General features: G+C 40.5%; 1 protein-coding gene and 2 long non-coding RNA genes across 5 annotated transcripts; 1 reads left to right on the top strand and 2 right to left on the bottom strand.

Moving 5' to 3' along the window:
- Nucleotides 1–46432: 46432 nt before the first annotated feature.
- Nucleotides 46433–92658, bottom strand: LOC138442257 (uncharacterized). Of its 3 annotated transcripts, XR_011257602.1 has the most exons (7): nt 90840–92658; nt 90455–90594; nt 81011–81179; nt 74551–74699; nt 74157–74283; nt 71203–71381; nt 46433–46940 (listed from the first exon to the last, which is right to left on the bottom strand). It is a non-coding gene; the product is annotated as an uncharacterized lncRNA (long non-coding RNA). The 3 variants fall into 3 exon arrangements; XR_011257603.1 differs by lacking the exons at nt 71203–71381; nt 74157–74283; XR_011257601.1 differs by lacking the exons at nt 46433–46940; nt 71203–71381; nt 74157–74283; nt 74551–74699 and adding an exon at nt 78099–79606.
- Nucleotides 92659–93344: 686 nt separating this feature from the next.
- ANXA5 (annexin A5) lies at nt 93345–125338 on the bottom strand. Its single transcript, XM_069593359.1, has 13 exons — nt 125046–125338; nt 124828–124875; nt 111479–111563; nt 110040–110134; nt 108726–108839; nt 106760–106850; nt 104009–104088; nt 103545–103601; nt 98347–98440; nt 97420–97515; nt 95671–95729; nt 95344–95466; nt 93345–93869 (listed from the first exon to the last, which is right to left on the bottom strand). The coding sequence occupies exons 2-13, from the start codon at nt 124834–124836 to the stop codon at nt 93807–93809; spliced, it is 966 nt and encodes a 321-aa protein (XP_069449460.1). The 5' UTR covers nt 124837–124875; nt 125046–125338; the 3' UTR covers nt 93345–93806.
- A 175-nt stretch (nt 125339–125513) lies between these two features.
- On the top strand, nt 125514–127584 carry LOC138442258 (uncharacterized). Its single transcript, XR_011257604.1, has 3 exons — nt 125514–125680; nt 126377–126552; nt 127152–127584. It is a non-coding gene; the product is annotated as an uncharacterized lncRNA (long non-coding RNA).
- The last annotated feature ends 16595 nt before the right edge of the window (nt 127585–144179 follow it).

Below are 144179 nucleotides of genomic sequence, written 5' to 3'. Positions count from 1 at the left end.
ATGTATAATATCATATAAGACACAAATCACCAGTCTAGGTTCAATGCAGGATACAGGATGCTTGGGGCTGGTGCACTGGGATGACCCAGAGGTGGGAGGGGGGTTCCGGATGGAGAACACGTGTACACCTGTGGTGGATTCATGTTGATGTATGGCAACACCAATACAATATTGTAAAGTAAAGTAATTAGCCTCCAATTAAAATAAATCAATTTAGATTTAAAAAATGATTGTAATAAAAAATAAAATAAAATGTTGTAAAAAAATAAATATAGCATAAGGGAAGTGGTCAGTATAATTATGATAACTTTGCATGTAGACAGATTACTAGATTATAGATTACTAGAATTAAAATGATATTTTCATAACATATGCAAATGTCATTGACTATGTAATACACCTACAACTAACATAATAGTGTACATCAACAATATTTCAATTTTTAAAAATCGCAGAGGATCTGAATAAACATTTTTCTAAAGACATACAAATGGCCAACAGGTATATGAAAAGATGCTCAGCATCACTAATCATTAGGTAAATGCAAATCAAAACCACAAAGATATATCCCTTCACATCTGGTAGGTTGACTCTCATCAAAAAGACAAATTACAGTGTTGGTGTGGATATTATGAAAAGGAAACCTTGTGCACTGTTGGTAGAAATGTATATTTATGCAGCAAATATGGAAAACAGTTTGAAGTTTCCTCAAAAAATAGAACTACCATATGATCCAGCAATTCCACTTCAAATTCATTTATAGGAAGAAAGTGAAAACACTAACTAAAAAAGATATATACACACCCATGTTCAATGCAGCATTATTTATAGTAACCAAGACACAGAAACAGCCAAAATCCACCTACAGATGAATGCATAAAGAAAATGTGGTGTGTATATATACACACTACAATATATATATACAAATATGTATTTGCATACATACATATACATGCATGATTATTATTCATTCATATAAAATGAAACCTTGCCATTTATGATAACATGGATAGACCCTGAGATCATTATGCTAAATGAAATAAGTCAGAAAGAAAAAGATAAACCCTCTAAGATTTCATTTATATGTGAAATGCAAAATAAAATTTTAAAAAATAATAAAAAGAAAACCAAGTTCATGGATACAGAGTTGGACCATAAGAAAGGCTGAGCACCAAAGAATTTGAATTATGGCACTAGAGAAGATTCTTGAACAGCAAGGAGATCAAACCAGTCAATCCTAAAGGAATTTAGCCCTGAATATTCATTGGAATGTCTGATGCTGAAGCTCCAATACTTTGGCCACCTGATGTGAAGAGCTGACATACTGGAAAAGACCCTGATGCTGGGAAATATTGAGGGCAGGAGGAGAAGGGGTGACAGAGAAATAGATGGTTGGATGGCATCACTGACTCAATGGACATGAGTTTGAGCAAATTCCGGGAGACAGTGGAGGACAGGAAAACTAGGCATGCTGCAGTCTATGGGTTGCAAAGAGTTGGACATGACTTAGCAACTGAACACGGATACAGAGAACAGATTTTGGTTCCCTGAGGTAGGGGGAGGAGCGACGGGTGAAGTGGATGAAGGGGATTAAAAGGTACAAATTTCCAGTTATAAGGTGAATAAACCATAGGGATGTAATGCACAGTGACAAGAGTTAACCATACTATATACAATATAAAATATTTAAAGTAGTTAAATATGCATATCTTGAAAGTTCTCATCACAAGAAAAAGAATTACTTGTAACTGCGTGTGGTGATGGATTTATTGTGGCGGCCATGTCCAATAAATACTAATGTTAAATTGTTCCATTATACACATGAAATTGATATAATTTTATATCAATTATATCTCACTGAAAAAAGTGAGAAGGACCAAAAGGCAGATGAAAATAATAGATGAAATAATGAATGGAAATGGACTTGAGAAATTTACAAATCATACCTTCATTCCCCAAACTAATTGTTCTTTAAAAATCCACCTTGCCCCACCCAATATCAGGAGAAAAATGTCATCCTCTCAGTTTGCACGTGAACCCGGGAATACATTAACAAGATTATGGCACTGCATGATATAACATGTGCACTCCCAATATAAGGCCACACTGACAGCACCTCTTTCAGAAGCCAAGGGAGGCAGTCTTGAAATTAGGAAAATTCAGTCCAATAATCACTTCTAAGGAATGATTTGTCACAGCACATTTTTGCAGCTGAAATTTTAGCAGACACTTATTCTAAGCCTGCAACATGCTCACTTATTTCAAAATGACACTGCAGTTTCAAATATATCAGAACACTGTTGCTGATATGTGTTCTGATATGTGGCAGAACACATATCAGCCACATGTGTGTAGGCTGAGTAATTATACTTTACCAATCAGAAACCCTCATTAACTAGTATAGAATATTTTCAAAGGTAACCCCAGAACTCATCCCCAAAGAAAATATTCTTTCTCAGACTTCTCTATGCAAAGTATTTTATGTACAAATGAGATTCAGCATATTTTCTACACAGTCCAGGTCAGATGAGAAGCTTTGAGTCCTTACACTTTGCTATTTCATTAAAATCCTGCCAATTCAAAGTAGCACAGTCTCAAGGGAAGGAAAACAAGTGCAGGGTTCCTACTGCAGACTATTCTGACATTCTATCTCCTGCGCCTATGGTGTGCTATGAGAAATATATTTGCAGAATCACACACCAAGAAATACTATTTTCTGTTTTCTCATTTAATTCTCTGGAGTTATTATGTGCATTTCTTGAAACCTGGCTCCCTTGTGATCTGCCTGTCCTATAGACAAATGCAAGAACCACCAACCCCTGATTTCACCACTTGCCCCAGAGACTCAAAACCAGCCTTGCCAACACATAACTAAGCAATCTCTTGTTTATCTTACTTTTCACACTGTGCAACTAATAAATATCTATTTTTAAAAACTCTCCTCATTTCCTAACATCATTATTCCAACACTTCTGAGAGTATCTGAAATACCAGAAAAACATTCCTTTTCCATGGTCCAATTATCAGAAAAATTTAGATTATATATTGGGTTTTTTTTGGCCAAACCGATACTTCAAATGCTGGGTGTCACTTGTTTACAAGCACAGAGATTTCCTGGTCTATCACAGAAAAATGGCAACCCACTCCAGTATTCTTGCCTGGAGAATCCCATGGACTGAGGAGCCTGGTGGGCTACAGTCCACAGGGTCGCAAAGAGTCGGACACGACTGAGCGACTTCACTTCACTTGCCTTAAGCATGAGCAATAACGTGAGAAGACGCTGCTTTGTGATTCTAAATGTAGTCGTGGGGCTGCCAGATGCACTGGCTCCAGTTCTCTCAACAGCCATAAAAGAATAGCAGTGAACAAAAAGGAGATGGGTGTGACGTTCCAGTTTCTATTCATCCTGGACTGGTGAGTGAAAGAGTGAAAGTGTTAGTTGCTCAGTCATGTCTGACTCCTTGCAACCCCATGCTGTAGCCCTCCAGGCTCCTCTTTCCTTGAAATTCTCTAGTCAAGAGTACTGGAGTGGGGAGCCAATCTCTTCTCCAGGGGATCTTCCCTACCCAGGGGTTGAACCTGGGTCTACTACTTTGCAGGCAGCTTCTTCACCATCAGTCTGAGCCACCAGGGAAGCTGCTTAATCACAATGGTTAGAGGAACAATGAGCCTCGCTCTGTGGACCCGCTATCTGCACTGGGGGCATCTATTTCTTGCTTCAGGTCTTAAAGTACTACAAGTTTAGTCTTTGCTCATACTCATATGCAAAGTATTTGAGTGGCCAAGAGTCAACCAATTGATTTTCTCCCGAAGGCTTTGTTTCCATTCATTCCCCATTCAGAAGAATTTATTACCTACTACCTGCCCATTCTAGGCAATGAGGAAAGAGCAGTAAACAGGACAGGTATGTCCTTCATCCAATATGTTCTGAAAAGCAGAAGCCTCCTGCTGCCCACACTATCGCTGCTGTTAGAATCTTCCCTAATCTGGCATATGTCTACACTCTCTTCCCAGCTAAAATACCAAGGGCATAATTCCTGTCACTGGAAAAGTGACTGGCTTGAAACTCTACTTTAGAAGGCTTTTGGAATTTTGTGAGCTATGCTGCACACAGATGCTCTCCTTCAGTAAGTCATACAGGCCAGAACACTGTATCAATATTTATGCTGTGAGCTCCTTTCCTTCCCCAGCACCCACCAATCTCAGGAAGTGTTTCTGTATAACCACTTAAATCAGTTACTACTTTGGGCTTGCTTTCAAGGAGGTTCTAATGGAGTTTCCAGAACTAGGTGATCAAATTTCACTATATGGATAGACATTCAGGCTTTCCCTAATTTACAGAATGAACATCATCCCTATGACTTGGTTATTTCTCCCTCTTCATAGGCTTATGATTGGCAATGATTAAATTAGGATATCAATTTAGGATGAGGAAAGAGTTCTACAAGACACATAACCCTTGCTGTTTTGCCTAATAGACACACACAATTCCTCTCATTTGGTATTACAACATAGGACATTGTATCAATAATTCACACTTTCCCATAAAAGACAGCATATACTTGAAGCTAGACTACATAAAAATAAAGCTACCAAAGACTTCCCTGGTGGTCCAGTGGTTAAGAATCCTCCTGGTAATGCAGGGGACACTGATTCGATCCCTGGTTTGGGAAGATCCCACATGTCTCAGAGCAACTAAGCCGTGGACCACAACTCCTGAAGCGTGCACATCACAAGGAAGAGCAGCCCCCACTCACGGCAACTAGGGAAAGCCTCTGTGCAGTAACAAGGACCCACCACAGCCAAAACATATATAAATAAATAAATCTTTAAAATATATTTCAAAAAAATCAAACTACTAATATTTTGGTATCCTTCTTAATTAACAAAAAATTGAAAACAGCCCTACTGTCCATCTAGGGTAGAATGCATGATGTGGATTTCTGCAACTGGAAAACTATACAGCAATAAGAATGAACAAACTACAACTGCACTCCACAATATGGATAAATTTCACAACCAAAATGTTGAGCAATAGAAACTAGACCCCAAAGAATACCATAATGAATCCCATTATAGAAAGTTCAAGTGTGCAGAGACAGAACTAACCAATCTATAGTCTTACGTGTTATAACAGTTGTTACCCATGGTGGGAGATAGGGAGCAGAGACTGGAAGGGTTTCTTGATCTGAAAGCTGGTTGCAGAGATGAGCTCTTTAAAAAAAAAAAAAAAACTGTAGTTCACTAGATGCATTTTATGTCTCAGTAGACAAAATAAACCATCATTAAATAATCTACACAAATTTTTAATCCGTTTCATGTGATATAATATCACTCACAGAAGAAAATCATTCACAGATGCAAAAGATTTCTCATAACACTACACAAATAACTTAGGACATCTGCAGCCATGAAATTAAACCTTTGCTACTGACTAAAAATCAGTGACTGTGACTACCAAAAGCCTTTATGGTAATAGTCAAGAAAACAGAAAAGTTGGATGGGATGAAAATTAATGGAAAAGTAGGGGCAATTTTCATTGCACCTATACAAAAAACTCAAAATTCATAGATTAACAATTTAAGTAGCTACTAAGTATAAAACTCAGATAATCTACCATATGTTACCCATTAATTCTAACATCAAAAATAAATTTGAAGAATGATATCTTTGCATGAACTATTATAAAAGAATTTCATCAATTTCTACAGCCAAAAAAACCCAGAGCTTTCAGAACTTTGCTAGATACAAGGAGAAGGGACTAAAAGAACACAATGAGAGGAAGGGTTGACACTAGAACAGGTTACTGGGATTCTAACACTGTGAGAGGCCATGGTCTCTAGCCACATTGCCTGCCACGTGGCTCCTTCCACCAGAGACAATTCATGTTCCAAATCTCCCTAAGCACTTTTATCTTCCAAAATCATTATGTTGTTTCATGTCAAGTGGCCCCTCTTCATTGCATGCATCCCCCATTCCCAGCTACCTGACATCCCTTGTAATTTCAAGACCCTACTTGACTTTCTGAAATTTTCCCCTAACTTTCACATTTCTCCTCTCACTCTGTTAGAATGCACGACTCTCCCTTTCATGCCCACACTCTGCCCCATACAAATTATTGTTGCACCCCTTTGAGAACACTTACAGGACTTATTTTTATGCTTGCCTTGTTCCCAGATGAGTAAAATGGGAACCAGCAGGCCTCTCTGACTCATCTTGCATCCGTGTCACTTAGTACAGTGCCCATGTCACCAAGTACACCCCAGACACAGCTGATGCTCAGCAAATAATTCTTCAGTGAACCTGTCATCAGAATGCTATTCAACCAAAAATCTAGCCTTCTGCTCAAATCAAACCACCATATCAGAGCACATGCATTTAATAGGATTTAGAGGAAAGTTTAAGAGATTCTGGGTGTTTTAAAATCTCATCCCAGAGTTAAACATGTTGATGAGTTCTTTGACACACATCCATCAGTTAAGGATGATGAGTAGAACTGAAACCCCCACAAGAAAGAACTTTATGTCACTTGTCACATCAAAATATATAGCTTAGGAGATTTGAGGCATATTGTAGAATACAAAACAGCTCTGCATTCCTGACAGTCCTGGGATGCAGGTTAGAACCAAAAACACCTCATTTTTCTTTCTGATTTAAGCCTGTTTCCCAGTCCCATCCATCACCCTTACCCATAGACAATCATTTTAAGACTGAAGTACGACTGTGTGTTCTGGAAAAATGTATAGGGTTGTTTTGTGTCCATGTGTTTTTACTTTACATAAATTATAACTTGTGATGCATATATATTCATATAGAGAGATACATACATGCACATATACTTAAGTTTTTTTCCACTCTACTCAGTGCTTTAAGGCCTACCCACATCTAACAGCATCACTAATTACATAGTACACAGGGTTGCAGCTAGCACATTCTATTTTCCTGTTACCATCAACCACTTTCTACCATCTCCCAACACTGCAAGTAATACTACAATAACGATCCTCAAACATGTCCTCCAGAAAACATATGTAGACATTTTACCAAGATATATACCCAGGAGCAGAACTGCTACATCACATTTTTACACACTTACTTGGACTAAGGGTGGCCTGTGCCCACCTATACTGCCACCATCAGTGCAAAAGGGCATAAGAATGCCTACATGTCCACATCACCATCAACAATTTGTAGTACCCAGATTTAACAGTTTTAGTGAAACATAACTGATGTATAATAAAATGTACTTGGAATATTCAATGGTAGAAATTTTAAAATATGTATACATGTGATTCTATATCAAGATAATGAATCACTCTCAGTAGTATTCTCATGACAGATTGTTGTCTGACTTTTATTTGATTTTTGCACTGATGATTCTTATTACTTTATCTTATTATTCCTTGAGTTTCACTTGCTCTTTTTATAGTACATTAAGTCAAAGTTTTTGCTTGAAGATCTTTTCCTCTAAAATAAGTGTTTAGAAAGTCAGACTTCATCTTCAGTACTGTTTTAGAAACAACCCACAATTTATGGTATCCTGGGTTTCCACTTAAAGTGTATCATTTATTTTCCAAATATTGGGGGCTCTTCAGATAGCTGTCTGTGATTGATTACTGCTTCCATTTAATTATGATTAGAGAACTTACTTTGTATTACTTGAATCTTTGTAAATTTATAAAGACTTGTGTTATGGCCTGGTCTATGTTTTATCTTGATAAATGTTCTATGTGCATTTGAAAAGAATGTGTTTTCTCCTGTTGTTAGTTTGAGTGTTCTGTAAAAGCTAATTAGGACTAGTTGGTTGATTAAGCAGTTTAAGAGCTTTAATTCCTTACTGCTTCTCTATTTGTTCTATCACTTACTGAAAGACATCTTGAAATTTACAATTATAAATTTTGCTCTATTTCTGCTTGCATTTCTGTTTTTGCTTCATGTACTTTGAAATTCTGTTACTGAATGCATAAATATTCAGGATCATTATATCCTTTTGATGAAATGACCCCTTTATCATTCACAAAAGATCCTCTTTATTCCTGATGATAGCTTAACCTGAAATCTTTGTCAGACATAAATATAGCAAGCCCAGCTTTCTTTGGAGTACTGTGAGCATGGTATATCTGTCTTTAATACCACTAACATTTAAAGTGATTATTAATAGGATTGAATTAAATCGATTATCTTGCAACTTGTTTTCCATTTGTTCTGGTCTTTGGTTTCTTTTTCTGCTTTTTTTGGATAAATTGAGTATTTCTTTACAATTCCACTTTGTCTTTTTTCACTGCTCGTGGTTTGTAAGTCATCACTTAATGTTATGTTATTTTAGTGATTGCTTGAAGGTTTACAGCATACATCTTTAACTCATCAAGTCTGCCTCCAAGTAATATTGTCCTTTTCATGAATAATACACTTCTATTTCTCTCTTCCTAGGTTTTTGCTTTGTTGCCGGGAGCCGCATTAGGCATTACTGACAAAATGGAGGCACGGTCCCCAGCCCTTTTTCCTCATTCCACAGCACGGATCCTGGAATGAAGGAGTTAGGCCTTGTAATTCTGACTTGTCTTTTCCTCTTCTCAGCTGAGTTGACTGAAAAGGAATATTAAGGTCCTTATTGTTCTTGAGAGGAGCATGAGAAGGCACAAAGCCTTCTGCAGCATTGCTCAGAAAATAATTCATAAAGTTAATCATTGACATTTGTTCAAGGACTTTTTGGAGAAGGCGATGGCACCCCACTCCAGTACTCTTGCCTGGAAAATCCCATGGACAGAGGAGCCTGATAGGCTGGGGTCCATAGGGTTGCAAAGAGTCGGACACGACCGAGTGACTTCCCTTACAATTTTCACTTTCATGTGTTGGAGAAGGAAATGGCAACCCACTCCAGTGTTCTTGCCTGGAGAATCCCAGGGACAGGGGAGCCTGGCGGGTTGCCATCTATGGGGTCACACAGAGTCGGACACAACTGAAGTGACTTAGCAGCAGTATCAGCAAGGACTTTTACAAAAGAGTGTTCCAGGATAAGAACATAGGCTGTAGCTTGAGGCCATGGGAGGGATTGATATCTGAAGACTATATGTGAGGAGATTGTTTATGGCAAAGGAGTTTACTGAATTTAGGGCTTAGAAATAATTAAAACAGTTAGAAGTTAAAGATTTAAGGAATGTTGTAAAGTTAGCATATTTTACTATAGCTTATAGAAGTTAGGAATTTTTAGAGACACTATAGCTAGAAGCCTTTTTAAGAGAAAGTGAGCTCAGGATGTTAGGGGCAAACAGGATTTAGGAAGATAAGTAGTAAACTGGACCATTCAGGTATGACCTAAATCAAATCCCTTATGATTATACAGTGGAAGTGAGAAATAGATTTAAGGGCCTCGATCTGATAGATAGAGTGCCTGATGAATGATGGAATGAGGTTCGTGACATTGTACAGGAGACAGGGATCAAGACCATTCCCATGGAAAAGAAATGCAGAAAAGCAAAATGGCTGTCTGGGGAGGCCTTACAAATAGCTGTGAAAAGAAGAGAGGCAAAAAGCAAAGGAGAAAAGGAAAGAGATAAGCATCTGAATGCAGAGTTCCAAAGAATAGCAAGAAGAGATAAGAAAGCCTTCTTCAGCAATCAATGCAAAGAAATATAGGAAAAGAACAGAATGGGAAAGACTAGAGATCTCTTCAAGAAAATTAGAGATACCAAGGGAACATTTCATGCAAAGATGGGCTCGATAAAGGACAGAAATGGTATGGACCTAACAGAAGCAGAAGATATTAAGAAGAGGTGGCAAGAACACATAGAAGAACTGTACAAAAAAGATCTTCATGACCCAGATAATCATGATGATGTGACCACTAATCTAGAGCCAGACATCCTGGAATGGGAAGTCAAGTGGGCCTTAGAAAGCATCACTACGAACAAAGCTAGTGGAGGTGATGGAATTCCAGTAGAGCTGTTTCAAATCCTGAAAAATGATGCTGTGAAAGTGCTGCACTCAATATGCCAGCAAATTTGGAAAACTCAGCAGTGGCCACAGGACTGGAAAAGGTCAGGTTTCATTCCAATCCCAAAGAAAGGCAATGCCAAAGAATGCTCAAACTACCGCACAATTGAACTCATCTCACATGCTAGTAAAGTAATGTTCAAAATTCTCCAAGCCAGGCTTCAGCAATACGTGAACCGTGAACTCCCTGATATTCAAGCTGGTTTTAGAAAAGGCAGAGGAACCAGAGATCAAATTGCCAACATCTGCTGGATCATCGAAAAAGCAAGAGAATTCCAGAAAAACATCTATTTCTGCTTTATTGACTATGCCAAAGCCTTTGACTGCATGTATCACAACAAACTGTGGAAAATTCTGAAAGAGATGGGAATACCAGACCACCTAACCTGCCTCTTGAGAAATCGGTATGCAGGTCAGGAAGCAACAGTTAGAACTGCACATGGAACAACAGACTAGTTCCAAATAGGAAAAGGAGTACATCAAGGCTGTATATTGTCACCCTGCTTATTTAACTTCTATGAAGAGTACATCATGAGAAACTCTGGACTGGAAGAAACACAAGCTGGAATCAAGATGGCCGGGAGAAATATCAACAACCTCAGATATGCAGATGACATCACCCTTATGGCAGAAAGTGAAGAGTAACTAAAAAGCCTCTTGGTGAAAGTGAAAGAGGAGAGTGAAAAAGTTGGCTTAAAAGCTCAACATTCAGAAAATGAAGATCATGGCATCCAGTCCCATCACTTCATGGGAAATAGATGGGGAAACCGTAGAAACAGTGTCAGATTTTATTTTTTGGGGCTCCAAAATCACTGAAGATGGTGACTGCAGCCATGAAATTAAAAGACGCTTACTCCTTGGAAGAAAAGTTATGACCAACCTAGATGGCATATTCAAAAGCAGAGACATTACTTTGCCGACTAAGGTCCCTCTAGTCAAGGCTATGGGAATGCATGTAAGAATTAAAGATTTTAAAATTTAAAAAATAAAAAACTAAAAATTAAAAAAAATAAAAAAAATAAAATAAAATAAAATCTAAAAAAAAAAAAAAAAAGGCTATGGCTTTTCCTGTGGTCATCTATGCATGTGAGAGTTGGACTGTGAAGAAGGCTGAGCACCGAAGAATTGATGCTTTTGAACTGTGGTGTTGGAGAAGACTCTTGAGAGTCCCTCGGACTGCAAGGAGATCCAACCAGTCCATTCTGCAGATCAAACCTGGGATTTCTTTGGAAGGAATGATGCTAAAGCTGAAACTCCAGTACTTTGGCCACCTCATGCGAAGAGTTGACTCATTGGAAAAGACTCTGATGCTGGGAAGGATTGGGGGCAGGAGGAGAAGGGGACGACCGAGGATGAGATGGCTGGATGGCATCACTGACTCGATGGACGTGAGTCTGAGTGAACTCCAGGAGTTGGTGATGGACAGGGAGGCCTGGTGTGCTGCGATTCATGGGATCGCAAAGATTCAGACATGACTGAGCGACTGAACTGAAGTGGAGAATATAGCATGAGTTACAATGTAATCACAAGTTCACTATAGGACACATTACAAGAGGTAGATAATAGATGATAAGGCTGATTCCAAGAGAATCACTGAAGCAGGAACTCTGAAGAGCAACAGTGATTTATGGAGATAATAAATCTGGGAGAAGGGAAACTGAAAATGTCAAACCTCTGGCTTAATGTTTTTGTAAAAGTATAAAAGAGAATCTTAAACTTGGAATAAACTGTCAGTCCAAAAGAAAAATGAGAGGCTGTGTCATCGCCAACACCGTTCAGCTCTTCAGCTCTTTGACATTTGTATATCCTCACTGGTGAAATGACTTTTTGTTCTTTTAACAGGGTCACTCACAGAGCAAAAGTTTTTAATTTTAATAAGGCATAATTTGTCAATTTTTCTTTAGAATTATATTTTTGGTATCTAGTCTAAAAACTCTTTGCCTACTTCTAGGTCTTGAATATTTTTCCTATAGTCTGTTTTAGAAGTTTTATAATTCACATTTTAAGTCCATGATTACTGCACCTTTCATGTATGACGTGCAGTTTAAATCAAGATTGATTTTTGATGTTGTTGTCCAATTTTCTATTGGCTTTTTAACTTGATCTTTTATCTGACAAGCTTACTGAACTTTTATTAGTAATAATAGCTTGTTAATTTTAGTGCTTTCTCTATGCAACATTTGTGTGCAAAGTCCTGCATTAAAAAAAAATTTATTTCTCTACAATAAATTCTCAAAAGTACAACTTCTGGGTCTCATGGAAAATCCATTTTTAGCTTGAAAATAACTGCTTAACTATTTTCCAGCATGACAGTACCATTTTACATGCCTCCCTGCAATGTATCCGTGATGTAGTTTCTCCATATCTTTTTCAGCATTTGTATTATCACTATTTTTTATTTTTGTCTTTCTAATAGATGTATAGGGATATCTCATTGTAGCTTTACTTTTCATTGCTCTATTGACTAGTAATGCTGTTGAATACCTTTTCTCTTGTTTATTTGCCATTTGTATATCCTCACTGGTGAAATGACTGTATATGGTCTTTTGCCATTTCCTAAATAGACTGTTTACCTTAATATTGACTTTTGAGAGTTTAATACATTCTAGACTTTAGATCTCTTCTAGGTATGTGACTTAGAAACATTTCCTCCCAGTCTGTAATCTGTCTTTTCATCCATTTACATAAGTAAACTAAGATTATGTATTGCTAACAATCAATAATTTTTTCTACACTCTTAAAATTCTTCTGTCCCTATTTTTTTTTTCTGAAAAGTATCTATTTAACAAGCTTCAAAAGGTGCCAATTGGAAAAGGTACAGAATTTAGGTGTGATTACATTCAATTCTTATGTCTGCCCTGATCATGGCCTTTCCTCCAACTCTAGTCACTTATCTACAAAAAATAAAATAATAATAAAGGAACAGTATTCTTCAAAGAAATTACTTCCCTTTAAATTCTCTCTCTCTCTCTCTCTCTCTTTTTTTTTTTTTTTTGTAGAATAATTGACTAGTACAGCAATTTGATTGTCCACACAGTGGCTTGTCTGTAACTTATTATTTACTACCTGAAATCAGGTTAACAGCACTGTGTGTCTCCTTGGGATTCTCTCAGATAAAAATCCATGTGTAGTACAAAATGCATTTAGGGATATAAACATCTACTTTGTGTGTTTCACAGTAAAAGAAACACTATTAAATAGTACTGTTAAAAATACTAAGTTATCAAACCAAATACAGAGCATTAATAGCACTTTATGACTTACCTTGAGTATTGATGAAAACTCTTAACACTGTAATTGTAACAATAACTAAAGCATAATATATATTGAGAAACAGAAGATTCAGAAATAATTATTGTTAACATTTTAATATTTCTCTGAAATATTTTATTCTATGTAGCTCAATAAAATTTGACACAAAGTATTTGCAAAATTTTGGATACTGCTTGTATTAATTAATAATTTAACATATCCCTTTCCCATATTAGTTAATATGCTTAAGACAATGTCACCACCACCATTCTGATGATGTACAATATTCTATAATATGGAAATATCAAAAACTATTGAACCATTTTTTCTATGTTCACGGTATAAATAATATTTTCATGAGATATTGAGAAATCAAGTAAGATTAATCCTTTAAATTACTCAAAATAAATCCTAGCAGATATTAATCACTACTTAGCATAGCAAAATAGTTACTTGCTACTTTTGATATTACTGTAAGTTATAACTAATTTTTCAGTTCGGTTACTCATTCGTGTTCAACTCTTTACAACCCATGGACTGCAGCACGTCAGGCTTCTCTGTCCTTCACCAACTCTCAGACCTTGTGCACACTCATGTCCATCGAGTTGGTGATGCCATCCAACCAGCTCATCCCGTGTCATCCCCTTCTCCTGCCTTCAATCTTTCCCAGCATCGGGGTCTTTTCCAATGAGTCAGTTCTTCACATCAGGAGACAAAAGTATTGGAGTTTCAGCTTCAGCATCAATTTTTCCAATAAATATTCAAGACTGATTTCCTTTAGAATGGACTGGCTTGATCTCCTTGCAGTCCAAGGGACTTTCAAGAGTCTTCTCCAACACCACAGTTCAAAAGCATCAATTCTTTGGCATTTAGCTTTCTTTATGGTCCAACTGTCACATCCATACATGACTACTGGAAAAACCATAGCCTTGACTAGATGGACCTTTGTTGGCAAATAATATCTCTGGTTTTAAATATGCTGTCTAGGTTGGCCATAGCTTTTCTTCCAAGGAGCAAGCATCTTTTAATTTCATGGCTGCAGTCACCATCTGCAGTGATTTTGGAGCCCAAAAATATAAAATCTGTCACTGTTTCCATTGTTTCCCCATCTATTTGCCATGAAGTGATGGGACCAGATGCCATCATCTTAGTTTTTTGAATGTTGAGTTCTAAGCCAGCTTTTCCCTCTCCTCTTTCACTTTCATCAAGAGGCTCTTCAGTTTCTCTTCACTTTCTGCCGTAAGGGTGGTGTCATCTGCATATCTGAGGTTATTGATGTTTCTCCCAACAACCTTGACTCCAGCTTGTGCTTCCTTGCAGTAAAATTTTCATGAATTTTAGCTGTGAGATTAAATGCATTTTATCCAGTTTTCTTATAACTTTATTTTATTTTATTTGCCATTATGGGTTGGTTTATCTTTATTACTCTGAGTTTACAGAATATTACACAAATTACACAGTTTACAACAAATCTTTTATGACAGTCTTATAATGTGTCTTTTCTGTACTTTAGCTCAAGCAGGAAAAGTAAACAAAATGAAATTCCCACTTTAAAATATTCAGGTTTAGACCAGGAAAGCAAGCCAAAACTAGCACAAACAAATAACAACAGCCTCTAAATGTAAGGTACTTTTCTGCTTAAAAGCATATAAAGCTTCTATTGACAAGTATCCTTTTCCCCACCATCTATATCCTGTCCTTCATCTGAGCCTCCATCTTCACAAGATTTGCACAAAGCATTTGTAAAGCAGTATAAAAATTCACTTAGCCTGCTTCCCTGGTAGCTCAGAGGTTAAAGCGTCTGCCTGCAATGCGGGAGACCCAGGTTCGATCCCTGGGTTGGGAAGATTCCCCTGGAGAAGGAAATGGCAACCCACTCCACTATTCTTGCCTGGAGAATCCCATGGACAGAGGAGCCTGGTGGGCTATAGCCCACGGGTCGCAAAGAGTCGGACATGACTGAGCGACTTCACTTTTAGCCTGCCTGCATCATTTTTTTTAAATTTAATTTAATTTAATTTTTTTTAATTTTGAAATCTTTAATTCTTACATGCGTTCCCAAACATGAACCCCCCTCCCACCTCCCTCCCCATAACATCTCTCTGGGTCATCCCCATGCACCAGTCCCAAGCATGCTGTATCATGCGTCAGACATAGACTGGCGAGTCAATTCTTACATGATAGTATATATGTTAGAATGCCATTCTCCCAAATCATCCCACCCTCTCCCTCTCCGTCCAAAAGTCCGTTATACACATCTGTGTCTTTTTTCCTGTCTTGCATACAGGGTCGTCATTGCCATCTTCCTAAATTCCATATATATGTGTTAGTATACTGTATTGGTGTTTTTCTTTCTGGCTTACTTCACTCTGTATAATCGGCTCCAGTTTCAAAAAACAATTCTCTATAACTTTTAGAAATTTTGTCAAGAATTTGAATATAAAATTTTTCTATCACTGAATCAAATGAAAATGAACGTGTTAGTCGCTCAGTTGTGTCCAACTCTTTGTGACCTCATGGACGGTAGCCCACCTGTTCCTCTGTCCATGGGATTCTCCAGGCCAAGAATACTGGAGTGGGTTGCCATTTCCTTCTCCAGGGGATCTTCCCAACCCAAGGATCAAACACAGGTTTCCTACATTGCAGGCAGATTCTCTACTGTCTGAGTCACGAGGGACCCAAATTTGTATTTGTATTTATATATCACATCATATTTGTATTTATGTATTTCCTCAGTGACTTATGCTATCTCATTTTACATGAAATATATGTATGTGTTCAATAAAATAATTTCAATATATATTTCTAAAAATAAAACAAATAAATAGTATTATTTAAATAGTACGTTACCTAAGTCAATTTCAGTGCATTAAGTAAGCATTATCAAACTGCATCAAACTCTAGCAACATGGTAAAATTCTCTTGACTGACACTCAATACCCTGGTTTACTCATAAAACAAAGAAATTGTAACTGAAATAAAAGGAATATGCAGCTGAGTATAGAAATAAACTGAGGTTCTTGTCATCTTTTGTTTTCTGTTCTGTGACTGCCTAAATAAAGTTTACTTGAATAGACATTAAGAAAGAAGTTGACTTGGAATAGATAACATCATCCATTGATTTGAAATTTTAAAATATTGCTTATTTTCAATCAATAAAATGTATTATAAAATGTTCTATGTTATTGATAGTCATTCATAATTTTATTAAATATCTACTATTGGTAGGTACTGTTCTCAATTTTGGAAATTCAAAGACAAGCACATCATTGTTCCTGCTTTCAATGATCTTAAATGTTGATTAAGAAAAGAGGCTAAGCAATAAATATTTTTGATAGTGTGCTATGTGTCTAAATAGAGTGGAGTTACAAAGCACCTGTAAGTTTACATCTTTATGGAAACCACGAATTTAAGATAATCAGAACTGGACAGCTATGTATCTTAAAGTAGTGTTAGTTGTTCAGTCGTGTCCAACTCTTTATGACCCCATGGACTGTAGTAGCCCACCAGGTTCCTCTGTCCACGGGATTCTCCAAGCAAGAATACTGGAGTGGGTTGTCACGCCTTTCTCCAGGGGATCTTCACAACCCAGGGATCAAACCTGGGCCTCCCACATCACAGGTAGATTCTTCACCATCTGAGCCACCAGGGAAGCTGTTATGTATCTTAACAACTTGGCAAAAACTGTCCAGATAATTTTTCTCCTATCACTGATGCAAAAAACAAGAGTAAGGGGTGGCAGTTCAAGGTGGTGGTACCGGATTTTCCTGAAGTCACCTCATCCTACAGACCCACTAAATCTACAGTTATGTGTCAAACAATATAGTTTTCAGCTCCTAGCTGAACTAGTTGAACAGCTCCTTCACAACAAACACTGAAAGAGCCACTTCAATATGAGTAGATGAGGCAGAGACCTAATCTTGCAAATCGCTGCCCACCCCCCAAGTCTAGCAATGCCTGGTTGGGAGGAGTCTCACTATTCCAAGCTTTCTCCCTGAGCAGTGATGGGTTCATGCCCCACACCAGGAACCCCAGCCCTTGGGACATGCAACGGAGAAAACAAGCCCTCAGAATATCTGGCTTGGAGGACCACATGGCTCATATCCAGGGGACTGGAAGGGCCATAGGGAATTGTGTCACTTTCCTTTAAGGGCTCTCATTTGCCCCAGGGACCAGTGCAGAAACAGTAACATGTAAAGTATCTAAACTATACAAGAAAAAGGTACCCTTTCTAATCTTGAAAGCACCTGTCAGAGGGCAGGGATCTGCTTGGACTCTGGACTGAGGCCACTTTGCACCCTGCCTCCACTGTGACCATGTAGGTGGGCATGCCCCCAGCCACACGCTCCACATGGCTACAGAACACAAGGGGGTGTGCCCCTGTCCTGGCTCACTGCATCCCCACAAAAGCCAGGAGGGGCACCTGGCCCTGCACCACTCCTCTGCCTGCGAAAAATGACAGGCACACCTGGATCTGCATTCTTCCACTGCCTCACTGAAGTCAGCAGGTTCAGTGCAGACAGGGACTGCCCCTTAATGTGCTGCCCCTAGGGGCCTGTGTCCTGAGTCCCACAGGACTGCAACAACCAGAGAACACAGTTCTTGGCAGGCCACCACCACAGGAACTACAAAGACAGCAACTGAAACACTGCCCAGTCTTTCTGTGAAAGAAGGCCTCTGTACTTATCATGGAACTCAGTCTTAGGCGCAGAATTCAGGCTGGCCACTCATCTAGAGGATACTGAGCTGCTCTCAGGGAACAGAGGCAGCGAGCCACCATCTTTGCAAACTCCCTCAGCCTCCCCACAGTTCACTGATATTGACCAGAAAGGAGCTTTATATTGTACACTCATCTGAAGCCCCAATTTCTGTAATCTCACCCCTGGTACGTGTCCAGATTGCCTGGTCTGGAGGTCAGCAGGGCTAATGATTACAGTCCCACAGGACCATACATATTTAGCTACTCTAAAAGCTGCTGTCTGAGAGTTTGCTTCCAATTAGCCTAAACCTATGTGCTAACTGATATTTCTGCTTTTGAAAGACTGACAGAGCTTGGCACATCCTTAACAACTGGCACTTATCAAGAATAAAAGGATACTGAGACAATTACAAAGATTCATGTGATAGTCAATAGTTAGTTCAAGATTGAAAGGTAAGGTTCATCTTCTACATAGACCACTCCTTCAAGACAGAGGAAGGGAGGAGTTTTACCTAATACATGGAAGCAAACACAGTATCAAAAGAAACAAGGAAACAGAGAAATACATTCCAAATGAAAAAAACAAGATAAAACTTCATTAAAAAAACAAACAAACTTCAAACCCACTCAAAATCCTTAAGCTAGTATTCATCAGTATGTGAACCAAGAACTCCCAGATGTACAAGTTGAATTTAGAAAAGTCAGAAGAATCAAAGATCAAATTGCCAAGATCCATTGGATCATAGAAAAAAACAAAAGAATTCCAGAAAAACATCTGCTTCTGCTTCATTGACTATGCTGAAGCCTTTGACTGTGTAGATCATAACAAATTGTAGAAAATTCTTCAAAAGAGATGGGACTATCAGATCATTTTACCTGTCTCCTGATAAATATGTATGCAAGACAAGAAACAACAGTAGAATCAGACATGGAACAATGGACTGGTTAAAAACTGGGAAAGGAGCATAACAAGCTTGTATACTGCCATAGTATTTATTTAATGTCTATGTAGAGCACCTTATGTGAAATGCTGGGCTGGATGAATCACAAGCTTGAAATATCAACAACCTCAGATATGAAGAGAATACCACTCTAACAGCAAAAAGTGAAGAGGAATGAAAGAGCCTCTTGAAGAGGGTGAAAGAGGAGAGATAAAAAGCTGGCTTAAAACGTAGCATTCAAAAAATGAAGATCGTGGCATCTGGTCCCATCATCTCATGACAAATAGAAGGGGGAAAAGTGGAAACAGTGACAGATTTTCTTTCCTTGGGCTCCAAAATCACTGCAGAGAGTGACTGCAGCCACAAAATTAAAAGATACTCCTTGGGGGGGAAAAAAAGCTATGACAAATCTAGGCAGCATTATTAAAAAGCAGAGACATAATTTTGCTGATAAAGATGCATGTAGTCAAAGCTATGGTTTTTCCAGTAGTCATATACGGATTTGTGATTTGAACCATGAAGGCTGAGCACTGAAGAATTTATGCTTTTGAGTTGTGGTACTGGAGAAGACTCTTGAGGGTCCCTTGAACAGCAAGGAGATCAAACCAGTCAATCATAAAGGAAATCAACCCTGAATATTCATTGGAAGGACTGGTGCTGAAGCTCCAATACTTTGGCCTCCTGATGCGAAAAACTGACTCATTGGAAAAGATCTTGATGCTGGGAAAGACAGAGGGCAGGAGGAGAAGGGGACAATAGAAGATGAGATGGTTGGATGGCATCAACAACTCAATGGACATGAATTTGAGAAAACTCTAGGAGATGGTGAAGGAAAAGGAAGCCTGATACACTGTATCCCATGAGATTGCAAAGAGTCAGAAATGACTTAGGAACCAAACAACAACAACACCTTAATAAAAAGAAGATAAGTGTGATCCCTTAATAGGGACTGAACTTGGGAGAAGAATACATGAAGACAGTGAAAACTTCAACAAAGAGAAAATATGAGAAATTGTTAAACAGACATCACAGAGGTGAAGAATACAATAAGTGAACTGAAAAGTATACCAGAAGGCTTCAACAGTGAAGCAAAAAAAGGATCAGCGATCTACAATACAGAAGCAGAAGGCACCTAAACAAAGCGGGAAAAGAAAAAGAAAAGAAAGCAAAGATAGCTTAAATGACCTATGTTAATTGTTAATCAATCAGATTAACATGTATATTATAAGAATTCCAGAAGAAGAGAGAGAGAAGGGGGCAGAAAATTTTTTGAAAAATAATGACGAAAACTTTCCTAACATGGGGAAGAAAACAGACATCCAGATCCACAAGGCCTGGAGAATTCCAAACAAGGTGAACCCAAAAAGATGGACCCTAAGATATATTATAATTAAAATTTCAAAAGTTAAAGACATGGAGAGAATCTTAAAAGCAAGAAGAGAAAAAAAAAAAAAATGTGCTCTTTTTAAGGAAATCTCCATAACACTACCAACACATTTTTCAGAGATAATTTGAAGGCCAGAAAGGAGTGACATGATATATTCAAAGTGTAGAAAGGAAAAAATTCCAACGAAGGATACTCTATCTAGTCAGATTATAATTCAGGACTGAAGGAAAAATAGAGTTTCCCAGATAAGCAAAAGTTAAGAGCTCATCACCACTAAATCAGCCAAACAAGAAATGTTAAAGGAACTTTTGTAAGCAGAAAATAAAGGGCATTAATTAGTAATTAATTTATTATTTTAATTAATTAAAATGTGAATATAAATTTTACTGGTAATGATAAATATATAGAAAAAGTAGTGGATAAATCACTTATAAAGCCAGTGTGAAGGTTAAGAGGAAAAAGGTAGTAAAAATAACTATAATAATGACTTAAGGAATACACAAAATAAAAAGATGTAAAATATGATATCAAAAATATGAAAAATGAGTAGGGAGAGTAAAAATATAGAGTTCTATAATGTTTTTAAACTTAAGTTGCTATCAAGTTAACATAGAATACTTTATGGGCTCTTATATATGAGCCTCATGGTAACCACAAAGCAAATATGTGGGGAGCCGCATTAGGCATTACTGACAAAATGGAGGCATGGTCCAAGAGCCCTCTCCTCATTCCGCAGGCACAGTCCCAGGATGAAGGAGTTAAGCCTTGTAATTCTGACTTGTTTTTCCTTTCCTCAGCTGAGTTGACTGAAAAGAATATTAAGGTGCTTATTGTTTTTGAGAGGAGCATGAGAAGGCACAAAGCCTTCTGCAGCTGTGCTCAGAGAATAATTCATAAAGTTAACCACTGACATTTGTTCAAGGACATTTACAAAAGAGTGTTCCAGGGTGAGCATGCAGGCCGCAGCTTGAGGCCATGGGAGGGATTGCTATCTGACGCCTATTTGTGAGGAAAGTGTTTACGGCAAAAGAGTTTGCTGAATTTAGGTCTTAGGAATAATTAAAACAGTTAGAAGCTAAGATTTAAGGAATGTTGTAATGTGAGCATATTCTACTATAGCTTATAGAAATTAGGGACTTTAGAGACATTATTAGCTAGAAGCCCTTTCTAAGAAATAGTGAGCTTAGGATACTAGGGGCAAACAGGACTTAGAAAGATAAGAAATAAACTGAGGAATGTGGTATGCAGCCCAGACAGTAGCATGAGTTACAGTGTATTCACAAGGACACATGAGAAGAAGTAGATAAGAGAATCGCTGAGGCAGAAATGCCTTTTGAGGGGCAACAGTAATTTATGGACACAGCAAATCTGGGTCAGTGGGAACTGAAAATATCAAACCTCTGACCTAATGCTTTTGTAAAAGTATAAAAGAAAATCATAAGCTTGAATAGGCAGTCCAAGAAAACTGAGAGGCTGCCTCAGTTTCTCGCGGACACCACTCACCCCTTCAGGTTGAATCCCTGGCTGCAGGAGCTGGACTCCGGCAAGTGGCGCCGAACAGGGACACTGAAGGGTAAGTAATTTGAGATTGTAACGTGGGGCGGTTAGGATTGTACCTGTGGGTGGCCGGCACCCCTCTGCAGTTTAGGCAGGGGGAGGAGGGTACAGAATGAATAAGAATATTCTCTAGAAGAATGGGTTTCTCCATTCCATAGAATGGTTTCTACATCTAAGAATAGACAAATGTTTATTGAAATATTACTTCACAGGATAGCCCATTAAATTTCTACGTTTGTTTTATACTTTGCATGGGCCAGAAAAGGTTCCTGTAGATGCTTTTGCTCTGTGAAATATGATTAGAAATGTCCTAGACACTCATCATGAGGTTGTTAGACAGCCTATGGGGGAGGCTGTAGCAGTGGATGTGGTCTCCACTTTCAGCCCAGATCATGTTTTCTGCCATTGATGAAGAAAAGGGGGGAGACTGTGCTCTACCTCCTGAGGAAGGAGAGGGCTTACAGAACGCTGCAGCCCTGGCAAGCCCCCTCCCCCTCTACACAAACCTTTAAAAACTTATCCACCACTTTCTGATTTAAAGCGATCACTGCTGCCTCCATTTGGGCCTCCCAGGGCCCAGGAGTTCCCCCGCTTTGCCCCCAAAGCCTCCCAAAGCATTGCCTAAGGCTGAGGAAGATAAAAAGTTTTTTTGAACAAAGGATTTTTTAAAGCACATGCCTGCACAATATGCAGAACAAGCTCCTTGGAGAAAACCCCCTCAGGGGGGCCTCACCCAGGCTAGGAGAGAAGCTGAAGGTAAGGGGAATTGGCAACAATATTAACCCCTGATGTGCTGGTTACTCTGATTCCAATGGGAGTGGCTGGCCCCCTACCTGAGGGCATTGTAGGACTTGTGCTGGGGCATAGCTCGCTTTCTTTTCAAGGAATTTCAGTGGTGCCTGGTGTAGCAGATTCTGATTATATTGGGGAAATTAAAGTTTTGATCTCACTGCCTACAAAAACTGTGCAAATTAATAAAGGTCAAAGAGTAACACAGCTTTTGCTTTTACCTTACTATCAGACAGGAAAAACCTTGACTTCTCAAGCTAGGGGCCCCGGAGGATTTGGATCTAGTGATCTAGCCTTTTGGGTGCAGGAAATTACAGCTTCAAGGCCTTTGAAAGATCTGTTAATTCAAGGGAATAAAATGTCAGGGCTGTTAGACACTGGAGCAGACGTCTCTTGCATTGCTGGAAAAGATTAGCCCTCATTCTGGCCGACAAGCTTGACCAGTGCCGGCTTGGTAGGAATAGGGTCAATACCCTCGGTTACTAAGAGCTCACAAATTTTAACCTGGTCAGATGAGAAGGGGGCACAAGGCACTTTTTGTCCATATGTGATTCCTTCACTACCTTTTTCTTTATGGGGGAGAGATATATTATCTCATATGGGAATGCTTTTATATAGCCCAGATAAAAAGGTTACTAATCAAATGCTGCAAATGAGGTATAATCCTGATAAGGGGCTTGGTGAAGATCAGCAGAAAATTGTTTCTCCATTAGAGGCAGTTCCTAACAAAAATACAGAAGGTCTAGGATATTCAAACTTATCCTAGAGGCTGTTGCTATTACTTGGAAATCTGATGATCTGGTATGGGTGGAACAATGGCCCTTAACAGCTAAAAAGCTACAGGCAGCTGAGGCTTTAGTTGTGGAACAACTGGCAGCGAGCTATATAGAGCCTTCTAATAACCCCTGGAATACTCCTATTTTTGTCATTAAGAAGACATCAGGAAAATGGAGAATTGTTACAAGATTTGAGAGCTATAAATGCAACTATGGCTGGTGGTGCAGAGGTTAAAGCGTCTGCGTGCAATGTGGGAGACCTGGGTTCGATCACTGGGTTGGGAAGATCCCCTGGAGAAGGAAATGGCAACCCACTCCAGTATTCTTGCCTGGAGAATCCCATGGATGGAGGAGCTTGGTGGGCTACAGTCCATGAGTCGCAAAGAGTCGGACACGACTGAGCGACTTCACTTTCACATGGAAGACATGGGGGCCCTCTAGCCAGGCCTCCCTTCCCCAGTGGCTATGCCTTTTCAGTATAATGTGATAATTACAGATCTACAGGATTGTTTCTTTACCATTCCCCTGGCTGATCAAGATTGTAAAGAGTTTGCCTTCAGTCTCCCTTCAGCTAATTTTAAACAGCCCTATCCATGGGGTCCCTAAGAGTCGGACACCACTGAGTAACTTCACTTTCACTTTTCTCTTTCATGCATTGGAGAAGGAAATGGCAACCCACTCCAGTATTCTTGCCTGGAGAATCCCAGGGACAGAGGAGCCTAGTGGGCTGCCGTCTATGGGGTTGCACAGAGTCAGATACGACTGAAGCAACTTAGCAGCAGCAGCAGCAGCATAGAAGGTTTCAATGGAAGGTTTTGCCTCAGGGAATGAAAAATAGCCCCACCTTGTGTCAAAAATTTGTAGATCAAGCTGTACAAAATGTTAGAGGAAAGTATAAAGATCTATATTTGATACATTATATGGATGATATTTTGACAGCTCATAAGGACAGAGCCTTGTTACAACAAATCTTATCTGAATTGATTGAGGCCTTGGAAAACTGGGATTTAAAGATAGCTCCAGATAGGATAAAAGTAAATCCTCCTTTTTCTTATTTAGGGAGGATGTTAAATACCCATACTGTGAGTCATGCCCCTTTACAGCTGCGGAGATCACTTACTAACCTTAAATGATTTTCACAAATTACTAGGGGATATTAATTGGATATGCCCACATTTAAAACTGACTACTGCAGATTTGAAGCCTTTGTTTGACTGCTTAAAAAGCAACCCTAATCCCCGTTCTACCAGAAAGTTGACTAGTGAGGCAGAGTCAGCTCTTGTTAAAGTGGATGAGGCTTTAAATGATCAGTTAATTAGGATTAATATTACCAGAGGATGGGATTTAATTATTCTCGCCAGAGAGCATACACCTACAGGATGCTTGTGGCAAGAAGGCCCATTGGAATGGCTCCATCTACCAGTGACCCCAGGAAAAATAGTTTTATCTTATCCCAGCTTGGTGGCACAATTAACTATAAAAGATGGAAAAAGAAGTGTGGAACTTTTTGGAAAAGAAGTAGCAAATATAATGACTCCATTCAATAAAGATCAACTGCGCTTTCTTTTACAAAATAGTGATGATAGGCAAGTTGCCTGATAGATTTCAGGGGTCAAATTTTGTTTCATTTGCCTTCATGCCCCCTTTTGCATTTAAAAAAAAAAAGGTCTAGGATACATCCAGTGATTTTTCTGAAAAAATTTTCTATTCAACCTTTGGAAGGGGCAATTTTAGTTTTCACAGATGGTTCCTCTAATGGTAAAGCAGTCACGATTGTTAATGGAAAATCCCATGTTCAGGTAACTGAAGAGACATCTGCCCAGAGGGCTGAGTTATGAGCAATTATTTGGGCTTTTCAACATTTAAGAGACCACACCTTCAATCTTCTGACTGACTCCTGACACAAATACAATTGATACACCGAAGATAATAAGAAATATAATACTAATAAGGAAAGTCACGAAGTTATAAAGGAGAGGGCAAAACAAGAAAAGGAGAGGAACTATAAAACTGCCAGAAATTTAACAAAATGGCAATAAGTACATATCTATCATAATTACTTTAAGAAAGAAGGTGAAGTTGTGTCCAACTCTGCGACCCCATGGACTGTAGCCTACCAGGCTCCTCCATCCATGGAATTTTCTATGCAAGAGTATTGGAGTATGTTGTCATTTCCTTCTCCAGGGGATCTTCCCAACCCAATCGAATCTGGATCGCCTGCATTGCAGGCAGACTCTTTACCATCTGAGCCATCAGGGAATCCTCAATAATTGCTTCAATTACTTTAAATATAAATACACTAGATTCTCCAACCAAAAGATATATTATTGGCTGAAAAAAAATGACCCATCTATATATCTATATCCTTCCTGTAAGAGACTTACTTCGGATGTAAGGATACAGACAGATTGAAAAGGAAAGGATGGAAAATGATGCTCCATGCAAATGAAAACCAAAAGAAAAGTGATATACTATACTCATATCAGGAAAACAGACTTTAACAAAAACTGTTTTTTAGAAAAGTCTTTACATTATAATAAAGTAGTCAATCCAACAAGAGAACATACTAGTTTTCAATATTTATGCATCCACTATAGGAGTACCTAAATATCTAAATTGGCATGCTGCAGTACATGAGGTCACAAAGAGTTGAACAGGCCTGGACGACTGAACAACAACAACAAAATATACAAAGTGGGCTTCCCTGGTGGCTCAGTGGTAAAGAATCCATATGATTTAAAAAAAATAATAAAACTCTCAACAAGTGGGCATAGAGGAAATGTACCAATAGCCAAAGCAATCTTGGGAAAGAAGAACAAATCTGGAGTAATCATGTTCCTTGATTTCAAACTATTATAGCCATCAAAAAGTATGGTATTCACATAAAAACAGAGACATAGATCAGTGGGACAGAATAGAAACCCCAGAAATAAAACCACACAAAAATGGTTAATTGATTTACAGCTAAGGAGATAAGAATATGCAATTGGTAAAAGGTAGCCTTTTCAGTAAACAGCTCTGGGAAACTGGACAGTCAAATGTAAAAGAATGAAGCCAGATTACCATCCTACACCATACACAAAACTTAACTGAATTAAAGACTTGAACATAAGACCTGAAACATAAAGTTTCTAGAAGAAAACATAAATGGTAAGTAAACTCCTTGACATTGATCTTAATGATAATTTTCTGGATCTGACTCCAAAAGGAAAAGCAACAAAAGTGCAAATGAACAAGTGAGACTACATCAAACTAAAAAGCTTTAGCTATGCAAAGAAAATCATCAGCCAAATAAAACAGCAATCCATTCAATGGGAGAAAACATTTGCAAATCACATATCCAACAATTAATATCCAAAATATATTTTAAAAACTCATACAATTCTATAGCAGAAAATCAATTTGTTTAACAAATAAACAGAAGATTTGAATAGATATAGTTTCCAAGGACATATAGATGGCCAAAAGACATATGAAAAGATGCTCGACATCACTAATCATTGGGGGAAGGGGAGGGTGAGACAAATTGGGAGAGTAGAATTGACGTATATACATTACCATGAGTAAAACAGAGAGCTAGTGGGAAGCAGCTATACAGAACAGGGAACTAAGCTCAGTGCTCTGTAATGACCTACAAGGCTGGGATGAGGGGGTGAAAGGGAAGTTCAAGAGAGAGGGAATCAATATATTTATACATGCAGCTGATTAACTTAATTGTACAGCAGCAATGAACATAATATTGTCAAGCAATTATACTCCAATAAAAAATCACTAATGCAAAGTACAAATAAAATGCAAAGTGCAAACAAGTTACCATCTCATATTTGTCAAAATAGTTATTATCAGAAAGACAAGAAATAACAAGTGTTGGTGAGGATGTGGAGGAAGGGAACTTCTGTGCACCATTGGGGAAATATAAATTGGTGCAACCACTATGGGAGCTAGTACATAGATCCCTCAGAAAAGGAAAAACAGAGCTATAATATGACTGACTAATTTCACTTTTAGGTATTTTTCTGAAGAAAACAAAAACATTAATTTAAAAAGATATATGAACTCTCATGTTCATTGCAGCATTATTTACAATGATATGAGAACTACTAAGTATATATTAATAGATGAATGAACAAAGAAGTTGTAATATCTGCATACACACATACATGCATGCATGCACATGCACACATACACACACGATGGAATATTACTCAGCCATAATAAAGGAAATCTTACCATTTGCAACAACATGAATGGACCTAGAAGGTTTATCTTAAGTGAAATAAGCAGAGAACTACATAGGCCACATGCTTTTATTTTCACACAAACTCTAAAAATCAGAGAAAACAAAACAAAATGAAAACAGACCCACAGACACAGAGAACAAAAGGGTGGTTGCTGTGGGGAGGGTGGTTGGGGGTGGTTTAAATGGGTGAAGCTCAACAAGTACAGACTTCAGAAAGTCAGGGGGATGTAACCTACACCATGGTGACTATAGCAAAACATATCGCACTATTTTTTGAAAGTTGCCAAAAGATTACATCTTGAAAGTTCTGATCATGAGAAAAACAATTTTTTGTAACTTTTATAGTGATAGATGGTAACTAGACTTATCATTGTGATCATTTCATAGTGTATTAAAATAACTAATATGAAACTAATACAAACATGAGTATGGTCCATATGCAAAGCAGCTATTGAAGAGCCTTAAATCACAGATATTTATCTAGTTAGGGGACCTGACTCCTGGGGTTACTAGAACTCAGCAAGAAAACAGAAAAACTGCAATAAATCCTGAACACCTCTGAAAACTGTATCAAAATCATGGGTGCTCATTCAGGTAAATTGCCAAGGTGATGATGCATGTGAAAAATAATACCATTTCCTATACATAGTAATAAGGAAATCTGAATTGGTATCCAGATATATGGAAGGAAGACAAGGTCACTGGGCTGTGGGATAGCCTGTCTGCTGAGGCCTGAGGCTCGCCACTGTCCCCTGGCCCAAGCTTGGCCTTTCTGGGGCACCCTGAGAGAGGATTACCACTAACCTTAGTCACTAACTCTGTTAGTCAGGGTTTTCCAGAGAAACAGATCAATAGGACACATATTCACATATGACAGAAAGATTTAAGGAATTATCTCATGAAATTGTGGGAGCAGACAAGTTCCAAATTCACAGGGCAAGCCAGCAGGCTGGAAATTCAGGTAAGAATTGATGGTGGAATCTTGAATCTGAATTCCACAGAGAAGCAGACTTTCTGCCTTTCAGATAGGGTTTCTGTATTATAACCTTGAGGAGAATTTCTTCTGCTTTGGGAAACCTCAGTCTTTGTTCTGCTGTGCTGTGCTTAGTTGCTCAGTCATGTCTGACTCTTTATGACCCCATGGACTGTATGTAGCCTGCCAGGCTCCTCTGTCCTTGGGATTCTCCAGGCAAGAATACTGGAGTGGGTTGCTATGGCCTCCTCCAGGGGATCTTCCTGACCCAGGGATTGAAGCCAGGTCTCCTATATTGCAGGCAGATGCTTTACCAGCTGAGCTACTGGGAAAGCCCATTTGGTCTGTTAAGGCCTTCATCTGATTGGGTAAGTTTCACCCACATTATGGAGGATAATCTGGCTTACTCAAGTCTACTGATTCAAATGTTAATTATATCTAAAAATCGTCTTCATGGTAATATCTAAACTGGCATTTGACCAACACTGGACACCACAACCTAGTCAAGTTGACACATAACTGATCATCACGGTGGCTCACACATCTGGTTCATATATTTGGTGTTTTTTGGAGGCCCTGGCTACATAGATCTCTAAGGTACAAGATAGCTTTACAGTATTTTGTAAGTTCTGCAAATGTATCTCCTTTTATAAGGGGAAAATTTTGTTTTTTCTTTAAATGCAGATCTGATATTTAGCTGGTATTCACTCATACTTCATATCATTTTGTTAACTATTGCTAATAGGTGTTAATTTATTGGAATACCCACCCTGTCTTACTAGGTATTAACACAATGTGTTAACATTTAAGTTTTTTTCTTTTAAAATGGTTCATTGCTTGTAGAAATAAACCCATGCCCTAAAGCCAATTATTCTTTGACAAAGGAGACATAAATACAACATGGGAAGAAGGCAGTCTTTTCAGCAAGTGGTTCTGGGTAAGTTGAACAGCTGCCTCTAAAGCAATGAAGTTAGAACACATCCTCACACCATGCACAAAAATAAACTCCAAATGACTTGAAGACTTAAACATAAGACAGAACATCATAAAACTTTTAGAAGGGAACATAGCAAAACATTATTTGACATAAATCATACCAATGTTTTCTTAGGTCATAGAAATAAAAACAAAAATAAACAATTGGAACCTAATCAAACTTACAAGCTTTTGCACAGCAAAGGAAACCATTAGAAAAGTGAAAAGACAACCTATGGAATCAGAGAAAATATTTGCAAATGATGCTACTAACAAAGGACTTAATCCCCCAAATATACAAACAGCTTATACAACTCAACAACAAAAAACAAACAACCCAAACAAAAAGACAGATTTAGATAGACATTTCTCCAAAGAAGACACATAGATGGCCAGTAGGCACATGAAAGATACTTATCGTTACCATTATTAGAGAAATGCAAATCACAACTACAATGAGGTACCACCTCACACCAGTCAGAATGGCCATCATTAAAATGTCTACAACTATTGAGTGCTGGAAAGGATGTGAAGAAAAGAGAACCCTTCTACACTGTTGGTGGGAATGTAAGTTGGTGCAGCCACTATGAAAAACAGTATGGAAGTTCCTCAGAAAACGAAAAATAAAATTACCATATGATCCAGCAATCCCACTCCTGGACATACACCTGGACAGAACCATAATTCAAAAAGCTATATGTACCCCTTTGTTCATGGCAGCCTTATACACAATAGCCAAGACATGGAAACAACTTAGATTTCCATCGACAGATGAATGGATGCAGAATATGTTGTACACATATACAGTGGAATACTACTCAGCCATAAAAAACAATGCCATCTGCCGCATCATAGATGCAACTGGAGATTATCACACTAAGTCAAAAATGGAAAGACATAATATCACTTATATGTGGAATCTAAAACATGGCACAAATGAACCTGTCTACAAAACAGAAACAGAGTCACAGACACAGAGAACAGACTTCTGGTTGCCAAGGGGGAGGAGGTAGGGGAGGGGAGGTTAACATGTTAAATACTATATATAGGACAAATAAAAAACAAGGTCCTACTGCATTGCACAGGGAATTCTATTCAATATCCTGTGATAAACCATAACAGAAAAGAGTATTTTTTAAATGTCTAAACAAATGTAAGCTACAAAATAATAAAACGTTCAATTGCTTAAACTGTCATTAGTGTAGAGTTTTAGGCTGTCCTCTAATGTGAGAGTAAAGCAGCTTGACATACATGTAAGTATGGGGTTTACAGGAAATTTCCACTTATATGAATAGCATTTATTTGATTGTTCTGGCTTTTTTGATTGAATTCCGTTTACTTAGAATATATTTTTAATCGGGGGTGGGAGAAGGAAGTCCATTTATATTCAAGGAGGAAATGAGTACTATAAGAACTTGAAGGGAATAAATAAGGCATAGAAGCAGATAAATTGAGAATTATTTCCAAATGAAAGAAATTAGATGGTAAAACAGAAAGAGAGACAATAAAAAGAGGTTGTAAAAATCAATGAAGTAGCTCTGCATTCTCTGGAAATTCCATTAACACTTTGAAATACCATAGCAATCATTCTTAAGTGCCACAGCTTCTGTAAAGAGCAGTATTTTGGAGACTTGTCAGACTGGGTAATATTTCTAAACAAGATTAGAAAATCCTCACACTATCAGAAGTATAAAAAAAATATAATAATGACCAGGTTCTTGTCAACAGGATGAAGTACCAGTCAGCAAGATTTGTTGTTCTTTTTACATACTGCTCTAAGTATTGTGTGTGTGCGTATTTTTTAGGTCACACTACACAGATTGTGGGATCTTAGTTCTCTGACCAAGGAGGAACCTGGCCCCCCAACAGTGGAAACATGGAATCCTAACCACTGGACTGACAGGGAATCCCCCTGAATATTATATTCTTATCCAACAAATAACAATGTTTACAGCATAACTTTAAAGTCATGTGAGTGACCTTTAGCCATTTAATCTGCTAGTTTACAAACATTCTAAAATGTACTTTATTTCTTTGTGCAAGAAATATTGCTGAATTACCAATATGTTAGGTTCTGTTTAATGGAAAGATTTAATATAGAGAAAAACTTATGGCAGAGCATGAGCTAATTTTAAAAGAATAGAGCCTTCAAGTTTCTTCTCTGAGTCTGTTTCTGTTTCAAATAAGTTCATTTTTATCACTTTTGTGATACCTCATTTTCCCCTGTGGCTCAGCTGGTAAAAAACCACCTGCAATGTGGGAGACCTGGGTTTGATCTCTGGGTTGGGAAGATTCCCTGGAGAAGGAAAAGGGTACTTACTCCAGTATTCTGGCCTGGAGAATTCCATGGATGGTATAGTCCATGGGGTCACAAAGAGTCAGACATGACCAAGTGACCTTCACTTTCACTTTAAGTGATAGTATATCTGTCTTTGCTGACTTACTTGATTTAGTGTGATAACCTCCAGGTCCATCCGTGTTGCTGCAAATGGCATTATTTCATTGTTTTTTATGGCTGAGTAGTATTCCAGTCTATGGGGACCACATCTTTATCCATTCACCCATCAGTGGACATTTAGGTTGCTTCCACACCTTGCCTATTTTAAGCAGCACTGCAATGAACATTGGGGAGCATTATCCTTTTGAACAATGGTTTTCTCTGGGTGTATGACCAGGAGTAAGATTGCTAGATCATGTGGTAGCTTTATTTTTAGTTTTTTAAGAAACTTCCATAGTATTTTTCATAGGAGCTATAAAAATGTACTTTCCCATCAACAGTGTAGGAGGGTTCCCTTTTCTTCACACCCTCTCCAGCATTTACCATTTAGACTTTTTAATGATGGCCATTCTAAGCAATGTTAAGTGATACTTCATTGCAGTTTTGATTTGCATTTCCCTAATAATTATTGATGTTGAGCATTTTTCATGTGCCTCTCTGACATCTGTGTGTTTTCTTTGGAAAAATGTTTATCTAGGTTTTCTGCCCATTTTTGGACTGTGTTGTTTGGTTTTTTTAACATAAAGCTGCATGAGCTGTTTGTGTATTTTGGAGATTAATCCCTTGTCAGTTACATCATTTGCAAATATTTTCCCCCATTCTGTGGGTTATCTTTTCATTTTGTTTATGGTTTCTTTTGCTGTGCAAAAGCTGTTGAGTTTGATTAGGTCCCATTTGTTTATTTTTGCTCTTATTTCCATTACTCTAGGAGATAGATCAAAAAAGATACTGCAGCGATTTATGTCAAAGAGTATTCTGCCTCTGTTTTCCTCTAGGAAGGAAATACATGGCAAAAGCTAAACAATGGCAGATCATGAGCTGATCGTAAAAGAACAGAGGCTGCAGTCTCAAGTCCAGGAGATCGACCTTACCACCATGGCTGGTCAGTGAGGACTTAGGCACATGACTAGAAGCTCTAATGTCTGCCTTTGGGGAAAGCCCAAGTAAATTCTCACCCAACATGAAAGGATATTGCGATTCTGAACTACTTCAGAGAGTTCTAATTCATATTCATACAGGCTAGAGCAATCCAGCCAGGAAGCAAAGGTGATTCAGCAAAAATCACCATAAGGCGCTACTTCCCAGACACACCTAAGGCAGTGGTCAGTGTCAGCAAAAACTTACCTGCGAAGAAGGGTCTTCTCTGATGGTCCAAAGGTTGAGAAACTGCCTTCAACGCAGTGGACGAGGGTTCAACCCTTGCTTGGAGAACTAAGAACCTACATGATGCAAAGCAACGAAGCCTGTGGGCACAACTAGAGAGTCCATGTGCCACAACAAAAGATCCCACAAGACACAACAGACATTCCACACGCTGCAACCAAGGCCCAGTGCAGTCAGATAAACAAACACAAATATGTTTAAAAAGAAGCTCCCGACAGCTCTGATCCAATAGGAATACCTGAAATCCTAGTGTCCTGCTTTTTAATGAGTAAATCTCTTTTAGGGGTCCCTAGACAGCATATTAAAAAGCAAAGCCATCACTTTGCTGACTTGAACTTGGGCAAACTCTGGAAGATACTGAAGGACAGGGAAGCAAAGAGTCAGACACAACTGAGCGACTGAACAATGAACAGGAAAGTAGTAAAATTTTTAAAAACAGCCCTGCAAACCCAACACTGTCTGTGCCCTTTATCCAGAGACAGGTTCCATGGAGGCAACTCAAGTGAAATGAAATCCATCTCCCTCTAGGCCACAGATGTTAACAGTCCAACCACCAGTAACGTGCAACCATCCAAGAAACCCACGCACAAGGAGGAGCAATGAAAAGATTTGTGAAGCAGGAAGGTGAATGGCTCTCAATAAATCAATCACCGGGAAACAAGACCGATACAGTGGCAGTCTGGTCAGACTACTGAGAAACAAATGTGCCCAATAAATTTTGTAACACAAGGGGACACATCTCAAGACATTTAAACAGTGACAATGAGGTCTTACACTTCCTGATCACACTATTTGAGGTAGTGCATTTCCCACACTGAGAGAGAAAAATTAAGAAAAATTTAATGGCACTGGTACTTTTCAAAGAGTTATGACAAAGAAAGGGCAACTGGATTGAATGAAACAGCTGGGCACTATAGGCAAATTTTCAGGGTCTCAGGGAAGCACTCTAATCTTCGAGGGAACAAAGAGGAACCCGTGTAAAATCAACTGGTAAGCAATACCTAGGCCTAGGGCCAGGCCAGGTGATTGTCTTACAGAGAGAGGACCTTTAGAAACAGAGGGAGACAAACACAAACTACCATAAAAGTAATATCCTCAAGTTCTTACCCAATATATTCCATCAAAAGGGCCCTCAATGCTATAAGGGATGAGGGGTGGAAAGGCTTAATATTTGGCTCTTGACTCAAGCACTTCTCACTCTCAGAAATGGGGCGACCTCAATCTCATTTATAGATACAATTCTATTGCAACCTGCAGAGTCAGTGCCCATCACAGGCAAGTAAAAATAAAAATAAATACATGTACTTTCACTATGATCTTCCTTAGCAAAAAGAAATAATAAAGATCAAGCCAAACACTAAACCTGTACCCTGGCTTGCCCTCACTGATTCTGTTACCTTAGAAACAAACATCCACTTTCCTTACCTAAATTTTTCCTCATCTGTGAACTAGGAATAATGCCCACACAATATTTATGCGCACAAATGAGTTATGACATAAATGAAAATGATACATAAATTTCCAGCAAGTTTTTTCTAAGTCTAGTGTACAATATACACATCAATCAATGTGATGCACTATATTAATAAATTAAAGAATAAAAACCACATGATACTCCTAGCAGATGCAGTAAAAGCTTTTGACAAAATTCAATAACAATTTATAATAAAAACTCTCCAAACAGTGAGCAGAGAGGGAAAATACCTCAACATAATAAAGGCTATATAAGACAAACCCACAGCAAACATTATCCTCAATGGTGAAGAACTGAAAATGTATCCTCAAAGATCAAGAACAAGACAAAGGTGTCCACTATCACCAGTATTATTCCACATAGTCTTGGAGGTCCTAGCTACAGCAACGAGAAAAGAGAAAGAAATAAAGGAAATCCAACTTGGAAAAGAAGTAAAACTGTCACTGTTTGAAGATGACATGATACTATACATAGAAAATCCTAAAATGCCACCAAAAAACTACTAGAGTTAATCAACGAATTTAGTATAGTCACAGGTTACAAAACTAATACACAGAAATCTCTTAAATTTCTATACGCTAACAACAAAAGATCAGAAAGAGAAATTAAGGGGGAAAATATCTCATTTACCACTGTAACAGAAAGAATAAAAATACCTAGAAATCAACCTACCTAAGAATAATTAATGCTTTCAAACTATGGTGCTGGAGAAAACTCTTGAGAGTCCCCTGGAGAGCAAGGAGATCAAATTAGTCAGTCCTAAAGGAAATCAACCCTGAATATTCATCAGGAGGACTATAGCTGAAGCTGAAGCTCCAATACTTTGATCACCTGATATGAAGAGCCAATTCACTGGAAAAGCCCCCGATGCTGGGAAAGACTGAAGGCAAAAGGAGATGAGATGGCAGAGGATGAGATGGTTAGATAGCATCATTTGTTGTGAAAATATTTATTATAATGATGTTTGCATATTCTGCTATGAAAAATAGGGCGAATGGTCCTGCTGCGTATTCTACGTTAAAGCCTGAGACTAGTTCTGATTCTCCTTCGGTAAGGTCGAATGGTGCTCGGTTTGTTTCTCAACTGACTCAGTGGACATGAATTTGAGAAAACTCCAAGAGATAGTGGAGGAGCCTGATATGCTACAATCTATGGGGTCATAAAGTGTCAGACACAACTTATTGACTGAACAAAACAAACAAGGAGTCAAAAGATTTGTACTTAGAACACTAAAATGCTATACTGATGAGAGAAATAAAGGCTGACACAAACAGATGGAAAGATATACCACGTTTTTGGATTGGAAGAATCAATGTTGTGAAAATGACTATGCTACCCAAGTAAAGAAAAGTAAATGTCATTCAGTCATGTCTGACTCTTTGCAACCCCATGGACTGTAGCCTACCAGGTTCCTCCATCCGTGGGATTTTCCAGGCAAGAATACTGGAGTGGGTTGCTACCCAAAGTAATCAAAAAATTGAATGCAATCCCAATAAAATTACCAATGGCATTTTTCACAGGAATAGAACAGAAAATCTTACAATTTATATGAAAACACAGAAGATCCAGAAGCCAAAACGGTCTTGAGAAAGAAAAATGGAGCTGGAGAAATCAGGCGCCCTGACTTCAGACTACACTAAGAAACTACCAAAATCAAGACAGTATAGCACCAGCCTCAACACATCATGGCAAATAGATAGGGAAACAATGGAAACAGTGACAGACTTTATTTTGGGGGGCTCCAAGATCACTGCAGATGCTGAATGCAGCCATGAAATTAAAAGATGCTTGCTCTTTGGAAGAAAAATTATGATAAACCTAGATAGCATATTCAAAAGCAGAGACATTACTTTGCCAACAAAGGTCCACCTAGTCAAGTTATGGTTTTTCCAGTAGTCATGTATGGATATGAAAGTTGGACCATAAAGAAAGCTGAGCACCAAAGAATTGATGCTTTTGAACTGTGGTGTTGGAGGACTCTTGAGAGTCCCTTGGACTGCAAGGAGATTCAACCAGTCCATCCTAAAGGAAATCAGTTCTGAATATTCATTGGAAGGACTAATGCTGAAGTTGAAACTCCAATACATTGGCCACCTGATGACAAGAACTGATTTGTTGGAAAAGACCCTGATGCTGGGAAGCATTGAAGGCAGGAGGAGAAGGGGACGACAGAGGATGGGATGGTTGGATGGCATCACCGACTCAATGGGCATGAGTTTGGGTGGACGCTGGGAGTTGGTGATGGGCAGGGAAGCCTGATGTGCTGCGGTTCATGGGGTTACAGAGAGTCAGACACGACTGAGCGACTGACCTGAACTGAACTGATGGCAGCAGCACAAAAACAGAAACACAGACCAATGCAACAGGAAAGAAAGCCCAGAAATAAACCCACACACCGTGGTCACCTAATCTACAACAAAAGAGGCACAAATACATACTGGATAATAGACAGCGTCTTCAATAAGTAACCCTAGGAAAACTGGACAGCTATATATACAAGAATGAAATTAGGATACTCCCTAACAGCATACACAAAAATAAACTCTAAATGGATTAAAGACTTGAATGTAAGGCCAGAAACTATAAACTCTCAGAAGAAAACATAGGCGCAACACTCAGTAGGATTCTTTTTTTACCCACCTCCTAAAGTAATAAAAATAAAAACCAAAAATAAATAGATGAGGCCTAATTAAACTTAAAAGCTTTAAAAAAAGAAACATAAACCATAAATAAACCATAAACCAAAAGAAACCATAAACAAGATGAAGAAACAACCCTCAGTGAGAGAAAATATTTGCAAATGAAGGAGAAAACAAAGAATTGATCTCCAAAATACACAAACAGTTCATGTAGCTCAATATAAAAAAAAATTTAAATAGAAGACCTAAATAGACATTTCTCAAAAAAAGGCATACAGATGGTCAAACACATGAAAAGATAACTCAATATCACTAATTATTAGAGAAATACAAATCAAAACTACATTGAAGTATCACTTCACACCACTCAGAATGGCCATCATTAACAAATCTACCAACAATAATTTCTGGAGAAGGTATGGAGAAAAAAGAGCCCTCTTGTTCCATTGGTGGGAATGTAAACTGATATAGTCACTATTGAGAACAGTATGCTAAGTCGCTTCAGTCGTGCCCGACTCAGCGACCCCATGGACTGGAGCCTACCAGGCTCCTCTGCCCATGGGATTTTCCAGGCAAGAGTACTGGAGTGGGGTGCCATTGCCTTCTGCAGAGAACAGTATAAGATTCTAAAAACCATATGACCCAGCAATCCCACTATGGGGCATATACCCAGAGAAACCACACACACTGCAGCACTACTTACAATAGCCAGGATATGAAAGTAACCTAATTTTCATCAACAGAGAAATGGATAAAGGAGATGTGGTACATATTACAATGGAATATTACTCAGCCTTAAAAAGGAATGGAATTGGGTCATTTGTAGAGATGTGGATAACCCAGAGACTGTCACACAGAGTGAAGCAGAAAGAGAACAAATACTGTATATTAATGCATATATGTGGAATACAGACAATGGCATGGATGCTGGTATGATCCTGTCTGCAAAGCAAAAATAGAGACACAGATGCAGAGAACAACTGTATGGACACCAAGGAGGGAAAGGCAGGGGATGAGCTGTGAGACTGGAGTTGACATATATACTCTATCGATGCTGTGTATAAAAGCACTGAGAACCCATGGTGTAGCTCACACATGGTCACCTAAGTGAGAAGGAAATCCCAAAAGAGGGGATACACACACACACACACACACACACATACACACACACCCATTTATAGCTGATTCACTTTGCTCTACACTAGGAACTTATAAAACATTGTAAAGCTTAATCCAACAAAAATTAAGATAAAAATTGCACAACTGTGCACTGACTGTCAGAGAAATGTCTTCTGATCCTCTTATGGTTATCAAAGGGGAAATCTGTATGCAGGTCAGGAAGCAACAGTTAGAACTGGACATGGAACAACAGACTGGTTCCAAATAGGAGAAGGAGTACATCAAGGCTGTATATTGTCACTCTGCTTATTTAACTTCTATGCAGAGTACATCATGAGAAACGCTGGACTGGAAGAAGCACAAGCTGGAATCAAGATTCCCAGGAGAAATATCAATAACCTCAGATATGCAGATGACATCATCCTTATGGCAGAAAGTAAAGAGGGACTAAAAAGCCTCTTGATGAAAGTGAGAGAGGAGAGTGAAAAAGTTGGCTTAAAGCTCAACATTCAGAAAACGAAGATCATGGCATCCGGTCCCATCACTTCATAGGAAATAGATGGGGAAACAGTGTCAGACTCTATTTTAGGGGGCTCCAAAATCACTGCAGATGGTAATTGCAGCCATGAAATTAAGGACGCTTACTCCTTGGAAGAAAAGTTATGACCAACCTAGACAGCATATTCAAAAGCACAGACATTACTTTGCCGACTAAGGTCCGTCTAGTCAAGGCAATGATTTTTCCAGTAGTCATGTATGGAAGTGAGAGTTGGACTGTGAAGAAAGCTGAGCACCAAAAGAATTGATGCTTTTGAACTGTGGTGTTGGAAAAGACTCTTGAGAGTCCCTTGGACTGCAAGGAGATCCAACCAGTCCATTCTGAAGGAGATCAGCCCTGGGTGTTCTTTGGAAGGAATGATGCTAAAGCTGAAACTCCAGTACTTTGGCCACCTGATGAGAAGAATTGACTCATTAGAAAAGACTCTGATACTGGGAGGGATTGGGGGCAGGAGGAGAAGGGGACGACAGAGGATGAGATGGCTGGATGGCATCACTGACTCGATGGCCGTGAATCTGAGTGAACTCTGGGAGTTGGTGATGGACAGGGAGGCCTGGCGTGCTGCGATTCATGGGGTCGCAAAGAGTGGGACAAGACTGAGCGACTGAACTAAACTGAACTGAAGGGGTATATATTAGGAATTTGAGACTAACATATGTCTATTACTACATATAAAATAGATAAATAACAGTGACCTACTGTATAGCACAGGGAACTCTACTCAATATTTTATAAAAACTATATAAGAAAAGAATCTGAAAAAATAGTATATATATATATATATGAATCACTTTGCTGTACACCTGAAACTAATATCACAAATCAACTACACTTCAATAAAAAGAAGAAATTCTTCCATCTACGACAATATGAGTGAACCTGGAGGAAATTATGCCATGTGAAATTAGCCATGACAGAACGACAAATACCACATGATCCCACTTAAATGAGGTATAAAATAACCAAATACACAGATGTAGAGAATAGAATGTTGGCTGCCAAAGGCTGAGAGAGGTAAAAAAGAAGTTGCTATTCAAGGGGTATAAAGTCTTGGTTATGCAGTATGGTTAATTTCCAGGTACCAGTATGCCTATAGTTAAAAACGTTGTACAGAATACCTAAGAATTTGTCAAGGGGGAGCAGTCAAGGCGGCAGGGCAGGAAAACCCTGAACTCAACTCCTCCCATGGACACAGCAAAATTATAACCATCAGGTGGCATTGGTGGTGAAGAATTCACTCGGCAATGCCGGAGACAAAAGAGATGGGGGTTTGACCCCTGGGTCAGGTAGACCCCCTGAAGGAGGGCATGGCAACCCACTCCTGTATTCTTGCCTGGAGAATTCCTTGGACAGAGGGGCCTGGAGAGCTACAGTCCACAGGATCACAAAGAGTTGAATACAAATAAAGTGACTTAGCACACACACAGAGCAACTATCAATCAGAGTGACCTGAAGGCCACAGAAAACATTTTCTGCAACCAAAGATATAAAGAAGAAACCACAACAGGATGGGTAGGAGGGGCAGCAATGTGATATAGTCAAGACTCATACCCAGTCAGTCAGCCTCAGTTCCAGGACCCAGCAGGCCAAGCACGCCAACAGCCAGGTCAAACAGCTACCTTAATGGAAATGCAGGTCAAGCAGCCAGATGCGTGGGGACACAGCCCCACACACCAGCAGGTTGGGACCCAGACTCACCCACTTGCAGACCAGTGCAAGGCAAAGGACCTCCCTGAGTCCTGACACCACCCACCAGCTGGAAACACCAGCCCCAGGACTCCCTTCCACTTGCCTGAGAATCAGCCATGCCCCCAGTGAGTACACACCAGACGCTGCAGCTGCTCACACCAGGACCCATCATCCTCCCCAGCACAAGACTGGCACTCTCCAGACTGAGCACCAGCTGTGCTAGAATGCAGCCTTGCACACAGACATCAGCAGCCTCCGCTCTGGGCAGGACCTGGGAGCCACAGAGCCAGGGGCCAGGCTGCTTACCAGCACACCCACAGTAGTCAGGCCACCAAAACAGCAGGGCCATGCAGCCTGCACAGAGGCCCTTCTGCAGCACACAGCTCTGCTGACAAGAGGGGAGAATGCTGCTGGATCTAAGACATCATCCACCTTAACACTGCTTCTCCAAAACTGGGCAATATACCAACCTAACAAGAAAAGCTATGACCAACCTAGATAGCATATTCAAAAGCAGAGACATTACTTTCTCGACTAAGGTCCGTCTAGTCAACGCTATGGTTTTTCCTGTGGTCATGTATGGATGTGAGAGTTGGACTGTGAAGAAAGCTGAGCACCAAAGAATTGATGCTTTTGAACAGTGGTGTTGGAAAAGACTCTTGAGAGTCCCTTGGACTGCAAGGAGATCCAACCAATCCATTCTGAAGGAGATCAGCCCTGGGTGTTCTTGGAAGGAATGATGCTAAAGCTGAAACTCCAGTACTTTGGCCACCTCATGAGAAGAGTTGACTCATTGGAAAAGACTCTGATGCTGGGAGGGATTGGGGGCAGGAGGAGAAGGAGACGACAGGATGAGATGGCTGGATGGCATCACTGACTCGATGGACGTGAGTCTGAGTGAACTCCGGGAGATGGTGATGGACAGGGAGGCCTGGTGTGCTGCAACTCATGGGGTCACAAAGAGTCGGACACAACTGAGCGACTGAATTGAACTGAACATACAAGAAAAAAACAAAAAAAAAAACAGGTCAAATGAGGCAACAAAGGAATATTTTCCAAACAAAGGAATAAGATAAAACCACAGGGGGGGAGAAAAAAAAAAAAAAACAAACCTAAGGAAAGTGGAGGTAAGCAATCTATGCAATAAAGAGTTCAAGGTAATAAAGATGCTTAACAAACTTGGAAGCAGAAATTAACACAGTGAATGAAAGTTGACCACAGTTATTCCTGAATAAAAATAAACCAACTCTTAACAGGGAAAAAAAAAAAAAGTTTAACAAAGAATTAGAAAACATAGAGGGACCAAACAGAGCTGAATAATATAACTGAAATATTAAAATACACTAGAAGTAGTAGATGAGACGATACAGAGGAATAGATTAGTAAACTAGAAGAGAGAGTAGTAGAAATCACCCAAGCTGAATAGAAAATATTAAATGATTATATTATTTTATTTTTAAAGCAATTTTTAACATTTATTTTTATTTTATTTATTTGGCTGCACTGGACCTTAGTTGCAGCACGTGGGATCTAGTTCCCTGACCAGAGATTGAATCTGAGACCCCTGCATTGGGGGTATAGAGTCTTAGCCACTGGACCACCAGGGAAGTTCCTAAAATGATTTTTTAAATGAGGATAGTTTAAGAGACCACTAGGATGACATCAAGCATAAGAACATTCACATTATATGGGTCTGCAAAGAGTTGGACACAACTGAGTCACTGAACTATATAGGTCCCAGAAAGAGAAGAAAGAGAAAAGAGGGCAGAGAACATAAGTGAAGATGCAATGGCTGAAAACTTACCTCACTTGGAAGAAGAAACAGACAAATAGATCTAGGAAGCACAGAGAATTTCAAACAAGGTGAACTCAGAGGTCCACACTAAGACACACCATAATTAAAATAGTAAAAATTAAGAATAAAGAGAGACTACTAAAGGTAACAACACAAAAACAACTAGTTAGTACAAGAGAATTCCCATAAGACTTTCAGTTAACTTTTCAGCAAAAAAATCTGAAGACCAGTAGGGAATGGTATAATATATTTAAAGTGATGAAAAGAAAAAAAACATAAAAACAAGAATACTCAACCTGGCAATTCTATCATTCATATTTTAAGAAGAAATAAAAAGTTTTATAGATAAGCAAAAGCTAAAAGAGTTCAGCACCATCAAACCACCTTTACAATAAACATTAAAGGAACATTTCAAAATGAAAATGGAAAGACTACAACTAGATATATGAAAATTATGAAAGGAAAAGTCTTATTTGTATGGGCAAATATGTAGTAAAGTTAATAGATCAACCATGTATAAAGCTAGTATAAGATTAAAACACAAAACTAGTAAAATTATCTATATCCATAAAAATCAGTTAAGGGATACAAAAAAGATACAAAATATGATGTCAAAAACATTAAACATGGGTGTAAGGGTAAAAATGCAGAGCTGAGATACATTTGAACTCGAGATCACCAACTTTAAATAATTATATATATTGCTAACATAAACCTCATGGTAACCACAACCAAAAACCTATAACATATACATATAGAAAAAGGAATATAAACATAATGCTAAGGTAGTCACCAAATCATAAAGAAAAGAAGGGGGGAAAAAAGGAAGGAACAAAAAAGAACTAGAAAAACAACCCAAAACCATAAATAGAGTGATAATAAGTACATTCCTATCAATAAGTACTTTAAATACAAATGGCCTAAATGCTCAAATGACAAAAAGTGACTGAATAGATTTTGAAAAAGAAAGATCTATGTATCTATGCTCACTATAAGAGCCTCACTTCAGACCTCAAGACACACAAATCAAAAATGATGGCATGGATAAAAGCATTACATGCAAAGAGAAATGCAAAAAGAGATGGAGTAGCAATGTTTATATGAGACCAAATAGACTTTAATACAAAAATTGTGATGAGAGACAAAAATTCATTACATAATGATCAAGGGATACATCCAAGAAGATATGACAATTATAAATAAGCATGCACCCAACATAGGAGCACATAAATACATAAAGCAAACAGGAGCACCTAAATACATAAAGCAAATATTAAGGGATATAAGTGGAGAAACAGACAGTAACAATAGTAGAAGACTTTAACACTCCAATTACATCAACAGACAGATCACTCAGGTAGAAAATTAATGAGGAAACTCTGGTCTTAGAAAACACTTACATGTGATGGACTTATCAAATACACCTGGAATATTTCATTCCAAAGCAGCAGAATACACATTATTTTCAAGTGCACATAGACATTCTCCAGCAAAAAATATACGCTATGCCACAAAAAAAGTCTCAGTAAATTTAAGAAAACTGAAATACCAAGTGTCTTTTCCAACCACAATATTATGAGACTAGAAATCAACTATAAGAAAAAGCTGCAAAAAACACAAACACATGGAGGCTAAACAACATGCAACTAAATAACCAACAGAGCATTGAGGAGATTAAGGAGGAAATAAAAAACAGCTGGAGACAAATGGGAACAAAAACAAAGCAATCTAAAATCTTTGGGTATATTGCTGTATTTTCTATATGAAACCTGTTAAAGGAGCAAGTTCTAAGAGCTCTCAGCACAAGTAAAACAATTTGTTTCTATTTCTTTTATTGTGTATCTATATAATATGATGGATGTTCACTAAACTTTTAGTGGTAATCATTTCATGATGTATGTAAGTCAAATCATTGTGCTCTACATCTTAAACATAGACAGTGCTGGATGTCAATTATATCTCAATAAAACTGAAAGAAAGAATAAAGTAGTTTTTCAGTTCAGTTCAGTCGCTCAGTCGTGTCCGACTCTTTGCGATCCCATGAATCGCAGCACGCCAGGCTTCGCTGTCCATCACCAACTCCCAGAGTCCACTCAAACTCATGTCCATCAGGTCAGTGATGCCATCCAGCCATCTCATCCTCGGTCGTCCCCTTCTCCTTCTGCCCTCAATCCCTCCCAGCATCAGAGTCTTTTCCAATGAGTCAACTCTTCACATGAGGTGGCCAAAGTATTGGAGTTTCAGCTTTAGCATCATTCCTTCCAAAGAAATCCCAGGGCTGATCTCCTTCAGAATGGACTGGTTGGATCTCCTTGCAGTCCAAAGGACTCTCAAGAGTCTTCTCCAACACCACAGTTCAAAAGCATCAATTCTTCGGCGCTCAGCCTTCTTCACAGTCCAACTCTCACATCCATACATGACCACAGGAAAAACCATAGCCTTGACTAGACGGACCTTAGTCGGCAAAGTAATGTCTCTGCTTTTGAATATGCTATCTAGGTTGGTCATAAAGTAGTCCTTGGGATACCACAAAAGCATGTCTAAAAGGGAAGTTTATAATGGTAAAAGCAACTAAAAAATAAGAATAAACAAAATCAAAAATTAGTGAAAGGAAAGGAATCATAAAGATGATAATGGAAATGAAATAGAGACTAAGAAAACAGAAAGGATCAATGAAACTAAGAGCTAGTTCTTTTAAAAGATAGGCAAAATTGATAAATCTTTAGCCAGATTTATCATTAGTAAAAGTAAAGGAATCATAACGTTCACAGCAGAAAATGAAAAAGAGACTAAAAATCAACGTGAATCCGCCATGGGTGTACACATGTTCCCAATCCTGAACCCCCCTCCCACCTCCGCCTCCACACCATCCCTCTGGGTCATCCCAGTACATCAGCCCCAAGCATCCTGCACCCTGCATTGAACCTAGACTGGCGATTCATTTCTTATATGATATTATATATGTTTCAATGCCATTCTCCCAAATCATCCCACCCTCTGCCTCTCAAGTAAAATAATAATTAAAAAGAAAAAGAAAAAAAGCATCAATAAAAAAAATAATAATATCATGTAAGAAATGAATCACCAGCCTAGGTTCGATGCAGGATACAAGATGCTTGGGGCTGGTGCACTGGGATGACCCAGAGAGATGATACGGGGAGGGAGGTGGGAGGAGGGTTCAAGATTGGGAACTCATGTACACCCGTGGCTGATTCATGTTGATGTATGGCAAAACCAATACAGTATTATGAAGTAAAATTTAAAAAAATAAATAAACTTTATAGAAATCTCTGGCTTTAATAAATAAATAAATAATAAATAGAAAAAGAAAGAGACTAAAAATCAATAGAAAAGATCAATGAAACTAAAAGCTGGTTCTTTAAGAGGAACAAAAAATTGGTAAACCTTTATCTATATTCATCTATAAGAAGAGAGCACAAATAAAAACAGAAATGAAAAATGAGAAATTGTAACCAAACCCACAGATGTTAAAAGGATCATAAGAGAATACTGTGAATAATTATGCACCAATAAAATTGACAAATTCCTAGAAATACAAAATCTCCCAAGAATGAACCAGGAAGAAACAGCAAATATAAACAGACCAATTACCAGTAATGAAATTGAATCATAATTTTTAAAACTCCTCCAAAATAAAATTCCTGAACCAAATAGCTTCACAAATGAACTCTACTAAGCATTTAGAGAACACCTATCCTCATTTTTAAACGATTCCAAGAAACTGTATGAAAATAATGCTTTCAAACTCATTCTAGGAGGTAAGCATCACTCTCATATGAAAACAAGATAGTCACAAGGGAAAAAATTACAGACCAATATCACAGACGCACATAGAAGCAAACATCCTCAACAAAATATTAGCAACCTGAGTCTAACAATAAAAGAATCATACACCATGATCAAGTGGGATTTATTCTATGGATGCAAATCAGTATTTGCAAATCAATGTGATATGCCACACTGACAAACTGAAGAATGAAAATTGCATGATCATCCCAATATATGCAGAAAACTCTTGACAAAATTTAATATCCAATTATGATTTTTAAAAGATCCTCAATAAAGTGGATATAGAGGGAACATACCTAAACAAAGGTTACATATGGCAAGCCCACAGTTAAAACTATAATCAACAGTGAAACACTTCCTCTAAAATCAGGAACAAGTCAAGGATGTCCATTCTTAACACTTTGCATGTATGCATGCTAGGTTACTTCAGTCATGTCCGACTCTTTGTGACTCTAAGAGCCTGCCAGGCTCTTCTGTCCATGGGATTCTTTAGGCAAGAATACTGGAATGGGTTGCCACGACCTCCTCCAGGGGATCCTCCTGACCAAGGGATCCAGCCCAAGTCTCTTATGTCTCCTGATTGGCAGGCAGGTTCTTTACAGATAGCTGCACCTGGGAAGCCAAACATTCAACATAATATTAAGTATTAATACTAGCCACAGCAATCACACAATAAAAAGAAATGAATCCAAACTGGAAAGAATATAAACAATTTTTACAGATGACATGATACTGAAGATAGAAAATCCTAAAGACAGTATCAAAAAATGATTAGAAGTCAATGAATTCAGTAAACTTGCAGGATACAAAATCGATGTATAAAAATGCAAGATTTCTGTACATTGACAGTGAACTATCATAAAGAAATACTAAGAAAACAGTCTTACAAGTTGCATCAATAAGAATAAAATATCTAGGAATAAACCTAACTGGACTAAAAGACTGGTATTTGAAAAAAAAACTCTCAGACACTGATAAAAGAAACTGAAGATGACAAACAAATGGAAATATATACTGGGCTCATGAATTGGAAGAATTAATATCATTAAAATGACCATACTACCCAAGGCAATCTACAGATTCAATCTGCGTTTATCTCAAATAACCAATGACATTTTTCTAATTTTCCTAATGACAGAATTAGAACAAATAATTCTAAAATGTGTGCATGTGTGTCAAGTCACTTCAGTTGTGTCCAACTCTTTGCAACCGTATGGATTGGAGCCCCAAAGAGTCCTCTGTCCATGGGATTCTCTAGGCGATAAATGTGCATGGAAACACAAAAGACCCCAAGTAGCCAAAACGATCTTGAGGAAGAAGAGCAAAGCTGAAAGTATCACGCCCCCTAATTTCAAACTATGTTGCAAAGCCACAGTAATGAAAAGAGCATGGTACTCGCACTAAAACAGACACATAGATCAATCGAACAGAAATGGAAGCACAGAAATAAGTCCATGTGTACATGGGCAATTAATTTACAACAGTGGAGGCAAGAATATATATGGTAAATAGTCTCGTCAATAAATGGTGTTGAGAAAAGTGGACAGTTACATGCAAAAGAATGTAACTATCCATGGTGTGAGACACTTTCCTCACACCATGAGCAAACATAAATTCAAACTGGATTAAAGACTTAAGTGGAAGACCTGAAACCACTAACCATCTAGAAGAAAACATGGCAATACATACTTTGACCTTGACTTTGGCAAACTTTTTTTGATATGTCTCCTCAGTCAAGGGAAACAAACAAAAATCAATAAATGGGACTACATCAAGCTATAAAACTTTTGTACAACAAAGGAAACTATCAATAAAGCAAAAAAAAAAATCCATATACTAAGTGGAAGAAAATATTTGAAAATGAGATATATAATAAGAGGTTAATATCCAAAATATATAAAGAACTTCATACACTCAATATCAAAAACACAAACAGCTCAAGTTAAAAGGACAGAAGACCTGAACAGACATTTGTCCCAAGAAGATATCAGTTCAGTTCAGTTCAGTTCAGTTCAGTTACTCAGTCATGTCTGACTCTTTGCGACCCCATGAATCACAGCACGCCAGGCCTCCCTGTCCATCATCAACTCCCAGAGTTCACTCAGACTCACGTCCATCGAGTCAGTGATGCCATCCAGCCATCTCATCCTCTGTCGTCCCCTTCTCCTCCTGCCCCCAATCCCTCCCAGCATCAGAGTCTTTTCCAATGAGTCAACTCTTCGCATGATGTGGCCAAAGTACTGGAGTTTCAGCTTTAGCATCATTCCTTCCAAAGAAATCCCAGGGTTGATCTCCTTCAGAATGGACTGGCTGGATCTCCTTGCAGTCCAAGGGACTCTCAAGAGTCTTCTCCAACACCACAGTTCAAAAACATCAATTCTTCAGCGCTCAGCCTTCTTCACAGTCCAACTCTCACATCCATATGTGAAGATATATAGATAGCCAAAAGGTACATGAAAAAAATGCTTAACACCACGAAACTTAAGGAAAGTGCAAATCACACCACAATGAGATATCACCTTACACTTGTCAGAGGATGGCTATTATCAAAAAGACAGGTAACAAATATTGCTAAAGATGTAGAGAAAGGGGAACCCACAAGCACAATTTATGGGAATGTAAATTTGTGCAGCTACTATGGAAAAGAGTATGGAGGTTCCTCAAAAAACAAACAAACAAACAAACAAAAAAACAGACCTACCACATGATCCAGTAATCCTACTTCTGGATATTTTTCCAAAGAAAACAAAAACTGTAATTTCAAAAGATACATGTTCTCCCATACTTATTGCAAAATTATTTACAATAGCCAAGATACGGAAGTAACCTAAGCTCCCATATATAAATGAATGGAAAAAGATGTGGGAATATATATATATATATATATATATAAAATATTTATATATATATATATAAACAATGTCCTTGGTGGTCTAGTGGTTAAGACTTCACCTGCCAATGCAAGGGACATGAGTTCAATCCCTGGTGCAGGAAGACCCCACGTGCCTCAGGACAGCTAAGCCTGTGTGTCACAACTACTGAAGCCCACATGCCCTAGACCCATGCTCTACAGCAAGAGAAGCACCACAGCGAGACGCCTGCACCCCGCAACTAGAGAGTAGGCCCCGCTCGCCACAACTAGAGAAAGCCCTCGGGAGCAACAAAGACCCAGCACAACCAAAATTAACTTAAAAATTTTTTAAATAGAAAATTATGCCATTTTCAACAACATGAATGGACCTAGACTGTATTATGCTAAGTGAAATAAGTCAAAGAAAGACAAATTTGTGGAATCTAAAAATCAAAACAAATAAACATAACAAAATAGAACAGATACACAATACAGGTCTTTGCTGAGGGCAGGGTGTTGAGAGAAACACATGAGGGAGATTAAAGAGATAAACTTCCAGTTACAAAATAAATGAGTCATGGGGGTGAAAATGTACAGCATGGTGAATACAGTCAATAATACTGTACACCTTTGAATGGTGACAGGTGATAACTAGACACATCATGACGATCATTTTGTATTGTATAAAAGTATCAAATCTGTAAGTGTGCATTGGAACTAAATAGTCTTATTGGTCAGTTATACATCAATTTAAAGAATGTGTAGGGACTTCTTTGGTGGCCTAACATAGGAGATGCAAGTTTGATCCCTGGTCAGGGAGTTAAGATCTCACATGCCTTGGGGCAAAAAAAAACAAAACAAAACATAAAACAGAAGTAATGGCATGGGGAGGGAGGAGGGAAGGGGGTTCAGGATGGGGAACATGCGTATACCTGTGGTAGATTCATGTTGATGTATGGCAAAACCAATACAATATTGTAAAGTAATTAACCTCCAATTAAAATAAATTTATATTAAAAAAACAGAAGTAACATTGTAACAAAGTCAATAAATACTTTTAAAATGGTACACATAAAAAAATCTTATAACGAATATGTAGACACTGGGAGAAAATGTATCAAAATGTTAATGCTGGTTATCTCTGGGATTGAAGATTACTGCTGACTATTATTTCTTTACTGTACACTTTTATGCATTTTTTTATTTTCTGAAAGAAAAAACATGGATTGCTTGTAAAGTTCAAAAGAAAACATTATTAAAAAGGTAAAAAATGTTAAGAAGGTAAATCTCATGTTAAATGTTCTTACCACAATAAAAAATTAACAGTTAAACTACTAAAAACATACATACATACATAAAATGTTTGAGTTCTTACAGACTCAAGCTCAACATGTAGAAACCTTGGCAGAAGTTCTTCAGGAATTAAGACAAAAATCAAAAGAAAAACAGACTAGAACAAAGGAATCCCTACATAAGATCTGGCCATGCTATGACTTGTTTACTAGCATAATTAAAATATACCAGAAAAGAGATGTAAATAGAAAGAAGTAAAAAAAAAAAATCTTTAAAGAGTCAAAAAATTAGGAAGTCTACAAAATTTAGTACGTTTTTGTTTCAAGCCATCATTTCAGTTCCACATGAAGTTAAAGTCGAAAACAAAACAAAAAATTTAAAAATAACTAAACCATAAACAATCATGAAAGCATTGTGTAAGTTCACTTAGGACTCTGATCTGAAAATGTAGTTTAAAAACAGAAAACTTCAATGTAAATAAATATACAATATTTTAAACATACAACAAAACCAAGTGTACACGATTCACATGAAAATCAAGTTAAGGGTCATTTCCTCACAGATAAGAACTGATGCTTTTGAACTGTGGTGCTGGAGAATACTCTTGAGAGTCCCTTGGATTGCAAGGAGATCCAACGAGTCCATCCTAAAGGAGATCAACCCTGAATATTATTGGAAGGACTGATGCTGAAGCTGAAACTCCAATACTTTGGCCACCTGATGCAAAGAGCTGACTCATTGAAAAGACCCTGATGCTGGGGAAGATTGAAGGCAAGAGAAGAAGGGGACGCCAGAGGATGAGATGGTTGGATGGCACCACCCACTCAACGGATTTGAATTTGAGCAAACTCTGGAAGATAGTGAAGAACAGTGAAGCCTGGCATTCTGCAGTCCATGGGGTCACAAAGACTTGTGACCTAGCGACTAAACAACAAAAAAATTCAAGGAAATAAGCAAACTGAGAGTAAGAATTGGGTAGAGTTAGTTAAAAGAACAAAAGGCAGAAATCCAGATGAGACAACAAAAAGCAGTAACTCAGGGTATAAGTGCAGAGAAGGCAATGGCACCCCACTCCAGTACTCTTGCCTGGAAAATCCCATGGACAGAGGAGCCTGGTGGGCTGCAGTCCATGGGGTCGCTAGGAGTCGGGCACGACTGAGCTGCTTCACTTTCACTTTTCACTTTCATGCATTGGAGAAGGAAATGGCAACCCACTCCGGTGTTTTTGCCTGGAGGATCCCAGGGACGGGGGAGCCTGGTGGGCTGCCGTCTATGGGGTCACACAGAGTTGGACATGACTGAATTGACTTAGCAGTAGCAGCAGTAGCAGCAGGGTATAAGTGAGAAAAATAATTTCCTAAGGATGAGATGGCTGGATGGCATCACGGACTCGATGGACATGAGTCTGAGTGAACTCCGGGAGATGGTGATGAACAGGGAGGCCTGACATGCTGCGATTCATGGGGTCGCAAAGAGTTGGACATGACTGAGCGACTGAACTGAACTGAAGAACCCTTGCTGGCTTTCTGGGAAACAAAATACTCTCATAGGATATAAAGCTACAGTCATAGAGTACCACACAAAGAATGGAGTTTGATACTCAGACATCCTGAGTGGAGTACTTGTATAATTCCTGCCCAGGACAAGAACTTTTCAAATTAGAACTAACCTGAGCCTTTTAGTGCAAACAAGAAGGTATAGTGAACTGGAGAGAGCTAACGGAAGTAGGAAACTAAAACTTTTTTAAACCATTATTTAGACTTTCAACAAATTTGAAAAAACAAGTTTCCTGCTTTCTGAACCTTCGTGGATGTTTAAAAATCAAGAGGTACTTCATTCTTCAAATCCATTATTCTTCCCTTTAAATTGAGTTAGATTTCTTATAGACCTACCTTTTAAGAATATGAGAACCCTACCAACCTACATTCAGTTGATCTACCTGGAAAATTCACAATTGATTCAGGAATGATTAAAGAGAAAGAAAAACAATGAGTGGCTTATATATTTTAACTGGGAAAAAGAAGACAGAAAATTGACTTAGGGACAATCTGTACATTGAGCACTATAGCACAATACATAGAAAGTGATTAGAAGGAGAGAGAATTTGATGATAAGAAAAAAGGAAAGCAATATTTTTGCTATGTGACCAGAGAAAACGGAATCAAAACACCCAGGGGTCTTGGGTTTACTTTACTTGGGTTTATATTACTCTGTCTGAGGGTATGGAAAAGGCTGTTAACTGCCTACCCAAAATCTATTCTCCTTTTGTTGCAATAAACCACTATATTGTTGGGACAGCATAGAGTGCACTGCTATTTGCAGGCATGTTATTTAAGGCTTAGCAAGAATGGCTTAGAGAATTAACTTTCTTTGGTGAGAGGATTTCAGAAATCTGTTCAATACATAGCATTTTTATATATATATAAGGATATCAACAACCTAACAATAATAATTTGGGAAGTCCAAGCTTTATACAAAGCACTAGAAAAGGAAAGAAAGGCAGCCATAACCTTACTAGAATTATTCTTCTGTAGCTTTTAGCCTCCTTTGCTAGTATGACCTGTGGAACATAAACAGCAGTAACTGCGTGGAGCTTCTGGGGAAGCTCTTTAAACAGGGCTGACTAATTTAAAAGGCTTATCATTTTTCTTTTGCCCTTGCATCCTTGCAAAATACAGAAGTCATCACTAGAGCCCCTTTGTGATCATGGAATAATCTTTGAAAAGAAGAAGAAACAAAAGAGAAGTTAATGATGGAGAAACAAAAAGAAAGAAGTCTGGAGTCACACACCCCATTCAAGACTGGCTGATTCTAGCTTTCATATCAAGTGAAAGGAAAGCAATCTCCCTATCTTATTTAAACCACTGTTTTTTGACATTTCTTCTACTAGTAGATGCTTGCAATTCCCAACTGGCTGAGAGGGCTTATGGAGCTAGGCAAAAGTGTTCTGTTAGATTCTCATAGGCTCTTGAATATATTATGACAGGCAAGGTCTAAAGCAAATACCATTTATAATGAAAAGGAGTTAAACAACTCACCTTTAACATATGGAGCTTTTTTCTCCAAGTTAATAAAGTGTACCAAAATTTTTTAAAAAAACAAACTCATATCTCCAAATATACTTTTACATTTGGAGATGAAATGTGAGTAATGGTCTGAGTTTACAATAAACTAAACAAGCTTTGTTTTCTAAATCTTTTTTTTTAACTTTATTTTGTATTGGTGTATAACTGATTAACAATGTTGTGATAGTTTCAGGTGAACAGTGAAGAAACCCAGCTATTCATGCACATGTATCCATTCTTCCCCATGTATCCATTCTTCCCCAAACTCCCCTCCCACCCAGGCTGCCACATACCACTGAACAGAGTTCCATGTGCTATACAGGAGGCCCTTGTTAGTTATCCATATTAAGTATAGCAGTGTGTACATGTCCATCCCAAACTCCCCCAAGCTTTAAAACCTGATTCTAGACACCAGAAGGACAGGAAACAAAAAAAAATCTAGATAAATTAGATTTGATTAAAACTAAGTTTTATGTACCAAGAGTACTATCAAGAGAGTGAAAAGACAACCCACATAAGGGGAAAAATAATTGCAAATCATATCACTTATAAGCTATTAATTTCAGAATATAAAGAACTAAAACTCAACAATGGAAAACCAAACAACTCAATTTAAAAGTGTGAGAAGAAAAAATTGATATATCCACCAAGAAAAAAATTGGTATATCCACCCAGAAAAAATTGGTATATCCACCAAGATATACAAATGGCCAATAAGCACATGAAAAGATGTTCAGAATCACTAGTCATTAGGAGAACATAAAACCACAGTAAGATACTACTTCACACCCATTATAATATCTGTTGTTCAAAAAAAAAAATCAATTAACAAGGTTGATGAGGATGTGGAGAAATTGGAAAATCTGTGCACTGCTAATGGTAATGTAAAATGGCATAGCCATTGCAGAAAACAATATAGAGGGTCTTCAAAAGGTTAAACATAGAACTATTGTAAGATCCAGCAATTCCGCTTCCTGCTATATATCCAAAAGAACTGAAAGCAGTGACTCAGATATTTTCAGTATTCACAGGTGGAAACAAATCATTAACCCAAAGACAAACAAAGTGCTGTACACAAATGGAATGTTATTTTACCTTTAAAAAATGAAATTATGAAAATATGCTGCAAGATGGATAAACTTGGTAAGCATTATGCTGAGTGAACCAGATTTGATGGTTAATTTTTATGTGTCAACTTAACTGAGCTAAGGGCTGCCCAGAGATCTGTTGATACATTATTTCTGGGTATGTCTGTGGAAAAATTAGCATTTTAATCAGTAGACTGTGTAAGGAACTTCAGTTCAGTTCAGTTCAGTTCAGTTCAGTTACTCAGTCGTGTCCGACTCTTTGCGACCCCATGGACTGCAGCACACCAGGCTTCCCTGTCCATCACCAACTCCCGGAGCATACTCAAACTCATGTCCATTGAGTCGGTGATGCCATCCAACCATCTCATCCTCTGTCCTCCCCTTCTCCTCCTGCTGTGAATCTTTCCCAGCATCAGGGTCTTTTCAAATGAGTCGGCTCTTCACATCAGGTGGCCAAAATATTGCAGTTTCAGCTTCAGCATCAGTCCTTCCAATAATATTCAGGGTTGACCTCCTTAAGGATGGACTGGTTGGATCTCCTTGCAGTCAAAGGGACTCTCAAGAGTCTTCTCCATCACCACAGTTCAAAAGCATCAATTCTTTGGTGCTTAGCTTCCTTTATAGTCCAGTCCTTTACACTCATACAAGACTACTAGAAAAACCATAGCTTAGACTAGATGGACCTTTGTTGGCAAAGTAATGTCTCTGATTTTTAATATGCTGTCTAGGTTGGTCATAGCTTTTCTTCCAAGGAGCAAGAGTCTTTTAATTTCATGGCTGTAATGATCTGCAGTGATTTTGAAGCCCCTCAAAAGAGTCTGTCACTGAAGTAATGGGACTGGATGCCATGATCTTAGTTTTCTGAATGTTTAGCTTTAAGCCAACTTTTTCACCTTCCTCTTTTGCTTTCATCAAAGGCTCTTTAGTTCTTCTTCATTTTCTGCCAGAAGGGTGGTATCATCTACATATCTCAGATTATTGATATTTCTTCTGGCAATATTGATTCCAGCTTGTTCTTCATCCAGCCTGGCATTTCGAATGATGTTAAATAAGCATATAAGTTACATAAGCAGGGTGACAATATACATCCTTGATGTGCTCCTTTCCTGATTTGGAACCAGTCTGTTATTCCATGTACAGTTCTGTTGTTTTTTGACCTACATACAGATTACTCAAGAGGCAGGTCAGCTGGTCTGGTATTTCCATCTCCTTAAGAATTTTCCGCAGTTTGTTGTGATCTACACAGTCAAAGGTTTTGGCATAGTCCATAAAGCAGAAGTAGGTGTTTTTCTGGAACTCTTTTGCTTTTTCGATGATCCAGCGGATGTTGGAAATTTGATCTCTTCCTCTGCCTTTTCTAAATCCAGCTTGAACATCTGGAAGTTCATGATTCACGTACTGTTGAAGCTTCACTTGAAGAATTTTGAGCATTACTTTGCTAGCATGTGAGATAAGTGCAATTATGCAGTAGTTTGAACATTCTTTGGCATTGCCTTTCTTTGGGATTGGAATGAAAACTGACCTTTTCCAGTCCTGCGGCCACTGCTGAGTTTTCCAAATTTGCTGGCATGTTGAGTGCAACACTTTCACAGCATCATCTTTTAGGATTTGAAAGAGCTCAACTGGAATTCCATCACCTTTACTAGCTTTGTTCATTGTGATGCTTCCTAAGGCCCACTTGACTTTGGATTCTAGGATGTTTGGCTCTAGGTGAGTGATCACACCATCATGGTTATCTGGGTCCTGAAGATCCTTTTTGTATAGTTCTTCTGTGTATTCTTGCCACCTCTTCTTAATTGCTTCTGTTAGGTCCATACCATTTCTGTCCTTTTTTGAGCCCATCTTTGCATGAAATGCTCCCATTGTATCTCTAATTTTCCCAGAGAGATCTCTAGTCTTTCCCATTCTGTTGTTCTCTTCTACTTCTTTGCACTGATTGCTGAGGAAGGTTTCTTATCTCTCCTTGCTTTTCTTTGGAACATAGTCCTCCCCAATTTAGGTGAGATCATCCAATCCCTTGAAGGCCTAATAGAACAAGTGAAAGTGTTAGTCACTCAGTTGTATCTGATTCTTTGTCACCCCATGGATTGTAGCCCACCAGGCTCCTCTGTCCATGGGATTCTCTAGACAAGAATACTGGAGTGGGTTTCCATTCACTTCTCCAGGGGATCTTGCCAATCCAGGGATTAAACCTGGATCTCCTGCATTGCAGGCAGATTCTTTACCATCTGAGCCACCAGGGAAGCCCATAATAAAACAAAAGATATAGGAAAGATGAATTTACTATCTCAGCTTGAGAAGAGGTGTCTATCTCCTCCTGCCTTTAAACATGGATACTCCTGGTTCTCAGGCCTCAGACTGGAACGTATACCTCTGGCACCCCATGGCTCAGGCCTTTGGCCTTGAACTGAAATACACCACCAGCTTTCCTGGCTCTTCATCTTGTAGACAACAGATCATAGAATTTCTTAACCTTAACTGCATGAGTCAATTCCTATAATAAATCTCATTTTATGTGTCTGTATATATTCTATTGGTTCTGTTTCTCTGGACAACACTGATTAACACACTAATCAAATTCACAGAGTAGATTCGAGATTGCCAGAGGTTGGGTAGAGGGGAAATGAGAAGGCAGAGGGGGAAATAAGAAGATATTAATACATACAGAAATGCTGTTTGCGATGATGACAAAGTTCTGAAAACAGTAGTGATGGTTGTACAACATCATGAATATACTTAATGTCACTGAATTATACACTTAAAAATACTTTAAGTGGTAGCTTTTTTATTAAACATTTTAAAAAACTGGTTCTAATATGGATTAACTGTGAAACAAATGAAGTAAGTTAAACTTTCCAGAGTTACAGCTGAAAATACTACCCTGCCAGAACAATTAAGAATTAAATGAAATATAGGGTCGGATGCATGGAAGTTACCCAATTATAAACTTAAATGAGATAATGTGTAGAGAACTTAGCTCAGTACCTGAAACACTGTAAGCAGTTCTGAAAGTTAGCCAACCATGGCCACGGTAGGTAACAGAATCAGCAGCAGCAGTAATAGCAGCTATAGCAATAAAGGTATCAGATAATTCAAATGAGGGATAGGGCAGAATCCAGATATTCTATAATATGGGGGATTAGCTTTTAAGAAGCCATTTGCCAGTTAATGACAAAATCAATAGAAATATCAGAGGTATTAACCTTTGCTACCACATGACTGAATCTATGGACTATTCTGAACAGTGGTTTACAAGCCACTTATGTTGGTTTGTAAACTTGAAAAAACCTAAAAATCCCTGTTCACTGGACTCTGGCGGTTCAGACAGTAAAGAATCTACATGCAGTGCAGGAGACCTGGGTTTGATCCCTGGGTCGGGAGGTGGGGCACAGTGGTAAAGACTCTACCTGCCAATGCAGGAGACTCAAGAGATGCAAGTTCAATCCCTGGGTCGGGAAGATTCCATAGAGCAGACAATGGAACCCACTGCAATATTCTCGCCTAGGAAATTCCATGGACACTGGAGCCTGGCAGGCTACAGTTTATGGGGTTGTGAAGTCAGACAGATTGACTGAGTGCAACCCAAAATCCCTGCTTACTGAGTGTACAAGAACCCCTGTTCTAACTTGACCAAATGTTCTTAAAGAATATATTTGGCTTTTTACTGGCTTTTGGGGGTGGTTTGGTTTTTTTGTTTGTTTGTTTTTGAAGCACAGGGAGGTTTGAAAGTGAAAGTGAAGTTGCTCAGTCATGTCCAACTCTTAGCGACGCCATGGACTGTAGCCCACCAGGCTCCTCCATCCATGGGATTCTCCAGGAAGAACACTGGAGCGGGTTGCCTTCCCCTTCTTCAGGGGATCTTCCCGACCCAGGGATCGAATCCAGGTCTCCTGCATTGCAGGCAGATGCTTTACCCTCTGAGCCACCAGGGTTTAGTGGCTTACAAAAGCACCGGTTTATTATTTCACAATTCCTGTAGATAAGACTGACACGGCATGGTAGGATTCTCTTCTCTGGGTCTCACCAGGCTAAACTCAAAGTACAGTTGACCCATGAACACAGGGGAAAGAGGGTAGGGATACCAACATGCACCCTTCCTACTGCCTTGCAAGCAGTTAAAAATCCACATATAATTTTTCAGTCTGCCCTCCACACCCACGGAGAGAACCTATTTTTTTTTTTATTACAGTGGCTTGAAAGCAAGAAGAGAAAGTGACACTGAGCCATAACTGAAACTTAAACAACTGAATGATATGACCTAAATAACAGAAACTGTTTATGCTGGTGTTCACTAATTCAACATAATAATGTATGAGGACAGGTTGAGTTAAGCTGAAAGTAACCTACAGAAATAAATCAGTACTCATATAGGGGCATGGCAACCCACTCCAGCATCCTCACCTGGAGAATCCCATGGACAGAGAAGCCTGGTGGGCTACAGTCCATAGCATCGCAAAGAGTCGGACACAGCTGAAGCGACTTAGCATGCATATAGCTCAGTCCTTGCAAGAAGTCACATTCAGAGAAGCACAGTTCAGACCAGAAGCATACTGAATGGAATTCACATTTTTACATGCATTTCTCTAAGAACATAAAGTGACACTAAATTTATAACTCAAAGAATGCTTCTCAAATGCTTATTTCCTCCTTCTCCAAGCCACTGTCATTCCACACATTCCACAGTCTCAGAGCCAAACCCCAACATGTTCTCTAATCTCTGTCTGTATCTCTTTAAAAATCTCTGCAACTGTCCTTGGTCCTTTTGGATAATGCAATCCTTTTTCACCCCATTTTCCTGAATCTGCTTCACAAGTCCAGAGTCTGGCTGGCGCAGCAAAACTTTTCAGGAGGGCAGGCAGGAAAAAGCAAGGAGGAAGGCAGTTTGGAAGCACAAAAAAATTAATAAATCTCCCTGTCATGTATTCGCCTTTCAGTTAGCCAGACATTGACAGACCAAGTTTGATGTTAACTGCTACTATGTATTTGGGTACACAGTGCAGTTTCCGTGGATGTAGCAATCATGTCTTGTCCTTGTGTTCCAGAAGCCATCAGAGCTAGAAGGCCTGACATACAGGAGCCATGAAATAGAGACACATGAGTTGATAAGACAATTTGAGCCGTTTGGAGACTAGCAAAGAAATTTCCTCCAGTAGCATAGTGGTCTGTTAGTTAACTCCTTGAAGAGTGTCAGCTCCTGTCTTTCTTAGACCCTTACAGATGAAGACTCTGAATGTTTCTGCTCAAAAACACAAGACGAGAATGTCTAAACCCTCAGCCCATCCATGACTGGAATAGTCTTGTTGACATATCCTGTGTCACTTGGTAAACTGGGAGGAAGCCTCAAACCCAGGCTCCCTTACTCGCCATCTTGGTGTACTAAACAGTGTGCATGCTCTGGTCTCTTGTTTTAAGAATGCTGATAAAAAATAATAATAATAATTTAAAAAGAGTGCTGATAAAGATGAATAAATACAGGAGAACTTTGTTCTTAGGTTTCAAACAACACTATTCCATTAGCCTGACTTCCCAGAAACAACTTATATGCTATTTTATTCTATTAGTTCCAAAAGATCAAACACAAAGTTCAAAAATACATTAATGTTTTTCTTGCTAGACCTAGGTCAGCATGTGCCCAATGCTAATTTAGTTCATTCTGAATGATTACCTTTAGAGAATCTAAAAGGTTGAGAAGAAAAACCTCAGACCAACCGTATCAATTAAAATTCTCTTTTGCTCGGAAACCAGGGATAATGAATAGCATGTATCTCCAAGAGACCAACAATGGTAAGACACATTTACAAAAATAACAAATGGTTTATGAGTAATGTAAATTCAGAAAGACTGTTCAGCTGAAGTTTCTGAATGTTTTAAGAAGTCTCCTCAGTGTTAAAATCAATTAATACAATAGTGGTTTCTATATACTGATGGATCCTTGTTAGGAAACAAAAATCACATACATTATTTTAATGGAGAAAATTTAGTATAAAGAATTAAACGGAGTAAAGAATTTTTAACTGAAAAACTAAAAATTCAAAAGAAGTGAAAGAACAGTAAAGTGTCATGAAACTAACAACCAAAAGAAGCAGCTACCAGCTACCACCTCTAGGGAAAGGACAACAAGGGGAACAAAGGGAAGAGGTCGGAACCATTAAAATTAGAACTTTGAACAAGGATCCCCATGGAGCTGATATTCAGATCTCTGAAGAAAGGATGCTCCTTACCGGACCAGGTGTCTAAATTTGGAGAGGGGATCCCCCACAGAGCAGGGATTCAGACTTCTCAGAGGGGATGCTTAGTGACAGCTGCTGGTGTCTGAGAGGGACACAATTAAACCTAATTCTGCAAAGGCTGGAAAATCTGCAAACTAATTCAATTGCTTCTATAAGAATGACGTGCCTCTGCCAGACTGAAGAAAGGAGGCTCTTGTGATATTGACAACAGCCCAAACTGACAAGGAAAACAAAAAGGGGGGAAGAAATTCCTTTCTCCTTTCTCCTTTCTCCTCCAGCTCTGTAGTTCTCTGTAGTGCCCCCTTTGTCACAGAGTAACAGAAAGCCACTGGCAAGGAAACCCTGTTTGCAGAATCCAGCCCTAACATCACAAAGCAGAGTATATAGAATGGATTTGGACCTGAGACACGTAAGTTGCATAACTGATCCAATCTACCCCTTTGGTACTCAACATCCATTCATACTTGTTTTACATATATTTGAACTTTCATACAGCAACAAAAAGAACTCCACGTAAGCACCTAACATGATGGAACCATCCTTTAGACAAGTTGAAAGCATTCTCATCCTCTCCCATGAAATTTGGGGATGCTAAGTCCCAACTGTCATTATATCCCTCTCTGAGCTACGTTTGGAGAAGGCAATAGCACCCCACTCCAGTACTCTTGTCTGGAATATCCCATGGATAGAGGAGCCTGGTGTGCTGCCGTCTATGGGGTCGTAGAGAGTCAGACATGACTGAAGCGACTTAGCAGAAGCAGCAGCTGAGCTATGTTAATTACACTTCAAAATTCAGCTACAGCCATATGTGAAACATTCTGTTAACTAAAGACTATAATGAAAGCTTACCTCCAACAAAATTTGCATAAGATTCTAAAGAAAAGGAAATTTACATGTGTATATATACATATACACCCACAAGAAAGAAGTGAAGTGAAACTCATTCAGTCGTGTCTGACTCTTTGCGACCCCATGAACTATATATAGTCCATGGAATTCTCCAGACCAGAATACTGGAGTGGGTAGCCTTTCCCTTCTCCAGGGGATCTTCCCAACCCAAACTCAGGTCTCTCATATTGCAGGCATATTCTTTACCAGCTGAACCAAAAGGGAAGGCCAAGAATACTGGAGTGGGTAGCCTATCCCTTCTCAAGCAGATCTTCCTGACCCAGGAATCGAACTGAGGTCTCCTGCATTGCAGGTGGCTTCTTTACCAACTGAGCTATGAGGGAAGCCCATGGCTGCTAATAAACCTCATTTCAGCCTTGGTTGATATTTATAATCCCTATTTTCTATATCCCATTCATATTTCCTTTGTTCTCAGGGGCCCAGCTGCTTGGGATTCTCTCCCTTACACAGGGAACCAAAACTTCATTTCTGAAGGCTCTAAGTCTCTAGTTAGTTGTCCTATCTTTTTTTGTTGCTCTTATTTCTCTAGTTTCCTATTAACTTTTGTCCCTGAACAAGAAGTACCAAGAAAACTCCAAAGCATTTCCTACATTCCAAACTGATATAGCTTGAATGTTCATGTCCCTCCAAAATTCATGTTGAAAATCTACTGCCCAAGGTAATGGTATTAGGAAGTAGGGCCTCTGAAAGGTGATTATATCATGAGGGTGGAGCCCTTACAAATGGGATTAATCTTTTTATGAAAGGGCCCCCAGAGAGATCATCTGCCCTCCCACCATGTTAGACTACACATAGCAAGAAGTTTTGCAGCCCTGAAGCGGGCACTCACTGATCCTGTCTCAGACACTTCCTGACCTCAGACTCTCAGCATCCAGAACTGTGAGAAGCTTCTGTTCTTCATAAACCACACAGTTACATGCATCTTGTCACAGCAGCCCAAACAGACTGAGACATCCTCACTGCCACTACTGTATCAGAGGAATGCAGCTTCCCATCGGCACTCAGGATCAAGCAGTAGAGTGACCTCTTTCACAACCGCTGAGTTCAGCGACAGGAGGACTCCGGTAGCCAAGTGGCCGTCTCAACACTTAGTTCAATAGAACCACTGTGACATGTAGGATACCTTAAGATTCTTACAGATATACTTCATTATCATAAAGTTAATGGTGTCATTATTAATACAGAATTTGGGATAAAATGTTACTTTGGGATTTATTTACACAGAGTACCAAAATAATTTAGGAACCACATCAGTTCAATTCAGTTCAGTTCAGTTCAGTCGCTCAGTCGTGTCCGACTCTTTGCGACCCCATGAATCGCAGCACGCCAGGCCTCCCTGTCCATCACCAACTCCCGGAGATCACTCAGACTCACGTCCATCGAGTCAATGATGCCATCCAGCCATCTCATCCTCTGTCGTCCTCTTCTCCTCCTGCCCCCAATCCCTCCCAGCATCAGAGCCTTTTCCAATGAGTCAACTCTTCGCATGAGGTGGCCAAAGTGCTGGAGTTTCAGCTTTAGCATCATTCCTTCCAAAGAAATCCCAGGGCTGATCTCCTTCAGAATGGACTGGTTGGATCTCCTTGCAGTCCAAGGGACTCTCAAGAGTCTTCTCCAACACCATAGTTCAAAAGCATCAATTCTTCAGCGCTCAGCCTTCTTCACAGTCCAACTCTCACATCCATACATGACTACTAGAAAAACCATAGCCTTGACTAGACGGACCTTAGTTGGCAAAGTAATGTCTCTGCTTTTGAATATGCTATCTAAGTTGGTCATAACTTTTCTTCCAAGGAGTAAGCGTCTTTTAATTTCATGGCTGCAGTCACCATCTGCAGTGATTTTGGAGCCCCAAAAAATAAAGTCTGACATTGTTTCCAGTTTCCCCATCTATTTCCAGATGCCATGATCTTCGTTTTCTGAATGTTGAGCTTTAAGCCAACTTTTTCACTCTCCACTTTCACTTTCATCAAGAGGCTTTTTAGTTCCTCTTTACTTTCTGCCATAAGGGTGGTGTCATCTGCATATCTGAGGTTATTGATATTTCTCCCGGCAATCTTGATTCCAGCTTGCGTTTCTTCCAGTCCAGCGTTTCTGATGATGTATTCTGCATATAAGTTAAATAAGCAGGGCATAGTCAAATAATTTCGGAAAAGGCAATGGCACCCCACTCCAGTACTCTTGCCTGGAAAATCCCATGGACGGAGGAGCCTGGTAGGCTGCAGTCCATGAGGTCTCCAAGAGTCAGACACGACTGAGCAACTTCACTTTCACTTTTCACTTTCAAGCATTGGAGAAGGAAATGGCAACCCACTCCGGTGTTCTTGCCTGGAGAATCCCAGCGATGGGGGAGCCTGGTGGGCTGCCATCTATGGGGTCGCACAGAGTTGGACACAACTGAAGCGACTTAGCAGCAGCAGCAGCAGTCAAATAATTTATTTTTAAGTTAAAGAAAGCAAATAAATGTATTAAAATACATTTAGAAAACAAAACCATTGTGATGTCCCCCTTGGGAACCAAGGTCACCAAACCATCTATAAACCAGACTGAGTCCTAAGTTCCTAAGGCATTCTCCATGAAGCCACAGGCATGGAAGCGAAAGACAATATAGCAGCAGGTAGCGCCGCAGGAGCCTGAGGCACCTGTTCCTGCAGCTGCCTTGCTGTGTTTTCTAAGCTCAGCTCAGCTCAGTTTCTTCTTTACCATTTCCATTTGATAATTGGTTGCTACTGCCCATATCTAAGTGGATGGCTCACTGGCTCAGAGAATGCCTGGTTATGATGGGTCATCCAGTCACGTGATGTCCAATGATCAAACATTCATCCTCTACTGGGGCCATGCAGCAAACCTGCACTTATTTCTCAAAAGGATAGCTATCTGTAAAAGAAAGCATGAGTTTGCTATATTATCTGCTCGATAATTCTCCTACTAGAGCTTGCCAAAGTCTTCACAGTGCATACCTAGACGCCATAGGCTTTTCAAGAACCATCCGATCATAGAACCTCAGTAAAGAAGCAGCTTTCATTTGCCCTAAGGTAGGACCACAAAAGAGTAAGTCCTGCTGTGCAAAAGCAAACTATTGCTGTGGTTCTTACAGATTAGCATGGGGGGAGGGGAGCATTTTCCAGGTCATTAGCTGCACACCAGATGCCAGGCTGTGATATGCTTTACTGATTTGCTTCCATAAATATGCCGCATCTTGAGCAGAAGCTGCAAGCACAGCCAATACTTGATTAAATGTATGCTATTTGATGGTCATTCTCCAAGCTCCATCCCACTTCTACAGAGGCCGAACAAGCAAATGTAATAAAGATGCAACAAACATCAATACAGCGGCATTTTCCAAGTCCTTGGTAGTGGCAACAATCCCTGCAATTTCTCCAGAGACACAGTATTGAGCTTACCATCCTGCCAAGAAGGAGAAGTCCTAGGAGCCTTCCTACCTAATGTCTTTACTTCATAAGTCAGAGAAGCTATGTGATGATGCTTCCAACTGACAAGCATGTCTATTCAAATTAAGCAGTCAGCAACTTAGGAGATAGCAACAGGAGTCTGAAGGTCTACTGAGCCCACAGTGATTTAAATTTAGGCCAAAACCACCCATACACCCTACTTTGACTAATGGACCACAGCAGCATTTTCCTTCCCCTGGATTTAGCATCAGTTCAGAACCAATGTGTAGTAATCCTTCAAAAGTCTGAGTATCTCCTTTTTCTCAGTGTTCATTCACTCTAGTAAAATGCTACAGTTCCCTTTGGAGAAAGCTTTTCAGTACATGAAACATTTTTTTCTGACATGACTTTATAGTTCAAAAACATAAGGATTTTTTGTGAAAGCATTTATGGTAAATCAAAGAGATGATGAAATATTCATTTTCATCCATTCATTCAGAAAATATTACTTTACCAGACATGGTTAAAGCAGACATAAAGAAGTATCTTTAAGGATCTTGCAATTTAGTAAACAGAAAAAGGAAATCATCTTTTACTTCCTATAATTTCACAGTGTGATAAATTGAAGAAAAGGAATAAACAACATGATACAGATACTGGAAGGAGATTGAAGTGGGGAGAGTGGTTGACAAAGGCCAACCTAAAAGTGTGACATTGAAGTTAAAAACTGAGGAAAGCAATGGGACTACCGATGACAAGCCGGGAGGATAACTTTCCATGCAGAAAGAAGGAGTCTGGAGGAGAGCTTGAGATGGGAGGAAACAGCTGAAGAACCTTGAGCCAAAGGAAGGGTAGTGTGAGCAGAGCTTGGAAAGACAAGCTGGAGGCAAGGAGCAAGTCTTTTTTAAGTGAGGAATTATTGAAACAGTGAGTTCTACTATACCACAAGATATACATTTTTAAAAACCACAGTCCTGTGCAAAATCCTACAGTAAAAACCACAGGGCATATGGGAAAACACAGGACTAAAGGTGAAATACTCAAAATATCTGTGACACTTTAAAAAAGGATAAAAACCAAATCAAATATTTTAAACAACAGACTACATAGATACTAAAAAATAAATAAACAACTGTGAAAATTTACCTTTAAAAAGCCCTGAAGTTCGCAGGTCAAAGGGGGCATGCGAAGGGCTGCTTTCTTCTGGAATGGCCAAGGGGGTTACATAAAACCCAGGAGAAGCCGCCAGCACCTAAGGGATGCAGGTGAGGCTCAGAACCCTCCGTGAACTGAGGGGGCTGCTGGATGTCGGAGGTGCTGGCAGGTGCGCCCCGTTCAGCGGGAGCTGTTCCTGCATTCTGCCTGCATTTTTGATATAGAAGCAAATATGAAACTTACATTATGCTCAAAATTGTTCCTTTAGCTAGCTAGTTAGCTTTTATCATGCTAAACGCATGATAGCAGAACTGACTGTATTTTAATTGTAGGGGAAGCTACGGGCAGGTTTTTAAGTAGCAAAGTAGCCTGACGGGATTGTGTTTGAAAAGTTCACCCTGGCAGGTCTGTGGGAAATAGGTACAGATGGGTAGAAATGCTGATTCCTGATTTGGGAAAGACTGAGAGAAGGGCAGGTTGGAGGGAAGCGGTCTAGTGGGAATGGCAAGTCAGCAGATGGACTTTGCTTTCAGGCTCAGAGGGAAGGTCAGATACAACCAGCATCTGGAGAAGATTTACGCAGCGACACTACAGGAGTAAGCTAGGAGGGTGGGCGCCCGGGGCCTTCCTCCTCACTGCAAGGATGAATTTGAGATGCTATGCAGCTCACTTTTGTTGCTCCGATGGGTCTTTTGAGGCTTCTACATAAGGTCACAGCACCAGGACCAAAAGGAAACAGAAAGAAAAGAGAGATGGAGGGAGGGAAGGGGAAGAGAGAACATTAGAGGGAAGGGGAGAGAAGGAGAGGAGAGGAGACACTATGATACAGGTCTCTGACCCACAACGCCCTGAGCAAACAAAGCTGCAGCAAGGGTGTAACCACATCACAGTTGGCCCTTGAACAACACAAGTTTAAACTGTGCAGGTCCACACACATTTTTCAACAATACATCCTGCAGTATTACATGATCCGGTTGGCTGAATCTGCCTCCCCGGCTCCTGAGGAGCCAGTTGTAAATTATCTTCAGGTTTTTGGCTTTGCTGAGGGTCGGCGCCCCTATCACCTGGTGCTATTCAAGGGTCAGCTGTATTTGCTAAGGACTATCTACATGATGATCTATCATCTACTATCCTTCTTTCCGCTATACACAGTTCTTTAACCCATTATTCAATCTGGGATATTTTGTAGGGTTTTTGGTAGAAAGAAAAATAAACACTGTTGTAGACCAAGTCTGTGTGTGTGTGTGTGAATACAGATGAATTTTTTTGTATTTTTCTCATACATTTATCTACTCCTAAAGTAATAACTATAGGTATTTAAAGTTTCTAAAAGAATGAATAACCAGTCCCCGCTGGAACCTATCTGATATTTTTTTTTCTCATAACTGAAGTTATAGATTTTAAGGAGCAAGACCATAGAAGTAAAATGCCATTTTCATCACATAAAATTCCTAGAAGAAAACAGAAAAAAGCTCCTTGACATGGATCTTGGCAAGGATTTTTTGATACAACACCTAAAGCAAAAGTCACAAAATCAAAAATAAACAAGGGACTATATCAAACTAAAAGGCTCCTACATAAGGCAACAATCAACAAAATGAAAAGGCACCTGCAGAATGAGAAAAAATGTTTGCAAATCATAAACGATAAGGGGTTAATATCTAAACTATAAAAGGAATCATACAATTCCATAGCAAACCATAATCACCATCCTCATCCAATTAAAATCCAGCAAAGAACACAAATAGACATTTTTCCGAAGATAATATGTAAAAGGCCAACAGGTACATGGAAAGGTGCTCAAAATCACAAATCATTAGGGTAATGCAAATGAAAACCACAATGAGATATTACTTAATACCTATTAGAATGGTCAACACCAGAAAGACAAGAGATAAGAAATGCTGGCAAAGATGTGGAGAAAAGGGAACCATTGTACAGTGTTGGTGGGAATGTAAATTGGTATAGCCACTATGGAAAACTTCCAGTATGGAAGTTCCTCAAAAAAATTAAAGATAGAGCTACTATATGATCCAGAAATTCTACTTCTGACAATATCTGTAAAGGAAACAAAAGCACTAACTCAAAAGGATATCTTCACAATTATGTGCATAGAAACATATATATATATATATATATATATATATATATATATATATACACACACACACACACATACATATCTCCTGCTATTTGCAACAACATGGGTGGACTTTGAAGGCATAATGCTAAGTGAAATCAGTCAGACAAAGAAAGACATCTGTGATATATGTGGATTCTTAAAAACATAGGAAAATTCAGATTTGTGGTTACCAAAGCAGAGGTGGGGGTGGGGAGGGCGAACTGGATGAAGCTGGCCAAAAGGTACAAATTTTTAAGGGAAAATAACTACTAGGGATCTAATATTCACTAGAACATGACGACCATAGCTAATACTGCTATATGTATATATGAAAGCTGTTAAGAGAGTAAATCCTAAGAGCTCTCATCACAAGGAAAAGAACATTTTCTTCTCTTCTTCTCTTTTCTTGTATCTAGTGGATGTTAACTAAACTTATTGTGGTAGTCATTTCACAACATATATAAGTCTAATCATAATACTATACACCTTAAACTTATACAGTTCTATGTGTCAGTTATACCTCAGTAACACTTGGGAAAAAAAATAAAACAGTCTCTTTGCTGTACTATATCTTTGTCTCTTACCAAATGCTTTGTAGACATGCTCATCCTCCTGGGGTGAATTTACCCCAGCTCCTGTGTTAGGGTCCGTGTACTACACAGCTACACACTGCAGCCCACCTCTAGCACTGGACGTCTGGATCCAGGTTCTGGTCCTTGAGTTGGCTCATTTCTGGATTTGTCTGGTAAAATGACTTACTGGATTTTGTCTGGTAAAATTCTAAGATCTAACACGGGTCACCACTGTTTCTGTAGTCTTCACATAATGTTCTATTATATTCATCAGGTACATATCCCCAACTCTAGCTATTTATTCCTGTCTTAAACAAGAGTTATATTCTACACTCAGTTCAGTCAGTTCAGCCCTCTATTCAATTTCTATGCTTCCTTTTCTTTCTTTCTTATATGACTCATATGCTGAAATCTGGTAGCTGGTTTTGATCAACCACACTCTAACAACTAAGGAGTAATCAGATTCAAAACCAAGGTCAGAGAGTCAGTTAACTGATGTTATATAAAAACAGATAAAACAGTTGTCTGGCAGAAATCCTTCCACACTGTCTCACCAAGTTACATAGCTTAGCCTTGTGTCTAGAAGATTATTCTGTCACTTTTTCCTATGCCACTTGATAAATCACTTTCAATCTTGTAATTGCAAACTTGTACATAGCAAGTATGACATCTTGACATAAAACCACAGTCAGACTTTTTCTGTATGCTGACAAATATATTCCATACTTTAAAAAACCCTATTAAGGGAATAAAAATGAGAGGCAAATGTATATAGAGAATATATTTTTCAGCATTCTTAAGGAATATTGGAAACAATTTAATTGTCCTATATAAATTATGATATAGTCTATAATGGAATACCATGCTGTTGTCAAAGAAAACATACAGTCAAAGTATATGGACTGACTGAAAGCAAGTCAAAAAGTGAGTAAAATAGTTATGAAACATTTTGTAAACTATGATTCCCATTTTGGTAAAAACTACATGTGCACTCATAGAAATTTTTTTAAAGATATACTCTTTGAACACAATACAAAATATTAATCACAGTCATCACTGAGATGACTAATGACTTTTATGTCTTCTGTCATATCCATATTTTCTAGTATTTCTACTATGAACATGTATAATCATATAACAATAGTTTTAACTCTGAGCTGGAAACCATCAAATCATATTGTTTTCATGTCATCTGTGGGCTGTAAGAGTTCGTGTTTTTAATTCTAGTTCCATCCTTAATTATAATTTAGTTGCAGTGATCTCAAAATTAAGGACTCACACATGTAGGGGAAAAAGAGACAGGTGAAATATATACCTTATTTTGTAAAACTATTCACATTGGAAAATATGGTAAACGGCTATTTCAGAAGGAGAGTGTTGTACACTGAAATGTTAAGAGTGGGTTGTTCTGGTTGTTATTGAGTGACCTTTTCTTTGCTTCCCTTTGTTTTCTTATTTTTCAAAATATGCTTCCCTTAAAAGGTTTTTAAAACCAGAAGTCAAATGAAAAGTTATTGGTATTGTGTAATATGTCTTTATTCCATGGAATTCTGAAAATGCTCAAACAAACAGAATAACGTGGGACAAGGAGCTTCTCAGCATGCCCTTTTCCTGTGGGGTACTTGACTGCACACCATTAACTGACTCAGAGTAAAAGACTTAAGGCAATTCGATTATAAACCACTTGACTGCAGAGACCGCATCTCAGACAATTTGTGCCCACTGAGTGCTCCACATACAGTAAGGGCACAGCATTTTCCTTACCTTTTTATTTTGTACTGGGGTATAGACCATTAACAGTGTTGTGATAGTTTCAGGTGAACAGCAAAGAAACTCCGCCACACATACATATGTATCCATTCTCCCCCAAACTCCCCTCCCATCCAGGCTGCCACGTAACACTGGGCTGAGTCCCATGGGCTATATGATAGGTCCTTTCTGGTTATCCATTTTAAATATAGCTGTGTGTACAGGCAACCATAAGTTTGTTCTCTAAGTAGGGCACAGTATTTTTGTTGAAAGAAATAATGAAGCTCTCAAGATCCTACTCAGAAGTTTCAGGAGACTGACAGTCACCTGAATCCACCCTTATCAAAAATCACTTATGTATTCATTCTTTCTCCCTAGTCTTCAACCCATCTCAATTAACCAGAATAGGCATCCAGTCCCCTGTAAGAGACACAGTTCCTACCCTTACCTCCACTCTGCCAATGTCTCCTGTATATCCAGAGTTGCTCTGTTTCACCCACGACTACCAGAGAAGGCTCAGACTTCTATCTCCAATATACGATAAGGGGCTGTCTCACTCAGGGGGTCTCCTCAAGCTATTGCAAAGGATAAGCCTCTTCTCAAGTTCCAGGCCATGACCTCAACAACCTATTGATATAAATAATTATGTAAATACCATGATGTCCTGTTCTTCCTCCTACCACAGATATTTTTAGGATCAGGCTATTATAAAACATGCATCTTCTAGACAGACTAATAATATGGCATGCCTACAAAACTATATCTCACAAATACATGTTCAACATGTTTTAATAGTAGCAGGACTAGTGCCAGCAATGAATAATTTTTGTGAAGCTGTCATTTGTTATCTTAATTTCTTCTTTAGAGAACTGCATATGTTAATGGGAATGAGATACAGCAGTCTTCTGAAAATAATACCCATGTTTTAAATAAGGTGATGAACCTTTTTGACATCCTCTGTAACAGGTTAGCCTTCATGACCTCCATGAAAAAGGTGCAGTTGGCATAAAGGAGTAACATCCTGGAATAAAATGGCTAGACGGGAAAGAAGCCAGGTAAGAGGACTGCAGAGAAAGCAAATATTCAATAACACCTATAATTCACATTGGGAGAAGAAAAGATCAGAATTAACATTACAAAAACTTGAGACCATGAGGGAAAGGACAAGTTTGAGATATAGTTTCAAAGCACAGAGAAAAATGATAAAGAAATGAAAACCAAGTAAATACAGAAAAGAGATCCAAACTAACAGGGATTACATATTATATTTTTCCCTCAGGAAGAGATCAAAACAATCAGAAAAAAAAAAACCCCTATAATTAAACAATCCTCTAAATTTGAAAAGAAGTCTTGCTATCTCAGATTAAAACAGTTCACCTCCTTGCAGGGAAATCATTCGACACAGCCTGGCAAATTTTTTAAATCAAAACAATAGAGAAAAGAAAATCTTATAAACTTTCAGTCTAATGGAAGTAAAGGGAGAGGGGGAAGTAACACAGATTGGTCTAATTTTTCTTGGTCTAAATTTTCTTTTAAATTGGTCTAAATTTGGTCTACATTTTGGTCTAATTGGTCTAAATTTTGAAGGGGAAGTAACACAGATTGGTCTAATTTTTCTTGGTCTAAATTTGGTCTAAATTTTGGTCTAATTGGTCTAAATTTGGTCTAAATTTTGGTCTAATTGGTCTAAATTTTCCTTTAGATTGGTCTAAAATTTCTTCTACTGTGCTCAAGAGAAAAAAAGAAACATCTACAGCTTTTGAACAATAACACATTTTACAACAAATCAAGCTGTTTTTCATGGGGAAGATAACAAAATGACATTCACAAATGTACAGACTTGAAAAATACTTCACAAATATTCTTGCTCAAAAAACTCATGGATTATATACTGGGCAAGAATAAGACAAGTCAAAATAATTAACACTAATATCAGGAAATCATATATAATAAGATTAATAAATCCTTGCTGGAATTAAATCCCAAATTCAGAAATTTATTTGAATTTTCTGTACTCAAGAGGATTCTGCCCTCTAGGGGTAAGTTTTAGTGAGTCTCTCTCTGAGTTCCTCTTTGTTGATTTATTTAAAAAAAAAAAATAATGTGTAAGCACCTCCTTTGTGTCAGGCACTGCATTGGGCCCTTAGACTATAGCAGTATATCAGATAATTGTAATTACTTCCCTTAAAAAACTTACAGTCTAGTGTTTCACTTCTGTTCCTTTCTCAGTAGAAAAGATCATTCTTGGGTCATATTTTTCATACTACATTAGGCAAGAATCTCTTCTCATATCTACTGTCCACTTAAAATAACAAAATTATTGTGTTCCAGCAACTTTAGTTAAACTCTTCTGTGCTACCAGAGTTATTAAATGAAAGACTCTTTGCTTCCCCTTAACAGAAGCAGAAATGCACAGGACAAAAAAAGTCATTTTCATTGCTAAGAAACTCAGATAATTACTTTCTCCCTCTTTAAACATCACATTAATCAACACAGTCATTTGAACTTTTTAACTAGAAAAGATGCAGATATTATTTGTCACCAAGCATGTTTTCATATAGCCTTATATATGAGTCAGGGCTGTTTCTGTGTTGACTATGTCTTAAAATTAACTCTTACAGCAAGTAAGTACATGAAAATATTCAGAGTTCACAGGGGGCCTTAACTGATCTTGACTTCATTACCCTCTCCTTTAGCAACCACTTCCCTTATCAAAGAAGAACTTGGTCCCAAGACCTGGAATATTTTTATTCAGTGTTCTTTCTCTCTCCCAAGCTTTCACTGGAGGTGGTACAGATCTAAACAAAAGGAACAGAAATACCAGAATAGTACAGAACAGAGTGTTCCAACACTTACACAAAATTAATTACTCAGAAAAATAAAGGTTATTTTCAAAATCTAATTCAATTTCACAAATCCCTCTTCCTTTTAGAACAATTAGACTGACTGCCCAAATATTTTTTGTGCCCCAAATTCGGGTCTATAAATTATGTCCAACATACCCAACGTGAAATATTCTGCTGCCATTAAATAATATTTAATTAAATACTGATATTTATATTAAATATTATATTTATACAGAATTTGCAATAGGAGACTCATTAGCCAGGTTGTGAGGGAAACTATAACCATCACATTTGATCAGAGAAGCAGATCCACTACAGTATATATATGATTCATATTTGGAGCGGGGGGGGATTTATCCCTACACACTTGTGGGATCTGATTAAACAATCTATGTGTGTCTGGTGCCTAAAGACCACAGAGCCGACAGGAAGGGAAGGTGGAAATAAAGTGCTATCAGAATCTAAGGTTTTAACCTACTGACAAGCTCCTAAGTTAGCTTTTTACTGTTCAAGGATTCTGGCAGTAGACATGAGATAATGTCCTCTTGTTACTCACAGAACAGCAAGCAGCATGAACATGAAGTTTGGTTTGGTTCCCCTTTTCTCCAGTCCCATGCAGGGCAATGCAGAAAGTCCCCAATGGATGCTGCACAACAGTGAATTTACATCCCAGCTGAGAAACACTGAATTGAGAAAATTCACCAAAATAAATATCATAAGCAGTAAGCAACTGTTCTCTGTCCCAGACGGAGGTATTATCTCTTCCTCAAGATGGCTTGCTGTACACACAACCCTGAGAGATGTCCAGGCAGGGGCAGACCTGTATTCCTGGCACTCTGAGCGGGAACGTCCACAGATACTCACAGCTTGTGGTGGATTACCTCCCTCAGCACCTGGGAGGCTGGGCTTAAAGCCATATGGATGGACTAGTCCCTGCCTCAGTCCCTTACCATCTCTAGGTCTCCAACTTTGCAGGAGATACAGCTGCCCTTCACCATAAAGCTAAGCCAGGAGCTGGGGAGTAGGGCGCTGAAGGAGAACAAGTCAGGAGCTGCAGTTGACGTGAGTCCAGCTGCTGTCCCATGCCAACCAGATGAGCCTGTGGATAAATGACAGCATAACATAAGCTGCAACGGTGCCTCACTAAGCTTCAGAGCATTAAAAAGCAAGATCACTGGCATTCCACTTCTGCCTTCCAAGTCCTATGCAAAATCTCTCTTGTGACCCATGCTAACCTGGAACTACACAGCAAAGGAAATCCTGGAAAACACAATTTCATTTTAGCTAAATGAACCTAATATAATCCACCACAGGCTGTGGATATATGGTCTTCATATCAACTTCCTTCCAAAGCTGTTAAGCCTTGATGTCCATCTCCAGGCAAAGAGACCCCTATCATTCTTGTTTCCTGAAGGAATGGCTGAAAACCAAGGGACAACAGAGATAACAACTAGTCACATTATCTCGGGGGCTCCCAAGACCACCCCAGGCTCAGTCATTCTCCAGGAGGACTCTCAGGCCTCAGCATATAATCATATTTACAGCTAAGAGTTATTACGGTGAAAGGATTCAAAGCAAACTCAGCAACAGAAAAGCCATATGCAGAGAAGTCTGAAAAAATACCAGGCACAAGCTCCCAAGAGTCCCCTCCCCATGGGCCCCACAGGATACTCTTAATCATCCTAGCAGTGAGTTGTAACAACATATGTGAAAAGTTGTGTGCTGAGGATGCTCATTAGTGATTACCTGCCTGAAGTTTTCCCTGGGGGCTGGTCACATCGCTACACTCTGCCTGGCTTGTACCCGAGTTCCAGACTCCCAGAAGGAAAGCAGGGGTTCGGCATGAACCATGCTGTTTGCACAGCACAGACCCAGTAAGCCTCTCTACTGGGGTCCAGCCCTGGTTGGATCCAGGGTATCCGAAGCGTGGATGGCGAGGCAAGAGAGATATATAGATATAAAGAGAGATAAGGAAAGAATTTGCAGTTAAGAGACTAGAGGAGAGAAAAGAGGCTGATATTCCTTGGTTTACGCAGAAAGCCAATAAAGCCTCAGACAAGAGACTTTCTCTGTTCACGCAGGCCGCAGGCGCCCTCTCGAATAGTGGAAGGTGCCCCACCTTGCGCACCTTCTCGAGTGGGTCTTAGAAGCAAGCCCAGGCAAGAAAGTGAAGTCAGAGGGCCCCTGCATTCCAGGGAGTTATCCTGAAAAGGAGATAAAGAGAGAAAGAAAGTACGACATGGGGAGGCCAAGCTTGTGCAAGACCCGTAACTTTATTTTCAAAAGGAGCTTATATACCCTAAGTTTTACATAATGGGAGATACAGAGTCATGCAGGGGCAGCAGTCCTGACCCTTATCGATACCAGGCTTTCTTTCTGCATACCTTTTCGTATACAAAAGGTCTCAGGTGATTTACATTATTTTCTGGCCAGGAGGCCTGTTAACATTTTATGGCTCTTTTCCTTGATAAATGTTAATCAACCAGAAAACTCTTTTCCTTGATAAATGTTAATCAATCAGAAAACTCATTTTCCCTTGAAGTGTTTTTTCTTTAATCTATATCACCCTCAAAGTACTAAATAAAATTACATTCCTATAGAACAAAGGTACAGTGGGTTATAACAAAGAAAGTACTTAACTCAAAGATCTAATGTTGCTAATGCCAGGGCTACTACCTGTTTTTTCTATATACCAACTATATCAACAAATAAAAGATATGAAAACTTGGCAGCAAGTATTGGCTCAACAATGAAACCCTTAACCAGTTCTATTCTAATGATTTTTAACTCCTCCAAAGGCTCTACATTCCTAGAATGTTTTAAGCTTCCTGTGCCTCTCGTGGTTGGGAGGCTGTAAACAATCATATGCGTAGTTGTAAAAGTCTGGATAAACTTGTCAGGCAGGCTAGAAAGCCATGAGAGGGGTTTTTGGATTGAAACACTCTTATTATGCCCAGGAGACTTATTAACCAAAGCTCTAAGTTGATTTTCTTCAGAGAAGGTGGTCGGGGATAGCCATCTGTTAATGTCAGAGGAGTTGGTGAAAGTCATAAAATAGTAAGACAGACAGACTCTGGTTTTTGGGGTAGATGCTTGAGCAGTTCTCGGGGATCCCTCGAGTCCTGATCCGCCTTGCCTGTCAGGTCTCTCCGCATGACCTTGTCATGGGTGGGATCTCCCGTGCTGGCTCCTGGCACCTCTCTTAACAGTTAGGGCCATGATGGGAATCCTCTCAAAACCTAAGTTCCCAGATGCCAGCTGAAGGCCAACCAGACACGCTGGTTTAGAGCAAAGCAGGAGAGCAGAGGCTGCAGTTATGGGACTGTGGGCAGCAGTCTATCCATGCAGGCTGACAGTGGGGGCCAGGACTGCAAAGATGGTTGCAGGTAAAGAAGAAGAGATTTGAAGTACAGAATATGATTTGGGTTTTACAGAGTTGCCTGCAGGAAGCTACTGAAGGCTTCTGGGCAAGTAGAAACAGGATGAATATGAGACCTCAAAAGTAAACCAGTGTTTTCTTTTTTTTTTTTTCATCAATGTCCCCTAATACACACACACAAGCAGCTTTCATACACTTTTTTTTTCTGCTAATTACCACTCCATATGAATTTTTAATACCACAGGTATTCTGCTTATTTGCTTATGTACCTATGCATATGTATCTATGCTTTATACACAAAAAGAGTAAATTCTTTTCAGCCCCCAAGAATCAACTTTCACCCTCTTAGGGGTGATATTGCCCCCATTGAAAATAAACAGATTGTAAGATGCATAGAACTGGAGGGTGATTTATCAACAGCTGGGAATACAAAGGATTTCTGTATTCCTTGCAGCAACCCAAGCAAGCGAGGAGGAGGAGAGGCTGGGGCCTAACGGCAGAACACGGGTTGGGTCCAAGCACAGTTTGGCAGCAGATGGAGCCTACGGCAGGATGTGGAGCCAGGAGGACACGGCTCTCAGAAGGTGGCCACTTCAGGGGCGATGCGGCAGTGGCTTGCAGCTGGAGAGGAGGGAGGCAGGAGCAGGGGAGGCAGAGGAGCATGGTACCAGGGCATCCGAGAGGGCGACGGGGCCCACCAGCCGTGACGGCCCTGCACGTATGCTGCTCAGGCGGCCGACTCACCAGACCACCAGCAGGAAAGAAACTGATGCAAGACAAAGGTGCTGGGAGGAGCAAGGAGGCGGCAGTGACGTGCTGGGGGCATGGGGCAGAAGCCATGTCTGGAGGACAGATCTGGAGCCCAGAGGTCAGCAGCAGGACTCCCGCCCAGAGCCCAGCAGGGCACCCTGTGACCACTCTCCGTGAGGCAGGCAGGGAGATAGTTTAGTACTGCCTCCTGTATGTCACACTGATCGACCTGGTAACAGAAATGGAGTCAAGGGAAGGAGCAACGCTGTTGGTGCCTAGGGAAGTAGAAAGAGCAAGGGCATGGGGACTCAGCAGCACGGGCCAAGAGGCTCTCAACAGCAGGGGCGCTTAAACGGCATTTCAGGACAGTTTTCTCCCCCAAGGGAAATAATTTGCTTTATTTCAAAACAGTGACTCCTTTATATTGGAGCACTGGCTAAAATTCAATACTGATACAAATATAAATTCCTTAGGAAATCAACGTATATATATCAGGTGAATTTTCTGAATTTCTTTTAAAGACAGCATTTTTAAACCATAGAAAACTAGAAATAGTTTCCATCAACACATGTGTAAAATAAGCCACAGTGCAAATCTAAGCTGAATAACCAAACCATGAAAATTACCTCAAATAATGTTTGCTATTATTTAGAACATAGCATGGATTTTCAACAACTTAAAACTGACTATATATTCTTCACATCTAATTTCCCCAGGAAGTAGAGCCTTTTTTTTTTTTTTTGCTACATTTCATTAGATTCATTAGGTGAAAGTCTGAGCAGTTATGAAACCTGGACTCTAAAAACAAAATTGAGGTGCTAAAAATCTCACAAAAATGAGACTGGGAGGGAAGCCATCAGTACGAGGGAAAAGTCATCAAATGTCTGGGAACTGGAAGATGGGAAGGAGAAGTGGTGTCTCACGAATCAAAAATACACAGAAAAGAGGCTGCAGATGATGAGAGACAGTCTTCCCCATCAGTCAGTTCAGTTCAGTTCAGTTGCTCAGTCGTGTCCGACTCTTTGCGACCCCATGAATCACAGCACGCCAGGCCTCCCTGTCCATCACCAACTCCTGGAGTTCACTCAGACTCATGTCCATTGAGTCCGTGATGCCATCCAGCCTTCTCATCCTCTGTCGTCCCCTTCTCCTCCTGCCCCCAATCCCTCCCAGCATCGAAGTCTTTTCCAATGAGTCAACTCTTCACATGAGGTGGCCAAAGTACTGGAGTTTCAGCTTTAGCATCATTCCTTCCAAAGAAATCCCAGGGTTGATCTCCTTCAGAATGGACTGGTTGGATCTCCCTGCAGTCCAAGGGACTCTCAAGAGTCTTCTCCAACACCACAGTTCAAAAGCATCAATTCTTCGGTGCTCAGCCTTCTTCACAGTCCAACTCTCACATCCATACATGACCACGGGAAAAACCATAGCCTTGACTAGAGGGACCTTAGTCGGCAAAGTAATGTCTCTGTTTTTGAATATGCTATCTAGGTTGGTCATAACTTTTCTTCCAAGGAGTAAGTGTCTTTTAATTTTATGGCTGCAATCACCATCTGCAGTGATTTTGGAGCCCCATAAAGTAAAGTCTGACACTGTTTCCACTGTTTCCCCATCCAGCTCCCATGAAGTGATGGGACAGGATGCCATGACCTTTGTTTTCTGAATGTTGAGCTTTAAGCCAACTTTTTCACTCTCCTCTTTCACTTTCATCAAGAGGCTTTTGAGTTCCTCTTCACTTTCTGCCATAAGGGTGGTGTCATCTGCATATCTGAGGTTATTGATATTTCTCCTGGCAATGTTGATTCCCCATGGTACCCCAAAAAAGCTTTTGACTCACAGGTATCAAGGAGCATGGACATGAGAATGGCAAGTAGGACCTAAAACAGAAGAATTAATTGAAAATCTGTCTTTGAAACAAAGCTCATACACACACAAAACACTGGAGCTCAAGAAACCTCTCACCAACTGCCTACCCCATCCCTACCCCTAGCCACAGAAAGAGAAAGGAAGGAATGAGGGAAGGAGGGAAGGAGGATTGGGAAGTGAGGAACAGGAAGAGAGGGGAAAGGAGCGGAGCACAATGGAGCAGAGAGGAGAGTCCTGAAGATTGCAGGGCACGTCTAAGGAGAACCAGGTCAGTGGGTACGGCCACCCTCGGGGTTAAGCCACACACGTGCTGGTATTTAGAGGTGCCCACTGTGTAGCACGTCTAGAGAGAAGTCAGCTGCAGGACAGAAATCCCAGGAGGAAAACGGTGGGCAAGGTGCCATAGACTTGCAACAATATTACCAACACTTAAGAAACAATAAAGGCAGACAGCATGAGGATGGGAGATAAAAGTACACCAGGACGGAAATAAAATCACAGAACACAGCCAGGTTAAAGATTCGTCAATACTTTTCACTTTTCTATTTCACACTGTAGAATCAATAAACTGACAAAAGACTTGATTGGGATCATTGACCAGGGTGTATATAATGAAAACACCTAATTCTATAAAAGCAGACAATGGCCCTTCCTATATTTCTAAACAGTTCAAACAATTTTTACATTCATTCTCTATTAAACAGGTTACAGACCTTCCTTATAATCCACAAACATAAGACATAATTAAACAAACACATTACACATTGAAACTACAAATAAAAAATTAAATAAGGCAGAATACACAGAAACACTTTATCTTCCTTATCCGGAACAGACTTTACTAGATTCCAATGCAATATATTCTTTTTTTTTAATATAAATTTATTTATTTTAATTGGAGGTTAATTACTTTACAATATTGTATTGGTTTTGACATACATCAACATGAATCCGCCACAGATATACACATGTTCCCCATTATGAACTCCCCTCCTTCCTCCCTCCCTGTACCATATATTCTTTAAGCCTATAACTATTGTTAATATAGCTTTATTTCTGTTTCCAGTCTGTAAGATCCTTAAAACAAAATAACATCAGCTTCAGTGCCTATTTCACAATACAAAACAAAAACAAGATTAAAAAAACACCATTCGATGCATGATACTGGATGCTTGGGGCTGATGCACTGGAGCGACCCAGCGGGATGGTACAGGGAGGGAGGAGGAAGGGGGGTTCAGGATGGAGAACATGTATATACCTTTGGCAGATTCATGTTAATGTATGGCAAAACCAATACAATATTATAAAGTAATTAACCTCCAATTAAAATAAATAAATTTATATTTTTAAAAAAAGACACCATTTGCCAAATAAGTTATTTGTTCCTAGGAGTATCAAAAGTACAAAATATTCACCTTCTTTTCAGGTCTGTCTTGAAGGTATAATTATCTTCCTTGACACACTGAACAGAGAGATTCAACAGCTACCAGGGGGCATTTCTTTTCCAGAGACAAGGTCAGGTATTTGGATGTGAGCGACGTTTCATTTGTCAAGTTGTTCTACATCAGCTTTTCAGTAATTTCACTTAAAAAAAAAAAAAAAAAAGAGTTTGAGTGTTTCTCCTAATCCTTTGCCCCAAATAACACAAATCATTTAAAACACAGTCAGATCCCATTTCTTTATATATATATATATGTATATATATATATATATATAAGTATGTACTAATGAAGAGAAAATCAACCTATTATTTCAAAACCACAGCCAAATTTTCATGGTTAGTCAATGACAACAGCAAGACTGTGGTGCCTCATGGGAGTTAGGACAGGCTTGCTTACTGACACGTTGCTTGGTTGAAGCCGATGAACTCTATATTAGACAGACTGTGCTGCCGACACCTGGGCCTAATGAAAAAAATATTTTTTAAATGGGTGCGTGTGTCTACAAAGGCTTGTTTTAGGCCAGTGACTGTCCCATCTGTTAAATGTGAGGCATAAACTGTATCAACCAGAAAAACCTGCCTCTAACAACTTCAGTATTGTCAGTTCCAAGATACCGAAAGACCAAGAGGTTAATTTAAAACCAAAATTGGGTCTGTTTAATTTACATATGTGAAAAAGAAAAACAATAACATTGGCTGAGCAAGATGGTGGCTCATACATTTGACACAGAAGTAAACAAATTCATGGAAACTACATTCAGGAAAAAAGGTTTAGGTAGTCAAGAGTCAAGGTTAGTTTAAAATAAAAGCTTCTCAGTGTCCTCTTTCGGGACATTATCTACCAGTCCCCATAGAGATCTCTAGATGATTGTTTTTGGACTGAAATATTTCCTAGAAATGTTTTCATCATTATCACTTTCCTTTCTTTCTATAACTATTGTTAATATAGCTTTATTTGTTTTAAATTTTTTAAACTTACCGCAAAGAGATATTTTGACAAAAGCAAAAAAACATTTCGAGACATTGAAAGACACCTCCCTTCCTTTGCCCATTTGGTATCTAGATGGGTTAACTATCAATGAAAATCTAGAAAACTAATTTTATAGGGAAAGGGGTATGCTTCTATTTCTCCAGACGGATCCAACAAACTCACATGGCTTCCTCTTCAGAAGATTTGACCTAAGGGGGGCCCCCAACATTCAAACTAGAGACAAAACACCAAAAACCCCAAGAGAAACAAATTCCAATACAAGCCATGGCAGCTTTAAAAATTTCCAAAAAATGCCTCACTTGATGTCATCGACCTCATGATTTTCCTACTTGGAGACAGATAAAAACCCTTACTAATCAAGCTGAAAATCTGATTTCTCAACAGGGAATGCCTCGGAATCCTAAAAAGGTTTTTGTCACTATGTTTGCTTTGCTTGCTTTTGCTTCTCCCTGCTGAGGCTGACTTGATTGATTACACTTATTGGGCTTATATACCTAACCTCCCCTTTTATTGTAGGTTATAGAATGGACAGATATAGGACCAATCATATCCACTAATGACTCAACACAGATGCCCCCTCCTTGGAGCTTGGAGGGGCCCTCTCATCCTGAGGAAGAAGGAAGACTAATTAACATTCCCCTAGGCTATGAAATCCTTCCTTTATGCATGGGCCAAACAAAATTATGTATTAATGTTAGTCGACAAACATGGGCTTCCATCTTGGCTCCGAAAAAGGAACTTCCACACATTGGTTAGTTTACTGCCCTGTCCTTTTGTAAAAACCATGTCAATACTACCAAAACTCTAGGAAAAAGACAAAAGTTAAAATATAAGGAGTTTACTTATAAAGACTTTAAATATACTCCTGTTTATTAAGATAAATGTCAAGCTAAATTAGGGAAATTAATGTTTATGGCCATTTACACCATTGTTGATTGGGAACCCCATGGTATGTGGGTATCCAACTGCTCAGATGATACTAACAGCACTATGTGTGACTCTGCTACTCAAGTAGCACAGGTCACTAACACTACAATGGAGTATTACCATGACAAAGGACTTCTGGGGGGGGGGGGGGGTTGATGGTGGAATGCCCCCCTCCTCGTCCTCGAATCATCCTCAATAAACAGACTGGGCCGGAACAATGGAACATCTGGAAACTTGCTGTGAGCGCGGAAGAACTTGGGACTTGGACTGGACATTTCACAGGGACCAATAATAGTCATAGAAACTATTTCTTTCATTATAATCAATCATATTTCATACAAGCTTGTGTTCCCCTTCCTTTTGTTCTAACTATAGGAAGTTTACAATTCAATAAGACTTTACATTCTTTTTTTTTTTTTTATAATTCGCTCAGTCGTGTCCAACTCTTTGCAGCCCCATGGACTGTAGCCTACCAGGTTCCTCTGTCCATGGGATTTTCCAGGCAATAGTCCTGGAGTGGATTGCCATTTCCTTCTCCAGGGGATCTTCCCAACCCAGGGATCGAACCCGCGTCTCCCGCATTGTAGACAGATGCTTTACCGTCTGAGCCACCAGGGAAGTCCAATAACTTGCATAAATTGCAAATTATATACTTAACTCTTCTGTTTCCTTAAGAAATGAATCCCTTTTGATTCTTCGATCTCAACATAGTCAGTGGTTACCAATAAATCTCCAGTGGCCCTGGGAAGACGGTCCCATGGCAGGACTTGCTTCCCGGTCACTTACTAAATTGCTCTGGTGATCTAAACGATTCATTGGATGGCTGATTTGGGGCATTTGGGGATTAATAGCTATTTGCACCACTGCTGCCGTCACTGACATTGCTTTACAAACCTCAATTCAAACACATAATTTTATCCAAAATTGGACTAAAGATGCTCATACTATGTGGGCCACTCAGGCTCAGATAGATGAGGATACTGAAGATGAAATACAGGAATTAAAGACAGCCATCAAATGGGTTGGAGATCAATTAATAGATGTACAAAAAGAGGTGATGCTAAAATGTGATTGGAATTCTACTCAACTTTGTGTTCAGTTCAGTTGCTCAGTCGTATCTGACTCTTTGCAACCCCATGAATTGCAGCATGCCAGGCCTCACTCCTGTTCAATTCAATAATAGTGCCTACAACTGGGAACAAATCAAATTTCATTTATAAAACACACATGATAATGCCTCTCTGAATGTACAATTATTACAAAAAGAAATCTTTGAAATGTTTTCTAAAAATCTGTCCTCTTCCACTAATTTGAAAACTTTAGCTGAACAACTAGCTGATCAATTATCTGGGCTAGACCCACGCAGATGGTTTCAAAGCATGACTCACAGCATCGGGTCTAAAACTGTAAATTTGGTGATTATCTTGACAATTATATTTGTCATTTACCGTTGCCTTCATGCAAAAATTGTTAAAACTAAACAAACTCAAATGGTCAAAACCCTTTTCACAAATATTATAAATAAATAAGGGGGAATTGTCAGGGAATGTTTAACAGGAGGATTCCTATGTGCTGTTTCTCATAAATCCTCTGTTCCTTATTAGTTTCTGTTATCAGAAACCAGTGGAGCAGCATGCTGCTCCCAGGACTGAGGTCATAGTGAGAGGGTAACAGGCAGGAAGGCCAGGGGTCTCCAAATGGAGGAAATAGCCTGCACGTGTCAGACATTTTTATCTCCCTTAAACGTGTCAGACATTTTTATCTCCCTTAAGTGGCAGGAGGAAACAAACTAGCGATATTTTTTTCCTTCTCTATACAAATTTAAAAGCAGGTTTCTCTTAAAATTCTGTGTTGCCATGACACCTGTTTCACCTTTAGTTAACCAATGTCTTTTTTTTATGTAAATATTTATCTTAAGCTATGCTAATGTGCTATGCATTTACCCCAAACTCTGTCTTCAAGTTGGTTCTGCCTTTGGGGCTCAGAACCTACTTGATAAACCAGTATGTTATACTCCGATATTGTCCCTCTAATCTACGTAAAGGACACTATTTGTATGGTGATCTGCCCTTCTTCAAGATTCAAGTTAATCCTTTTATGGCCCAAGATAAACCATTTGGAGCCAAGATTATCCCAAAATACATCTTATGGGTGAGGGGCCTGGTGCCGTTCTAAGTTTTGAGACATTCCTTTCTTTCATTAACAGGCTGCTGGTGACTATACATCCAGCTGAAGACTAGCAGGGGGGTACTCTTTCTGCCCCCTTCTGATGCTTATGTCAGAAGCTTTCTCTATCTCCTTTATACTTTAATAAAACTTTGTTACACAAAAGCTCTGAGTGATCAAGCCTCGTCTCTGGCCCCAGATTGAATTCTTCTCCTCTGGGGGCCAAGAATCCCGGCGTCGTGATTCAACAACCACCTTTCAATAGGATGAGACAGGCTTGAATCTCCTCCAGTAAACATTCTCCTTACAACAAAACTGCTTAGTCTCGATCCTCTTTCTTGAGATATGGATTGTCTCCTGAACTTGTGACCATTATTAATCTCTTGTCCCCTTGGTAATTGTTGTTGTACGTTTGGTTTTCTGATCTTTATCACTGTCAAAAGAAATTTCTTGCACAACAGCCTATATATACTCACAGAAAGATCACTAAAGCACCTTTGCTCCATCAGAGCATGGGTCCCCGTGTCTGTCTTTCTTTCTTCCTCTCTCTCTCTCTCCATCCCTGCAGCTCTCTCTTTCACTTTCTTATCTTCGACTCCAGACCACCAGGTTCCGGTCCATTGGTCCATTAAAGGACCCCAACATCATCTCTTTAAGCATTTCTATTTGTTGTGATCCACACAGTCAAAGGCTTTAGCATAGTCAATGAAGCAGAAGTAGAATGCATATACATATCTTTTCCAGATGTTCAAGCTGGTTTTAGAAAAGGCAGAGGAACCAGATTAAATTGTCAATATCTACTGGATTATCAAAAAAGCAAGAGAGTTCCAGAAGAACATCTATTTCTGCTTTATTGACTATGCCAAAGCCTTTGACTGTGTGGATCACAACAACTGTGGAAAATTCTTCAAGAGATGGGAATACCAGACCACCAGATCTGCCTCTTGAGAAACCTGTATGTAGGTCAGGAAGCAACAGTTAGAACTGGACATGGAACAACAAACTGGTTCCAAATCGGGAAAGGAGTACGTCAAAGCTGTATATTGTCACCATGCTTATTTAACTTCTATGCAGAGTACATCATGAGAAATATCAGGCTGGATGAAGCACATGCTAGAATCAAGACTGATGGGAGAAATATCAATAACCTCAGGTATGCAGATGACACCATGCTTATGGCAGAAAGTGAAGAAGAACTAAAGAGCCTCTTGAAAAAGTGAAAGAGGAGAGTGAAAACGTTGGTTTAAAGCTCAACATTCAGTAAACGAAGATCATGGCATCTGGTCCCATCACTTCACTGCAAATAGAGGAAATAGGGGAAACAGTGGCTGACTTTAGTTTCGGGGGCTCCAAAATCTCTGCAGATGGTGACTGCAGCCATGAAATTAAAAGATGGTTACTCTTTGGAAGGAAAGTTATGACCCAACAAAGGTCCATCCAGTCAAGGCTATGGTTTTTCCAATAGTCATGTATCGATGTGAGAGTTGGACTATAAAGAAAGCTGAGCGCTGAAGAATTGATGCTTTTGAACTGTGGTGCTGGAGAAGACTCTTGAGAGTCCCTTGGACTGCAAGGAGATCCAACCAGTCCATCCTAAAGGAGATCAGTCCTGGGTGTTCATTGGAGGGACTAATGTTGAAGCTGGAACTCCAATACTTCGGCCACCTGATGCAAAGAGCTGGCTCATTTGAAAAGACCCTGATGCTGAGAAAGATTGAGGGCAGGAGGAGAAGGGGACGACAGAGGATGAGTTGGTTGGATGGCATCACTGACTCAATGGACATGAGTTTGGGTAAACTCCAGGAATTGGTGATGGACAGGAAGGCCTGGTGTGCTTCCGTCCATAGGGTTGCAAAGAGTCAGACACGACTGAGTGACTGAACTAATCCATGTCTCAGATATATATAGATATATATCCACATATGTGTATTTGACAAGTCACTCAGTCATGTCCGACTCTTTGCGACCCTATGGACTATAGCCTACCAGGCTCTTCTGTCCATGGGATTTTCCAGGCAAGAGTACCGGAGTGGGCTGCCATTTCCTATATGTGTGTATGTATATATAAATGTGTGTGTGTATATATATATATGTATATATATGTGTGTGTGTATCAGAAATATGGATAAAGTTTCCTAGAAAATTTTAAATGAAAAATGATTAAAATGTTTAAGGCTTTTGATACCCACCCCACTGGGGCATGGAATAGGCTGGGAAGTAAAAGGATAAGCGCTTCTTCCTTATAGTTAGTTCCACCCTTTTTGACTTTTTTAATTGTTCCATTTATTGTTTTGTTAAAAAACAAAGAAATTTTTCTTTAATAAGTTAATAAGCTAGTTAGTTCCAGAAATAAGGAAGTAGCAGGAATGGAAAGGAGGGGGCAGATGTGATAAACATATTGAAGGAAGTATTATTTGGACTTGATAATTAGTTTAACATGAAACACAAAGAAAGAGAGGATATAAAAATATTTCCAAAATTTCGAGACTGAATTTTAGAGCCACTGTCACAAATAGGGAATTTGGGAGGGCAAACTTGTCTGTGGGATGTGTGATGAATATAGATTCAGATATTTGTCTATAAAAGCCAACGTTTTAAAAAGGTGAATTTAAATTTTTAAAATATTTCTCCATTTCAAATATCAAAACCCAGAAGACAAATTCATTCTGTAGAAGGTGCACCTTTTCTCTGTGTGCACCTCCGGCTGTATCTTCAAACGTTGTCAGGTTGAAAAATGAAGAGAAATATATATGATCCATAGAAAATAGTCAAAGACTGTAGGAAAAGGTGACTGTCCTCCATGCTCTATTGCAGGGTTGGGAGCAGGAGAGGAGGTGAGACTAAATTAACTACCAAACATCCTGGGAGAAAAACAAATCAGTGCTTCGGAAAACAACACTGACTTGCCTAAACCAGGGGAAACAAGATGATTCTAAGCCACCAAGCTACAGATGAGTAACCTAGAAGGGAATTAAATTTTAAATTCACTTTTTGTCCGAGGGTTGAGGTGAGGAAGATGTGTAGGAGTGTCTTCTGTTGCTGAAAAATGAACAAGCTCAGTTTACGTGGAAGTGCAGTTTGTAAATGTATGCCAACAGCACCACCTACTGGACACAAGATAGACTGTCACAGACCTGGTCTGACATTCCTCAAAGTGTGCGTGTGTACACACAAACACACACACACACATTCGAGGGGGAAAATATCCACAGAGGTTTTGATCTTAAGTATACATTCAAAATCCAGTAATAAAATGTTTCTCCCGTCTATGTTAGCTAAATTAGCTAAGGGTATCTATGTGATTTGGAAGTTTCACTTATACTTGGGATATAGAATATCATTCCTACCCCAACAAAGAGAAAATACTGTGTGTACCACAATGTATTTTTTGGAAACCATCTGTGGCCGGCAGAAAAATGTCCCCACTCCCAGCAAAAAAAAAAGTCAATGTCTTAATTCCTGGAATCTGTGAATACATGATCTCATGTGGCAAAAACATCTTTGCAAATGTGACCTTGGAATGGAAAGAAAGCCTAGACTACCCAGCCGAGCCCAGTATAAAAACAACAGAGGTCCTTAAAAAGGGGCTGGGGAGAGAGTCAGAGACAGAGAAGGAGATGAGAGGTCAGGAAGCAGAAACTGGAGTGAACTGATTGCTGTTTTGAAGACAGAGGAAGGCCCCAACGTGGAGGAATCCAGGTATCTTCTAGAAGCTGGAACAGACAGGATGGATTCTCCCCAGAGCCTCCAGGACACAGTCCTGCCAACACCTTGATTTTAGCCCAGTGAGAATGATTTTGAACTCTAACCTCTCAAACTCTTAAGACAGTAATTTGTGTTATTTTAAGCCACTAACTTCATGATTATAAAGAAAGCTGAGTGCCAAAGAATTGATGCTTTTGAACTGTGGTGTTGATTCTTGAGAGTCCCTTGGACTGCAAGGAGATCCAACCAGTCCATCCTAAAGGAAATCAGTCTTGAATATTCATTGGAAGGACTGATGCTGAAGCTGAAACTCCAATACCTTGGCCACCTGATGTGAAGAACTGATTCACTGGAAAAGACCCTGATCCTGGGAAAGATTGAAGGCGGGACCAGAAGGGATGACAGAGGATGAGACGGTTGGGCGGCATCACCAACTCAATGGACATGAGTTTGGGTAAACTCTGGGAGTTGGCGACGGACAGGGAGGCCTGGCGTGCTATGGTTCATGGGGTCACAAACAGTCGGACACGACTGAGTGAGTGAACAAGTTCATGCTATCTGATGTCTATATCAGGGTGTGAGAACACGGGGCGTTGGCCCCAGAGAGCCGGGGTGCATATCCAAGGGGTGATCTCAGTGAGCCCAGACTCCTGCAACTTCCTGTACAGAGAAAAGAGCTAAATTCTTTGAGGTATTTGGTTTCCTTTAACAATGATCCTTTGACATTTAGACTACCTGCCTGTTGTTGCTAGACTTCTATATAAGCTGGCTCCCCGCCAGCTGCTTCCTGGAACAGTTCTCTCAGGGTTCCCTGAGATGCTATCGACCAGGCTTGAGGTCCTAAAAATTCCTGCCAAAGAAAACGTAACTCTCAACTTTCAGGTTGTACGTATTTTTTCAAGTTGACAACAGACATTTTAATTTGTAGTTTAAAACTACCCTTCTCCCCAAAATAGAAAGCTCATGACAGGCTTCAATGGCAAACCCACCAAACACCAAGCATAAAAGGAAACAGGAAATTTTTCATACCAGCTCTACATAAACCCACACAAGATAGATTAGAAATACTTCTCAATTCATTTTATGAGGGCAGGCTTACTGTGATATCAAAACTAGACAAAAATGTATTTCAAGAAAACTACAGGCCTGTATCCCACATGAACACAGAAAAATCTTCAAACAAGTATTAGAAAAAAAAATCCAGCAGTACATAAAAATGATAAAGCATTGTTGACAAAGTGCAGTTCCATCCTGGGAATGCAAGATCATTCAAGAATTGAAAACTGTTGACAAAAAGCTGGCGCTCGCCAATGGCGTTTGCCATCTACCTCTGTGGGGACTAAGTCCTCTGCGTGCAGCTGTCGACCTTTGACACGCCTGCAAAGAGTTCAGGGTGGGCAACAGGAATGAGGCACTCTGTGCTCCAGAACTGGTGAAACAGTTATTTTCAGGAACTGATTTTACGAGCCCAATGCTTGCATCTCTTAATATCCAATAAAAGTACTAAATCCCTTCATGGTGACATCAGCTCTTCATCACTAGCAGAAAACCTTTTGTACGATAAATGCTTGACTGCATGAACTCTCCCTTCACCGGAATCACATAAACTGACCTTCCCCCACACCCTACCTCTTTGGAGCAGTCTCTCAGAACCATCGAGGTGCTGTCTCCAGGGTGGCAGTCCTCATTTTGCTCCAAATAAAACTTAACTCACATCTCTCATGCTGTGTATCTTTTCTAAGTCAACAAAATCAGTTGATGTAATTCACCTTATCAATAGAAAAAGAAGAAAAACCAAGAGTCTGATTCAAAATGGTGACATAGAAGGATCTTGAATTTAATCTTCTCTAATGGACACTAAATCTACAGCTAAGAAGGCAAAATTTTCCTCTGTGGGGGATGAAAAAGATGAAAACCTCCTAGCTAAGTGACTCCTATGCATCAGACAAATGAGGAAAAACCTACAATGAAGCTGGGAGGTGAGACTGAGACACAGTCTCACCATAAACCTCACCCGAGCACACTCGCTCCCCCTTTCCCCAGACTGCCAGGATCTCCCAGGACTGCTTGCACACTTGGTCTGGCTCAGCAGTCACAGAAGCTGCTGCTCACGAGACACCTCCTGGTTGCCTGGCTCTGGTGGCCACTGGGGCTTGCACGCAAATGTCCCACAGGAATGTTACGATCAGTCATCCTTGGCCTGTTCCCCCTGCTCAGAGACAGCAGCTTGAAAGAAGTAAAACTGTCATTATTTACAGATGACATGATACTAAAAAGAAAACCCTAAAGACACTACCAAAAACTACTAGAATAAACGAATTTAGTAAAGTTACAAGATAAAGAAAATATATACAAAACCCCCCTGCTTTCTGTACAATATAACAAACTATCAGAAATTAAGAAAACAATCCCATTTACTACAGCATCAAAAAAAAAAAATAAAATATTTAGGGATAAACTTAACCAAGGAGGTGAAAATTCTAAGAAACTGATGAAAGAAGTTCAAGACATAAATAAATGGAAAGATATATATTCCATCCTTATGGATTGAATAATTAATAGTTAAAATGGAAAGATATATACTCCATACTTATAGATTGAATAATACTGTTAAAACGGAAAGATACATATTCCATACTTATAGATTGAATAATTAATACTGTTAAAATGGAAAGATATATATTCCATACTTACGACTTGAATAATTAAAAGTCCATGTGACCCAAAGCAATCTACAGATTCAATGCAATCCCTATCAAAATCTCAATAGCATTTTTCACGGAAATAGAACAAACAATCCTAAAATTTTTATGTAATCACAGCCTCCAAATGGCCAGAGCAATCTTGAGAAAGCAGCACAAAGTTGGAGACAACATGCTTCCTTATTTTCAACTATATTATACAGCTATGGTACCAAAACAGTAAGGCACTGGCTTAAAAGGGCTTCCCTAGTGGCTCAGATGGTAAAGAATCTGCCTGCAACGCAGGAGACCTGAGTTCAATCCCTGGGTTAAGAAGATCCCCTGGAGAAGGGAATGGCAGCCCATTCCAGCATTCTGGCCTGGAGAATTCCACAGACAGAGGAGCCTGATGTATAGTCCATGGGGTCACAAAGAGTTGGACATGATTGAGTGACTAACACCAACTATTGGCATAAAAACAGACATATAGTTTATACAGATCAACACAGCAGACTAGAAAGCCCGGAGATAAACCCAGGGATATATGGTCAATTAACGTTCGACAAAGGAGCCAAGGATATATAATAGGAAAAGAATATTCTCCAGGATACAGTGTTGGGAAAACTGGATGCCACATGTAAAAGAGTAGAACTGGGCCTACACCATACATAGGACTTAACTCAGGACGGATTAAAGTCGTGAATGCAAGACCTGAAACCACAATTCTCAGAAGAAAAACATGGATGGCCACCTCCTTGACATCAGTCTTCGTGGTGATTTTCTGGACAACAAAAGCAAATATAAACATGTGGGGTTACACCAGTTGAAAAGCTTCTGCACAGCAAAGGAAACCATCAACAAAATTAAGAGGCAACCTACAAATGGGAGAAAATATTTGCAAATCCTATGCCTGATAAGGGGCTAATATCCAAAATATTGGAGGGTAATATCCAAAATATATGAAGAGCTCAAATAATAGTAACAACAAAAAACAATCTGATTTAAAAATGGACAGAGGATCTGAATAAACATTTTTCTACTTAAGATGTACAGATGGACAAGATATACATAGTGTGGGGCGTCTCCACAGGCTCACATGAGTCATCTTCGCCTCCACAGAGCAGCAGGAGGGCTGTCCCCAGACGTGTCCCCCTGAAACCCAAATGCAATCCATTAACCTTCATGACTCATAGAAGCCAGAGAAAAGAAAACATTAAGACAGATCTGGTAACATGTTTTATTCATATGACTTTTCTCCGAGTGACTTTCACATCAGGAATGTTTGGGTTTTGTTTTCTAGTTTAAGTTTTTAAATCAACTTTTCCAATAAGCAACTAGTGTTAGCACTGCTTTAACTGATGCCCACGTAACCGTGCTACCAATAAATGAGAATGCTTAACGGCTTATTAGATGCTATGTATGTGCTTAGTGGGTAACTTGTGTCTGACTCTGCAACCCCATGGACTGTGGCCCACCAGGCTCCTCTGAGAGTCCACGGGATTCTCCAGGCAAGAATACTGGAGTGGGTAGCCACTGCATTTCCCAGGGGATCTTCCCCACTCCAGCATCTCTTACGTCTCCCAAATTAGCAGGCGGGTGCTTTACCATCTGAGTTACCAGGGAAGTCCCCCACTTCAACTCCTCCCTCATCCCCTACTGCCCAGGAAATTCATTCTGCAGTGTTGTATTTCATGCTTTTCAACCAAAAGTCAACTTTTAATAACTTTCAACAATTCAGTGGTCAACTGATAACACTGTCAACTGATTAGCCTGAAACAAATATATCCTTGTTCAACATATAAATCAAATAAGTTTTCTAGACATACACCCACGAGAAATTCAGGAAGATGGAAATGTTTATTATTCACTAATCTTTTGATTGCAACCACTACAATTTTTTTGGTTTAACTTGGTAGCAAACTTGATTAATAACACTTCCAGGAGTTCACAATTTCAAGGCTAAGGCTCTGACTAAGGTAATATGGTTATCAATTTAATATAAATGAAGCTTTTAAAAAAGGGTGAAAGCAGTCTGCCTCTTACAGGAAAATATAAATGATCCAGACTTTAGTCCTAGTAACATAAGTACACTTTAGTGCTACAACAGTTAAAGAGAAAGATCTTAACTAAAGATCAGAAAGGAGCACCGCTACATTCTTTTACATTTATGTTTTGGCCACAGCATGCTAGCGTGAGTAAGGCAGTGTGCTCAGCACTGGCGTGTAGAGTGTGGTTAGCTGCGCTGCAGGAAGGCAGTGGTGCTGGGCGGACACGGCATGGGGTGGCTCCCCAGGCTCCCGTCAGTCATCTTCGCCTCCACAGAGCAGCAGGAGGGTTTTCTTGTAGTCCCCAGACGTGTCCCCCTGAAACCCAAATGCACTCCGTTAACCTTCATGACTCACAGAAGCCACAGAAAAGAAAACATTAAGACAGATCTGGTAACATGTATTATTCATAGGACTTTTCTCCGAGTGATTTCACATCAGGGATGTTTTAGAGAGTATCCTACTGATGAGACTGATGTTTACCTTTTAATTTTACCCCTTAAAAGCTCAGTCCTGTCTAAGACAGTGAAGTGTGTTCTCCCCTCCAGTAACACAGAGAACAGGGAAGCTTTTATAACCATGTTCAACTCAAGCTTTCTGAACAAACTTAAGTCTCTGTCACACAGTATATGTCTGGCCATGGGGGGTTGTGGGCCACACTGGACTGCCTGGCTATATGGCTTTGCCTCAGACAGGAAAGCAAGGTACATTTTGCCTCTGCTTGTCCCATGCACAGATATGTGTGATCAGTTATGTTTCAAGCTCTGAGTCACTGGGAGGACTCTGTAGTGCCCATCAGCCGAGCCACATCTCACACACACACAAGGAAAAAGCTTGCTCAACTGAAATGCTGCTTTGCACACAACTCAGGCAATGGCACCCCACTCCAGTATCCTCGCCTGGAGAATCCCAGGGACAGAGGAGCCTAATGGGCTGCCATCTATGGGGTCGCATAGAGTTGGACACGACTGAAGCGACTTGGCAGCAGCAGCAGCAGCAGATTCCCCTTTATCAAATAGAAAGATAGAGACAGGAAGGAAGGAGGGAAGGAATAAAGAGGGGGAAGGAGGAAGGGAAAAGAAAGAAAAACTCAGAAGGCTTAAGCCAAATTTAATCACAAACCAGTGTCCCTTGCTTTTAAAAGAACAAAAATGATGGCAATACTTAAGCTCTTTACTGCTGCTGCTAAGTCACTTCAGTCGTGTCCGACTCTGTGCGACCCCATAGACGGCAGCCCATCAGGCTGCCCCATCCCTGGGATTCTCCAGGCAAGAACACTGGAGTGGGTTGCCATTTCCCTCCTCAACGCATGAAATTTACTTATACCTAATATGACCTGTTTGGTTCTTTGCTGAACTATGAACTAGTACTAGAAATCAGGTGATAACAGGCAAGAAAGAAAAGACTGATACATTAATAAAAGAAAGGAGAAACTGATAAAGACAGCTAGAACTGATAAAAGGCAGAAAGAACAAACATCACTGTGGACAAGACTGGATTTAGTGAGTCATCTGTCATCACTACTAAATAATGCTCCTCAGCTCACCTGGAGCCTCAGCCTCCTTCCTTGTGTGTGTGTGTGAGATGTGGCTCGGCTGATGGGCACTACAGAGTCCTCCCAGTGACTCAGAGCTTGAAACATAACTGATCACACATATCTGTGCATGTGCAAGAGCCAACCCTGCACCCGGGAGCCAGCACCTGCACTTCAGGTTCTCCCATGCATGTCTTCCACGCTATTTATTGTCTTGCTGAGGATTTCCAAACATAATTTAAAGAAAGGTTTTACTACCTTAATCATGGAATAAAGAGAGGTGCCAAAATTCTTCCTAAACTCCTTCCTAATGTTATACAGATCAATCTCACTTCTGGAAACCACAACTCTGATGAGGGTATGATCATCTGTTCCAGCTCCCTTTGAAAAAGAAAGAGAGAAACACACATTGTTTAAAAATGTCAGTTATAGCATCAAACTCTCCTGAGTTGGGAGAGTCAATAAAGTAAAACAATTAGTAGAATTTAACCACCTGTTTTAAGGAGGGGGAAAAAAAAAACCTCAAGGTCTAGTCTCTAAAACATATTAGAGAGATAATTTAGAAGATTCAAGGCATGCACTTACCTTCATAGCATAGTAGAGGGTTTCTGCAAGGTAGGCAGGTATACTGCGAATGGATTTCACTAAGAAAATAAATAAATATAATGGTCACATGCTATTTTAATGTGAAAAGGACTAAATAATTAAAATCAAAGGTGCCTCATGCCTATGGCTCTTCTTAAACACAAGTATGAAAGTAACACAGGTGAAAGAGCTGCTCCTTCACAAGCTGCTCTGATTTCCTTGCTACAGAGCATCTCCACAGACAGTGGCTTGCGTTCTCCTCGGAGTTCTAAAGTCTACACAGAAAGGCGTGCGGCACGGGGGCTGCTGCACGGTTTTCACCCCCTTTCTGCTATGACCACCTTTCTGCCGAAGTGTTGGCGGCCTGCGCTGTTAAGCCATAACCTTCTTCATCCCTGTGAATTATACAAATCTCCTAGACACTTCAATATATTGAAGCAAACAGTGCACACCATTACCCTATGTACTCTGGCAAACCTCAGACCAGCTGCCTGGAATCTTAATCTAGGTATCCCCTCTGTATTCTGTAACATCCAGGATTCACACAGAGCAGTAAGAGACTTGCCCGTTTTGGTAGAAACACCCAGAGAAGAGCACCTTCGCTGAACATGTACACATCTACTGTATGTTAGGACTCCTCAGAACCAAGTCCACTAGTTTCAGAAACTATCACACAAAAGTTCCTTAATATTCAAAAACAGGGGATTCCCCGGCGGCCCAGTGGTTAAGACCCCATGCTCTCACTGCCAAAGGCTTGGGCTCAGTCCCTGGTTGGGGAACTAAGATCCCACAAGCTGCATGGTATGGCCAAAAAAAAACCAGGAACACTTAGTACACAAAAATAACAAATCACTGATTGGAGGCTGTATTTTCTCTTTTCCAATGCTGAAGAAGAACAGCCACTGGTAACTAAAACTGTCATAACTTTTCTGTGCACTCTATTTTGAACAGACCATCTAAAAGATTTCTATTAAAATTCATTAACTACAGATTGAAATGAAAGGCTACTGTTACTGCTGGCTCATGCACACATTGAGCTTATTTTCCTGAAGACAGCACAAAAACTTCAGCTCAACACCATATACTTGGAACAAACAGCAGACAGGGGTTCACTCCAAACCCGTATGAAAACTGGGACTTACAGCAAACTCACAAACTAGATATTCCCTGGATCTGGAGAGTGTAATAATGCTACAGTAAAATGCACAAACTCGGCCTCCGATTTTCCACGCTATTGTGAATACTTAGCTAAAATAAAATTCTAAACTATTTACTCAGGTTAATAACCACTACCACATTTTCCATTATAGCAAAGATACTTTTTCTAAATCAGACCCCAACTTCTCAGTGTGCTTCAAAACTGTGACAATGGTATTCTAAAGAAAAAACTCGACAGGTATCAGAAATAACATCTACAAGAAAAATGTTTGCCTCTTGAGATAATAATACCCATACTTCAAGTTCACAATGAAATAGTAATATTTTTAATGGCACTTCAAAGTGACTTCTAAAAAAAATTCTCTTAGTGTTTCCATAAGATAAAATGAAATAACCAGATATTTCACTTTTTTGCAACATCAAAGCAGATTCTGTATTGGAAATCTAGGAGTTTGCTTCACCCATATGTCATGACTAAGCTCTCCTTTTATATAAAGAAGTTGATGGTTATTTTTTACATATAGCTTCAACTGAATAAAATACTTTAGCTCTTAACACCATGAATACTATACACATTAAAAAATTACTTACCAACAGCAAGGAGAAGCTGTTCCAAATTGCCAGAAGTCTCCCGGTCAATGGTTTCTTCTATTTGAAACCCAGATATAGTCATGTATTTGTCAAACACTAGAAAACATGAAGACAATCTCTTAATCACATAGGAACCACTCTTTCCAGAAAGAAGACATTTACTCTAACCAGGTACTGTCCGACCAAACACAAATTTCCCCTTTATCCTTGCTGACAAACCTTGATTTTGCTCAGAGTCTCAATGTGCCAAGCTCAAAACAACAGATTATAAATGTTCTTTGTTCACTCATTTCCCACTAGTTATACCCAATAAGACCCAAAGGTAAATTTGCTGGAGAGGATTCTGAAAAATCTTTCTCTTTCCTTATTAACTAAAAGTAATGAATGAATAGGATTAGTTTACCCTTGTCTTCTTGCTGTGAAAACGTTTGGAGCAACATCAGTCGTCTTGTGACAATGAGGTACGGAGATGAGAAAGAGAACCAGAGCAGAGAACAGCCGAACAGCAAGCAGAAAGAGCCTGGATCCTGCCAAACCAGCCAAGCAACGCCCAACAGAGAGCCGCACCCTAAAGCCACTCTCAGCAGGGTTCCCTGCTACTCGCAACTGAACTCTTACCACCCACTAGAAGGACCAAAGAAAATCCTACCATCTACAGCTCGGTGATGTGTGATTACGAGTAACAGTCTAGTGGCCTATCTTGCTCGTTACCCTGACAGCAAAGAGCAGAACAAGGGTCTCAGGTTTTGTAAAACCTACAATGGCAGCAAAGAGAATTATGAGATTTCCCAAGGTCACCAAAGGAAGAAAAAAACAAACCAGATTCATTCAGTAAAAGCCTGTTATGCATCAGGTATTTTGGCATACTGGCTCTTTACTTTCAAAATTAATCAAAGTACCTGTATCATACACATTTTTATCACTCACCTCTTCTCAAGTGAGATACACTTCGTGTTCCAAAGATGGTGATAAACTTTTCTTCATCCGTTCCCCATTTCAGTTCTCCAGCTTGAAACAAAGCCTATTAAAAAAAATCAACTTCAATTAATAAATTGTTCTCCCATCTCATTTCCAGGTTCTTAATCACACATGTGCTGTATTCCCTGAATATTAATTTGCCTGACTCCTATTTATATTTCAATTCTAATATTTCCTACTCTGAAACTCAGTTCACTAAGTTTGGAGCCACCTCAAAGCTCACCACTGAACTCTGCTGCAGCAAATTAATGGCACAAAACAACGAAGCCGGACAACAGTGCTAGGATAAATGTACCCACAGTGTCTACCATGACCAGCAATCAACAAGAGCAAAGACATGTGTGGCAGAGAGCTCTGACTGCCTCACTGCTCAGACACCACCCACTTATAGACCAGAAAGCGGTCTGTGATGTGTGTTATGCTTGCTCAGTAGTTGCTTGATGCTGCTGCTAAGTCTGCTAAGTCGCTTCAGTCATGTCCAACTCTCTGCGACCCCATAGACTGCAGCCCATCAGGCTCCCCCACCCCCGAGATTCTCCAGGCAAGAATACTGGAATGGGTTGCTCAATAATATATGATAAAACTCCACAGTCTCTTTCAGTTCAGTTCAGTTCAGTCGCTCAGTCATTTCCAACTATTTGCGACCCCATGAATCGCAGCACGCCAGGCCTCCCTGTCCATCACCAACTCCCAGAGTTCACCCAAACTCTCATCCATCGAGTCAGTGATGCCATCCAGCCATCTCATCCTCTGTCGTCCCCTTCTCCTCCTGCTCCCAATCCCTCCCAGCATCAGAGTCTTTTACAATGAGTCAACTCTTCTCATGAGGTGGCCAAAGTACTGGAGTTTCAGCTTTAGCATCATTCCTTCCAAAGAACACCCAGAGCTGATCTCCGTTAGAATGGACTGGTTGGATCTCCTTGCAGTCCAAGGGACTCTCAAGAGTCTTCTCCAACATCACAGTACAAAAGCATCAATTCTTCGGCCCTCAGCTTTCTTCACAGTCCAACTCTCACATCCATACATGACTACTGGAAAAACTATAACCTTGACTAGACGGACCTTAGTCGGCAAAGTAATGTCTCTGCTTTTGAATATGGTGTCTAGGTTGCTCATAACTTTTCTTCCAAGGAGTAAGCGTCTTTTAATTTCATGGCTGCAATCACCATATGCAGTGATTTTGGAGCCCCCAAAAATAAAGTCTGACACTGTTTCCACTGTTTCCCCATCTATTTCCCATGAAGTGATGCGACCAGATGCCATGATCTTCGTTTTCTGAATGTTGAGCTTTAAGCCAACTTTTTCACTCTCCTCTTTCACTTTCATCAGGAGGCTTTTTAGTTCCTCTTCACTTTCTGCCAAAAGGGTGGTGTCATCTGTTTAAAATGGCCCAATATCCATGGAGCTGTTTTAACTGAGGGATCCTCATACCTCCTCACTCTCCCGCTTCTCTAAGGGGCTTTTCAGTTCCCCCAAGCAGTGTGATAACCTCCGAATCCCATGAGAAACAGAGGTTTAGGAATCAGAAAAAGACCTGGGCCTTGTATTTATCTGTGTTTGTATTTATTTATCTTAGATGAATCCTTAATCACTTCTTAAGCCTCAGTGTCTTCATCTACACAGGAATACTGTTTCTATAGTTACTGATGGGGATTCTATAGCTTACATGATGAATTCATGGAACAGTGTTAGGCAATCAATAGAAGGAATTCAATAAATATTGATTTCCTTGTCCCTCCTTCCTTTAAGAGCTCAACTTTCTCTCCACAGAAAGTATAAAATAAAGATTTGGTGCGGGAAGAAGTAAAATCAGATCAACATACTAAAAATGTTTTTTAAACAAGTGAATTATCTACAGAATGTTCAATTGCCAGGTGAATGACTCACTGAGGCTTACCAAATTCCTGACATAATAAGAATCTTCTTGATGCCAGCTATCAGCAGAGATAAAAATTCAAAAGCTTATGAAAGGGCCCTTTAGATGTCTTGGATTACTCTGAATTATGAAATCTGAAGTTCTCATTAGGGCTTCCCTGTGGCTCAGACAGTTAAGAATCTGCCTGCAATGCAGGTGACCGGGGTTCAATCCCTGGGTTGGCAAGATCCTCTGGAGAAGGAAACGGCAACCCACTCCAGTGTTCCTGCCTGGAGAATCCCATGGACAGAGGAGTCTGGCAGGCTACTGTCCATGGGGGGTCGCACAGAGTCAGATACTGACTGAGTGACTTAACACTTTCACTTTCAAGGGATTTACAGGCACACTGCACCTCTTTACAGTGCGTGCTCCAAGCAGAGGAATCAGAGAAACGGAGGTGAGCATGTCCAGTTCGCACTCCGTGGCCTCACCCTGCAGCAGGGCTCCCATCACACCAGCGGCCCCCCACCCGCTAACGCAGGCCTCGCTGCAGGCCCCAGAGACGGCTGAAGCTGCTCCTCTTACGGTGCCCACGGGCCCTAAGAAGCAGCCAGGATTCCACTCCTGAGACTCAGAGTGTGACCAGCACGGCTCCTACAGAAGCGCACACAACGCCACAGGGCTCATCTCAACCACTCAAAGCCCTAACGTCGGGGAGTACGAGTGTGCGGGCTGCGTCAGCTTTGGTCCCTCAAGGCCAAGGCGAAGCCTGATCTTTCCCTTCAATCGATTTTGGGGAGGGAGAAGTAAGAGAGAGAAACTAACAGGTAAGAACAGCAAGACTGTGGTCTAGTGAGAGAGGAGGGGCTTCAGAGGCAGATAAGCTCAGGTGGAAATTCCAGCTCCACTGCGACTCAGTGGGGGGCCACGGGCTTGTTTCTCAAACCCCTGAGCTTCAGCTTCCTCGTTTATAGAAGAGAAATGATGCCCCTATGTTAGAGTTATGCACTGGCTCACCCATTAGTTCTTTACTGAGTGCTAACCCTATGCCCTGGGTGGACACTCAGGTCAACAGGCAGCTTCCAGGTCAGGTGGCACGGCCTTGACAGGAAGCTTGAGATGCTCCCGTCTCCCCTGCAAGGAGCACCCGGCACGTCTGGGTGCCGGCACATCTGGGTGTCGCAGGGCGACCTGCAAGGAGCCAATAGGAGGGCTGAACCCTGAGGAGGAAAGAGGTGATGGAGCGGAGGCAGGGCGGGAGGAGAAAGCTGGAGGCGTAAGAAAGCGAGAGACAGATGACAAAACCACATTTAGGGGCCTGAACTTTATCCTGCAGACACTCAGCTCCACTGAAGGTTTTTAAGGTTTTAAACAAAGATGGGACACAACAGGTTTGCGTTTTATAAGGGATAATGAGGAAAACGTCAAATACTTCACAGACATCCCCCCGCACACATTCACTTCCTCTCCTTTTCCTTCTCCAGCCACACACAGAGATGACAGCATCCTAACACCATAACGATATCAACCCAATTTAGAGTAACGTTGTCCTCTTTTCTATTAACAAAGTCAGATCACACATCCAAAGGCTGCTTCACAGTGAACAGTCAACTGGAGGAGTGAATATAGCTTTTTCTCTTTCAATGGTGAATATCTAACAATCAAAATTTTATATTTTATTACAGGCATACCTCTTTATTGCATGCTTTACAGATATTTCATTTTTCACAAACTGAGTCAGGCAAGTTTACCAGAACCATTGCTCCAATATTTGCCCACTTTTGTCTCTCTGGGCCACATTTTGGTAATTCTCACGACATTTTAAAACTGTTTCATTATTATTATGTTTGTCATGGTGATGTGTGATCAGTGATCTTTGATGTTACTATGTAGTTGTTTTGGCATTTTTTTAACAATGAAATATTTTTATTTAGGGCTTTCCAGGTGGCACAGTAGTACAGAATCTGCCTACCAACGCAGGAAACACAAGTTCAATCCCTGGGTTGAGAAAATCCCCTGGAAAAGGGAATGGCAACCCACTCCAGTATCCTTGTCTGGAGAATCCCATGGACAGAGGAGCCTGGCAGGCTACAGTCCATTGGTTCGAAATGAGTTGAACACAACTTTGCAGCTGAGCTCGAGCACTGTTCATTTAAGGGAGATACAGTTTTTAGATAAAATGCTACTGCACACTTACTGAAGCATTGTGTAAACATAACTTTTATTTGCACTGAGAAACCAGGACAATTTCTGTGACTTGCTTTATTCTGATAGTCACTTTAGGGTGGTGGTCCAGAACCAAACCCACACTATCTCCGAGGTAAGCCTACATGGGAAACGTGACCGGAGAGACAGGACTCTGGTATGTGCTTCTAGGAACCCAAGTAATTCCTTTATTAACATTTTCCAGTTTTCAGGTCTCGTGTTTCAAATTTCCCAACACTTATTTCCTACATTTGACTACTTTACAAACCACATTCAGACTACAATGGGATTTAAAAGCAACTTAGGTATAAAAATTTCATTAGGGAGTCGCTAAAGAGCAACTGATGAAAGGACAATTCCATTTATAATTCTATCAAGGAAAAGGAGATGGAACCTTCAAATACTACAATAACGTGTCATCTCTTATGTAATAAAACACCATGTATCACTAAAATACTTTATTTTTTCTTGTTTGCCCTTTCCTGCCAAGAAACTGACTGCCACATTGCCAGTAGCATTCATAACACCTGGTTTTCCTGTAAAATTATCTATTTTGGGAGTGTTCCATAATCTAAAGAAAAGTAATACATCCAGGAGGAATTCAATATTTATATGCAATTTAATTTTTTCTGTTTCAGCTTTGGGATAAAATATCTTGTTGGCCAGATCAAAATGAGCGACACTAACTTACATGTGTCTTGTGATTTGTAAATAACTAATTAGGTTACTTTTAGATGCTATTATAAGACGTTATGGAGAAGGCAATGGCACCCCACTCCAGTACTCTTGCCTGGGAAATCCCATGGACAGAGGAGCCTGGTGGGCTACAGTCCATGGGGTTGCAAGAGTCAGACTCCACTGAGCCACTTCACTTTCACTTTTCACTTTCATGCACTGGAGAAGGAAATGGCAACCCACTCCAGTGTTCATGCCTGCAGAATCCCAGGGACGGGGGCTGCCGTCTATGGAGTCACACAGAGTCGGACATGACTGAAGTGACTTAGCAGGTAGCATAAGACGTTATGGTTTTCCATTAGCATGGTTTTCTTTTATGTCATAATAAAGTCATCACCTAAGTCTCACTTACCTGAGCATCTTGTTCAACCTGTGCTTCATCAATTCTAGCGTCAGGGTCTCTATTAGCCTAGAAGAGATATGTCATATTATTGGATGACATGAGCATTTTCATTCAAAAAAAAACAATAGCTCCACCAGATGGTTATGCACATAGAGCTTTTTCTCTTAGGAATAATATGCTTTTACTATTTTAGATTATCAAACAAGCACTCTTCAAAACCAACCTAACCCTTTTGGTTTTAAAATCTATGAATAAAAGAAGATAGTGGTATTAAAAAAAAAAAGAAGCAACTATGAGTTAGCTATTAAGAATTCAGGTCAGATATGCTGAAATGCAAACACTGGCACCACAGAGCCAGAATCAAGCAAGTACCAGAAATAATTGCAAGAATTTTAAGTGACCTTACTTAACCAATTTCAGACTAGTCCAGCTTTAGATTTTTAGTCAAACCACAAATAGTCTCTAGCCAATACCTGAAGGAGGACCACCAACATCCTCTGGTAGTACCCTGAAGTATCCCCCACCACATCATCTTCCAGGCTCGAGCCATACTCTGCAACAGAATAATGTCACTTATTTACAGCTTCTGTCAACTAGAAAAGGGTATCTTGCTGCATGAATCAAATGGAAGAGACATGAAAGAAGAAATATTTGATTAGCATAATAGTTTATCCTTCTCTGAGTGCTCTACAGACTGAAGGGTAAATGCTTTGAGTGAGAGGCTGGATGAAAACAGTCTCCCAAAAGCATTTGGTTCAAACCTAAATCATGACTTAGTCTTTTAGAAATGCAGTTATGTAGATACTGGATGATGCCGGAAAGCTTCTAAAATATAATCAATCTTAACCTCAAATTTTTGCTTTGCTTTCCTTTCAAATATTTCACATGATTCATTTCCTAAAGTCTCCCATTCTCTAATATTCTGAACTTTTTTCCTTTGGGAATAGCCTTTTCCCTAACAAGATATTTCTCCTCTGCAACAGAGTTATTTCTGAGACAGCAGGGATATTTTTAAATATGTCTTTCCCCCCTCTATTTCCAGCTGTTCAACATAAAACCACAGCAAAGGGGAGAACGAGGATTTGCACAAGTCCAGAGGCACCTTTCACTGTCTCTCTACCAGCTACTATTCAAGAACAGCTACGGAAGGTACTGCAAGTGAAAGTCTGTCGCTAACGGCGTCTTCCACAATCTCATGGATGATACTGCACCAGGCTCCTCTGTCCACGGAATTCTCCAGGCAGGAATACTGGAGTAGGTTGCCATTTCCTTCTCCGGGGGATCTTCCCAACCCAGGGATCACACCTGCATCTCCTGCACTGGCAGGCAGATGCTTTACCACTGAGCCCACTGAAGGTGTTACTCCAAGGCATTTAAACTTCGTTATTTGAAAGGAGACAAACTTGAAAAGCTTGAAACTTCTCCTTCTAGAAGTACAAAAGAGATATATATCTATTTCAATCAGTGGCTCAAATACAAAAACTTTGATGGAATTTTTTGTTCCTTCCTTTACTCCAACACCTATACATATATAATCAACCATCAAATGCTTTTAAATATTTCACCTCTTTCTGATGTATTTGCCTCATACCTCCCACCAACCTAGGCTGAGCCACAATTGGCCAGCTTCCCTCCCCCAATACAGCTACCTAATCAGTCTCAAGTCTTCCCCCTCCCTCAATTGTCTCTTTTGTCTCTCCACCATCCATTCAGGAGCTTACAGTGCCTTTGAAGCATGCCCAAGCTTCTATTCTAGCCGTACGAGACCACCTGTAACAGAGGCTGACTGCAGCTGTTCCGTTTAGCCTATCTCCACTGTGGACGTGCATATCCCCCCCACCAGTCAGGTCCTCTCTGTCCCTCAACCCTGTCTCCATACCACGGCACTCAGCGGGTGCATGGGGCTGAAAATGCCCACTTCACCCACGCAAAGCCCATCCCGCCTGGAAACCCTGGCTCAGTGTCCGACTGCACTGTGAAGCCTCCCTCAACACCCAAAGCCACAATGACTTCTCTTCTCTGAGTGAATTCTTGCATTAAACATGTTTTGACCTTTACTAGCCTTTAACTCTTGAAGTTTTTCTAAGTCACGTCAGAAACAGACTGCAAACTCCTTGAGGACAGGAGCACCTTTTGCATCCTTCATGACAGCCAGTCCACTGCTGGACACAGAGCAGGTGCACACGAACACAGGGATGGACGGACCACACACAGGTACTATCCTCTTAGGCACCACATCTGCCATCCAGCGGTACAAAGGCTCACTCATCAGTGTCAACATCCCCGGAAAGAGACAGCTGAATATTATACCAGGTAAGAATCAACAGTGATACATATATCCCCTGAGACACATATATCCCCTTTGCTTTAGTGGCTTGGCCCTATCCAACAATAAAAACAGGAGCAGGAAAGGAAAATCCAGCAATTCAAAAGGTCATTATTTAGCTGCCACCGAGTTCACAGTTCTAAGTAGCTGGGTTCCAGTGTCATTTCTAAGATGAACAAACTAATGGTGAGACAGGAACCTGTTTTCCAAGCTGCAGGTGCTAGGCCTGGAGGCCTGCTGACTGAGTTGACAGCCTGGATGGTCTGATCCTCCTCAGCCAGGCAGAGGGCAGAGTCCTCTAGGGAAAATATGATGACAAAAGAACTCTACTTCTACTTTTCATTACATTCTTTTGGTTCCATTAACAGGATATGCTTCAGATCAAATCAAAGATTTTTTTACACACACACACACAAATTTATTAAAAAAAAGAAAAGTCAAAATACAGAGCAGTCAAGTACTGTGCTTAGCTAAAACAACATACAAGTACTCAGACATTATCACCTCTGATTTGGGTGAGGTTTCCTTTTCAGTAACTTTTAACTTCTACTAACATAAAGCAATGTTTTTAAGGAAGAAAGACCACTTACATCTTAAATTTAGTGTAAAAGAGACAACCTGTATATTCCTACACTGACTGTAAATCCTGTGTGAAAATAAGCTCCGTCCTCATCAGAAGGTTTCTACAAATATTACAATAGTTACAGGTACAGAAAAAAGGCAGTCTTTTCCTCCTTAAAAAGAAACTACTTTGAATTGTTGCTTATCTGTTTACTCATTCATTCACTCATCGCCTTGTGTACGGCCTACCTCCTGGAACTCTGAAGAACTGCATTTACTTTGGAGAAATGAAACAGTGACAGCAGAAACGAAGGGAAATATAATTCAAAACATTTACCTTCTTCATAAACTTGTTTTATGGCTCTCAGTTCTTCAGGTGTCCTTGACGCAATGATTTCTGTCAGGACTTTTTCATCTGTGCCAGCTCCCTGTTTGGAGATTAATTTTTTATAGAATAAAAAAAAAAACATGCTAATAAGATTAAAAAGAAAGTGATTTTCCCAGAATAGCTGTTATTCAAATTGCAAAAATACAGAAATATTATCCAGCATAACATTCACTTCTTGTATATGGGTTCTATTAGTTATAGAAATACAAAATTTCATATTAATTTTCTTTCTAAAGACAATTTTATCATTTTTTATCTAATAAAAAATGTTTATTGTATGTTATGTGTATACATAATATATAACAGATCACATAAATTTGTAATTTTATCGGTTTAATTCTAAATAGTTTAAAAATGAAACATTTTATGAAACAGGAAATGATAAAAATAGTAAAATATTAAAATGAAAAATTTACATAAATTTACACAGATGAACATTGACACTTAAGTCATATACCTCAAAGCATAAGCAGTTCTGCCCTCAAATTAAGTGCTCTATGGATCAGAGGTAAATTCTATAATGAAGGTAACAATAAATGTACCATGGCTTAGCTATTAGCAACCAGTTATTGGATCAGTATAAAGGAACCGGCACTTGCTGTCTGTAGTTCTGAAGAGTAATTGTAGTTTGTTCTCCTTCCTGATAAAAGTCTTATCTACATTGCTAAACTAGAAGATACAAGCAATGACGCAGCTGAACTTAATTTTAAACAATAACATACTGAAGACTTGATTTCTTATATTTCTGTTTCTTTACCAAAAATGAAACACTGAAAAAAACTAGGTTTATGCTCTGGCAAAATTTTAGCTACTAGTAGCTCAGAGGTTAAAGCATCTGCCTGCAAGGCAGGGGACCTGGGTTCAATCCCTGGGTTGGAAAGATCCCCTGGAGAAGGAAATGGCAACCCACTCCAGTATTCTTGCCTGGAGAATCCCATGGACTGAGGAGCCTGGTGGGCTACAGTCCACAGGGTCGCAAAGAGTCAGACAGGACTGAGCGACTTCACTTTCACTTTCACTAACATTCCAGAAGGCTGAAGAAAGATTTTCTTTATTCCAGAGAATCACTGTAAGAAAATGAAGCAGCATAGAAAGGCTCTAACTTGACAAGCCCTCTCTTCCCTCCACCTGAGCTACATGAGGATCTAGTTGTTAATTTCAGTTTGCTCATGCAAAACCTAGTCTAAGGGCTGAGTTACTTCCACTCCCGTAAACATAAACAAATGATTCAATGTAGCCACATTTTATACAACATTCCAAACAGGAAGCAAGGAAATACACATTTAGGTCACTTGCTACAATGAAATTATATCAAGCTTACCAGCTGCTTCATTTTAGTATTCAGAAGTACAGAAAAGTACAAAAGGGTACTAGAAAATCTTTATCTCAAAGTCCCAAAGTTCTCTTCACTTCAAAACTTCATCTTTTAAGCTAAAACTATTCATAATATTGTTTCCTAATCAGGTAACTTTCCAAACTACCCACTCCAGTAGTCTTGCCTGGAGAATCCCATGGATGGAGAAGCCTGGTGAGCTACAGTCCATGGGGTCACAAAGAGTCAGACACGACTGAGAGACTTCACTTTCACTTTCCAAACTAAAGGACTGAATAACTAATCTGTGACATTTTGAAAACATATCTCAAAATTAGGAAGCAAGCATGAAATAAAACATAGAGGTCTGTAAAATATATTAAAAATTTAAAAAAAAACACTATTATTGAGTTAACTATACAAAAGGGTTAAATAATATACATGTCATTTTTCCCTCCTTTTCTTATTGCCTCCTACAATTCTGTCATTCAAGAAACCCTCAGTGAAATCAGTTTGTTTTAATATAAAAAACACCATCAAGTAATTACCAACACAAAATAATATTGTTCATGACAAGAATGTTCCTTGCACTCATCTTTTTACCTTAAGAGCATGCTTCAGTTCATAGGCATCATAAAGCCGAGAGGGTTTCATCAGAGCCACGATTAATTTTTCAAATTTTCCAGTCAGTTCTGATTTCAGGTCATCCAGAAGGTCCTAGGACACAGAAAATATAAAGTTGTAAACCAGATAGAAATTTTAAGGAGATTCTTCTTATACATGAACAACAGCCCTCTGCACTAATGAATTCTTTACATTGCTATCTCCAAGTAAGATGAATGAGATAAACAATACCCTACAGCCTTGCATGATGTACTTTTGATATCTGACCTACCATGTGAGCAAAGACACTCATGTGTCTTAAAAACAAATACCTTGATTTTAAGATGTTTTTCTTACTTTCAGAGATTTTAAAAACTATTTTTAAAGTAAGCTAAAAATATTTTAAAAATACTGTTCTGAGAACCATGTCTATTGCAAAAAAATACCCCCCCCACCAAAAATCATAAATGCATTTTTACAAGGAATACAATTTGGCCTATTGAATCTAAACAAAACAATGTTTTCTCTTCTCTCCATATCTAATAATATCATAATACAAAACATGCTATGTTCTAATACAGAATATGTTCTAAAACATAATGGATTATGTATTTCAGAACGTAACAGATGATGTTCATTACTATGTCCCTGACTACTGCAGGACAGTTGCTACTATGGGGAACTTGTCTGTGTAATTTCAAAGATAGAAGCAGTACTTTGCATCCATTTCAGTTTCAGGACACAGGTAAACAGAACTTGTGTTTAAAACACTTTCTTTTTTTCCCCTTTTTATTTGTTTCTCGAAATAATGAACAAAAATTGTTAGAATGACAAAAGTACATTCAGCTTTTCATGTCTGTACTAATTCACTTAGTAACAAATTTAGTTTTGAGTTGTTAATCAAGTAAGAACATTTAAACCAATGAATTAAAATTCATTTATTAAAATATCCCTCCAATGGGACCAGACTATGACTGCGTCGTAACAAAACACGCTGCAATACAGGTTTACACCTGGGAGATAATACAACAATCCTGACTATGGAACACAGAAGGGAAGAGGGCTGTTAGCACCATGAGATCTTTCAGTGATTTATGGTGTCAAGCAAGGAAAATCAACCACATCAAAGGAAGCTGGGTGAGCACCTTAACCAACAGCTCATAACTAAGAAACTAGAAAAGAGAAAAGGGGGAACAGGATGTCAGGATCATAAAATAAATGATATTTACAAACGAATATCAATAGATTTTCAAACCAGTCTTAAAAGATAAAGCTGCTCTCACAGTTCTACCTTGGGATGAAGTACGGTCTTACCCTGCCAAACAGAGTTTTAAAAGCCACAGCAATTTCCTGGCGCTGAGCATTACTGCGGGATGTCAACAGAGTCAGGATGCTCTCCTCATCCGTGCCTGCAATTACGTTTGAACCATTACACCATGGCTCCCATGCCCCCTCTCTCAAAAACCTTTGTAACCAGATCCCCAGTCACTTCAATTCCTTGCCTCACAAAAAATATTTTATTAAACCATTTATTAAAATGTGAAATTTACAATATGAAAATGTTACTATTTCCAACAATGCTATTGTTGGAAGTATTCCAACTATTTCCCCTAAACATGATAAAGTAGATGCAAAAATTCTTCTCACTTTTTAAAAACTAATGCACCTATTTTTTCTTGAAACAAAAGTTATTCAAATAACACTTCTTCACAAGGCATAATGTGTTGGGAGTTACAGGATATTGAGAAAGGAGAAAAGATAAAGACCCTGGTTTCAAGTTACAAACAATGTAGGGAAAAAAAAAATACAAAAATACAAATGATCGCAAGCTAAGGTAGAATGTGACAAGGACCTTAGGAGAGGTCCAGGAGTTACACGGAGGTTCAGAGGAGGTTCTCTAAGCTGATAAGTAGTGGAAGACAGTTTTGGGAAAAGCTTCTTGGAAAAGGTAAATCCCACCCAAAAGAGTCTTACAGGATGAAAAGATTTTGACAGGCTTTGGGCAGTGATATAAAGAAGGGAAACTGGCTTTTAGAATTCAGGAAAAGCTCAGCAATAGGAAGATGCAGGTCTTTCCTCATCACTGGAGAGCAGCTGGGTCAGGGGACACACCAGGCAGTGATGTGAGTTGGCAAGAAAGTGGGCTGGAACGCCAGGGAAGGCTGTGCAAGGCCAGAAGGCCTGCACCTGGCCCTGCTACAGCAGGAGACCTCATGAGACGTTCAGAAAGCGGAGAGCTGGGGTCAGAGCATCAAGACTGAGAAAGATGTCACATGGACATTAGTGTAGGAGAAGCCTGAGGACGAGGGGAGCAGTTATCTGCGGGAATTCCCACGGTGAGAGGTTTCCAAAAGGGCAAAAAAAAAAAAAAAAAGGAAGGAAAAAAAAAAAAACAGCAAAAGAGAAGACAGTGAGATGTAAGACACTTACAGAACCAGATATCTGATCAGACACTGAGAGCAAAAGGCTACACATCTCATCACCCTCAGATATGTCTGCTTGTCTACTCAATCAGCTACTGTGCAGGTAAAGCTGAAAAGCTAAAAACATAAAGAGGCTGAATTTAACTCCTGTCCAGTTCTACAGACTGAATATTGATGGTTAGTCATTATTTTTGTTATCTTAATTACCTATTCCTTCTATGTACATTCAGCTCAAAACATTCTAAAATTAGTCTTACTGTAAAACAAGACTTTTTGTTCAGAAAAACAAGTGTCACATTTTTTTTAGAACAAAAAGAAAGCTGAATTTACCCAGGCCTTTCATGGCCATCCGGAGAGTTTCTGCATCGGCCCGCTCATTGAATCCAGGGAAGTCAGTCACGGTGCCTCTGAGAACCTGGCTCGGGAACATTTTTTATTATTAACGGCATGACTAAGACCACAAACAGCATAAGTTTCCTCTGTATCATGTTCAGACTTTACATTAATTTAGTAAGATACATAGCTTCATTTGAAATGGGAAATACACCATTACAACGTGGATCAGCAGTGCATGGATTCAGTCAGTGCACGGATTCAGCACACGCGCTCTCTGGGCCCACCTGCACTCCCAGGAGTGGGAAGGCTGGTGTCCTGCCTGCAGGCACCGCCCCAGTGAGCAAGCCCCACCAGCATGTCCTGGTTCATGGAGGGCGCCTCCTTACAGGCTTGTTTCCCATTCAGTCTCTCATCACTCTGATTTGCATGCATGCTTAGCCTGTATTAGAATTTGATGCCTTACCCTAAGCACTCAACTCTAAGCGATGCTTTTAATACATCTAGTCCTATCTCTCAGGGATTTGAAGGTTCGGCAAAACCTGAAAAGATACTCAGTTGCTCATGTGCCCGAACAGTACAAATTTCTGAATTTAGAGTTGTATAAAGATATATTAGAATTATCAGAATATTCTATTTATAAGATTTCCTATTTTATCATATATAGTACCTTTAATCATCCAAGTATTTTAATATTTTAAAAAATGTTTATAATATCATTAGATCTTTAGAATCCAAAGGCTTTACTAATCCCAAGCCATAAATTTTTATCTTGTGATAAAAGGAGGCTCCCAGGATTGATTTTTACTAATAAATGTTCCTGAAGTACCTCACAACTCCTGGCAAGGTTCCATGTAAAACTGAGAAATAAACAGTTACAAGGAATGGAGGTTGAGAATGCTTGTCTGGTTTATAATCACTTGTGTTTTATGATGAAGGCATGGAAGCGCAATCTCCTACAAGGAAAAAAATTCTCTTCTACCTTAACATCCAATTGCTGCATTTGCCAACAATATCATAACACCAACCAATGAAACAAACAAAAAAAAGATGACAAAAAAAAGAGCACTATCCTTGGGGAAGAACTTCCATGCGACACAGCACCAGAGGTCAGCTCAGTGACCTCTCTTCAGTGGACTGAATTACACCTCCGGGAGTAGCACTTGAGATTCAGGAGACAGATTCTCTCCTTGACCAAACTTTAGACAGAAACCTCAGAGCCTTCTTTTTGACAAGTCCAGCTGCACAAGTCCAGCCTGCCAAGCCCAGCTGCACAAGAATCTTGCTGAGTCAGTTTACGGAGAATCCCCCCAATACTTAGTAACTATTCAAGTTCCTCCTCTTCCATCTTTGACAAATGAATCTGTGGACTGCCTTTAGCACGAATCCTATTCAGTTCAGTTCAGTCACTCACTCATGTCCAACTCTATGCCACCCCATGAATTGCAGCACACCAGGCCTCCCCGTCCATCACCAACTCCCGGAGTCCACCCAAACTCATGTCCATCGAGTCAGTGACGCCATCCAGCCATCTCATCCTCGGTCGTCCCCTTCTCCTCCTGCCCCCAATCCCTCCCAGCATCAGAGTCTTTTCCAATGAGTCAACTCTTCTCATGAGGTGGCCAACGTACTGGAGTTTCAGCTTTAGCATCATTCCTTCCAAAGAACACTCAGGACTGATCTCCTTTAGAATGGACTGGTTGCATCTCCTTGCAGTCCAAGGGACTCTCAAGAGTCTTCTCCAACACCACAGTTCAAAAGCATCAATTCTTCAGTGCTCAGCTTTCTTCATAGTCCAACTCCCACATCCATACATGACCACTGGAAAAACCATAGCCTTGACTAGACGGACCTTAGTCGGCAAAGTAATGTCTCTGCTTTTGACTATGCTATCTAGGTTGGTCATAACTTCTCTTCCAAGGAGTAAGCGTCTTTTAATTTAATCCTATTAGGCCAGTTCAAAAAGAACCTCTCTGCCCTTGATGTCTCCTCTCAGTAACTCCCCACCTATGGGCACCCTCAGTCTGCTCAATGGTTATACATCCCCAGCTGCCTTTGCTCCATTTGCACTTGAACCCAATCTCTTCTACTGAAATAGTCATGACCCTTACTGCAATAGTCTTGAAATTCTTCCTTACATTTTAACAACTGTGAGAATAAATTTTTAACAGTAGTTTTCTCTCATTCAAAGAAAGAAGAAAGATTCTTCTTTCCTCTAAACAGTTAGCCTTGAGAGAACCTACAGGAAGACCTTAGGGCTATAAAGATGTGGCCAAAAGTACATAATCCCAGGGAAGAGATGTTTCTCAGTTTGATCTCCCAACCCAGACTACTGACTGGCAGCAACTTTCATCCCCACCCCTACCTTCTCCTCACACGTGGAAAACAATAATTTGTGGACCTGGCTTGACCACGTAGGGATGAGAAAACTCCTCTGCTCACCCTGGAGGAGGAGCTGATGACAGAAACATGATGTCTACTCAAGGAAGACAAAGAAGTCTTCTCCCTCTCCCCACTTTTCCTTTGATTATAAAACTGCAGCACAGTAAACTCTCGGCATGGCATTTCTCCCCCATCCACTTGTAAGCCTCACAAGCGTCCTATTCTAAGAAATCACTTATCTATCACTTTACCTCTTACTGAATTCTCTTCTGCACTGAGACATAAAGGACTATGGTACCCGAGCTCTTCAGACCCCATAAATGACACAGGATGCTTTCTTTCCCGAATACCTTGCCCTACGTATCTCTCCATCTGGCTGTTCCTGAGTTGTATCCTTTTATAATCAACCAGTGATCTAGTAAGTAAAGTGTTTTTTTGAGTTCTATAAGCCAATGATGCAGCCACTGGAAACTCCAATCAGTCAGTCGGAAGCACAGGTGACAATCGGGACTTGCAACTAGCATCTGAAATGGCTGGATACCAGAGGCTTCAAACGGTTCAAAGTGATTAAAACAAGAACATTAGGTTGGGAGAAAAACCGCTAAGATCTGAGGCAACGGGCCCTTCAAAATTAGCATGGGTTAGGAAACTTATTTCTCTCAAGTCCAACTGCAATTTCTGTTTAGTAAGACCACTTCAAATCGGTGAGAAAGATACCATCAACATCATCACAAAAACGAATAAATGCCATGGGATTTCTCAGTGTGAGAACTTGAATGACTCAGTTCACCTGTCTGCTTATTTATTCATTCAAAACCATTTTCTGAATGGCTTCCTCATGCCACTCATCACTAGGAAAAAGTCATGATCCCCTAAGAGAAAATGACAGACATGTAAATAATCAAGTGCAATAGAGTATATTCACACAGAAGTTCCATTAGGGTGATGTGAGCACACGAAGGAGGGACTAAGATGGGAAAAGCGGGAAGAAAAGAAATCAGAAAACCTTCCCCATAGCAAGGGACAGTTAAGGAGTTTGGGATAGACGTGTGCACATTGCTATATTTAAAACGGATCAACCTACTATATAGCACAGCAAACTGCTCAATTTTATGTGGCAGCCTGGATGGGAGGCGAATTTGGGGGGAGAATAGATACATGTATATGTATGGCTGAGCCCCTTCACTGTTCACCTGAAATTATCACAACATTCTTAATTGGCTATATACCAATATAAAATAAAAAGTTCGAAATGTGTCAAAAATAAAGAAAGAGAAACTTCCCCCCAGTGTCTGAAGAGATGCCTGTGATTTTGCCAGGCAAGCTCAGGAAAACAGCGAAGGGCAGGCAGGTATTTCAAGGGGCATACAGATGTGAGAGAAGGAACCCACGTGGCATTTTGGACAAGGGGTTAAGCGTTTCAACAGCCTGGAACAAGCAGGAAGACTGGAGAGAAACACAAAGAAGGGAAAGGTCGTCACCACAGAGGGAAAAGGAAGGCTGGAAGCCACAAAGCCAGACTTCCCCGGATGGCAAGGGAAGCCCCTGGAGGGCATTTCAGCAACAGGGAAGAACAAAGCTGACTCCGCAGGGCAGCAGCGGGGAGAACAGGACAGAACTGTGCATGAGTGGAGACAGAAGGACTGGCTTAAAAACGACTAAACAGAAGAAGCTTAAAACAGACCTGATCAAAGTCAGGAGCAGGAGAAATGGAAAGGGCCGGGGCCAAGGCAGAAAGAAGCCATTCAGGATGACTTGCTTTTTTGAAAGGGAAGAGGATGGCTGGTTCTGTCTTTCTCCACAAACTGAACCAACAGCAGGCTTGTCAGTTGCTGGGGCACATCAGTGGTAACCGGAGCTGTGCGTGGCGTCTGTCACCAAAGACAATACTAATGGAATGGAAAGAAGAGCCAGAGGAGAAGGGGAAGTCATCGACAATGAGAAGAGCAGATAATATCAGCGAGAGCGGCAATGAGCTCAGAGCTTCACGGGGTCCTCAGTGAAACCCCATTTCACATATGAAGAAACACGCTGGCTTAGAAGGGTTTGGCAGGTCACTCAAGTGACCGGCAAGCAAACAAGCAGCAGAGCTGGGACGGAACACAGGCCACGAGACTGTGGGCTCTTGACTAGGATGCTATTCAGCCTCCCAAAGGCAAAAAGATAAAATCCAAAGAAGGTGATGGAACAGAAGCCAAAGCAAGGAAAGGAAGAAAAGGCAGTGTGCAAACAGGGCGTGAGCCACGTGAGAGAAAAGGTGGGAAAGGGGCCACTGGGCCTGGCAACCAGGAGGTCTCTGGTGGTGGTGAAAGTCTGGCTGAAGGACACTGACGACTGAATTGAGAGGCAGAGCATCTCTGTGAACTCCCATCCTACAAACAGGTGGGGTTTTATACATATATATATATTTTTTTTTTTTAACACTTTATCCAGTTTACAGGCTCTGAAGAAGCTGCCAGTAATAACAGAAGTTAAAAATAGGGAAGAGATTAAGAACAGGAGACAGGAGGGGTTTGCCTTAGAAAAGAGAGACATTTGACCCCTGATCCTGAAGAAAATGAGGTGAAGAATGGAAAAAAAGAGACAGGGCTGTCTCCTCACGTCTTAGCACTGTGAAGAAGAAATAACAGCTGAGAGTTTTCTAGAAACTGGGGAACACTCTTACTACATTCCACGTGATCAGTCATCGTGAAAGCTTGCAAAGCCACGCAGCAGCATTAAGGGGCCAGCTGTGAATCACAGGACATGAGTCACACAGACAGAACCCTTGCTTGGACAGCCGTTTCCGGCTCCATCCCCGCCCTCGCCCACACCAAACCGTCTATGTTGGGCCAACGGGACTCTGAGTGACTCACAGAGGGCTTACCCTGCTTCCTAGCATCACTGCTAGCCTCAAGCTCCACACGCACACCTTCCCCAGATGAATTCCAGGGGTAAGCAGCCACTGTTCCCTGTACCTGTCCTCAGTTCACCTCATTTACCCTGATTCCCTGCCACCAGTGCCATAACCAAGGGAATTATCATATATGCTTAGACAATAGGTGGCCAAAACATGTAATTCACTCTGCTAACTCTCAACGTCAAAATTACCCATTCTTCTAGGTCTATAATTTTGTGGGCTTTGTTTGTTTGTTTGTTTGCTCTAAGTGAAAAAGTTCTTTACCTTCCAAGAGTAGGTATGCAAAATAAAATGAATAAAATTAAACCAAAACACAAGTGGAGGGCTGCTTTTCTAGAATTTAAGACACAAGAAAATAATACAGAAATACCCCTTCAAATTTAAAGATGAGAAAACATTCAGCTGGGTCTGGAACATTTTAAACTGAAGGCACAGAGAACTAAACTCTCCTCAGGTCTGTCATCTAGTTCTATGAAATCAATACCTAAACACCTACCAGTCATTCCAGATAGTATTAATTGAGCCAGAAATCATTAAGCAAAGCCATGCAGCTGAGCAGCTGTACAGTGGGTTTTAAGTACGGTTCTTCTGAGGCTCAGGTTTTGCAGAAAGCCTTCTGGAGGTCACCAAGAAAGGGGCAAGGGGGGAAGGCCAACGGCAGTCCTGCCTTCTTCTCGAGTCAGAGCAGCTTGGGTCTCATCTAACAGACAAAGTACAGGCCCATTAATATTTCCTGTGATAATGGGACTCAGAGATCAGCAGAGGAAAAAAAAATTGAAAACTACTGTACTGGGAAGGAAATGAGATAAGCAAGAAAAGGGAAAAGCCATGGCAGCATGATCATGATTTGAGACACAAAGTAAATTAATATCAGAAAAAAGCAGAATCTCCAAGAGTAGTGAGAGACACAGGACAAATATCTATCACAAGGGCTCAGAAACTAGGTAACTTACCTTCCCCATTGCGCAATGCCATCAAAACAGGTAAAAACTACAATTCAAAGTCTCAAATTCAAACTACCGCTATTGTTAAGTTTCACGTAGCTTCCTTTCCCTTTCATGCTCCTTTCTGGTTCCTTCCATTTTGTCTAGTTATTCAACTACCTTTGACCTTTAAATGTTAGGTGTAAGTAAAAAAAGCATCTCTATAGAGCAGTTTACACTCAGCGGTAAAGACTCCTGCAATTGAGGAGATGCAGGTTTGATACCTGGGTTGGGAAGATCCCTGAGGTGGGCATGACAACCCACCCCAGTATTCTTGCCTGGATAAGCCCATGGACAGAAGAGCTGGCGGGCTACAGTCCATGGGACTGCCAAGAGTCAGGCACGACTGAAGCAACTGGGCCCGCATGCACACACAGTAGAAGAAAAGGTTTAGTAACTTAATAAAGATTTTTGTCAATATAAGTTAGACTTCTGTTGTATTCCTTTAATGCACCTATGGCTACCACCTTGCTAATTATAAGAATGCCTTCCCTTGGCAAATACTAATAAAATGGAAAGTTTAACTGTCTATGAATAATGGGGATAGTTTTGAATCAGTTAAGTGGGCAAATTCATTATCCTCTGATGAAGGGGCTATTGTATCTAGTTGTTCAATGGGCCATTTTGCACACAGCACATGAATACCTATTTTACTAACCAATTCATTCTCACCAAAGCCTCAGAAAATAAGTTTATAGATTTCTCATATTAGAGAAGAGTGTACACGGATTCACAACTTCCTTTTGCATTGAAATGAGACAGAATGAACATGGCTGGTCCTACACAGAGGTAGAAAATAAGCTTCAAATCTTTAGTTTCAAGAAGAGATAAATAATACATAACAAAAGGATGACCTACAGAGATGAAACATTATAGTCCATGGAATTCTCCAGGCCAGAATACTGAGTGGGTAGTTTTTCTCTTCTCCAGGGGATCTTCCCAACCCAGGGACGCAACCCAGGTCTCCCACATTGCAGGAGGAATTCTCTACCAGCTGAGCCACAAGGGAAGCCCAAAAATAGTAGAGTGGGTAGCCTATCCGTTCTCCAGTGGATCTTCCTCACTCAGGAAATCGAACCAGGGTCTCCTGCACTGCAGGCAGATTCTTTACCAGCTGAGCTATCAGGGAAGCCCTTATACGTAAACAAACGGATGACCTATAGAGATGAAAGAGGGCAAAATCATATACACCCGCTACACAACCTAAATGTTTTATAAAGAACTCAAGGTCAACAAATCTACGAACTGTTTTTCTCTCACCTCAAACCTGCATTCCTTTCTCAAAAGGAAAACACAATCTACCACTCCTCAAGCAAGCCACTCATCTTGAAGGGTGGTGGCCCTTCACTAGCCCCCATTCATTCATGCATCCAATCTGCCCACTCTCTCCTACAGTCCCCTCCTACCCAAAGTCCCAGCTACTGCCTAGGTTAAGATCTTAAAATTTCACAGTGGTTACAGCAACAGACTCCCAAGTAGCCGTCCAGCCTCCCCTTCCCTCCTCAACTCCCACACCACCATCCGGGCATGACCCTGGGGCCATATTCGTTAATGCCAACCTGACCGTGGCACAGCCCAGCCTCTGACTATACGGTAGCCCCCCATTCCCTACAGAATGGCCCGTGTTAACTCTGGCTCCTGGACAGGCTCTCCAGCACCCTTTCCCAAGGCAGGCTCCATCACCCCACCTGCCTGCCCCTTCAATCCAGCAGAACCAGACTGCCTGAAGCGCTGGGCCCTGCCTCCCAAACTCCTCTACAGCCCTGAGCAGGAGCTTTTGCTCTCACTGCCTCAAGGTATCATGCCTTTCCTCCTTTGTCCCCTGTGACTAACACCAGCTAAGGAACCTCCATTTCCTCTTCTGTCAAACAGAAACAGTAATACTTATTTCCAAAACTGTGCAGTAAGCACCAAACACAGAGGACAATGGCAACTTCGCATCAATAAAGCTCAGTTCCATTCTCCTCTTCATATCCCGCCTCGAAGAATCCCGGCACAGAGGAGGAATTCAAAAGCTTCAAACGTGCACAAATATATGCATGAATGGCAAAGTAAAGAGAACAGTTAGGAACTGGAGCCCAAAGAAAACGACACCGACTGGAATCTGCACTCCTTTCAAATAATCAACTGCTTACAGATTTACATGTTCTACAAACCAATAGACGTGTCCATGAAACACACAGCAAAGGTGTTAGGAGCACTAATTTTTGTTTAAAAAAAAACCAACTGATATATTTATGAAGTTTTAGAATAGTATATAGGTTATACGAATAAATGTTATTTCAGAACTAGACCTCTAACTTAAAAAATCAACTGATATTTTTATGAAGTTTTAGAATAGTATATAGGTTATATGAATAAATTTTATTTCAGAACTAGACCTCTAACTTGCCACCTGTGTCAAACGGGCACTAGTTCACGATAAGAGAATTAGGTTTACTGAACAACAAATTGCTTTGCCAACAAAGGTCAATATAGTCAAGCTATGATTTTTCCAGTGGTCATGTATGGATGTGAGAGTTGGACCATAAAGAAGGCTGAGCGCTGACGAAGTGCTGCTTTTGAACTGAGGTGCTGCAGAAGACTCTTGAGAGTCCCTTGGACTGCAAGGAGGTCAAACCAGTCCATCCTAAAGGAGATCAACTCTGAATACCCATTGGAAGGACTGATGTTGAAGCTGAAGCTCCAATACTTGGGCCACCTGATGTGAAGAGCTGACTCAATTGGAAAAGACCTTGATGCTGGGAAAGGCTGAGGGCAGGAGGAGAAGGGGACAACAGAGAATGAGATGGTTGGATGGCATCACCAACTCAACGGACATGAGTTTGACCAAACTCCAGTAAATAGTGAAGGACAAGGAGGCCTGGCATGCTGCAGTCCATAGGGTCACAAAGAGTTGGACATAACTTAGCAACTGAACAACAAAAATGAATTGCTTAGTGGCTTGCAAAGCTGTCAAACAGCTTGGGATCGAGTTCTTTCTCAGCATCCAAAATGAAGGAATTAGGAACTGAGAGAGACTAACCCAAAGCAGCAGAGGCTATGGGTAAAAGGTAAGCTAACCTAAGAACCACGAAGGGAAAAACTACAGAGAGATTTGACCTTAAAGTGAATGGCAAGAAAAAAGGCACTCAAAATCCAGCCAACTCCTCTGGAAGGAAGGTCATTTCAAATTTCTCCATTTCCGTTGATACTGCTTGCTCTGCACAGGACCTTGTCAACTGTCACTGAACAAAGATGTCAAGCAAATCAAAACAATTTCTTATTCAAATCTTGGAGAGTTTAAACATGAATCAGGCTGATAACTATGATGTTCATGAAGCTTCTAGCCAAAAATTATGCAGCCTCCTTTTGCTTCACGACATTCCTAATGCCCTGAAGATATTAACTCCTTGTAAACAACACTATAAATAAAACTAAGTTTAGACAGTCAAAAATCTAACTTTTTAAAGTTTCATTATCTTAAAAGATAGCTAAATGACATAAAAACCTTAAGTTGAATTAAGATGTATTATATGGATCATGTGTCTATGAAACAGAGCCAACTCTTGATTTTCCAAACCAAAGAACACAGAAGTACACAATGTACTTTTAAGCACTTAAATAAATTAGACTATCTATGAAGTAATTTGGTTCTAGCTAAATACTGAGATTTTAAAAAACCTGTGTAAGCAAGTAAAGCCAGAGGAGAGAAACAGGTCAGGACTCTATTTAAGAAATCCAACCCAAAATACCGCATATCAGATTAAAGAGATGACCCTAAAACATAATGAAAAATTCACTTTTATAATCAGAAGTTGACTGTTGAGAGGAAAAAAGGTGAGAAAAGATTCAAAAATATTTACTATATATAGTAATTCAGGCAATTTTAACAGCTCTTTGGTTATTCCTTAGTAAACATCTTCAACCAGCTTATATCCAAAGTTAATATAGTAGATTATGTGACTGATCCAATAATCATAATAATTTATTATTCATTTGGCACTTTATGTGAAAATAACATGAATGCTGTGGTTTCAAACCATATAAAAATAAAACCATCCAAATGAATAGTTTCAAATCTAAAAAAGAAAAAGTAAATATTACCCAGGTATTGTTTACACACAGGCACATTTGTAATTTATATTCTTCTTGTATGTCATGAGTAGTTTACAGTTAACCAGTGTGCTCTCTTTAAGAAAAACTGGGAAGCTTCAGGTTAGAACACTTCTCTCCCATAACAGTTAAATGGCTGAATTTCACATATTTCAATACTAACGGACAAGGATTAGGACAAGAGGTCAGAGCTCAAGTAGTAGCTGCCCCACAAATGCCTCTAACTCCACACGAATTTATCTAACATCATGTCACTGTTTAAAATTTTTATTTATTTTTTAATTGAAGGATAATTGCTTTTTGTTGTTTTCTGTCAAACCTCAACATGAATCAGCCATAGGTATACATATGTTCTGTATCAGCCCACCCCCTAGGTTGATAGAGAGCCATACAGCAATTCCCATTGGCTGCCTATTGTACACACGGTAATGTACGCTTCCATGACCCTCTCCACACATCTCACCCTCCCCTCCCCTCTCCCTGTGTGTCCACAGCTCTGTTCTCTATGTCTGCGTCTCCACGGCTGCTCTGCAAATAAACTCATCAGCCATCTTTCCAGACTCCATATATATGCATTAGCATGCAATATTTATCTTTCTCTTTCTGACTGACTTCACTCTGTATAATAAGCTCTAGGTTCATCCACCTCATTAGAACTGACTCAAATGTGTTCCTTTTCATGGCTGAGTAGCATTCCACTGTGTATACATCATGTCACTTTTAAGTAGTTTCCAACATTTGCTATAGCTCTGTCCCCCTACACTGACATCATTAGGGTAAAATTTAACTAAAAAGGGGGCATTGATATGAATTATATTAATGTTATCAACATAAATATGCACAAGAGTATAAAATATCCCTAGTATTTGTTTACATAAAAAAAGAAACTCCAGGGTATCTGTCAAAGATTCAGCAATACTATCTGTCAAAGATCTATCAATACTGCTTTTCTTAATAAAACAGTCATGACATTCATCTAGGTATGTGATAACTGATTCCTGGGTATCTGCTGTTATCTGCAGGGTGGTCTCAATATTAAGTGAAAAGAGAAAACCATTGGTATGGAAGATTTAGTTCATATTTTCATTTTTCAGTAAGTAAGAGACACTCACATTTAACAATACGTTTTAAATTGCCAGAATGTGCACCTCTTCAAGCCAGGCATGATTCCATTACTCTACAGATGGCCACAGTGTGGAGGCCTTTGGTTCCCACACCACACATCAACAGATGGAACTACCATGGAAACTGTCTGAAACCTAACACTGAAGTGCTTCAGCCTTCCTACAATTACCTCAGAGCCCAAAGGAAATTTTAGACAGTTAAAGTGCAATTCCATAATGTGCGCATTCTGCACACCATCAAATGTTAAGTACAAAGCCAACAAAACTCCCATCTTAATAGTAAATATTTTAACAAACTATTTCACTTCCATGGTTTCCAAGGATAATAACAAAGTCACTGTAAAATTCAACACTGTATTTCTTAATATTACTTGTAACTTTTATGATAACTAAAAACTGACTTGGCTAGAAAACAGTCCTGGTTATACATAATAGAGATCACATACAAAATTCTATAATACAAGTCACCAATCTCCCAGGTTTTGCATATACAAAGGCTTTTACATTATTTTTAATTAATGTAATTACATTAATTTTCTTTGAAATTATTAATATCCACATTTGGAAAAAATGTGTTCATTTATGCTATTTTGGGTAAGGAGTCTACATAAATAAAGGAATTGATTGGAAAACTTCAGGAATCATGAGGTAAACTTACAAAAGAGATAAGAGAAACAGCCGAATGAGCTAGAATAAAGAGAATTATTCTCTGATGCTTGCGAAATCATCATTTACATCAACACCAGCATATCAAGATAGGAAAAATAATTCTCAGCGAAGTTAATCCCATATGAAGGTAGAATCTAAACCAAAGTTTCCACTTGAAGTAATATGAGAATTGGTTTGCTGTAATTCGTAACTGCAAAAGAGGAAGTAAGAATGGAAGTACTGTATAAATTTAATAAAATTACCGACTTCTCTTAATCCTCCCATTTTCTCTTGGAGAAGACTATAAAACCTTTTTCAACTTTGGTAAGTCGATCTGATTTTTTTTTTTTAAGTGAACTATACATGAAAGAGGGCATTGTTTGAGCAGTTTAAACACTTGTTTAAATAAAAGTTTCTGGACTCTAACAAGCCAGTTAGATCGATGGGCTCTGTGAAATTAGTTTCGGGGTGGAGCTGTCCTAAGCACCGATTTTTTTATTCACTGTTGAAGACTGTATGACACAGTCAACTGTTAACAGAGTTCGACAGAATTTAGACGACTTTCTCTTCCCTACACTTTTGATAAATATACGCACAGCAAAGAAAGCAATATTATTAGGTAATCAAATTCTGAAACATTCCCAAGGCAGATTCAATTCAGAACTCGCTGCACGAGTTACTTAGGAAAAGCAGCTCTTTGGTTTAATCTTTTGGCATGGGGCCGGGTGGAATCAGTTCCTTTGGGTGAGGCTAGGTTGAGCAATAGGAAAAAGCTCCACTACAACTCTACTAGAAAAAGCCAACGCCCACCCCTAGTATTAAAGTACAAAACAGTTACAGAAAATTAAAAAGTCAAAAGAAAAAAGAAATGCGTTCGCATCAGATGACCAGTGAGCTGCATTTGCTTTGGTTCTAACTTCAGCAACTCTAGGCTTTCTGAAAGGCTCCCTTTCACACATTTACTCACGAAAAAAAAGCGCACAAAATCCGGCCACGTCACCGGCGGCTGCGCCCGCGGGCTGCAGCGCCGGGTGGGAGCAGGTTCCGGTGGACTTTCCCCAGGCAGGGGAGCAAAGGGGGAACGAAACAGGAATAGATTTCCCGCAGGCAGATTCAGTTTACTCTTAAACTTTTCTGACTTTCCAACAAATTCTGGAACTCCTGAGCATTTTACAAAGCTGGTAACGAGCGCTGCGCGGGGGCGCACCGCCTTACCTGTGCCATGGCGCCTGCCCAGGTCAGGAGAAGGTGAGCCACACGGGACTGCAACAGAAGAAAAAGACCGCGGCTTCAGCGGACCTGACCCCTCCACGAGGCGCCCAGACAAACCCCCGGCGCCCGTCCTCCCCGCAACCGGAGACCGCTGTCCGCCCAGCGGCCGCGCCCGCCCGGCGCCCCCGCTCCCTCTGCGGGCGCGGCGAGCGCTCACTCACCCAGACCCAAACTGCGGGGAACGCGGCGGGGCGGCAGAGCCGGCAAGGGTGCGCGGAGGACGCCGCGGCAGCTGCTTACTGGCTGCTCCAGGCAACGGAAACACAGCGGCTCGGCCCGGCCCCGCCTGCCCGCCCGGCCCTGCCCTGCCCTGCCCTGCCCTGCCCGGCGCTCCCCGCTCCGCCCCTGCGCGGCCCCGGCACGCCCCTGCGCGGCCCCGGCACCGCCCCTGCGCGCCCCCGGCACCGCCCCTGCGCGCCCCCCGCACCGCCCCTGCGCGCCCCCGGCACCGCCCCTGCGCGCCCCCGGCACCGCCCCTGCGCGCCCCCCGCACCGCCCCTGCGCGCCCCCGGCACCGCCCCTGCGCGCCCCGCGCACCGCCCCTGCGCGCCCCGCGCACCGCCCCTGCGCGCCCCCCGCACCGCCCCTGCGCGCCCCCCGCACCGCCCCTGCGCGCCCCCGACCACCTCAGGCCTCAGTGCGCCTGCGCGGGGCGCGGCTGCTCCCAGTCCTCACAGCCTGGGTGGAGCCGGCCGCCGCTGCTTAGGAACCTAGAGGGGGTCGGCTCCGCAGGGCACCGGGCAAAGTCTGGCCTTCGTGCTGCGCGGAGGCGGTCGGGCCGGCGCAGGACTCCGAGGTGGGCGTGAGGGATGTTCTCCGCTCTGTGGCCTCAGAAGCGTGGCCTCCCCCAGTGCTCGGGCGGCACGGGGCATGCGCATCTTTTTGGAAGAGGGAGTGTCACTGTCGTCCAGGAGAGCGCGTCTTTGACCACGCTCTCAAATTCCCAAGTTTATTTTTGTTTAAAAAAAAGAGAAAGTGTCACTTTTTGCTTGTTAGATAGCCATGTCTTTTCTTTGGTTTCTTACTTGGAAAATTTCAAAACCTCTGTCACGCGAGTGTATGTTCCTCGGTTTTTGTCTCGTCACAACAAAGATTTGGATGACGGACATTAAAGCCCCCTCGGCGTGTCACAGCTCTCAGGTCTTGGATAGACTGTGTTACAGCTCTCAGGTCTCGAATGGGCCATGTTATAGCTCTTAGACAAATCAGTGTTACAGCTCTATTTTATATTTAGAAGATAGCAGGAAAATCCATCTTTGAGGCGTGAGAGCACGTCGATCCAACGGGGCGAGGAGAAGCGCGCCCCAGCGCGTGGTGGGGAGAGAGAGAGCTAGCTTTGGCTCCTCTATTTATATGTTTATTTTTCCCTGGGCCTGTCCTATGTAAATTGGGCAACCCAGGAGTGTTGTTTGTTTCACCTGAGGTCCTCACTCCGGTCCTCAGACCTTCTTTTGTTCTATTTTCACGGGCTTTTCCCTTCCTTGTCTTTTAGCCACTGCCATCTTGGACTCCTTTTCCCTATTCTACCTACCTAAAACCTCCGCCTGGGATCAGTTTCTATACTCAGAACCAGCCTGCTGCCACCAAGCTGCTTCAGTCTCGACTCTCTGCGACCCCATAGACGGCAGCCCACCAGGCTCCGCCATCCCTGGGATTCTCCAGGCAAGAGTACTGGAGTAGGGTGCCATTGCCTTCTCCAAGAACCAGCCTAGAACCTTCAAATAACTTAAATTTGGCTCATTTCCTATTAGTAATTAAACGTAAAATATATGAATATCTGTGGCGGGGGAGGGGGGTTTGGACAGAGACAAAGATACAGACACAAAAGGATACTGTAGTAGGCTGATACAGAGAAGGCAGACAGAAAGACAGTGCCCTTCTCAGACTCGCAGGCCTGGGGAGGGGAGATACTGGAGTGGGCTCCAGGAGGCAAGAGCACAGAGCTTGCAGCTCTAGACACAGTAATGTATTCTAGGATCAGAAGAGCAAAGTCCTGTGGTGATACAAGATAGATAAGCTAGTCTGCTTTGGGGAATAAAGAGGTTTTTCGCATAAATTATTAATAAATGTAGAACTAGTGTGGTACTTTGTATGGATAAAACTTCTTTCATTCACATATGAGCCACATGCTTCATCAGGCCCTGACACAGTCACAACAGAGTGATTATTTGCTGGAAATGGAGGCAAAATTTCTAAGTATGTGGAGCTTGCCGCACAGGAAGGCACACAGACACACACACACTCTCTCTCTCTCTCTCCTCTTTCAGCTTGCCTTCCCTGGAAGCCTCTTCTCAGGTGGCCCAGCGTCTCTACAGTGGCCTCATGCTGCCTAATTTGAACCTCTCCCGGAGCGCTGTAGACAGGCGCAGGAGTGTGAAGGCAACCCTGCGCGCTGCATCTAGTTCTCCTCAGTAATGCTTTTCATTTTACTGAACTTCACCAAGAGGAGCTCCTTCAGCAAGGTCTGCAGCATTCTCTTCTCCTTACACATCCGCTTATTTAAAGTCCTTTTCTTTATGGTCTTTCTCACTTTCTACTCTGAGAGTGATGGAATGCCACCAGACCTCAGCGATTCTGTTCTTAACAATGTTGTTGATTTTATAGGCGAATGATGCCTATTATAGGTTAACAATTTGCTCTGTGTCCTGCGGCTAAATAATGATAGAGTTAATGAATTATTAAACAGCATTTTGATATACATAGTCAGTTGGTATTTCTTTCACTTTCAGTCACTTGGATCTATTCAACTCCTACTCTGGATCAGGCATAGTCCTAGGCACTGGGGGTAGGATGATGCAATAAATGAAGCAAAGTGCCTGCGCTCACAGGTCATACATTCTGTGCAGGAGACAGACAATATAATAATACTTATGTCCAGTATGAAGTTTTCTATAAGGAAAATAAAGTGGGGCTGGGCAATCAGGCTGAAGGGAGCGTTGTTTTGCAAAGGTGGTCTGAGGAGTTTCTGAGAGACTTGACAAGAAACTTGAATTGATATCATTTAATTACATTTGACAACAATTTACTAGGTACCTGTGGAAAAGGTCTACACAAGAGTCTAGCCCTTAGTATTATAGACAGAGCATGAATACAGATACTACAATGGGACAACAACCTAAATTTTAAGAGATATATAAAACACAATCAAAATCCAGTTGGTGTCAGAAGTTCAGTTCAATCGCTCAGTCGTGTCCAACTGTTTGTGTGGTAATGCCCAAACTACTGCACATTTGCACTCATCTCACACACTAGCAAAGTAATGCTAAAAATTCTCCAAACCAGGCTTAAACAGTTTATGAACCGTGAACTTCCAGCTGTTCAAGCTGGTTTTAGAAAAGGCAGAGGAACCAGAGATCAAATTGCCAATGTCCGCTCTATTATCAAAAAAGCAAGAGACTTCCAGAAGGACATCTATTTCTGCTTTATTGACTATGCCAAAGCCTTTGACTGTGTGAATCACCACAAACTATGGAAAATTCTGAAAGAGATGGGAATACCAGACCACCTGACCTGCCTCTTGAGAAACCTATATGCAGGTCAGGAAGCAACAGTTAGAACTGGACATAGAACAACAGACTAGTTCCAAACAGGCAAAGGAGTACATCAAGGCTGTATATTGTCACCCTGCTTATTTAACTTCTATACAGAGTACATCATGAGAAACTCTGGGCTGGAAGAAGTACAAGCTGGAATCAAGATTTCTGGGAGAAATATCAATAACCTCAAATATGCAGATGACACCACCCTTATGGCAGAAAGTGAGGAGGAACTAAAAAGCCTCTTGATGAAAGTGAAAGAGAGGAGTGAAAAAGTTGGCTTAAAGCTCAACATTCAAACTAAGATAGTGGCATCTGGTCCCATCATTTAATGGCAAATAGATGGGAAAATGGTGGAAACAGTGGTTGACTTTCTTTTGGGGGGGCTCCAAAATCACTGCAGATGGTGACTGCAGCCATGAAATTAAAAGACGCTTACTCCTTGGAAGAAAAGTTATGACCAACCTAGACAGCACATTAAAAAGCAAAGACATTACTTTGCCAACAAATGTCCGTCTAGTCAAGCCTATGCTTTTCCTGTAGTCATGTATGGATGTGAGAGTTGGACTATAAAGTTGAGCGCTGAAGAATTGATGCTTTTGAACTGTGGTGTTGGGGAAGACTCTTGAGAGTCCCTTGGACTGCAAGGAGATACAACCAGTCCATTCTAAAGGAAATCAGTCCTGGGTGTTGTTTGGAAGGACTGATGTTGAAGCTGAAACTCCAATACTTTGGCCACCTGATGGGAAGAGCCGACTCATTTGAAAAGACCCTGATGCTGGGTAAAATTGAGGGCAGGAGAAGAAGGGGACGACAGAGGATGAGATGGTTGGATGGCATCACCGACACAATGGACATGGGTTTGAGTAGGCTCTGGGAGTTGGTAATGGACAGGGAGGCCTGGCATGCTGCGAGTCATGGGGTCGCAAAGAGTTGGACACAGCTGAGTGGCTGAACTGAACTGAACTGAATCTGTAAAAATGCCTAGCAATGATAAAAGAATTGGTGTTCCTCTTATGAAAAACCGGGTAATTCTCAGATGATTCAGCCGCCCCCCCCCCCTTCACATTTATAAAAAATGAATCTCTGATGTTCCCACTGCTCCCCTGCAGCATGACCCATTCTATCAGCAGATGATCCCTCAGACCTGACAGGCAAGCCCCAACTCTCCAGGGCTAAGCTGATGCTTCCCGGTTCCCTCCTATGCTTCCACACTGGAGTTACCCATCAGTGGCCTCCATCACGTACAGCTAAAGGAGACTCCCACGCTCTACCCTCCTTTCAATATGCACGCCCCCACGGTCCCCATGTGCTGGGGCCAAAGGCATCAGAAGAAACATCTCAACCTGAACTCAAGCCCCCTGCCTGGCCTCGTCTTGTCCATCCCTGAACCTTCTGGGTGAGACGGAGGGGAGGCCGCATTGTTCTGCAGATTCTGCCCCATCCATTTTCACAATCATCTCTCTCCCAGACGTGATACTGAACATAACCAGCATTCTAGTGGCTCCCCAACCTTGCCCTTTATATTTGAAGTGGTTGTAACGTCCCCTGGGGAAACAGGTCCAGACAAACTCGTCCTGAGCCAACAGTGTGAAATTATTAGGAGACTTCTTCATTTCCCCCTTATTGAGATTCACATGCTCACCAGAAACTAAAAGCAGAGACCCCTTGGGAGATATTTAGCTTTAGAAGTCCTTCCACTGCTTTTATTCAAAACAATATTTGTGTTTATCCAGTAAAAGCTAAGTCAATTTCCCTAGCAGGAGACTGGAATGTAGGTCTTAGGTAAATAACTATGTAAAAAAGATTCTTAAAGGAATCTTTCAGGCAGAATGTTTAATTAAGCCTGGTTAAATCTTCATAGAAATTAGTAGAAAGACTCACAGAAGTACTCAGCATGTTTATAAATGGACAAGCATCCTGTCCCTCTTGCTCGTTGCTAAATCCCCAGCACCTAGCACAGAGCCCTTAGTAGCCCTTAGTACCTACTGAGTAACAGTTTGGTGAATGTTTCAAATAAATGAGTGAATGGGTGAATGAATCCACTGTGGTGTTGGTTATTAACTGCAAGCTGGTGATATTCAGAAAGATGAGGAAGACATGGGAAAAAGTTAGAAGGAAACCTTGTAAGTGAGAATTTTGCCAGTGGAATAAATGTATTGTCAGACTGGGATTCTGAATACTGGAGAGGACTCATCTCCGGGTGGGTGAAGTTTTGTTTCATGATTTTATTCATGTGTGGCTTCAGACAATGATTTGATTTTTCCTAATTTGGAGTGGTGGTTAGGATTGCATGCGCTAACTTGTTTAAAGTTTAAAAATAAACAAGAGGGCTGGTTTCAACTTCTCATTACTCTTCTTCCTTCCAAAACCTCTTACCACTAAACCCCACCCTCATCTATTCCATGCTGATGAGTCAGTCCCTACCAGTCTCCCTCAGAATCCCAAATTAAATCCCTATGAATCCAGTGCTCCACTGAGGCAGGCTTCACCCATCAACAGACAGCTTCTCAGCACTGGCCCCCCATACCCAGCCCACCCCCACCTCCAGGGCCAGGGTTAAGTCCTCTCAGCACTGGTTTCTTTATCTGAACTTTATCTTCATTCATTCAGTGACTTTATTGTGTGTTACATCTTGTCATTGGCACTAAGGAAACAGTAATTTAAAAAAAAAGAATCTAATTATAGTGCTCGGTTTAACATTAAATGAGATATGTCAGCAGAATCTCGTTAACTTTAGAGTAGGAGGCAAGAGCAGGAAGTAGTCTTGAAACAAGGAAAGCTTTGCAAGGTGGGTATGTTTGTGTGATTGGGGGGCTGGGTGGGGGGCGTTGTCCTTCCCAGAAGTCAGCCTAACAGAGATATCCAGGCACGTGACGGATGGAAGCAGAGCCCCTTCTTTCCCCTTCATGCAGTCTGACTATTTGGATGCGACGGGCATGAGGGCTCACTGCGTCACACCCCGAACACTGCTATCCTCTCCACAGTTCCTCCTCTAATACCTTACTTACTATTTCTCACCCCCAGCGGCTCCCTCCTGTCCTCCACGTTTTCTTACCTTTCCAATCGTAAATCTGCTAGTGTTCTCAGACTTCTCCCACCTCTAGCCTCTTTCCACCCAGGCTGCCGTCCATCCTTTCTCCTGCTTTGTTCCTTCTCCATCCTACCTATGGCCTGTAGACTACCCCCCCCCCACCCTCATCTTGTCACTTTCCTTCAGTCTGCCTACTCTCTTCACACGTCCTGCTGACCACTATCCCACCATCATATGCCCTTATCGACTCTGAAAGCTCAGCTTCTCTGTACACCAGTGCCAAATCAAATCTCAGAGACAGAGTTTTGGGTGAAGTTCAGTTCAGTTCAGCCGCTCAGTCGTGTCCAACTCTTTGCGACCCCAAATACTGTAGCACGCCAGGCCTCCCTGTCCATCACCAACTCCCAGAATCCACCCAAACCCAAGTCCATCAAGTTGGTAATGCCATCCAACCATCTCATCCTTTGTTGTCCCCTTCTCCTCCCACCTTTAATCTTTCCCAGCATCAGGGTCTTTTCCAATGAGTCAGTTCTTTGCATCAGGTGGCCAAAGTATTGGAGTTTCAGCTACAGGATCAGTCTTTCCAATGACTATTCAGGACTGATTTCCTTTAGGATGAACTGGTTGGATCTTCTTCCAAGGGACTGTCAAGAGTCTTATCCAACACCACAGTTCAAAAGCATCAATTCTTTGGTGCTCAGCCTTCTTTATGGTCCAACTCTCACATCCATACATGACTACTGGTAAAACCATAGCTTTTTTAAAATATAAATTTATTTATTTTAATTGGAGGTTAATTACTTTACAATATTGTATTGGTTTTGTCATAAATCAACATGAATCCACCATAGGTATACACGTGTTCCCCATCCTGAAACCCCCTCCCTCCTCCCTCCCCGTACCATCCCTCTAGGTCATCCCAGTGCACCATCCCCAAGCATCCAGTATCATGCATCAAGCCTGAACTGGCAATCCATTTCATATATGATATTATACACGTTTCAATGCCATTCTCCCAAATCATCCCACCCTTTCCCTTTCCCAAAGAGTCCAAAAGACTGTTCTATACATCTGTGTCTCTTTTGCTATCTCGAATACAGGGTTATCATTACCATCTTTCTAAATTCCATATATATGCATTAGTATACTGTATTGGTGTTTTTTCTTTCTGGCTTACTTCACTCTGTATAACAGGCTCCAGATTCATCCACCTCATTAGAACTGACTCAAATGTATTCTTTTTAATGGCTGAGTAATACTCCATTGTGTATATGTACCACAGCTTTCTTATCCATTCATCTGCTGATGGACATCTAGGTTGCTCCCATGTCCTGGCTATTATAAACAGTGCTGCGACGGACCTTTGGGTGAAGTAGAAAAGGATAGATCTATTGCCTCCCGAGGCAAAGGGGGACACAGCAGGCTCATGCCCTCAAAACCACATGTTTGGGGAAAATAGTGCCAGGTTTTATGGTAATTGTTCAAAGAGGTGTGATCAGCTCGTGGGCATTTTCTTAACTGTATTGGTATCTGGCTATGCTCGGTCTTCAGTGCTCCCTGTGGGCCTTCTCTAGTTGCAGTGAGCAGGGACTACCATCTAGTTGCAGAGGGCAATCTTCCCATTATGGCTGCCCCTCCCATTGCAGGGCATAGGCTCTAGGCACGTGGGCTCACTAGCTGTGGAGCGGGGGCTTAGCCGCTCTGTGGCACGTGGGATCTTCCAGGATCAGGGATGGAACCCATGTCCCTTGAGTTGGCAGGTGGATTCTTAACCACTAGATCACAAGGGAAGCCCATGTGAACATTCTTCAGAAGAATGAGGTGGTAAGTAGGAGTCCATGTCATCAATCTTCAGGTCCAACTAGTCTGGGGTTTTACATGCTTGTGGAAGCATAGCATCATGAATCATTAACTTCTCCTACCTGGAGGGGGTTTCAATATCTGCAAAATAGCTCAGAGATACTGTGTGTCTCCACTGATGGGGAAACAGGACCTTGCCCCCATTGCTCTTGACTGTTTCTCCATGCCCTCCCATTCTCTCCCTTCCCTAATGAACAACTGCTTGAATCTGCCCATTAGAACTCAAGAAGGTCCTGAAGACTGCACAAAGGCTGTTTCCTATAATCAAAGTAGTGGGAGACATGAAGGCCCCGCCCAGGAGCCCCACAGGGTATCACTATATGCATGCTGCTGAGCAGTTAGACACAACAAAATCACACGATAGATCAGTGAAAAACACAGTTTGGAGTCATCAGCCTCAACCGGGCCCTCAGCATCCCATAGTGATGCTTTAACATGTCCCTATTCAGGCCTCTTACCATCCCGCCTCATATTTGATCTTCACTGCTCTCCTTTACACCCTCGCCCTCACCCTTTCTCCCAGCAGATGATCTTAATTCCTACTCAGCAAGTCTAGTTGCCCTGAACTCTCACCCTACACCTACAAACGCATCTTGGCCCATACCCATTCTTACCTCCTCACTCAGAGGGTGAAAGGACCCTCTTCCTATTTGTTCTAAGATTTAAAGTTCATTCTCCAGGATTGTGGTCTTATTCCCACCTATATTTAAATCTTTTCCTTTCACTAGCTTCTTCTCAGGCTAAATTAACAAAGCTGTTTAAATCAGGACTCTCTTAGTTGCAATTGACAAAAATCCAACTCAAGCTATTTAGGTAAAAAGGCAGAGAGCTAAGAATTTGTCATCAGTCATACTTCAAGGTTTTGGGAAGTGAGTGCTAGTTTCAACTTTATGGAAGCAATATCCTTCCTTCCTTCCCACATCAATTTCATAGAATTTAAAACAGAAAAAAAAAAAAAAGAAAGATGAAGAAGAAACGTCAATAAAAGGAAAGTATGACTGATCACACATTCTTAGCTTTCTCTCGGTTTCCTTTTCCTGTCTCAGAGACCAGCTTTGTTCTTGTGGCAAAATATGGCTACAAGAAATAATAGTTCAGCATGAAACAGAGCCCTAGCTCCTCCTCAAGGAACACACAACAATTTACTACATATCTTTGAGATCTGCAGGAAATAAAGCCCCACACAAGAGGATAGAAGAAGGCTCCTGACCTTTGCTGACTTCAGTCTACTAAAGCTTGGCCTCTGTTGACCTATGCCCCAATTCTATGCTGAATTCTCCTCTGCTCAAGCCCCTTCATGACTATGTATGTAATCTTAGCTTAAAATTTCCCCAATCTTGCTGTTCAAAGAAACACTGCTTCGCTGCGTTGGGAGAGATCCCCGGTGTTCTCTTTACTTGCTCCGTGTGTGTGTGTGTGTGTGTGTGTGTGTGTGTGTGTGTGAGCCTGCTCAGTCACACAGTTAATGCCACTCTGCGATCCCATGGATTGTAGACCGCCAGGCTCCTCTGTCAGGAATACTAGCCATAGCAAAGTACACTTTCACGTCTTCATCTCCAGCTCAGACCTCTCTTGTGCTCTAGGCTCACATAGCTACCTGCTTGCTTCTCTTGTTTCAGCCAGGATGGGCCATAGATAAAACCAACACATCCAAACCAAATTCATCATTTTTCCTTCAAGACCAGATTTTTTCATATTCCCCATTCTGGTTAAAGAATCCCTGTTAACCAGTCACTGGAGATGAATCCAGGCAATGCTTCTGGGTTCTTCACTTTCCCTTACAAGCCCTGCCACCACCACATATAAGGTGGTAGATTCTAATAATGCCCTTCCTGTCTCGTCCTGGCTCACTTCTACTCATTTGCTACAGCAGTCATTTTCTACTGACTTCTTAGTTTCTCTTCTCTCTAATTTGTCTTCTAAATGCAAATCTGATTGTGTTACTCCATGCCTAAAATCAATAGATTCTTTGCAAATCCAAATTCCTTGTGGGAAATATTCCGAATTCTCTAGCAAGAAGTACAAAGGCCTTCCAGAAATTTTTCTTCAACTTTGCTGACACTATTTTTTTTGCTAATGAACTACTTAAAACTCCATCTTTTGCGTTTACCTCCTCTGTCTGCTTCAAACACACTCCCTTACATTCTCTTAGCTCTCCTGGTGAGCGCCTATTCCTCCTCAGGGCCCACTGTTAAGCATCTTCTCAAATTTTTCTCCTAAGACTCTTCTTAGGGGCTTCCCTGGTGATTCCGTGGTAAAGAATTCACCTGTCAATTCAGGAGACAAGGGTTCGATCTCTGATCGGGAAAGACGCCACACGTCATGGAGCAACTAAGCCTGTGAAAGTGAAAGTCGAGTCTGACTCTTTGCGACCCCATGGACTATACAGTCCATGGAATTCTCCAGGCCAGAATACTGGAATGGGTAGCCTTTCTCTTCTCCAGGGGATCTTCCCAATCCAGGGATCGAACCCAGATCTCCCGCATTGTGGATGGATTCTTTACCAGCTGAGCCACAAGGGAAGCCCAAGAATACTGGAATGGGTAGCCTATCCCTTCTCAAGCAGATCTTCCCGACCCAGGAATCGAACCAGGATCTCTTGCATTGCAGGTGGATTCTTTACCAACTGAGCTATCAGGGAAGCCCAACTAAGCCTCTGGACCACAACTACTGAGCCTGTGCCCCAGAGCTGGGAACTGGAGCTGCTGAGCCCACGCGCTGCAGCTACTGAAACCCGTGCACCTGGAGTCTGTGCTCGGCAGCAAGAGCAGCCACCGCGGTGAGAAGCCCGCGCACCACGACTAGAGCGCAACTCAACGGGCCACAGCTGGAGAAAGCCTGAGCACAGCGACGAAGACCCAGTATAGCCACAAACAAATAAAAGGCTTCTTTGGCCCTGTGTCCCAACACCTTGATGGCAACCTCACAACAGACTCGTAGCCTCACCTGGCTAAGCTGCTCCTGAATTCGCGACTGACAGAAACGAGGAAATAAAAAGTATTTACTCCTGTAAGCCAGCAAGGTTGTTTCTGGATACTTTCCGACAGAGCAATAGAAAACCAACTGAAACAGTTCACTTGCAGAGGTCAACATGAATGAAATTCTAGACCCAAGTTTCAAGTGCAGGGGCTCGGTCTTCCTAACTCAATCCTCAGGGGTCTTTAAACAGTACCAACCAACTGCCTTTTATTTCTCCAATTTCTTTTTGAAACATAGTAAAACTAATTATGGGTTAGTAGTGGATTAACTACTTAATGCTCATACAGTAATATGCAAAGTAAGAGTTCAAAATTCTATTATTATTATTTAATATGGCCTTAAAGACTTAAATTGAAGAAAGTAGGGAAAACCGCTAGACCATTCAGGTATGACCTAAATCAAATCCCCTATGATTATACAGTGGAAGTGAGAAATAGATTTAAGGGTCTAGATCTGATAGACAGAGTGCCTGATGAACAATGGAATGAGGTTCCTGACATTGTACAGGACACAGGGATCAAGACCATCCCCATGGAAAAGAAATGCAAAAAAAGCAAAATGGCTGTCTGGGGAGGCCTTACAAATAGCTGTGAAAAGAAGAGAGGCAAAAAGCAAAGGAGAAATGGAAAGATATAAGCATCTGAATGCAAAGTTCCAAAGAATAGCAAGAAGAGATAAGAAAGCCTTCTTCAGTGATCAATGCAAAGAAATAGAGGAAAAGAACAGAATGGGAAAGACTAGAGATCTCTGCAAGAAAATGAGAGATACCAAGGGAACATTTCATGCAAAGATGGGCTCGATAAAGGACAGAAATGGTCTGGACCTAATAGAAGCAGAAGATATTAAGAAGCGGTGGCAAGAATACACGGAAGAACTGTACAAAAAAGATCTTCACAACCCAGATACTCATGATGATGTGATCACTAATCTAGAGCCAGACATTTTGGAATGGGAAGTCAAGTGGGCCTTAGAAAGCATCACTACGAACAAAGCTAGTGGAGGTGATGGAATTCCAGTGGAGCTATTTCAGATCCTGAAAGATGATGCTGTGAAAGTGCTGCACTCAATATGCCAGCAAATTCGGGAAACTCAGCAGTGGCCACAAGACTGGAAAAGGTCAGTTTTCATTCTAATCCCAAAGAAAGGCAATGCCAAAGAAAGGCAATGCCAAAGAATGCTCAAACTACCGCACAATTGCACTCATCTCACATGCTAGTAAAGTAATGCTCAAAATTCTCTAAGCCAGACATCAGCAATACGTGAACTGTGAACTCCCTGATGTTCAAGCTGGTTTTAGAAAAGGCAGAGGAACCAGGGATCAAATTGCCAATATCCGCTGGATCATGGAAAAAGCAAGAGAGTTCCAGCAAAACATCTATTTCTGCTTTATTGACTATGCCAAAGCCTTTGACTGTGTGGATCACAATAAACTGTGGAAAATTCTGAAAGAGATGGGAATACCAGACCACCTGACCTGCCTCTTGAGAAATCTGTATGCAGGTCAGGAAGCAACAGTTAGAAATGGACATGGAACAACAGACTGGTTCCAAATAGGAAAATGAGTACATCAAGGCTGTATATTGTCACCATGCTTATTTAACTTCTATGCAGAGTACATCATGAGAAACGCTGGGCTGGAAGAAACACAAGCTGGAATCAAGATTGCTGAGAGAAATATCAATAACCTCAGATATGCAGATGACACCACCCTTATGGCAGAAAGTGAAGAGGAGCTAAAAAGCCTCTTGATGAAAGTGAAAGAGGAGAGTGAAAAAGTTGGCTTAAAGCTCAACATTCAGAAAGTGAAGATCATGGCATCTGGTCCCGTGACTTCATGGGAAATAGATGGGGAAACAGTGGAAACAGTGGTTGACTTTATTTTTGGGGGACTCCCAAATCACTGCAGATGGTGACTGCAGCCATAAAATTAAAAGACGCTTACTCCTTGGAAGAAAAGTTATGACCAACCTAGATAGTGTATTCAAAAGCAGAGACATTACTTTGCCAACAAAAGTCCGTCTAGTCAAGGCTATGGTTTTTCCTGTGGTCATGTATGGATGTGAGGGTTGGACTGTGAAGAAGGCTGAGCGCTGAAGAATTGATGCTTTTGAACTGTGGTGTTGGAGAAGACTCTTGAGAGTCCCTTGGACTGCAAGGAGATCCAACCAGTCCATTCTGAAGGAGATCAGCCCTGGGATTTCTTTGGAAGGAATGATGCTAAAGCTGAAGCTCCAGTACTTTGGACACCTCATGAGAAGAGTTGACTCATTGGAAAAGACTCTGATGCTGGGAGGGATTAGGGACAGGAGGAGAAGGGGACGACAGAGGATGAGATGGCTGGATGGCATCACAGACTCGATGGACGTGAGTCTGAGTGAACTGTGGGAGATGGTGATGGACAGGGAGGCCTGGCGTGCTGCGATTCATGGGGTCGCAAAGAGTCGAACACGACTGAGCGACTGAACTGAACTGAACTAAAAACTCAGGATGGAAATTGAGAGAACATTAATAGATTTTATTTTTCTTTTCTTTTTTGGCCACACCACTTGGCTTGCAGGATCTTAGTTCTTCCACGAGGGATTGAACCTGGGCTATTGGCTGTGGGAGTGCAGTGTCCTAATCTGTAGACCAGCAGGGAATTCCCAGGACATTCTTATTTGACATTCAAGCATCTATTGTTTTCAGTAATCAGATTCTATAGGATACATAGAATCTAGTTCCCATATTTTAGATAATCAGCTAGGGATGTAATTTTTAAAAATTGATGTGTAAGTGCTGTACAGTATAATACTGGCATACAATATTGGTGTACAATATAGTGATTCGCAATTTTTAAAGGCTATATTCCATGTATAATTACTATATTAGTTATATTCCGCATGTTATATAATATACCCTTAGAGCTTATTTTACACAGAATAGCTTGCACCTCTAATTCCCTCCCTGCTCGCTCCTCCCCACTTCCTCTCATCACTGGTCACCACCAGTCCGTTCCTAGTTAGGGATGTAACTTTGATTTCATGAAGAACACACTCCGCTGTAACACTCTTTCTATACAATTAGTTTGCATTTTAAAAATTAGTGTGTAGGAACAACTGAAATGATCATCAAAATGAGAATAGATAAATAAACTGTGGTATAGTCATCTAATGGGATGGTATTCAGCAGTGAAAAAAAGAACACAACAGGGAATAGTCTCAAATATGTGTTGAACAAAAGAAAAAGAGGCAGAACAAAATAAAGATTCTATCTGATCCCACTTATATGAAGTTTGGGAACATGAAAACTAAGCTGCTGCTACTGCTAAGTCACTTCAGTCGTGTCTGACTCTCTGTGACCCCATAGACGGCAGCCCACCAGGCTCCCCCGTCCCCGGGATTCTCCAGGCAAGAACACTGGAGTGGGTTGCCATTTCCTTCTCCAGTGCATGAAAGTGAAAAGTGAAAGTGAAGTCGCTCAGTCGTGTCTGACTCTGTGTGACCCCATGGACTGCAGCCCACCAGGCTCCTCCATCCATTGGATTTTCCAGGCAAGAGTACTGGAGTGGGATGCCATTGCCTTCTCCAAAAACTAAGCTAAGGTGATAGAAATCAAGAGTAGTTTTTTGTAGGATTGAAGTTATTAACAACTGAAGGAGGAAAAAAAATTCTGGAAAGGACTGAAAGTTTCTCTATCTTGATTTGATTATAATTACATGGGTGTAAATATTTATCAAAAATCACAATTTACTTATGTTCATTTTACTCTATGTCATTTTAAGCTCAATCTTAAAAAGACAACATTAAAAAAAATAGTGCATAACACCAAAACAAAATCATGTTTCTCTTTTGAAAGGATAACCTCTCTTTCAGAAGAAGAAAACTGGGAATTCAGAAACCAAATAGGAAGAGCTTTCACATCACACAAGTGGAACAAAGTAAATATTTCCAAATATTTTCCAAATACTACGTTTGAGGAAAGGAAACCCCAGCCCCTGAGCCATAATAAATACCCACTGGTTCTGAGCTGAGTTGGGGAGGGAAATCAACATTCAACTCTCTTCACTTTGGACAGGCTGTGTCCAAATATTAATAGCACTCTGCAAGATGGGGATGTTCCACGCAGCAGAAAACCCCAGAAAAAGAAAAAAAACTGGAGGCAGAGCAAAGTAGTTAGGGTAGAGGGCAGGGTGCCATGTGTGACTCAGCAGGCAGGAATCCCACAAGGATGGAGGAGGAGGGCTTCGAGCACAGAAAAGAGATGAAGAAGGAAAATATATTGACAAGGGCTTCACAGTTGCAGACTGGGGCTGCCTGAGAGACAGGTGGGATGGCTATGGAAGAGGAACTGAGCACCGGATGCTGAGCCCAGACTGGGGAGAGCTGGGCCTCCAAGGGAGCAATTAGGAACAAGGGCACCTTGCTCCCCTCTGTGCTGGAAGGCAGGAAAAGGCAAAACCAGGAAGCTTGCCAAGGCAGAAAAGGACCATATTACGGGAAAACCCCTTTGTAAAGAATCTGGTGGTGGTCGTGGTGGTGGTTTCCTCCCTAAGTCTCTCTGGACTTTTGCAACCGCAAGAACTGTAATCCACAAGGCTCCTCTGTCCATGAGATTTTCCAGGCAAGAAGACTGGAGTGGATTCCCATGCCTTCCTCCAGGAGATCATCCCCACCCATGGATTAAACTGGTGTCTCTTATGTCTCTTGCATTGGTAGGCAGATTCTTTGCCATTAGCGCCACCTGGGAAGCCTTCACATGTACTACAAATGTCCCTAACTTGCTTCAGTTCAGTTCAGTCACTCAGTTGTGTCCAACTCTTTGCGACACCATGGACTGCAGGCACACCAGGCCTCCCTGTCCATCACCAACTCCCGGAGTTTACTCAAACACATGCCCATCGAGTTGGTGATGCCATCCAACTATCTTATGCTTTGTTGTCCCCTTCTCCTCCCACCTTTAATCTTTCCCAGCATCAGGATCTTTTCCAATGAGTCAGCTCTTTGCATCAGGTGGCCAAAGTATTGGAGTTTAAGCTTCAGCATCAGTCCTTCCAACGAGCACCCAGGACTGATCTCCTTTAGGATGGATTGGTTGGATCTCCTTGCAGTCCAAGGGACTCTCAAGAGTCTTTTCCAACACCACAATTCAAAGCATCAATCCTTCGGCTCTCAGCTTTCTTCACAGTCCAATTCTCACATCCATACATGACTACTGGGAAAACCATAGGCTTGACTAGACAGACCTTTGTTGGCAAAGTAATGTCTCTGCTTTTCAATATGCTGTCTAGGTTGGTCATAACTTTTCTTCCAAGGAGCAATCGTCTTTTAATTTCATGGCTGCAGTCACCATCTGCATTGATTTTGGAGCCCCCCAAAATAAAATGAGCCGCTGTTTCCAATGTTTCCCCATCTATTTGCCATTAAATGATGGGACCAGATGCCACGATCTTAGTTTTCTGAATGTTGAGCTCTAAGCCAACTTTTTCACTCTCTTTCACTTGCATCAAGAAGCTCTTGCGTTCTTCACTTTCTGCCATAAGGGTGGTATCATCTGCATATCTAAGGTTATTGATATTTCTCCCAGCAATCTTCATTCCAGCTTGTGCTTCATCAGCGTTTCATGATGTACTCTAGCCCAGCGTTTCTCATGATGTACTCTGCATATAAGTTAAATAAGTAGGGTGACAATATACAGCCTTGATGTACTCCTTTTCCTATTTGGAACCAGTCTCTTGTTCCATGTCCAGTTCTAACTATTGCTTCCTGACCTGCATACAGACTTCTCAAGAGGTAGATCAGGTGGTCTGGTATTCGCATCTCTTTAGGAATTTTCCAGTTTGTTGTGATCCACACAGTCAAAGGCTTTGGCATAGTCAATAAAGTAGAAGTAGAAGTTTTTCTGGAACTCTCTCGCTTGTTCAATAATCTAGCAGATGTTAGCAATTTGATCACTGGTTCCTCTGCCTTTTCTAAAACCAGCTTGAACAGCTGGAAGTTCATAGTTCACGTACTATTGAAGCCTGGCTTGGAGAATTTTGAGCAGCACTGCTGTCTGCTCATATTTAAAAATAAAGCAATTTTTAAAAACTGCCTGGAATAGACTAGTATCCATACATGTACGTCAATCTGATTTGGTTTTGCATTGTTTCTTTTAATTTATTTCTTTTTTAATTTTTAAAAAATTTATGTATTTTTAATTGCAGGATAATTTCTTTACAATGTTGTGTTGGTTTCTGACATACAACAAGATGAATCAATCATAGGTGTATATATGCGTCCCTTCCCTCTTGACCCTCTTTCCCACATCCCACCCTTTCATTGTTTCTTTGCTTTTATTTTCATCTGGCTTCCCACAGAGGACTCAGCCACACTCTCACCAAGAAAGTAAAAGTTTGACTGCTAATTAATTTCTTTTACAGACCTGCCTGCAACTAATCATCTGATTGTCATCACCTCCTGCACCCTTATTCTAATAGTTCTGAGATTCTGTAGTTCAGATCAGCCTTCTTCCTAGCTTTCCTTACTGCCAGCTTTGGTTCAGTTGTTAAGTCAGTTTTGCCACTAGTCTACCTACTTTAGTTTGCAACATTCCATTGCTGTCATATCCTCTGTTTACAACTATTTCATTATTTGCCTTTATAAGTTCATGGCTTTTATTAATTAAGAAAAAGTTTTTTACTGTTACTTTTATGTAATTTGGGGAGGGAGAAAACATGTGTTTACTCTGCCATATTTTAACCAGGAATCTTGAAATTGCTTCCTTCTTGTGTGCTGAGGACTGCAGCTCATTTATCATGACAGTCTGGAGTCTGGCCTATTGCCTGACGTAAAGTAGGAATCCAATAAGAAAGTAAGGGTCTAGTGAGTGAATACTCATGTAGCACAGTAACTTTCTTGAAATAGTAACCAGTGTTTTGCTTTGTTTTTCTCTCTAGTATCTCATTTTCCCCTTTTCAGCTAGGTCAATATGTTATCCAAGCTTCAGGGAATACATAGGACAATAGAGAGAAAATTCTGGTGGATTTTGAATTTCAAATATTTATGTCTTTAGGAAAATTCAAAGTGCTTATGGCATAAACAAAATGTTGGGGCAGAAAGTTGTGAAGTATACCTCTATCTCTCCTTTAAAACTGAAAGAGTGATCCAAAAGATAGTCAGAGCCCAGGTCTAGGGAGGCACCAAAGCCCTACAGAAAAAATAAATAGTATGCCCAGGCAGTGGGGATCACTTCTTCCCCACTGGGGAAGAATGGGGAGACAGGACGGTGTCATATCAGAGATCACGGACTCTCGGATCAGGGCATCATGGACAGGGGATGCCCATGTGGGCAGATACTTCATGGACAGATGACACTGAGATCCCTTCCATCCCTGAGGCTTTGACATTATGTAAGCCTCTCATTATTTAAACACAACCCTAGGGAGAGCCTCAAATTGGCTGAGATTAAGTTTATGCCACCCAAGTAAAATGGAAGCTCAAGATTGAAATTAACTTGAGTTATTAAAAAAAAAAGTATCTGTACACCAGAAACTAACACAGAATTGTCCTCTACTCAGTTTAAAAAATTATATTTCCTCAGTACATTGTGTTGCTCAGTTAAAATTCATGTACAGTACATAAAAGATGGTGATTATGACCGCTAAATATTCATTTTTATATAAATTCATGAAAACATCCATAAGTACTTATATAACAGATAATCAAAGATGTTAATATAGTGACATTCTAAATTAAAGTACAGATTTATACTTGTGAAAGACAAATCATCCATAAAATCAAGTGTGTAGGTAGACTGTAGATTTCTTGGCTAAACTCTTTCTATTATTTGTTAATAATAACAAATAGTAGAATAAACAAATTATATATATTATATAATTTACATAATAATTTATATGATTAAAACTAAGA

The sequence above is a fragment of the Ovis canadensis genome, chromosome 6 (genome assembly GCF_042477335.2).
Source record: "Ovis canadensis isolate MfBH-ARS-UI-01 breed Bighorn chromosome 6, ARS-UI_OviCan_v2, whole genome shotgun sequence".
NCBI lineage: Eukaryota > Metazoa > Chordata > Mammalia > Artiodactyla > Bovidae > Ovis > Ovis canadensis.
This window is presented reverse-complemented; position numbering and strand designations above follow the sequence as displayed.

What these genes read in the sequence shown, in the direction of transcription:
- ANXA5 (XM_069593359.1), bottom strand. An exon ending in AAAACAAGTTTATGAAGAAG is followed by an intron (nt 104,089 to 106,759) that starts GTAAATGTTTTG and finishes ATTCTGTTGCAG; the next exon opens with AGTATGGCTCGAGCCTGGAA. An exon ending in CCCTCTACTATGCTATGAAG is followed by an intron (nt 95,467 to 95,670) that starts GTAAGTGCATGC and finishes TCTTTTTCAAAG; the next exon opens with GGAGCTGGAACAGATGATCA.